Genomic DNA, 144,179 nt, shown 5'->3' on the forward strand with positions numbered 1-144,179 from the left:
AAGCCGCGCGCATTCTATAATGAACATGTCAGATAACGGTGGAAGAATCACACAAAACAAATGGTCCAAAATATCCAATCAATATCACGCAGGGATAGACGGTCATGATTGATCAGCGAAAATAGGTCCCATCATCAACGTGAATCATCCATTTAAGTGAGAACTCCCCTGGATTGCGGATGGCTCTCAAGAATCACTTTGGCAACAAGATGCTGGCCATTCGATCAATGGCTTGTGAAATGGACGGTTAAAAAACAATAAGACATTCAAAAGGACAGGATCATTCAATTGGATAGATTTTAAGTAATATTCTTTTAATAATAGAGTGATCCAGGCCGTTCATCTAGATCTCACCACCCAGAGAAAATGGTCCAGAGAAGGTATGACATATCTGATCAGTGACACTTCTGGGATGTGGTTCATATATGGTGGGACCCTCTAGATGATCACGTGATGGGGCAGATTGGACAGCTACCACATTAGCATTTTATTCATTTAATTTCACATGCTTACTTTAAAGTTGTTAAGCTTTACGTAGTCTGTAATGCCTGTGAATTAACAGTTCCCAAGGGACCATGATTTACCCCATCCATACTCTTGCAGGCAGTCTCTGCAACATGGCATACACGATCCCCAAATCTAACCGTCCAATTATGGGCCCCACATGGGACACAGTCCTAAAATCAGACTGATTCAACCATCTTAACCTACAGTGCGGACATTTGTTTGTTGAATTTGGATACTTCTCTATTTTTATTTAAACCGTCCATTTAAAAGGGCTGAAAAATGGATACTTAGAACGTCAGTTCGGGAGAGCTAAGGGACACTGCTTCATCCAGGAACATGAGGCATGATTTGAATGGTTTGGATATGATTACGTGTATGCCACGTGTACAGAGTTTCTATGCAATGTATGGGATTTTTACAGTGACAGATTACTCCTCCTTTGTAGATTTGGGTTGGAAGGAGAGTGATATATGCACCCCATACTTTTGACATATGCAGCCTTTTTTCTGGGAGTCTGGTTATTCTACAGTTATTGTCCAATAAGCTACGTGTGTGGGCCCCACAACTAGTCAGTCGCCCTTAAAGTTCGGACGCAGTTTGGCTAGTGACGCTGCCACCGGCCAGGTGGCTAGTGGTCTGTGCTATGTGGACCCTACCATGATGTATGTGCTTTATCCACGCCGTCCATCCATTTTGAAGCTTGATGCCAAAAATTAGGTAGATCTAAATATCAGGTGGACCACACTGTGAAAACAGTAGTGATTGAATTTCCACCATTAAAAACCTCCTAGGGCCCACTATAATGGTTATTTAATATTTAACTTGTTGATTAGGTCATACAGAGTTGGATGAAGGGAAAAAATATATATCAGCTTGATCCAAAACCTTCGTGGTCCCCGAGAAGTTTTTAATGGTGGGCGTTCAATAAACACCGTGCGGTCCACTTGAGATTTGGATCAACCTCATTTTTTGGCTCATACCATAAAATGATCTGGAAGAACAGGCAGACGGAATGGATGAAACACATCCATCAATGTGGGGCCCACAGAGCACCGACCACTAGGCATTGGCTAATGGGAGGGTGAGTAGCGGATCCGTTTCCTTAAAAGTTCAGGCCATGTCCAAAAAATCAGGCCGATCTAAAGCATTTGGGATGGAGATGCCGGCCATTAAAATCTTGCAGATTGTGTGTGGGGCCCACCATGTTTTTTTTTTTTTAAAAAATGCCATCCAATCCATTCATAAGACAATCCACCACAAGGTGGGCCACACCAAGTGATTTTAGAGGTCTCAGGCACATGGTGTGGCCGACTTGATTTTTTATTTTTATAGCCTGATCTATGGGCTTCAACGAAAACCATAAGGGTTGCACATGGACGGAGTGGATATCATGAACACATCACGGTGGGCCCCACATACGTAGTTCTAGACTAAAGCTTATTCTACAAACATCACAGAGGAACCTACTTCCTTTTGGATCGATTATACACTGAAACTCGCTGCATAAACCATCTTTACAGTCCAATCAACGTGGACTCCGTCCACTTTTGCTGACCGTCAAAAGGCTATAGAAAACATGGCCCACCAGCAAGCTTGTCTAGATTGTTGCCGTCTGAACCCTTCTGATGGTACGGATGGCTTGTACGCCAAGTTTCTTTTTTGATGTAAAGCTTACGCTCCTTATATTCGTACGGCCAAAAATCATAGTGACGTGGAACGTGATATCCCCACCGCACATCTGGTCACGTGTATGTGGTTCAGATCAGTTTTCTAGATGGTCCCACGTTTATGGCCCACAAACCCAAAAGACAAAACTGGCCAAGATTCCTGAATAATAGCTCAATAAAATAAAACTAGAACTAAAAACGTACGGCTGTCAGAGTCGGGTACAGGTATCCCTGTATCCGACCCGAGTTAGGTTGAAATACACGTACCATATACGTGGGGTACCGAGATACGAATCCGTCCACTCATCAGGTGGGCCATAGTTTGTGAAAAAACCATATGTTTGGCTAACTATTTCTCTCTCCAACTAAAACTGTGGCCCACCTGCTGATTCTACTGAAATACAGAGAAAATAAAAGGATTATTTTCTGTGTGAATTTCAATGGACAAGATTTACTTTGAGACAACAACGACACCTACACAATGAAACCTATCTGATGGATGACTTGGATGTTGCACGTATGCACCATGCGAGCTGCCTTGTACACATGTGTGGGCTTTGCAAAGCTCAAGTTAAACAAATCACATAACCGGGTATCTGAGCTATCCCAACCCGATTTCTAATGGGATTCACATCGGTGGGCCAATACACAATCAGATCATTAATCAGCCAAAAATTATTGATCAGACCCGTTTTAATTGTCTAATCTTGATTATGCTCAACATCCATTCTTCAATAACCGGACGGTCGGATGGCCAAGAATGTTGAATCAAAGATCACCCCTATCCATAATGTGGCTTGATGAACGGTCTGGATCATCACCTACACATAATCAACTGAGTGGGCCCCACATTTTTATTTATTAAAATTAGAATTATGATAATGAAAGATTTATATTTAACACTATATAAAAATGATGACCATCTCTCATGAAGTAGTTCACATATTCCAAGAATGCACATAAGCATTGATAGCCTTTTTCATTTCATTTTCTTGTTAGTTCAATCCAACGGATCAGTTGGTTGTACCTGCCCCATCTTTTCCTTTTCCTTTCTAGGGTTTAGGACAATACTAAAAGAGATAAAACATTGATACTCTGGAGCCTTATGATGCTTTCATATACTTCCACTTGGAAATTGTACACTACCCACATCTCCAAACAAAATTTGAACCGTCCAAAATCATGGCCCCGGTATAGATGGGCCATGAACGAAGAACTACCCCAAGATTATTTCCTACGGTTGCAATAGTAGATGGTGAAAATGAAATATTTGGGGTCCTTAAGATTGGATTTTAAAATCATCTGATCAATAGAATATTTGGGTTCTGAAATATTTATAGTGGGCCTGTGAATTGTATGGTTTGAAGTTGAGTTGTATAAAACTATGCATGCCGTGTGTGAAATCTCAAAGTGCATGTATATGTACCATTACACTCTGCAGGAGTATTAAATAACTACCCATGTTAAAAACTGCAAAGGTAGCAAATCTTCAAAAATCAAGGACGTGACAATGACTTGTGCCAATAACCATCAAATGAGATTTACTGAAAAAGAGAAGTTCACATCCAAACGGTTGGACTGCTAATCTAACTTCTAATCAGCGGATAATATCTATCTATCTGATCATACGTGTGAAAAATCCAATCCATTCATTATATCGGCCCCACCATGACGTTCTCCTTAGTCAAAAATTAGTTTGATCTATTCATCAGGTAAGCCAAAATTGCATTTTAAAATTTTACTGGCTAATGATTATTTTCTAAATTATGCATATATATTAAATGAATGAGAATAATTTTTGTAATAGATGATTTTCATGGTGGACCCAATCTATTGGATGGATTAGATTTTTCATAGAAGTAATATTTTTAAAATTACTCGCTGTTGGATATTAACTTGTGGTCCAACCAGTTGGATATGATCATTCCTTTAAAAATGCATTTCTCATTGAATAGGATGCATTCAGGTACATCTATCCATCTCGGAAAAGCATTGATAATCTCGGGAGTATGATTATCCATGCGCATGCTGAAACCCCATGATAGTTTCCTCACTCCAAAAATTGCAATTGGTGCAAACATGCCAATACATCACATGGGCACACATCCTATCCATCCAAAAGGTGGGCCTCACCATGAATCTCATCAGTCGAGCCATACATTTACGTGGAATCGGATAATCGGCAGGTTTGATTTAAACGGTCCATTGCTTTCATACAAGGTGGGCTGCCAGACCGGGGCCCGCCTGATTTTTTTCACAGGCTATCTTTACGGCTGCACTGACCTTCTTCACGGTTCAGATGGTGCAGATAAGCTATGCATTTTAATTTTTGCCCCCATTGCATGTGAAGTTCCCATGCAATGCATTGCAGGTGAAAATAAATCCAAGCACATCTGATCCAACTCTCTTATGACATGGGCATTTTTGTAATTTTGAGAAAAACCAGATAAATCCAAGCTGATCCAACCCTCTTATGACATGGGCATTTTTGTAATTTTGAGAAAAACCAATATTGTGTCGCTAGTGAAAAAACAAATGGCATGTTTGCCTCTCTCTTGGATACCATTTCTTGTAATAATAATAATCTTATTAAAATGATAGGTGTGCCTCCTATGAAAGTTTAGCACCATTTAAAAAATAAATAAATGGTGGTGACTCTTCAACTGTACAAATGGCATTGTTGTACAGCAATCCAGACCATTCAAAGCGTTGAGGAGATCACACTCAGAAGATTATACCAACCATCTGATTTTTACCTTGGAATTTGTATCACTCAATATTTTACTTCCTACTGTACCTTTGGTAGCCAACAAAATGAATGGTTATAATTGAATGATCAGTGAGATTTTAAAGATACGCTCTATACACGCAAAGTGACCTACAACTTGGATGGTCTGGATAGCCATACATGAGTAACACATGTGAGGAGGATGAGTCACACCTTTTTCTGTCATAGGTGTCTAGTCATGAAAGTCCAACCCGAGTATCTCAGTTAAACAAATGCTTGTATTTCTGTGATCTAATTAAAAAGTAAGTACAAACCAAACTGAATTTCCTCTTTTTTAATAATTTATTTATTGGGGAATCCAAAGAAAGTGTAGAGGGTTTATAGAAATAAAAATAATACAATAAATTACATAATAGTGCCTCCATTTTCATGTGATATAAGAAAAAAAAACATATGAGACTGGTACTACAATAGAAGAGCCACATGAGAGGTGCTGCACTAAAGTGTAAATCCTATACACCTTTCCAGTGGGATGTACTTAAAACTCCAGCTTTGGAACTTTTGCCTTTATCTTTACAAATCAGATCTGAGTGAGAGAGAGAAGAATTGCGATTGGTGCACTCACCGAATAGAGAGAATAAGATTATAATGTGGCACATGTGAGAGGGATATGGATCGTTCATCAGGTAGGCCAGATAGTGTGTCTGGATTATTAGACGAAAAGAGAGAGATCTTGATTGTTCATTAGATGTGAGAGAGGGAGAGAGATCAGCATTGTAAGAGAATTGTGATGAATGCACTCACCCAAGAGAGAGAACAACATTGTAGTGTGGTACATGAGAGAGAGAGAGAGAGAGAGAGAGAGAGAGAGAGAGAGATCTGGGTTGTCCATCAGGTGGGCCGCATATGTATGTGGCTTTGGGCCAAAAAGAGAGAATCTGAATCGCTCATCAGATGAGAAAGAGAGAGAGACCAGCACTAGTAAGAGAATTGTGATTAGTGCACTCACCCAAGAGAAAGAATCACATTATAACGTGGCACACACACTAGAGAGATCTGGATCATTCATCTGGTGGACCGCATAGTGTATGTACTGTTATACCAAAAAGAGAGAGAGATCTGGATAGTTCATCAGGTGGGTCTGGATGGTGTATATATTGGACCCATAATAGGCTGGTTTGATCAATGAGAAAAGGACGGCTGAACAAGATAAACAAAATCTAGTTACATATGTGGACCCATTTGGTAACCGAATTGAACCAGCTGATTTGGGCCCAAGGCACATACATTTGCCCACCTGATGAACGGACTGGATCGATCCTACCATTAGAGTGAATTCCATGAATTCATGTGAAATTCCACACTGTAAACACAATAATATAAACTAATACAAACATTGAAATTGTTACATGATCTTGATTATCAATGCAACCCAAAAAAAAAAAATTCATTTGGTATCGCCCTTTCTGGCTTTCTTGATCTTGAGGCCGGAATCCACTATAATCGGGCGGAAGAAAGATTCAATATCTTCAGAAATATCGATTCGAATGTGGCAAGAATCAAAATCCGCTTTCCTCTTTTTCAATGGCATAGATCTTGGCTTCCTTGGTGCAGGTGGGCATCGTCGGATCGCCGGAATTTTATGTTCTGAAGATGTGGGAGTTTGGTATCCATCATTTTCTTCATCTTCTATAAGAATTCCATTCTCTTTAGAAGCTTCTACAGGCTGACATTTTCCTTCTTCTCCTTCTCCTCCTTGGGACTTGCATTCTTCAGAAGCTGCAGCCTCACATCCATTTGGAATTTCCAAAATCGGTCTTGAAAGAAACTCGAATTGGAGCAGTTTCCGATCCTTTTCGACCTCTAAATCCGCCATGTTTGGGAATGTAGGTTTGTAAAATTCTAAGTACATGAAGAACAAACAAGAAGTGAGTGAGAGAGAGAGAGAGAGAGCGAGAGAGATTGGAGAACAAACAAGCAAGCAAACATACAAGAATAAGAAGCAAGGAAAGGTTAGATAAAAGGGAAAAGGTGGGCTCTTTCACTCATGGAAATGAATCATCTCTCTCTCTCTCGATTTTCCAGTGTTTGTTTTCTATATTTTCTTTGGTGGGCCTTAGCTTTTTCGGCGTTTGTTGTGATGAGAAGTTATATGATGGTGTAGCAGATGTGGTAGGACATCCTCGTGCTAACTTCCACTTTACCCAATTTTTCATATATTATACCTACAGCAATCTGGACCACTCTAATCAGGCATACCACATAAATACACTGATTGATCCTTACCGTACGTTTGGTGGACATTCATCCATCAAGTGTGGTTGTAAGTATTTTCGCTTTTAACCGTCCATTTGATGGACACGGATCAGATGGACAAGATACGGTATATGTTTCTTGTATGTTCTTCATCAGAAATGGACCCATATTTTGGATGGTTCGGATATCATGGACTCGGATTCCGTAGCGTAGAATACAGCAACGGCCGGGCTACTGTGTTGACGTGGTAGAGTTCTGTGGACCCCACCATGATGTGTGTGTTATATCCATACCGTCCTTCCATGTTTTCAGGTCATTTTATGGAATGAGACAAAAAATGATCCAGATCCAAAGCTCAAATGGACCACAACATAGAAAGAATTGGGGACAATGATGGCCACCGTTGAAACCTTCCTGGAGCCCACCATTATTTTTATTTGCCATCCAAGCTGTTCATAAGGTCACACAGACCTTTTTGAAGGGAAAATTTGAAGGGAAAACACAAATATCAGCTTGATCCAAAACTTCTTTCGCCCCTAGCAAGATCTCAATGGTTGGCATTCAATCCCCACTCTTTCTTGTGGTGTGCTCCACTTGATATTTAAATCTGTCCCATATTTCGAATCATGCCCTATAATGATCCGGAAAAATGGATGGACGGTGTGGATATCAAACATACATCATGTTGAAGCCCACATAGCTTTGCCACCTCAACACAGTACCGACCTCCGAGCTGTGTTCCACACTACGCAATCAGAGTCCTGCATTTTTCAGGTCATGTACCTCAGGACGTTTACAGTCCTAAGGCACCAATGTCCGTACATTTTGTCCCATCTTCAGTGATCCACACCATTGATCTTGTCGGCAGCCCCTTGGATCAGGGGTTCCCTGAAAACTCCATATCTGAATATCCTGACCACTCATTTTAAGCCTTTTCTTTGCCATCAAATATCCTACACATGTAGGCTACCAATCAAATGGTTAGGATCTTCCATACTGTTTTAGGGAATCAAGAGACTCAATCATAGAACCATAGGCCCTACCGTACAGTCCTGAGGTTGAATTTTCTCTCTTACGGTTGTAATTATATCCAATGGTTGAAAATGCACACAGACGCAATGTGAGTGGGTTGCCATGATATGGTTGCATTGGATCCTTCGCCCAATGCCTTCCGAAGTCTCCCTCTCTCTTTCTCGTGTTACTTCAGCACCATGTTCTTAAATGGTGGTGACTTAAATGTGCACTAATGTAGCTATCCTGGCCATGCAAATTGTGGGTCCAACTGTGAATTGAGAATACCAAAAAATACAATAACCAAGAAATCCTAACCATCCAATTTATGGCAATAAAAAACTAGATCAATTAGTGGTCCAAATACAATGGGAAAAATTAGACCGTTATTCCTATCTTGTCACTCTAATTTTTCGACTATGCTCCATCCACGGTTGGATCAGTGATTTTGACGGTTGGGATTTCCATATAATCATGCCATAAGTATAGTTGATTTGTCACCTTCATCTTTGAAACGGTGGAAAACTAACATAGGAGGGTTCCACCCCCTAACGATAAAATCTCGTTTCCCTCCCTTTTATTAAACTGATAGCTGCGAACTTTGATGCATCAATGCACGTGATTTTCTACAGAGGACGATATCCGAGAAATTAGGCAATTTATCACGATATTTTGGGTACACGAGAAATTGGTTTCTCTTCTTCTTTGGATGCTTTGTAGGGTAGGACGCAGGAGGCTGTTATTTTGGCAGTTTCTCGTTATCTTTTGACTTGCCCTTTTTTTAAGGGAATTTATTTGATACTCGGACGGTAGATGAAGCTTGATACACAGGCGTTTAGAACTTGCATACGTGGCATAAATTACTTCCAATTAAACCGACTAAATTGTGGAACCCAATGTTTACAAGTGACATCCCAAAAATCAGATTGACTGAAGATTCCTAGCCTTTGATTTGTGTACACTCGTTTTTGCGATTAGAACTGTTTAATGTTATCATTTTACTCAAACAAGTGTAACTTTTGTTTCAAAATGCATGCATCTAATGCATTGGACGGTTTATTTTGAATTGCTTGGATGCAAAGTATGGAATTTCTAAGTGCCCGCGTATCATCCATCACACCCTGCCAGAGTATCAAGTCTCTCTTTTTCATATGGATAGATTCGACACCTTACTCTTCAATCGTATTCGTGGCATAATTATAGGGTAATCTAGACCGTCCAAATCGCCTACAGGATTGCAGATGGACCATAACCCAAAAGCTACACTAGAAGATTATAGCAATCACCTTATTATTTTTACCCTCCATTTCACAGTCGATGTTTTAGAGGTTTGCTCTATCCATATGTGCCCCACAATTTCAATGGTCTAGATAGCTTTACACGAGTGCCACATGTGGAGGGAGGAACGGAGGATGATTTACGTACATTTTAAAATGGTGCGGCAACCATCATAAGATTCCATGTACTAGTTTTGCGTAAGCAACACGCGTATAGAAGCCTGCCACCTGGACATAAAAGCACAAACATAAGATGTGCGATAGATCCGATACTTTCGTCAGGTGGGCCCTACTGCTTATGTTTTTCTTCCTAAACAATTCAGTTCATTTCGCTGTTTGCATGGGCCCGAATGGACAAAAAAGAAATGGATGGCTTAAAATTCTTTTGCCAGCCATCCATTTTGATTTGACACAGTGGCCCACCTGAGGAGTAAAGCTGCCTGATCTTTAGGTCAGAATACATGAATCAGCAAGGCCCACATGATGGAGATCTCGGATCTCACACACATGTGCCATATGGACATCGTGCTTGCGTGGGCATGCGTAGGGCTCCACGCGCACGTGGGCTTACCGAAGATAAATAGTACACGGAAACTCGGTGTGGGAACCATCTTGAATATGCAATATGCGCATACCGCAATCAAATTCAGTGATTTGGAGGCCTCTTGATGGGTCACACGGTGGAGATCGCACTGATCCGATCATCACAACCATCCATTTATATATGGAGGGGAAGAGTAATATGGTCAATCCTTTATATATAGATGCCATACCATGTGCTTCTCCATAAAAAGGCCCACCTATAGGCAACCGAATAAATAGATGGGTGGACCCTAATGTTAGGTTGGATCTCCCAGTATACTATCTTGGCTGTCTATAAATAAATTCTCTTGATTGTTCAAAAGAATGCTAGTAATTATGAGGTTTAAGAGCATCCTGTTTTTAATCATTTTGAAGAAGTTAATAGGAGAGCAACATGTTGTATTGTATGAGGAACAAGAAGTGGATGAAAAGATTTTCAAAATACTTAGAACGCTTTTTATGAAATTATAGTTACAATAAATTTCATTTTACACTTTAGGGATGATTCTGTTGAACCGCCGTAAAAAGAAATGTAATAAAAGAATGATTTACATAACAGAATGATTTAGAAAAAATTTTCAACTACTATAACTATTGCAATAATGGAAGAAGGATATATAAGAACAAGTTGTAACATATCTCTACAAATAACAGAAAAATCTAATATCAAAAGACACACAAAACATCTACAAATCTATGCTCATATACTATATTTGTTATTTATTTAGTATCATGCAATTCTTCCGAAAGATGCATTCTTACTATTGATTGTAATATTATTCTTACAATTCTTTTATGTGAAAGTTATAAAACAACTCATCTTCGGAGCAAGAACCCCACCATTTAATTATCGCATGATCATTATCAAATTCTGTATATAATTAGGTAAATGATTGTTCTACTTAGGTTGAAATTGATATTTTTAGATTAAGTTGGTATATTGATTATTGAACACGCACACACTTCACGTGACATAAAGCAAACCAAAGTGTCAACACATCCAATCATCAGCTTCAGATTATGGCTCCTCTAAATGGTGGCCGACTTCACACGATGGTTCGGATTGATGGGCACTGTACATATGTTGGATAGTAGAGAGGGCACGTCCGGTGCTTAATGCGCGCAGTACATCAATTGACAAGAGAGACTTTGAAGTGGCGCTGTAAATGTGCGTAACACGCACCCCTTGCTTTTAGTTTTGCTGCTCCACGTAAGCACCAAGAACAAGGGAGCCAATTAAGTGCGGCCGTGGCCCCAGCCAACACGGTGCAACCCTCACTATAGAGCCCGCCTTGATGTATCTGTTGTATATCCACGCCGTCAAACCGTTTTTCCAGCTCATTTTAGTGCATTAAGATAAAGCTGAAGAAATTAAAAATCTTAGGTGGACCACGTCATGGAAAATTGGTTATTGCACACCACCATTAGAAATTACCTAGGGCCCACGTAATTCTTATTTTCCATCCAACCTTTGACAAGGTCACACAGGCGTGGATGAAGGAAAAAAAAAGATCAGCTTGATTCAATACTTTTTGTTACCCCAATAATTTTTTAACAGTCAATCAATCACCATTGTTCCTATGATGTGCTACACCTGGGAATTTTATCTGCTTCATATTTTTATTCGTAATCTAAAATAAGTTGAAAAAACGAATGGACGGTGTGGATATAAATTGTTTACATCAAGTAGGGGCCCATGGTCGGGGCCGCACTGTACTGGATTCGGCCGGGGCCGCACCTAATCCACTACCTGAGATCAAGGATATCAAGAAAAAGACGTCGATGTCCACACGGAGTATCAACACATGCACACTGATCATGTATATACCTCACTTATTACCTAAATCCAATCCGTCCATATCATCAGACCCACCTCATAAGGAGCGTGACTTTAAAAATCAGGCAATTCTAACTTCTCTTTAAATGATTTTTTTATTTCATCTGTATAATTCATTTTATTTTATCTTAAAAGCATATTTTGTATATAATTTTCAACATTAAGTCCTTAAACAGTTAGGTCAATAATTTTAACGGTTTAGATTATGTATATATCTGATACGGGTAAATTGAAAATATGCATGCTTATGGATTACACTACTCCGCTGACATATCAAATAACTACTCTATGGACAGTGCGTATATATTCTTTCATACTGAATATTCGCATGTTAGTAACCTAGGATTCGTCTACACGAAGTTTTCTAATACTAGTTCTACACGCATGTCTAGCCCTGCCCATCCACACGCAGCCACACGTACAGATATTCGTATGTGTGAGATCTGAACTTTCCATCTGGTTATAAATATTTATTAGATCTTATTAATAAAAATCCAGTCTGTTTGATCCCTCAAGTGGGCCACAATGTACCATGTAAATGTCACTTAAAACAGCTTTTTGTGGTTGTCCATTTTTCTGAGTTTCATGTCCCACTAGAGATGTAAGATGACCTGACATTTGTAAGCTTAAAACTTAACACGTGATCCATCTTGGCACTCGTGCCTGCGTGTGAATGGCAGGGCTCCCATACGCGTGTAGAATTAGCAAACCTCCAACTTTTCTAATACGGACGTGGATTGCCTGTGCCCCCGGGCACAGGACATTTCAGTACTCGCAAGCCGTGTGGGCCCACAGATATGGCCTTCACAAATCCACTCCGTTCATCAGTTTTGCAAGATAACAACAGGACATAAGTCTAAAAATAGCCGGACTCAAAACTAACAGTGGACCCCACAGCTTTTCTTAAGTATACGAATTTCCTACCCACGGTTGTTGTAAAGAATCCGTACAAAAAAGCTCCGTGGGGCCCACTTGGATGTGTCTATTTGACATCCATTCTTTCCATCATTTGTGCCATCTCATGTTAGGAGGTGTAAAAAAAAAAAAGAGCCCAAATACAAAACTCAAGCGGTCGCACTAAATCAACGGTGGGATTTTGAAACCCACCACTGAAACCTTCCTAGGGCACACCATCATGTTTATATGACATATAAACCGTTCAAAATTCGAATCCATCAGGATCAATTGAAAAAATAAATATCACCTCTATCCAAAACTTATCATGTGGGTCCAAAAAAGCTTCAAATTTCAATGGTAAGCATCCCAATCCTCACTTTTCTGTGTGGTGTGGTCCACTTGATTCTTGGATCCAACTAATTTTTTTAATTCTCACCCAAAACGATCCATCTCAAATGATGGACGGACTAGATGTTGACAAAAGTCGGTGGACCCAGCAGAGCATCTTTTTGTACGGTACTCCCCCAAGAAATTCGAGTCCTTAACAAAATGGGGGTGTAGGGAATTTTGTGCTCTCTCTCACCAACCTCTTCTTCCATTGGGAGGAGGGGTCAATTTATCGCGAAACGATAATAAGGAGAGAAAATGGTTGCGTATGATGCGGGGGACCGGTTTGGAGTGCATGGATTTCATAAGTATAAAGGGAAGGGTTGGTTTTACTTTAGGGCATCAACAAAAAATTAATAACTTCCTCACACACTCTCATGACATCATTGCTTCTTATCTCATGCTCTCTCCTTCATCATTTTGCCCCTACCTCTCCCATCATGGCCCACCTCTCTCAATCATCCCTTGCTCTCCATCTTCATACTCCACTTGGGTCCCTTTCTTTTTTCTTGAATTATGTTGTCCTCATGTGTCGGCATGGTGGATAATCCATGTAGATCTACCTCCATCCTAACCCTCCATCTCTTTGGACCACTTTAGATGGAAGATCCTTGTCATGCAATCTTGGCCGTTGTTTTGGATTGTTGGTGAGCGGATTAGGTGAGGCCTTGGTAATAGCTTAGTGGGTGAGGCCTTGATCATGGGGCCCACTTTGATTATGTTTTGTATATCCAAAAAGTACAGTCAGTTTTTCCAACTCATTTTAGGTTATGGTAACAAAATTGAAGCATATACACATTTTAAGTGGACCGCATCACATGAAACAGCGGTCTTTAAATGGCCACCATTAAAAAATTCATTGGGCCGTAATTTGTATTTTCCATCCAACTTGTTGATACACAGACCTGAATGGACGAAGGGAAAACACAAATATCAGCTTGATCTAAAACTTTTGTGTCCCCAGTAAGTTTATAATGGGGGCATTCAATCCCTACTTTGTAGCACACTTGAGATTTGGATCTACTTCATTTTTGGGACCATCCTCTAAAATGAGCTGGAAAAACTGATGGACGGCATGGATATACAATAAATACATCAAGGTGGGCCCCACAGTGAGGGCCTCACCCTGTAAGCTGTCACCCGGGCGTCGCCAAATCCGCTCCCCTAGATTTCTCTTGAATGCATATCTGTAGGCCACTTATTGATGGGTTACGATCTTTAATGTGTGAAATATTCGTACATGGCAGGTACCTTTATATCAACGGTCTAGATCAGCGAACCATTGGCTCCATTTGTGTGAACAGATGAATGAGTACTTGAAATAATCAGCACCAATCTTACCGTTCTTGATCACCTAACGTGGCACATGTATGGCATCCTAGCCGTGAAAATTGTCAGCCTTATCAGCATCAGATCTTCGGCTATCATTGATTCTGTGGGTGTGGCCCACCTCATGAATATATAAGTTGCCTGAAATTCACGCCAGATGATTCTCATGATGGGACCGACCTTTTGAACAGATCGGATGTCCCACACTTGGCGGGAAAAAAGGGTGCAGCACGTTAAACTTGCGGAGGTTTCTTTCTTGGCGTACAAGCACGTTCTGGTACAACCCTGCTGGATACCACTCGTATGTTGCATTTCATAAACCATACACTCCGTATTCATGGACACCTATCTCAACCGTTCACGCCGTTTATCCATCGTGGAATGGATCTAAGGAAGAAAATCATAATGATGAGACAATCCCAACCATATGATTTTGCCTATTGAATCTGGACCGATAGAAATTTTGATTTCAACTGTACAGATGATGATCTACAATTGGACGGTTATCATCATCATGGATTTTGTACTTCTTGGGCTGTGAACCGTCCATAGTGTTTCACATGATTTAAGCGGTCTAGATTTATCTGTACCTCTGCCATGTGTACATTGGATGGGTATGGTCTGGCCGCCCCGATTTGGGTTTGAGCTCTCGAGCATACATCGCCCATGGGACCCACATGCAGAGTTGGGGAGATGGTCGGATCCGTACCATCCGACCGATGTGTACGTGTGGGTCCCATGGATGGTGCATGCGGATGAGCGTGAGTGGCGGCAAGCACTGTTGTGTACCTTATTCTCAATGTCTGCTAATTCCACACGTGTACATAAGTCAATCCATCTGGTCACGTGTAAGATCTAAACCGTCCATCTGGTTGGCGATGGTGTTCAAAACAAAAGGAGGGCTACGATCTTTGGGCAAGATTTACATATCGTTCAGATCGTTCCAAACTTCGCGGGCCACTTGGACCTGACTCGTGTGTCAGGGCACTCAGCTGTCAATAGGACCCACCTGTTGGACGTCCTAGAACTTGCACAGATGTTCCCTTTGTACGTGTGGCTGTTAGATAAGTGAACCTCCTTCATCTCATTCTTCCTTGGAAAATAAACACAATCATGGTTTGTGTTATGGCCTATCTTTATATGATTATTACTGTATTCTTATTACAAAAATAAACTTTAAAAATAAAACATTTATTTTTTAAAAGATAAACAAACATATTATGAAATTTTTCTTTAAATTAGGGGGAGGAAGGGTTTTAGCCGTAGAGATATTGCCAAAAGTTGCAAGGTTGTTTGCTTTTTGGTATGTGGGTTAAACGGTTGGGACCATGGTACATTTAGAGAGTGAACTTTGGCTTAACTAAAAGTTCAATCAACTTGTGTCTAAGAATCAAATAATAGTGTTTGTTGAGTGTGTGAATTCTTATACATGTCATACATGCGGTGGTAGTTGTTTATACCTATTTTCAATGCACCAATGTGGATCAATAAAAAGTCCCCACATGTCGTCACTATGGATTTGATATTGGTATAATTGTACTTTCTCCTGAAGATATCTTCTATTGATCGCTCTAACGATATCTTTTATTGATCTTCCTTTATGAATATAAATTCTTTTATTAATGCAGTAGCATAAAACTTTACACATGCCATTAGGAGATCGAAACGACGAGTACCATGTGGCTATGATTACCATGCCATTTTAATAAGGCAGTGTACCCAGCACGTCTATAAAAATCTACCGATGGAAAAAATTCTATCACAAATCTAGCTATGATATTCTTGATAAAGTAGTCTTTTATAGTCCTTGGGAGATCTTCTCAAAGATGTTTGAAAGCTTTGTGGTGATCACGAAGATTCTGAATATCTAAAAATTAGACCAGTATGCAAGCAGAATGGTTGCAACGCAGACCTAAATCAGAAGAGAATCAACACCTTTAGATCGGGCACATATCCGTGCATTGATCGAAATCATCAAAAGAATGAGAGATTAGGATTTGATGGATCTCACTAGTTCTACCATCAGAAGAGAATGAGCTTGTGGAAGGGTGAAGATGGCACTGATTGAGTCATTCATATGTAATAATGACCTGATTGATTTGAGATCTGGGACAATGATGGAAATGGCTCTAATCGATCCATAATCTAGATGCAGCAGTATTTAACAAGGGACCTTCTATACAAAGGTTGCAAGGCTGTTTGGGGGCTGTTTGGTATGTGATTTGAACTGTTTGGGCCATGGTACACTTAGAGAGTGAACTATGGCTTAACTAAAAGTTCAATCCACTGGTGTCTAAGAATCAAATTATAGTGTTTGTTGAGTGTGTGGATACATGTCATACACACAATGGCAGTTGTTTATACCCGTTTTCAACACACCAACATGGACCAATAAAAAATCACCACATTTTGTTACTATGGATTCGATGTTGGTAAAATTGTACTTACACATGAAGATATCTTTTAGTGATCTTCCTTTGGGAATACAAATTCTGTTATTAATGCAGTGGCACAGAACTATACGTATGCCCTTAGGAGATCGAAACGTGCAAGTACCATGTGGCTATAATTAGTGTACCATTTTAATAAGGCAATGTACCTAGCACGCCTATAAAAGACTTATTGATGGAAATAATTATATCACAAATCTAGCTATGATATACTCGATAAAGTTCTAAAATGGGAGACCTTTCCAAAAATGTTTGAAAACTTTGTGATGATCACGAAGATTCTAAATATGTAAAAATTAGACTAGTATCCGAGCAGATTGGTTGCAACACAGATCCAAATCAAGAGAGAATAAACACCGATAGATCGAGCGCATATCCGTACATTGATCGGAATCATTAAAAGAATGGGAGATCAGGATTTGATGGATCTAGTCTCACTAGTTCTACGATCAGAAGAGAATGAGATCATGGAAGGGTGGAGATGGCACTGATCGAGTCATTCAGATGTAATAATGACCTGATTGATTTGAGATCCGGGACAATGGTAGAAATGGCTCTAATCGATTCATAATCTAAATGCAGCAGCATTTAACAACGGACCTTTTATACAAAAGTGGAAATATAAAAACCAACAGTTCAGATTTATAAAAATCTCCATATTCAAAATGCAAAGCCGTTGATACCTCGACAACATATAAAAGGAGCATGCAATGAAGAGCTTGAGGCCCACACCAAACATAATATATATATATATATATATATATTCTTTACATTTATCTTTACACCTATCTTAGCATAGCTTAGTCTTAACATAAATCACTACTATCGAACATACCATTATAGTACCATAGGATTAAATTAAATATCCATAACCCTCAGTTGCCAGATCTCGATCAATCTAGTCCTTAATTGGGCAATCATCTTTCTAGTCACATCTAGTTGACCACTAACCTCGATCATTTTTATTTTATTTTTTTACACATGCACACACACCACCACACACTCACGCCATAATGAGATTTCACCACCTATGGGCACTCGAACCCTCAACCAGGTGTTGAAACTCCTGAGAGTCTACCACCTGAGTAAGAGCAGGGACCCACTAACCTCGATTATTTGTTTTCACAAATGAATCAAGTATTTATCTCTCATTTTATTTATTTATCTAGCTTGTTTAATACTATGTCGATTATAAAAAGGTTTATTCATCTTTATTTATTTGAGAAATCAGTATTGTTTTAACCTTTTTTTATTTATTTGTTCATCTTTATTTTATTGGCTCTAATTATTGGTAAAAGAATAAGTCCTTAGATATAAGGTAAAAAGAATCCATCAAGCATGACTCACCATTTTCTTTTCTTTAATCACATGATCACTTATCACAATTGGTGGTTGACTCGACAGCTGGATTTCTGGATTCGGTCTTACTCAATCATTTCAGCACGGGGGTCTCCAATGTTCAATCAAACATTAAATCAAATATGACTCTATACACCACACATGCATTTTCTAATCACACACGTAAACCGAATACATGCTCTTGATCACATGTGTGGCATTGTGTTTTATTGAATTGCACAAATATCAGTTGGGCTTATTAAGATCTGTTTGGAATATAGGATTAAGTTGTAAGGAATTGCATTTCGTCCTATGGAAATTATATCCAGCATTTGAAAATGACAAGAAGGGTTGGATTAATCCAGTATTGCATCGTCCAAAGTAAATATTGCAAGATTTCTGTTGGATTTCAAAATCCACTACATCTATGAGCCCTACATTGGCATATGTTTCATCCATGTCGTCCATCCATATACGTTTGTTACACGTGACATTCAAGTTGCGTATGCATACAGGTGATTGACATCAATTATGAATCTTGTCTGTTGATTACAATTCTATGATCCACCAAAAGTGGGTTTCGCTTAATAGAATGATTTTTTTTCCATGTGAAGAATTTGATCTCAAACGTGGAATTAGACTGTCAAAATACTATGGTATTTTCAAACATGCAATCATTATGTGATAATGGTGTTAAATTCATCCAATGCAATCCCATACCATTTAATAATCCCACAAACCAAATAAATCCTAAGGGATTATTACATGTATTGTGATGTGGTAACAATTTTTTATTGTCGTTTAACCATCTCCATCTGAATGAGAGACAATTGCTACCAAAAAAGATATGTAAATTTATTGATTATTGCATGTGAAGAGGCGGGTAAATGTCTTAAAAAAGAATAAAAATCTCTCCAAAATGTCGTTGTCCCCTTCCTGGATATTATAGTCTAAAGAGCATATGCATTTCTAGATCAAGCCATATTCTCATCTCTACCCTTTTGCTATAATCCATTGAAGTTTTGTGTCATATTGCATCTTCTCTTGGAGATTTATTCAACAATTAAGAGTAGCAAATCTTCTTGTTAAATTTTTTAATCCATTAGTGTTTGTTTCATCATTGTAAATGCATATAAATGGGTAATGATAATTTACTAGGGAAAATACATGTAAATTGAGGTTTTGACGTGGATAGTTTCACAAAAAATTAAGGTGAGGAAGAAGGAAATACTTCAAATTAATGGGGAACTGTGATGTATGTGCTTGATCTAGAATGTCCATCTGTTTGATCAACTCAAAATGAGGCAAAACCAAAGCAAATGGTATTTGTGCTTATCGTTTATCCATGTCTCTTTTGACCTTATGAATAGGTTGGATGACAGATACACATCATTATAGGCTTATGCAAATTTTGGGTTTCAATGGTGGATGCGAATATCTCGCTATTTCCTGCGATGTGGTCCACTTGAGCTTACAATCTGTCTTAATTTTTAACTCATGTCCTAAAATGTGATGGCAAAATGGATAAATAGCATGAATAAAACACATACATCAAGATGGGGCTCATATTTATCCCATAAATTTCATCTCTCCAAAGAGATTAGTGATTAAAAGTAATTATTATTCATTTACTAGCATTTACTCTACAAATGGTTAAGCAAACATGCCCTAAAAGTAACTTATCACTTTTCTTCTTTTATATTTACATTCGTTGGAATATCCAAAAACCTGTCCAAGGCTTATATTTTCGTCTGCAATTTCTTCCTTCTTCCATTACCTACTGCATCTATTTTAAAACGCCTACGAGATGATCTAGAAAAGAAATTATGAATCATACCAGCTTCTTGCCCACGTAACTAAAGTTGGTATATGCCCTCAAACAATTATACCCGAGAAATATGACAAAACTGGCCGAGGGCCCGTGATTAATTGAATCCAGACCTTTGAAATAATTGGCACAACCGTTGATGGACCACAACCCAATAACAGAACATAGAGCCATACGAGTTCGTTCTTTTATGTTGAATGGATTTTATTTTAATTTTTTTATCTTTACAGTCTCCTTGCAGACCAAATATCAAACAGAGATTTTTTGGGGTATGCTTATATATGGTGGCCCAAACTATCAACGGTCTGGATCGGTGAAATGTGGGCCCCACTTATAGAAAATCAGGGATGAATGTGCTATACATATCACGGGGGTGTGGATCACATACGCATCTGCAAACGCCAATCGCAACACGAGTGCCAATGCAGCACACGTGTGGAAAATCTAGGCCTTCCTAGTCGGGGTCCATAGATAATGTGCCTGTCCCATTAATCAAACCAGTCCACATGACGTGTATACTAAATATGGACCGTCCATTTTTCTTTCCTATCCTTTGTTGTAAACTTGCAGCCCACCTGATGAGTGAACTGATCTCATGTCGAGGCCAGAGAACGTTGATCATGGCCACACTTGATGAAAAGCACGGATCACACACTCGTGTGCCACGGTCTCACGTGTGCACTTCACGGATGGATGTTTACGTTTGCAGGGAGCATTCCTCATGGTATATGAATACTGACCTTATTAACGACGAAAGCATCGCAATCCAGCCGTTAAAAAGTCGCTGTTGAGCCCTATGTTTTTCTACCTTTCCAATCCATATTAGTTGAAGTGGGCCATGTGGATGGCTGACTCCCCCGCACGTGCCAGTTTGGAATGAGCTCGTTAGACCTTCGGAATTCATCTACTGGACCCGGGTGAGTACATTCTGCAGGAGAGAGGATTCGGTGAGGCCATGACGGTGGGGCCCACCTTGATGTATATGTTGTATATCCACGCCGTCCATCTGTTTTTCCTGCTCATTTTAGGCCATGAGCACAAAAATGAAGTACATCCAAACCTCAGGTGGACCATACCATAGGAAATAGTGGTGATTGAACACCCACCATTAAAAACTTCCCAGGGCCCACCGTAACGTTTATTTGCCATCGAACCTGTTGAGAAGGTCCCACAGACCTGGATGAAGGGAAAACACAAATATCAGCTTGATCCAACAATAAGGCCGATCAGGTAACCAGGTGGCGACACATGTATGTCGGATGTGTATCGTTGGCCATCTTTATGACCGTCCGTTTTCATCATGCATGTGTGACCCACCTGGGAACATGATCATCTTCAATTTTGGGTAAGGATACATATTTCACTGGGGCGAACCAGATGGACGGACCGGATCTTTCCATCTCTCGAGGGAAGGGTAAGACTCGGATGGTTGATCATCTCAGATCAGCTTAAAGGACGTAAGCCCACCCATCAGTCAAAGCCCAAAAGAAGGGCCGTTACCAACTGCCTAAGTTGTTATTCTTGAATCCAGGTGTATTTTTTGTTGATCCATGTGATTGACAGTTGGATAAGGCCACCTGGGAGAGTCCCATGGTGGATACCAGTTGTAAACAAGAATTTTGGGTAAGGAATAAAACCTGCACTCTATCTTCCACAAATCTTATCAGCAGCATCAGATCAAGATCAGGCGGAGATGGGAAGTGGGCCCCACTTGATAAGCTGATGTGCCCATGGCCTACTTCCCATTTGAACGGTCCATGGCAACGTAGAGGGGACTTGCATGCATAACATGTGAATTGCATGAACAGTCTTCTTTTTTTCTTCTTTTTTTTTTTTTTCTTTTTTTTTTTTGGGGGGGCCTACCATGATTGGGGAACGGCAATTGGAGAACCCTTTATTCCATGGATCTATTGTTTCTTTTTTCTTTTTTTTTTCTTTTTTTTTTTCCGGTTAAGCTTTGACAGTTTCAGGTTTCATCCATCCGTGCCACAGATCAGATTAGTCAGGACCATCTGTTGGTGAGATTTTTGGACCCTGTACCATCCAGAGTGGTTCTCATCAGATGGATGGTTCAAATCATCCGACAACACATTCACGTGGACCCTACCTGGAGACAAAAGCACAGTGGACTTCACAGCTTTCTCATCAAGAGTACTAAGAAGAAGTAGCCTCCTCTTAGTTACAAAAAATCTGCGTGATTATAAACTAAGTCTTGGATTTCATTTGTATCAACCAATGGCTTGAATTTTACCTTCACTTTTCCATTATTTTTATCATGTATGGGGGCCTGCTCCCAACTCTCTCTGCGTTTTGCATGTAGTCCCATAACAAAATTAATATTAATTAAAATGAAATTATCTCATTTTTATTTTTATGGACCATCCAAACTCTGGGAGTCCAAATTCAATAAACATTGATGCTCACATGGACCCTCCAAGTACATGCACCCACCACAGGTGCATAAAAAGTCAGCCGGGCTGAACCAGAAATTTGATCAAGCCATGCATGTAAGGTCCAAGCCCAGGTAGGGCTCGTCCAGTGGGCAGGCTACCGACACCATTCCCACTCGCAACTCTGGAAGAGTTACATTGCATGGTCCATGCACACTCACACAACAGAAAACATTGCCTTCATTACCAAAACATGGGCCCACCATCAGAATCAAACTGCACCGTACATAGTACAAACCATCTGATCCTGTATTCTCTAATTCCCAGGTTGAAAATAATCCGCTTATTTTAAAAGTAGAAATCAAGGTACATTTGAAGGTACCTAAAAATATCCATGCCATCCTGCCTTTGATTTGGGCAACCAATGATCTGATGAACAATATCCCAAATTGGAACCCATGTCAAAAACCTATGTTAATTCACAAGGAGTTGAAAAACTTTCAGGAGTGAGGCCTCATCAATGATTGGGGTCCATCTAACCAGTGGACCCACTACATTCCCTGTTCTAACCTTTTTCAACGGTTAAAAAAAACAAAACAAATCATTTTCAACCATTCCGATTGTCCCTTTCACCAGGGGACCCACGCCGTCTGTATGATTTGGTATGGTTAACAGCAGTTAATATTATAGTTGAGCAGGAGAAAAGTAATGGACTGAGTTATAATAGCCTCTCTCTTTTTTTTTTCAATTAACCAATTTATGCATAATGAAACAATCTTGACCGTCCAATCAGTGACCTGCAAACGGATTGTTAAAGAAAGGCACAATAATCCACATTCAAAACGAGCAAAAAATGTCTAACATGCAACAGGTAAGATCATTCAAGCGGTGCAATTTTTCATCCGTGAAGTGTCCCCATGGGCACGTCAAGCCATGTGTTCGGTTCATTTGGACCAAGCATCCTGCAAGTGTCAGTGGGCCTTCTCATCAGAACTCTGGAACATTCACTTGTTGCATCTGGGATGGACGGGGTCTAGGCTGAGCCTCAACAAAGCATGTCCAACCAGCCCATGAGCCAAGGACCTAAGTTCTTCCATAGACACAAATCAAAATGTCATGAGTTTTCTATCAAGGATATTTTTGGGGCATAGTCCATCCAAGGTGGGGCCTAGCAGACCAATAGCACAAAACATTGAACCATAGACCCATTTGTTAGACCTGAAAACTTGAGTATAACCATCCAAAGCCGAAGGTCGGCCCACAATGATATAATTATCTTTCTCAATAGAATGAATCTCACAGATTGAGTAAATACCTGTTTGGAGACATTCCTCCAATAGTATTTTACAGAGATGAAACAGATGGAATCTGCAATGACATAGATGCTTCTTTACCTCATCTCCCATGATCTTCCTCAGGCCGTACCCGAAAAGAATCTGGCTAGCCATTAGCCGGGCTAACCGTAGCTGCATTTTGGAGGGTGAGAAGTGTATAGCCAAAACAGCTCGAATCTCATCGGAACTAGTCAAAAACCATCTTGAAACAAGTGGGGTTGCATGGATACGGGCAATCAATTTCCTTCTCTACTCTTCGGTTGAAGAACCAATTTCCAACAGTGTCTGCAATTGTCTGCTTTCAGCAGGAAAGACCCAAATTAAGTTAGAGAGAGAGAGAGAGAGAGCTGATTTCATGTTAGTATACTATTTTGAAACCCAAACGAACCAATTGCCTTTCTTGCATCAGTTTAAGTGACTTGGCAGATGCAGGAACTTGTATAATAAAGAATCTATAGATTAATGGTATTGATATAAACAGTCACTAACTATGAAATGGCAACCACTCAAAACTGAAAGGGAAGCTTTATAGATGGCTATTAGACCAGCCAAGCATTATGAGACAATATGTTGGGTAGTTAAGGAACAACACGTCCATAGGATGTGTAGCTGAAATGAGGATGTTGAGACGGATCAGTGACAAGACAAGGAAGGATAGAATTACAAATGAATGCATTCAAGGGATTTTAAGAGTAGCACCAATAGGTAACAAGAAGAGGGAAAGTAGACTTCGATGGTTTGGCCATGTGCAGTGGAGATCAAGAACTGAGCTGGTTAGGAGTGAGTTTGTACAAGCTGAAGGCTCTAAAAGGGCAAGGGGAACACCCAAAAGGATGTGGGTGGAGATACTAAGGAAAGACTTGATGATGTACGTTCTAACTGAAGTTATGACCCTAGATAGATTGGAATGGCGGAGAAGGATTCATGTAGCCAACTCCAATTAGTTGGTATAAGGCTTTAGATGATGATGATGAACTACGAAATAGCAGACGGATGTTTCAGTCATGTGCAACCAGTGTTTGAGTTGTCAGTATCGCTACAAGTTTTGTTGGCCGGAGATAAAGAAACAGTACCCTTATTGCCAATAACATTGTCGATAACTGGAAATGCAAGGGAAACAGGGAAGAATATTGGGAATTAAAATGGTGGAATTTTTCAATGAAACTTTAGGAGATGCCTAAATACACATATTTGCATATTTAGGAATAATTTAAAAAAAATAATAATAATAATACAAAAAGGAGGAGAACATTATGTAAGGTGGAAGGGCCCGAAATGAAGTTGAGAGGAAGATTCAAAAGGACTTGGATTGAGGTGTTGAAAAGGGACAGGAAGGTTTTTCGCTTATCAAAGATATGCCCTCACAGGATTGACTAGAAAAACACTATTGAAAACAAATATCTGGGATGGGGCTTTGACAAGACGATGACAGTGATGATTGTAAGTTCTCTAAGTATGTGAGAGTCTAATAACATATTGGTCTGATGGTACGTTGCATTTTATCAAGTTCTGTGACTCTTCAACTGCGCCGACAGAAAACTCATATGAAAACTGTAGTTATGCATGATAGTCTTAAAAAATTTATCCATTGATGGAGCATAAATTGAGTTCAGGGCAGTGTTCGAAATATCGATACTATCGGCCGATATATCGGCCGATATTATCGTTATCGCACCCCTGCGAGACGATACAGTCACGATAACCCCCGGAAGATACCAAAAAACTCAAAATCCAGATATCGGCCGATATATCGTCGATATCGCACGATATTTTGACGATATCACGCGATTTCCTCTCCATTATTGTCGGACATCGACGTCATCATCCGAAAAAATCGGAAAAAAAAAATAGAGGGTGGATTTCGGTACCTGTAGAAGAGATCGCCATGATCGGAAGCTTCCATTTGGTGGGCCATTCGAATTGAAGCGCCATTCCTGGGTTACCGCAAATAACATCTCCGATTTTGGAGAGAAATCCGGCGACATCCGATGAGATTTGGGAGATATTTTAGGGTTCTGGTTTCCGGAACCCTCTCTGTTTGAAAACCAAAGGCCGTTCGAGCCTTTTTTCTCGGACGCGGATTAGCTACTGACAGGTTGAGTAGCGAGATCGCTACTGAAGTGACGTCACCAAGTTACGTGGGTCCCACCATGATGAATGTGTTATATCCACACGGTCCATCCATTTGGAGATATCATTTTAGGACATGAGTCAAATAACGAAGGAGATAAAATTCTGTAATGGACCCCACTACAGAAAACAGTGGAGAAAGTGACATACACCGTTGAAACCTTCTTAAGGTCCACCGTGATGTTTATTTGAGATCCGACCCGTTAATAAGTTAAAAAAGGCATTATAAAAGGGGAAAAAATATATCAGCTTAATCGAAAACTTTTGTGGCCCTCAGAAGTTTTTAATGGTGGGCGTCACTCTCTCTACTGCTTTCTGTGGTGGGGTCCATTGGAGCTTTGAATCTTAGTCATTCTTAGGCTAATGGCATAAAATGTTCTCTCCAAATTAATGGACGGTGTGGATACAAAACATACATCATGGTGGGGTCCACGGAATTTGGTGACGTCAATTCAGTAGCGAGTCTCGCTACTCAGCTAATCCCACCGCTTTTTTTTTTAATGTAATGGAGTATGCGCGCACGGACGCGGATTTCCTGCGAAAGCCATTCGCAGGAAGCTCCTGCGCTGGGAACTCATATGGGGCCCACCATGATGTTTGTATATAATCCACCCTGTCCATCCGTTTTTTGAGCTCATTTTAGGCTGTGAGACCAAAATTGAGAAGGATCCACGACTCAAGTGGGCCGTACTAAAGGAAAAGGTGATTAGGGAAATTCCTACCGTTGAAACCTCCCTGGGTTCTACAGTGATTTTTACACGCCATCCATACCGTTAATAGCGTCATTCCTACTGGGATGAACTCAAAAAAAAAAAAATATTAAATGATTTAAAACTTCTGTGGCCCACGAATATTTCAACTGTCGAAATTTAATTCTCACATTTTCGACCCACTTGAGAATCGGGTACGGTTCATTTTTGGCCTCATGTACTAAAATAAACTCAAAAAACGGATGGACGGAGAGGATTTCTCAAAATCATCACAGTGAGGCCCACCTGGGTTCCGAGCGCAGGAACTTCCTGCGAAAGGCTTTCGCAGGAAATCCGCGTCCTGCGCGCACGGCACACGACCGAACTGTGTTAACGTCACCAAGTTCTGTGGGTCCCAGCATGAGGTATTTGTTATATCCAGATCGTTCGTCCATTTGGTGAGCTCTTTGTAAGGCTTGAGCCGAAAAATAAGACAGATCCAAAGATCAACTGGACCACACTGCAAACAGCAGTGGTAGATTGAACGTTTACCATTGAAACCCTTTTGAGGGTCACGGAAGTTTTGGATCAATATGATATTTATTTTTCCTCTTCATTCAGGTCAGGTCTGTGTGACCTAATTAACCGAATGGATAGAAAATAAACATTATCGTGGGCCCTACAACCCAAGGAGGTTTCAACAATAGGAATTTTCCTACCCACCTTTTCCTTTAGTGCGACCCACTTTAGTCTTGGATTCTGCTCACTTTTGCTCTCAAGTGCTAAAATGATCTCAAAAAATGAATGGATGAGGTGGATTTCTTACAAACATCATAGTGGACCCCACATAGGTTTTGAGCGAAGGAACTTGGTAGCAGCACCCCACCCCCAGTGTGGTGGGAAGTGGATCCCCTAATGAGTAGTGTACTTTGTAAACTTCGTGGGCCAACTATAATTCATGTATTTTATCCACTCCGTCCATCCATTTTACCAGATAAATTTATGGTTTGAATGAAGAGAAAAAACTATTATTAGCCTGAACCAAAACTTTTGTGGCCCACTAATGGTCAATCACCATTGTTTCCTATGGTATGGTCTACCTAATTATTGGATCTGTTTTATTTTTAGATAATGTCTTGAAATGATATGGAAAAACGGATGAACGGGGTTGATACTGAATATAGTTGTTTTAGTTCAATCGGACAGCGCACAGCTTGGGACCTTATACAAAGGAAATTTATTATGTACACTTCTTTTTTGAAACTTTATGATTTAAAAGTGTGTATTAAGGGCTTTTTTAATAATCCCCAAAGTTTCATTAAAAAATTCAACCATTTTCCCAATGTTTCCCCATGTTTCCCAAAAAGTACGATAAACTATGCGATACAAACGATATATCCCGTGCGATAACCGATACGTATCTGTATCCCAAGGGTGCGATACATTGTGCGATACCGATATTTCGAACACTGGTTCAGGGTGAATATTTTAGAGCAGAAAACATAATGCATTGATAAACTGTCATTTAAAAGGAAAAAGCAATGGTAACAAGTAATTCCAATGACTTAATTCACCCAAGAAAATCTCTGCTGTTGTATTACTTGGAAAAGAAGATCCTACTCCCTCTATATGCAGTTGTCAAAGATCTGCATGTTTTGTCAAGTGGGGACCCATGTATAGATTACCAAGCACAAGAATCAGCCCACTCAATTCATCAGGTCGGCCATGCATGTAGTGAAACAATGAACCGTTTAACATCAAATGTTTTAAAACCAGACTGGATCACAACTAGTTTCTTGTGGCCGGTTTGGTCCAACCACTCAAAAGACCCTTGCTTACCTATTCCATGCTGGTAATCTCCTTGACCTAAACATTATTAAAATATAAGCATTTGGCAAACCTTTTACTCCATACAAGTGCTTTTTTCTCACCAAGCTTGTTTGGATTCATGGAAAATATAGGAAAGGAAATAGTGTTCCTTGGGAAACTTTATTTCTAGAAAACTGTAGGAAGGAAACGTTGTTTTCCTTATTTGTTTTTCAATAAGATTTTCTTAGAAATTTAGGATCTATTTTCAAATTTGTTGGCAAAAAAAAAAAACCTTGGTAAAAAAATCTAGGCAGTCACTAGCATGTGACAAATTAGCACAACTGACAGTAAGATGCTTGAAGATGGATAGTGGCGCATATGGCATAAGCCATACATGTGGGCACTTGAAGCTAAATTGTGGCACATGTGGTACATATGAGGTGCTTGAAGTTGTGCAGTGACACGTGATACAATGGCATGCATTAGCACACTTGACATTATGCACTTGAAGCTAGGTGGCAGCACTAGTGCACATTGGCACCATTGGCATGTGGCACATTTGGAGCAATGGAAGATGGATGACAGCACATGTGGGGGCACAAGAAAATATGAATGGTGGTACATGTGGCACATTAGCACATTCGGGGTGCAAGAGAAGATGGATGGTGACACATGGCACATTAGCAAATGTGGGACGCTTTACACATGGAGTGCAAGAGAAAATGGATGCTGGCACATGTGGCACATCTGGCATAATGGCAAGTGTGGGGCATAACCGAAGATGAACAATGGCCCATTTGGCACATTGGCAAATGTGAGGTGATTGAAGATGGACGGTGGCACATTTGAGCTTAACCCTTGAGATTCCCATTTTTCTTCCAACATGGGAAAATGCCTTTCTTAGGGGCAAAGGTGGGAAAATAAATCTGTCTATTTACCAACAAAGAAAGTAACAAATAGTATTTCCCACAAAGAAAGGCTTGACAATCAACGGAAATGTTTCCTTTCCTTTCCTTTCCATGAATCCCCCTCCTGCACCCCCTAGTTCTTGCGTGACTCTACCCATTTTAGTCCATGGTTCCGATTCAAAGTACAGGTCTTAAAACAGAAGCTCGCATTCAAGATACTCATGTGGCCCAGCTGATGAGTGGACTGGCCTAATTTCTGGGCCAGGTCATTTCTTTGGTGGGCCAACCCAATGCATGGCATGGCTATCATGGCTGTGTAGAGGTTCCTGTACGCTTAAATGACTCATGATATGAATCCGCACACATGTTTGGGTTAGATGATTTGGTCTCAAGGGTTTAGCAAATCCACGGACTTGGTAAAGACATTGATCTGCTGTCATCAGGGATAATCCAAATCCATACTCAACAAGCCATGGATTTGGTATAAAAACGTTTCCTGTGATTGGTATTTGCCAAATCCAAAAAAAGCTTGGATTGGCCAAATCTCTTTTCCTCTTTGCAATTAGGTACCTATATGATATTGGCAACTTGGGGTTTATGTGATTGGGGCCCCATTTTTGTGATCGACGCCATTGGAAAAATGGACCCCATTTCTGACCCAATCTTGTCCCCCTTCCATCCCATTTCCAACCAACCCCTTTCTGACCTTCTGCCTATCTTCAGTGTCCCATTGCATTGGGGCCCCATTACTATGATTGACACCATAGTCCCTTGTTTTCTACTTTTGGCGGACAATACCTCAGAAATGTTCTTCATAGGACAACATTAACATTTCGATTTACGCCCCACAGCATAGATGGTTAAGAAAAGGAAAAACAGCAATGGTTCATATTCAATGCGGAGACACATATTGTACTAAGGTTTTCAGTTTGTACCACTAGGACCTGTGGTTCAGTGATCAATACCATTGGTATCTTGTATGGACAATGCCCCAAATAATCTCCCAGATTTGATGATCCATCATTGTGAATTATTCAACCATTGCTATATCTCTTCATGGTCGTCATTTTTTAGGCCCCAACTGGAATGTTTGGATGGATTGAGTCCAAGTGATGGATAGCTAGGATTCAAGTTATAGCTGTGTCAATCATCTTTTTTCCTTCTTTTCTTTTCTTTTTTGTCAGAATTTCCAAATTCATAATTGTTATCGCCAAACAGAAGAAATGGATTTGACTTTTGAGTAGTCAAATCACATGGACTTGAAGGCTTGATTACCAAACAACAGACTACAGGATTCGACAAATCCATATTCCTACTTCCTTGATCCCAAACGGGCACTAAGGTAATTGAGAGAATCTATTAATGGGGAACTTTCAGACTAACAGAGAAGGTCTGATTAAGTCTCATGTGCCAACTAGCATGCGTAACCCCAAACAGCAGTCCAACGACGGAATATGTATATGTATATGTATATTTATTACTCATTGGTTGTAATCAACCTATATAATAGACTATTAGATAGAGCTTGATTGTAATCAACCTATGTAATAGTCTATTACATTGCACTTGTGGTGCAACCCGGTTATCGAATCAATGAGATCTCGATACCCAAATCGTAAAAAATAAAAAATAAAAAATACACCCACAAGAACAATAGAGTAGAGGAAGAGAACTTTATTTGTATCAACATTCTTCTCTTATAAAAATCTTAAGCAAAATCACACTCAAAAATTTGGAATGACCAACTCCTACACCACCTCCCCTTTTATAGACCCTAAATGAATCTTTAATGAAAATCCTCCAACTAAGAGATTGATTACAAATCAATCATAATTCATTTCAAACCAATCTAATCTACCTAAGATGGTAAAAATCGAATAGTAAAAGCAGACAAAATAATCCTAATTACATCTCTAAATCAACCCTATATCTTCAATCACATCCCCATCATATCTTCAATCACATCTTTAAATCAGCACCTCATATCTCTCAAAAATAGTAAATTGCAATCATTGATTTAGGCCCCCAAATCTATAAATAAACAGCCTAAAAATTGTCACATATTGGGCCCTACGGTGTACGGCCTACATCTTGTTGGGCACTACAGTGGGCCTAGATGGTCTAAGTGGGTCGTGGGCCTGCATCAACCTATAGGAGTGTCATGCTCACATAGCTGGTCCCTAGCCCAGATAGAGGAGGGCTGTGTCAGGTTGGCAACCGGCATCAAACTTATGCCAAAACTTCCAACATGAATCCGAACAATATGACATTCCAAACTCATGGGACACTAAAGCTATGACCCTGATAGAGTGGGATGGTGGAAAAGGGTTTGTGTAGACAGCCCCAATTAGTTGGGATGAGGGTTAGATGATGATGATTATATTTATTCATTAAGTGTCACGTTTAAGTTTTGCAATTGCAGTTCAGAGTTAATGTGTTAACCGTGTTTAACTAAATTATATGTTTTACACAAAACTAAAATACTGTCAGTATGACAAAGGGGTTGATCATTGTTTCTAGTCAATCAAGTCCTACTAACTACTAGGAGCTACTCACTTGAAGAGTGTCCTGGCATATAATGAATCTATTCTTTTACCTATAGTCCCATGTGTTTAATATATTCTCTCATGCCAAATAAATTTGTATTTTCATTTTAATTAACAAATATGGTGCCCACTTGTGAGTAGGATCGTGAATCCTAATCCCCCACCTCATCCCCGGTTCGTCTCCTGTTGATGTGGCACGTGTCTGAGACCCAAGTGGGTCATCAGTTGTGACCAACTGTGCCTTTGTGTACAGTGGTCTAAAACAAGGCCAAACTAGTCACCAGGAGGGGCTACACATACCCAAAAAAAAAAAAAAAAAAAAACACATTTAAGAACTGACCAACAGTCCACATCATCATATGTATGCCCCACCTGATGCAAAGACTGGCATTAGTGCCACAGCACATACATGGAGACCTACATGGATCTCGCACACACTCTCCAGTGAGTAGGATTGTTCAAGTGGGTGCCTGGTTGTCTCAATCAAGTTTTGAACTAGTGCCCAAAGTGCAATCACGATTTTCTAAACATAAAAAGTTATAGTGAGCATCTCTACCTTATTTTTTATTCTTGGAGAGTCAAGTGAATGCCACGTGTTAGCCATCCATGTCTGACAGTGAATAAAGCAGGAATTTATGAACATGCCTGCATCCTTACTATGCTCTAATCCACTCAATGCATTTAGCAAGGCTATCCTGAAGCCTGCAGATAAATCAATTTGTTAAAAAGAAAAGGACAAAAAAAAGGCTACAACATTGAACAAAAATCAGACATTTTGTAGAGCTATCGTTAAAGATGTTCCAACCTTGCAGTATCTCAATCTGTTTGGAATTACAGCCATGGATATTCTGCTTACAGGTTACCCAATCATGATTCGGATCCGATGATTCCGGCACCAAAATGTTTTTTATCTGAAGATCATTTGAAAAAATAATAAAGATATATTGATGTTTGTTAAGTCTGATTTGCACAATGAATAAAAGGAAGCATCAGAGATGCATATTTACCTGCCAAAAATCATAGGCTGAGTTGACAATGAAAAGTGGGGTCTTTATGTTCTTAACAATCTGTTGTGGAAAGAAACACTATGATCCCAAATCCAAGAAATGTGTTAAGGACTACCTTAGAAACAGAATATATTTCATCTAATTGACGATAATGCCGAGGAACATGAAAACAAGAGTCTAGGACCTGCCTGAGATGGCTCCATCTGTGAGATGCAGTCCTTGTTTAAACTTTTTTTTGCACCCTGATACCACATAAACCAAATTAGAAAACATCAATTGATCCATCATATAAAGAAATGTTTGATTCCTAAACTTCTGCCCTAAAAGTGCAAGGGGCACACTTAAGGGGTACCAGGCAAATGTGGAGCTCATGTGATGTATATATAGCCTCATATTATCCCCAGGTGCAAAAAATCAGCCCAATCCAACACTCAAGTGGGCCACAACATATGGAACAGTGTGATAGGGGACACCCACACTTGACTTACACAAGGGCCCATCTGAATTTCGAAACAGCCTGACCCTTCATCCAGACCAGATGAAGGGCCCGAATGGCCTGGATTTCATACGAACAACAGTGGCCCATCCATGAAAATCAAGGGGAGACTTCCTCTCCCAACTTGTTTCCTGTGGTGTCACCCACTCAATTCATGGATCAGCCTGATTCCAGGGACCTGTGGATAACATGCACTGACGCATAGGATAGACGGGTTGGATTTTATGCATGCATAATGTGGCCCCCCATCTTCCCAGTTCCACTGTAGCTTTGGTGGTACCAGTACCACTGTAGCAGGCTCCAACTGCAATGCAGGTTTAGTTAAGGATGGCGCAATTCTCAAATAGTAGTTAGTAGTAAGAAAGAAGATGAGATCCATCCAATGCTAAATCATAAAAGAAGTACTAAGGTACTGAGAAGAACCTAGACCATCCCCAGTGCAAATACCTGTCTTCCGTGAAGGTTCCAAAGCCCCTTCTCCCTTCCTGCCCACTAAAAACAATACTACGGAACCTAGACCCCCTAATCCTGATCATGATCCGACTTCAGATCCAAATCCATTCTTGCATCCTGATCTAAATCTAAATGAAGAACTACCCAATCCCCATTCTAGATGCAGATCATCTCCAACATCCAATTCTAGATATAGTGAAGTAGATCCAACTCTGATTGTGCATCCCTTTTTACACTGATCATAAAACCCAAATACCTTCACTTAAGGGCATCGCTTTGCCATTCAGTCATGTTGTAAACACTTCAATTAGTATTGTAAATAATAGATTATAACCCTGTAATCAAATAAAAAGAAGCATCTCATCTGACAAGACAGAGCACTACGAGTACATATATTTGAACTGAAGTAAATGGTGATCGAAATATAAGACCTGTAAATGGACCACATCAGAGTAAAAAGATTGCATGGTGCTCTTCCCAGCAATGTCTTTTCTGAAATGGAAGGGAAAAGACCAGAATGAAAAGGCAAGCAAAATAACATAATTGTGGTAGAATGAAAGGGCACAATCAATTACAGCAGAGGCTATATGGATAAGTGATCCCTTTCACTTAGAGAGCTTGTATGCAAAAAATTTCCCCTTGAAAGGGTTGAGAAACTATAAGAAAATATAGACATAATTAGGAATTTTATCATCATGTTGACATCTGCAATGAGTATTAATTGAAGTAGCTAAATCTACATGAAATTCAACTTCCTAGCATGGAGGTTTCAGAAGGAAAAAAAAAAACACTCTTTATGGCAGGCAAATATTTGAGCAGAAATTCAGCATGTAGTGTATAAGAAAGATACTCGTCAAGAAAAAAGCCAGCATCTGCAAGACACTTTACAGCAGCACTCTTAGGCAAGCGTGCTTGGAAATCATCACAGTGTATGAGAGTCGCCAAACCTCCAGCAGAGCATCCAGAAAGAAAAGCCTGAAAAAACAATGGAATGAATTAAAACCCTGGGACTCATTATGCTCATCTGGACTACAAGAAAATCCTACAATGGGAAGAAACATGATATATTGAGTTTCAAAGTATGTAAACTCAGGCTCATAATCAGAACTAGAATTACCCAAATTAAGCTTCCATGGACAAATGATAATAATGACAAGGATCAAAACCACTATGAACTTCCAAAAGTTGACCCCTCGCCTTCCTAAATTTAGTAGCTTAAGCTTTCCCTTCAACATTAAGTGGATAGGTTAATAATTTTTTACTCCATGGATCCAAGAACTTGTCCACAACATACACATGCAGGGGAACTCCCCAAACTTTGACCCAGATGGCCTACCAGAGGAGCCACTTCTTCTCTCCATTTGTAGAGATCACTTATAGGACCACCTATTTTTCCCGATCCTTCACTCGGGATTCCCTCAGTTCACTATCTGATGGCAAGATGAAAAGGATTGACCCTTTCAATGTCACGGACAGGAAGCTTTTTGACACCTAATGGGTTGTATGGTTTAATAGCCTTAAGCCAGAAGGTCATAGGGGTGTGTGTGTGTGTGTGTGTGTGTGTGTGTGTGTGTGTATTCTGATTGCTTTGCATGTGTGTGTGCGTGCGTGTTCCAATTGCTTTGTGGGCTTCCTCTTTTGGGGACTCTTGTTCTTAGACCCATCATTTGGAGTGTTGATAGGATCACTCATTTTTGTCCATCTTACTTGTACTCTTTTCCTGTTTTCCAAAAATTTGTTTGCCTCTTCAAAAAGAAAAGAGCAAAAATATGAGGTCTCTCTCAAGACCAAGATGAAAGTGGCAGCTTGGTCCTCAAGCCATTGATAGTTGCCCCTTGAGTGTTTTGAAGGCAATTGGAGAGCAGAATCTTTGTTGCACCTGGACAATGACCTCTCATTATCCATCCCCCTGAGAGGTTGTGTTTGTGCTTACCTCTCATTATCCATCCCCTTGAGAGGTTACTTGTGGGTGTGCTTTCTTTCGTATTCCCTTTATCCTCTAATAACGTTATAGCTCCCTCTTAGAAAGAGGAGGAAACAGAGCTAGCTGCTACTTGCTATAATCATGCAAAAAAGATTCAGATCAATCTGTAAGAAAAAAAAAAAAAAAAAAAAAATTATCTTGTGAAGCAAAAAGCATACTAAGAAACAGTCAGCGGGTGAATTGTTCCAATGTCACAACACTTTTTATCAGCAAAATGCATGCAATTGAATATTTACTGGGATTTAAGAAAACAATTTTGTGGTTACAAGAGAGACCTGTCTAGCATTAGCCAATCCTATTGATAATAGTTCATCCATAATTGCGTCCCAAATACGCTGACCTCTGAAGAAGATTTTTGTGCCATTCTATAACAAGAGAAAACAGAGAAATATAAATCAAACCATTAGTATCCCTCTTTATAACTTATTTTTTTATCAATTCCCTAGATATGATGTATTTCAAACAAGAATGCTAATCTTACACACGCATCCCTACAAATCAGCTTTACATCACATGTGTGAACAAGGCACGCCTGTACTATATCCAAGCCCCTCTTCCCACCATGAATGTGACCTCCTCCATGAATTAGGCCAGTTGAATATTCCAAACCACTGAAATTGAGCATAAATGTGGAGCATTGAGCTAGTTTTTCTTTAACCTACTACTTTTTCTTCAACCAGCAGTTCAGAACCATCCAGCTGACCTAATTTTTGGACTAGGTCATATCAATGGTGTGCCCACCTGATGAACAATCAATCTCATGAAGTTGATGTGTAAATGTGTACAGATTGGACATCTCAACCGAAGGTTGTAGGTGAGGGAAATGGAGTCACCACTAGCCAATTTTGAAATGCAAGGGTGGAATGGGATGACATTCAATGGTGAAGTGTGGTGGATTAGCCACCAAAAGCTCCTTCTTCAAATATTCTTTATCTCCATTGGATGGTCTTGCCTTTGATGATAGATCTTCTTGAATTGGGCTAGAATTTGGAGAAAACAAGAGATCAATAGAATCTCTTCTTTCACAAAGGTTACTGACACCCATTGGCAGTTTGGCACAACCTAAAGGTAAGGGCATACTCGGCCTCTTATGATTGGAAAAGTCATGAGTTCTCAAGCTTTAGTGCCATGTTTCTAGCTTTTTTCTAAATATTTTCAGAATTATGCAGTAAGTGTTAGCTAAAGGGAACTAGGATCCTAGAAGGTAGGCTATGGTAGATTATAGCTGAGGCTTTAGAGAATTCAAGAATGAGACCCTTCAGTGGTTGTATGGTAATTGTTGAGAACTTAAAGGCTTCCTAATGGATTTAGGGAATTATAGATGGATGGTGAGTGTCCTGACATAGGGCAGTGTTTGCAATGTCGATAATATCGACCGATGTATCAGCCGATATCATCAATATCACATGTCAGCGATACGAAAACCATAGGGAGTAACACTGGAAATGCCAAATTCCTGGATATCAACAATAATGTCGCATTTTTATCGCTATGTTTCGCAATCATGGTGTGCTGTAAATGCCCTTACGTAAAGGTAATGGTGGCAACCGTTACACGTTACAAGGGCAACTGTTACACGTTACAGGGTCATAAAGGCCGTAATGGCCATTACGGAAAAAATGATCTATAAAGGCCCTTACAACCCCGTAACGGCCCATTACGCCCTCTCGTAAAGGTCGTAATAGCCCTGTAAAGAACCATTACAAGGCCGATACAGGTTTTTCATATTTTTTCAATTAAAGAGAGAGAGAGAGAGAGAGACCGTAACGGCTATTACACCATGTATCGTAAAGGTAACAATGGTGGCCGTTACGACCACCGTTACCATTATGGAATACCTTGATCACAGTGTATCGGTGATATTGTGACATATCGTCACTTGTTTCTAAAGAGTTTTACTAAGTATCGACGATATCTGTCGATATTGACAGATATCATCGTACTTTCCAAGAAATGCACACTACCCTCCCAGAAAACCCCCAAAACTGATTTTTCCCATTCTTTTTTCAGATTTTTCTCTCTGAGCTACTAGTGCATGGATTTCGGTCCATCCGTTGCTTGGATTTGAGAGAAAAATCTACGATTAAAATTAGAATAAGGATTTTCTTGAATTTGGGGTCGTTTCGCATTTGGTAAGTTATTTTGCATTTTGATCCTTTTTTTTGTTTGTTTAAATCAAATATAAAATTAGTGTGACATCATAAGAAATCCGCGATTCTTCATGTTTTGCATGGAAAATAAAGGATTTTAACATTTGATTTCGATATTTGAGTGTAGGTGGCCTGATTTGGGAAAATTCAAAATTTTCCCAATTTTTCCCAAATTGCTTGCAATGTTGCACTCCAAACTTGAAATCAGGCATATATGAGGCCTAATCTACTAATTAGTTAACTTTTCTGTCAAATTTTGGAAAAAAAAAAAATAATAATTTTTAATTAAAAACTATTAAAATATTTTTTTTTTAAATTCAAAATTTCCCTTTTAGCGACCACCAATTGAGTGCTATTTCAAACTATTTAGGAGTCTTTAATGAATTCATCATCATAAACACTCTAATTTCCAAATTTAAGCGTAGGTGGCCCAATTTGGGGAAATTTTAAAATTTTTCCCAATTTCTCCCAAATTGCTTGCAATGTTGCACTCCAAACATGAAATCAAGCATGTATGAGGCCTAATCTACTAATTTGTTAAGTTCTTGTCAAATTTCAAAAAATACAAATTATTTTTAAATTTTAAAAAAATAAAATTTTTATGAAATTATTTTTTCCAAAATTTCCCTTCAACCAGCAGTTAATTGAGACTAATTTCAAAGTACTTAGAAGTGTTTGATGAAATGATCATCACATACACTCTAATTTCAAAATTCGAGTGTAGGTGGCCCGATTTGGGGAAATTGGAGAAAATTCAAAATTGCAAGCAATTCTCCCAAATTGCTTGCAATTTTGCACTTCAAACATGAAACCAAACATGTATGAGGACTGATCTACTAATTTAATAAATGTCATGAATTCAATTTGAATATAGTTACATTAGTTTAGTCAGACAACGCATAGCTTAGGACCCTATACAAAGGAAACCTATTATGTGCACTTTTTTAAAAAAATGTTATGATTTAAAAGTGTATTGAGGTATTTTTTTAACAATCCCTAAAGTTGCATTGAAAAGTTCAACCAATTTCCCTATGTTTCCCAAAAAGTGCGATAATTACTAAATACAAATGATATATCCCATGTGATAACCAATATGTATCCGTATCCCAAGGGTGAGATATGTAACGCGATACTGATACTACGAATATTGACATAGGGTTTGATTGGGTGGTGGAACGGTAAATTATGGTGGGCCGAGGGTAATTAAGATAAGAGGAAGTTTTCTTTTAAGGCAACACAATTTTATTGAAAAAGCATGGCAAAGACAAACATCCAAGCCTTGAAGTTACACACAAGAAGAATAAAAGAATCAAAAGATACAGATGAAGCTTCCTCAAACTGCTCAAGGATGAAGCGCACTCAATAGCATCCATTTTAGCCTTCCTAAAGACCTTATCTGGGAGCCACTAGCTATTTCAAAAACAACTTTCATTTCATTCCTTCCAGATAGACCACAAATCTGCTAAAAGGGAGAGACACCACAACATTTTCCTTTTACTTCCAGCTCCAACCTTGTGCTAAGACAAGAATAGAGACCAAATCAACGCCGACATCACCTAATAAAGTGGTGTGCCGTAAAGGCCATTACGTAAAGGTAACAATGGCAATTGTTGCACGTTACAAGGTCATAATCGTCGTAATAACCGTTATGGGAAACATAACCCTTAACCACCGTTAACGGCCTGTTACACTCCCTATAAAGCCCATAACAACCCCGCAATGGTTTTGTTACTAGGCAGATACATGCATTTAGGATTTTTTTCAACGTTACAGAGCATATATAGGTTTTTCAAGTTTTTTTTTCAATAAAAAAGGAGACCGTAATGATTGTTACAGGGACCATAACAGCATTATGACACGTATCGTAAAGGTAACGGTGGTGACCATAGTACCGTTACGTAATACCCTGCCAAATAGCATTAGAAAAGATCAAGAACTCTTGGCCACAGTGCTCTGGTGAATTTGCAATGCATAAACAAATGATCAATTGATTTCTACATCTTGAAGACACATGATGCAAGCATTTGGAATAATCATATTTCTTTCCTAAAGGTTATCTATGGTGAGGATCCTTCCCCTACCCACTAACCAATAGGAAGCCAAAACCCAGGGCAGGCCACTGGCTAGTATATGACCAAATATGCTCCATAGGCACCACGGAGCTGCTAATCGGGTTGGACTGAAGCACTGAATAGGAGGAATAAAAAGAAAATCTGCCTGATTCTCCACCCTCCACACCCACCTATCCTACTCTTGAATCAAAGTAATTTGGCTTTGCAACAAGCCAAGCAATCCAATGGGTAAGAAGAAGCTTCCACAAGGTTTTCTAAAGGTTTGGGTGGGAACAAATGGGATTTGGCTAAATTCTCAACAACCTATGGTTTTTGAAGGGCAGGATTATCATTTCACCAAGGGATTAGTTTGGCTAGTTCATAAAAGAAAACAAGATGAGGGTCTCGTTGGGTGTTCTAAGCACAATTTTGTCAAAATAGGGTCAAAGGGTGGAAGAAAATGGAATTTGGGTTTTCAGGGTGTAACAACATAAATGTCATTTTTAATTGTCCCCTGCATGAAAAAGTGCCTGATTTTCAGCCCAGGCACCCTCAGTTTTTAAACTGGGTCTCGGAGCTCAGGCATCAATTTTGAGTGATCTTGGGTTTGTTGGGAAGGTAACTAATGGGCCTGGTTTGGGTGAAAACTTAATGGGCTAACTAATGGGTCTGGTTTGTGTGAAAATTCATAATGGTTAGGATGATATTGAGGTTGCCAGTCCAGGTTGATATCAGTCCAAACTGTTTCAACTCACCTTCCGGTTATTCAATCATATATCGGTGCTCAAATGTCAAAATGGGCTGATTTTTGGCTTATTGGAGTGCTAACTCAATAAGCCAGTATCAACGGTATAGGCCATAATACCAGCTGATACTAGCAGTATCGCACATGGGTGATATGAAATCTCAAAGTATTTGTGAAATTCCCATATATTAATCATAACCGGATATATTGTGATTGCAGTATCTCCAGTATTTTGACAATATATAGTCAACATTTGTGATATTTTGACTGAAACCAGCAAAAATCAGAAGAAAAAAATAATAAATAATAACAAATTTTTTTGCCTTTTTTTTTTTTGGATTCTTTGTGGTTATATTTTGACAACTCCACTATAGTTTTTTGGCATCAAAACACGAATTTGGTGGAAATATCATTGTTGGAGTCTTGGAGAGGAATCTCGGAGCATAGTTCTGTTCGACAACACATTGTTTTGTCCTCCAAAAAGTGGAAAACTATAGTGCATAGCCTTTTTTTTCTTTCTCTTTTTCTTTTTTCTTTTTGGCAATGTTTAAGGTACTAGGTGTGTAATCATGTGTCTTTTAACATCCCCTGAGTTTCACTGAAAACTTGCACATTTTCCCAAGGTTTCCCCAATGTTTCCCTTAGACTGTGATACATAACATGATACATGTGATATTTCCTGACATCCCCAAGACATTTCCATATCCCAGGGATGCGATACATTGTGTGATACCTTTACATTTTTTATTTTTTATTTTTTATTTTTAATGTACAAGGGAACAAGGGTTTTATGAAATTTGATGGGGAAATTGGAGCGAGTATTGTAGGGCCCAAAAATGAAATTCAAAACAGGGTGTTCTCTGGGATGCAGAAATACAGAGGTAAAATGTTTATCTGCTTTCTAGGATGCAGAAACTCCTTTTCTGTGTCCTAGAGAGCTTTCTTAAGAAAAGTAAGGGGTGTGGACTGCAGACCTTCCTCAGGATGGGAACCATACCTCTTGGGCATCTTCAGGTGAGTTTTGAGTTTCTAAGGTGATTTATTGGAAATCATTTCATGTTGGGGGCATCAGTCCTAAAGCTCAATTCCTGCATAATTCAAAGCAAGTACAAGAGCATCCACAAGGACTGACTGGAACAAGATGGGGTGTCTACAGTAGAGATATGTGAGATTAGCATTCCCCTAGAAACAATTCCCTTTTAGCAATAACTGATAGTCAAGCAAGGAATGCAGAAACTCCCATCAGAACTACCTGAACTTCACTTTCCACATTCCCAGATAAAGATGCACCATCACAATAACGTATCTTGACTTTGTTCCAGTTAAAGAAATCTGAAAGAGGCCCAAATAAATACAAGAGATCCTTAACAGTCAAGGACGAATGTAAATGTGGTAGGCAGTAGGAACAAAATCAAACTTAGACACTGAACAGACCTGCACAAAGCTTAATAAAACCAGGCCAACCACCAATTGTTATACAATAGGAAAATATAGTGGAATGAAATTTGATAAGCATATGAACAGAATTGAACAACCATCAATCGATCATCTCATTTTGTTGTTGACCAGAAAAGGAAAAAAAAAAAAAATCATTTCATTTCGTTTGTTTGTTTTCTAATAGAGTGAAAAGCAACTACAGTCAATAATGAGGGAAAAGAAAGTAGGATACATCAAGGTCTTGCAAGGTTGCCTGTTAAAAGCTATTCAAGTAACTGCAACTCATTAGGCTTGTAGAGTTCAGTATTCAAGTAACTCCAACTCATTAGGATGAAGAATGCACATCACGGCTTTCACTAATTGGCTGCCAACATAAGTTTTTTAAGTACAATCCATATAAAAGATATTTTGGCCAATGCTCGATTATTTCCAATGTTATTCTACAGTCTTTCGGCTGCTTTTTGTATGCTCATCTATCAAGAGAAGTGACTCCAACTTATTAGGCTTGTAGGGTGCACTATTCAAATAAGTCCAACTCATTAGGCTTACAGAATGCAAATCAAGGTTTTCATTAGTTAGCTGCTAACATAAGTTTTTTAAAGTACCAATCCATATAAATGATATTTTGGCCAATGCACAATTATTTCTAACATTATTCTATAGTCATTGAACCGCATTTTGTACACTCATCTATTAAGAAGAGTACAACGAAGCTATCTCGCAAGTTACATGAAACTACCCATCAGTTACAATGAAAAGGTACCATCATTGTGGCACTCATCACATAAAATTACATAAATGTAGTTTTTAGTGACTTTTAGAAGAGCCTCGGATGGAGATTCTAGCCAATGTGTAAATCGCTGCATCTTGTAAGGAGATATAATGTCTGATCAAAGCTCCCAGTAGATATTCAGAGGAAGTAATTAAAGTTCCAACTTAAAGGATGAAAGAAGATTCTGTAAACAGTTACTCGAAATCTCACTTATCAGATTCCATTATGGAAGAATCACCTGCCAATACATTGGTTTCTTCAAGATGGAAAAAGGCTTTAAATGCAAGCATGCAACTGCTCCAAACATTGAAAGTTCATGTGAAGTTGATGTGAACCACATCCAAAAGCGTGCTTCAAAGTACATTCCGGCCACACTCCAAACTATCTGCTTTTCTTTCCACAGCCAAATACTGTTTGACTACCATAATCCAATAGAAAGATTCCTTCCACATAAGAACTTCGATTTGGATTATTGGTTGTTCCTTAATCGATCATGGGTTTTCAACCTATGTAACAAGGACACCCCATTGACTGCAAAAATTGCTACATCCAACGCCCATGTCAGAAAACTATATCAGAAACGAATCGACCCTTTCAATAGGAAAAGTTCTAATTAATTTTTCTCGTGTTTTAGCAGGATTAAAATGCTTTCTATATAGTTTTTCATGTATTTTTAGATGTCTCAACACATTTTCTACATAGTATGCATCCATTAGATAAAATTATATGATAATGCATTCTTCAGTATCATCATATATCTGTACAAATACACAAGTATATAACTCTTTTAGGGTCCCCAACCCCCGTGTCCACAACGTCATGCTTGCATTTATATCAAACATGGTGTAGGACGGCTTAATCCAACCCTAAATGAACGCAGAGTTTAAAAGAGGCAGATTTATGCAAGCATTAACAATAAAAAATAAGCATTATAAATCATGAAACAAGAAGGAACTAAGGAAAATTCAGCAATGATCACGGCCATCCATCACAAACACTTTATATTGAACCTTAAAATCTGAATTTAAACGGATTCGGTGAAATATAAGACTTTCATCTCGCAATGGGTTCGTCCAACGATCCAAGTGGATTTTCTAATCCAGGAAATATGAATATTTCCTAGATTAGGAAAAATCTGAAATTTTCAGAAAAAATGGATGGTTCTTTGATTATAGTTCAAATCTAGGGCCTTGAGTGATGGGATTTGAAAAATATCAAAATATGTATATGTGGGGATCAAGATCTTCCAAGATCTAATGATTTGGATTGAAAAGAACGGGGATCAACTTCTAGATATAGAGAATTTATAAGAAAATGAAGAAAATGGGCTGAAAGAAGAAAATACCTTGAGAAAAGAAAGAATGAGAGAAGGAGATGGGAAATCACTTCCCTAGGCATCAAGCCCTCTTCCAATCACTCGAAGTTGAAGACGGAATCATCAGGCCTTAAACAAGCAAAAGCTCTCTTTCATAAACATAACATAACATTACATTTTAGATTTAGAACAAAATACCCTTATAAATTCGAAATTACATTAACTAACTAAAATACCCCTACTAAAAAAAGTTTCAAAAAAAAAAAAAAATCACACAAAAAAGTGTACGCACAATGTCTCAAAACTCAAATAAATAAAATGTACATAAGATAAACTCAAATCCAAGATGCCCAATGGGTCCCGATGATAGCGCAATAAAGGTGGGCCGTAATGATCCAACGATCCGATCACACCATCCTCGCAATCCAATGGTCCAAATATCTCCTCCAAGCAACTTACACACATCACAAACACATGTGTAAGGTCTTCAACCTCTAAAGACCCAACCCGTACCCGTCATCTAACCACATTGAGAAGGGTAACGCACGCCTTATGTGTTGATATACTTTTAAAGGTCTGATGTACGCATCAAAACAATTGCTCATGCCCAAGTCACATAGACTTCAAATTTTCCATGCAAAAGACCGTGCAAGGAAATAGTCTTGATGTAAGCATACCAAATTGATGTATTAACAAAATCATTGTTATTGACAAGAAAAATAAGACAACAAAAGTTTTTCTGAGGCTTAGATTCAAAGATTTCACTAGCTAATATAGAAAACACAAATTCAAGCATAGATAAACAGGAATCAAAGTAGGTTTATGGAGGCTCCTTAGCAAGGTTAAGAACATGAACAAGCTAAATGACCAACCAAACACTAAACCAAAGTGATCTGTATTAACTCAGAAATATATACATACCAGGATTTTGTGATTGGTCACTACTAAACATGCCAATGAAGGGAACTTGATCCATCCGATCTGATGATCCTAATGGAGTCATTTTACGCCAAGCGCACGATGCTACCGTATTGCACCAACCTCCACCCTAAGTTTTACGAGAGTAAAGAAAGTCAAAACATACTGTGAAAGCTCGTTTAACATTTTCACGAGTCTTGAAGAAAAAGGAGACAACAAGCATATACGTGTGTGTAAACTACAAAGGTGTCATTTTCAATTAGCAACAATTGCTTGGAAAGGCGTATTGACTTCCCTAGTCATCTTCAATGCCAAGGGATCAATGTTTGGAGTATCTTCAATATATTGACAATATCCCTGATATTACCTATATCTCCAACTCGACAATATTGATAATATTGGTAGCGATACCGATAACATTGGTAGTATAAAAAAATTCCAAGTATCGAAGATATATCACTTAGTATCGCCAATGCATCACCAACATTTTCTACTGTGTAAATTCCAAGTGTCGCTTTGTATCATTAATATTTTCGAATGTGTAAATTGCAAGTGTCATTTGTGTCACCAGGTTATCGACGATATTTCAATAATATCACCAACGTATCGATATTGCCAAAAATCTATTTACCAAAAAAATTCATTTCAAATTTTTTATAGGCGCATGGTTGTATGATGGAATGCATGTTTGTATGTGTGTGTGTGTGTGTGCATACATGGACGGATGGATGGTACCTGCATTTGTATTATATAAATCATTGATAGATCATGGATGGATGCATGTTTGAGTTCATTTACTTTTACATGTCCTAATTATTGTATGGTACCTACATTTGTATATATAAACTCATTTTGGTTACTATTAAACCATTTTTTTACGACAACACATGCTTTTAGGAGACCATTAAATGGAAACTTATTGTGTATGCATTCTTTTTATAAATTTTTTGATTCCTAAATATGCAAACATGTGTATTTTAACATCCCCTAAAGTTTCACAGAAAATTCCACCGTTTTCCCAATGTTTCCCTGTTTTTCTGGCTATCAATGATAACGATATTGTTTCCGTATCCACGGCTAGCAAAACTTGTAGCGTTACCGATATCTAGAACACTGTTAGGGATAAATGATGTGTCTAAGAGAATCACAAAAACAAAATAACACATAATAGGCTATCAGTCACAACCAATGTTTTCAATATTGATGATATCGGCCAATATATCCCACGATATATCTTATATCCCACATGTGCAACACGCTTTATGTTTTGCATGAAAAATCATAGAGTTGGAGCTCCAATTTCGATATCCATTGGTTCTTCATGTTCTCCATGCTTTTTTTCCAAAATTTTCCTTCAACCAACTATCAATTGAGACTAATTCGAAATATTTAGGAGTATTTGATGAAATGATCATCACATACATTCTAATTTCGAAATTTGAGTGTAGGTAGTCTGATTTGGGAAATTTTGGAGAAAATTCAAAATTTTCTCAATTTATCCCAAATTCGCACTCCAAACATGAAATCAAGCATGTATGAGGGCTGATCTACTAATTTGTTAAGTCCTTTTTAATTTTCAGACAATAAAAATCATTTTTATTTAAAAATTAATAATAATAAATTTATTAAAATATTAACTTTTTTCGAAATTTCCCTTCAACCAGCAATCAATTAAGACTAATTTCAAAATATTTAGGAGTGTTTGACGAAATGATCATCACACTCTAAATGTTATGCATTCAATTTGAATATAATTGCATTAGTTCAGTCAAATAGCACATAGCTTAGGACCCTTTCAAGAAACCTACTATGTACACTTCTTTTTTGAGATGTTATGAGTTAAATATATGTATCTTTTTTAACAATCCCTAAAACTTCATTTAAAAAATCAACAATTTTCCCAATGTTTCCCAAAAGGTGCAATAAATTACTCGATATAAACGATATAACCCATACAATAACCGATACGTATTTGTATCCCAAGGAGGCGATATGTAACGTGATATCGATATTTCAAACATTGGTGCTGATACCCCCCTTTTTTGCTAAAATTATGTTAAATCAATGTCAAATAGTTACAAATCCATTGGTTCTTCATGTTTTGCATGAAAAATCGTGGGGTTGGAGCTTTGATTTTGATATCCATCGGTTCTTCAAGTTCTCTATTTTTTTTTTCAAATTTTTCATTCAACCAGTTGTCAATTGAGATTAATTTCGAAGTATTTAGTACCATTTGATGAAGTGATCATCACATACACTCTAATTTCGAAATTTAAGCGTAGGTAGTCCGATTTGCGAAAATCTAGGAAAAATTCGAAATTTACCCAATTTCTTCCAAATTGCTTACAATGTTACACTCTAAACATGAAATCAAGCATGTATGAGAGTTAATCTACTAATTTGTTAAGTCCTCATCAATTTTCAGAAAATAAATCATTTTTAATTAAATTTTTTTTTTTTTCAAAACTTTCATTCAACCAGCTGCCAATTGAGACTAATTTCAAAGTATCTGGGTAATTTGTCTGATTGAACTAATGCAACTATATTCACTTTAAATGCATAACATTTAAAGTGTATGTGCCCTTAAAAAAACATTATGTTTCCCCATGTTTCCCAAAAAGTGTGATAAATTACCCAATACTAACGATATATCCCGTACGATAACCGATATGCATCTGTATCCCCAAGGTGCTATACATAACGCAATATTGATATTTCGAACGCTGGTCAAAACCACTAGAAGGACTCAAAACTCCAGCTGAGAACACACACACAGAGATCAAAGCAGTGTCCATGGTGTTGGCATTGTTACAAGTATCGCTGGTTGGGGATATGGTAACATGTATTGATATCGCCAATATTATCACTAATACCCGAAAATGTATTGTTGACTAAGGAAAACATTGTGGAAAAAATGGAGAAATTTGTGGGATGTTTCAAAGAAACTTTAGGACATGTAAAATACACATATTTGCATATTTAGGAATTTTTTTTTTTAAAAAAAAAAAACGAAGAAAAAAAGATCCATACATAATAAGTTTCCTTTTAATGGGGGCCTAAAAGCATATAGTGTCGTAAGAAATCAGTGCAATAGTAAATAATTTCCATGGAAATCTGCTTTTCCCCTGTTTGAGGGGGAAAAAGCATGGAAAACCAATTTCCCATGTTTTCCTCAAAAAAGCATGGATCTAAAAGAAATATTAAATGTCAATTTCCACGATTACAAGAGAGTTCTCGTTGTTTGACCGTTGGACCTTTAAACATTTCCTTGGAAAACAAGGATCCAAACCAAACAATGGAATTACTATTGGATGCCCTAGCTTTCCATTTTCAAAGAATTCCATGGTGTTTTCCATGTCCAAATTTTGGATTCTCTCTATCCAAACAAGTAAGTCTTCTCAAGAAAGTGAAAAGTGCAACTTCTTGGCATTTTGAAGCAAATGAAAGGGTATATAATACATGCCACCAATATTATGCTTTGTGTGGATGACTAGCAATCTTCAAAAGGTGCAATAAGGAAAAGTCATGAGAGATACTACAGTGCAACTCCATTTGCAAGGAACAAGATGTTAAGGGGGTGATTGGTTTTTCAATTTCATGTGTAATGCAAAGTAAATGAACCATCATTATCATTTCAAGGTGTCTGTTTAAACAAGGATTACGACTCATAAACCGATAGCCAAATACACTTGTAAAGGAAACAGGTAAAGGAAATTGAAGTCATTACATTTTTTTCATTAGAAATTACCATTTTTACAATGATTTATGGGTGAAAGAAACAATGGTAGCAAACTCATCATTTTAGTCAAATGTAGGTGATGTCACCATACAATTATAGGAGTAAGTAATTGTTATCCATTTCCAACCATTTACCATTGTAATTGGAAAACCAAACAAGCTCTAAGGTACTTCAAATGTAAACTAAGTCACCTCTATGTGGACAAGCCAACTGTCTGAGCCAGATCCAAAACCCTTCCGAAGATGATACGCAGGGGAGCTTCCATCTAAACAAACTATACAACACAAAAAATAAAAATAATAAAATAAAATAATAAAATAAAATAATAAGAAAATAAAAAAAGAATAAAAAAAGGAAAAAACTTATTATTTCAAACAGGCAAGTTTCTAAAGATTAGAGAATAGGTGTGTTGTTTTGAACATCTACATGGGATTAAAATGCACATGTATTCTCTATTGGTTGAGGCAATCATCACATGGTGCCATAGCAATAGTAGATCATATAAACAATTTCAAGAACCAACTTTTTCAACCTCTGGATGCAATCACAATGAAAACAAACACAAACGAAGATAATGTCCATAGATGTTGCATTCGCCATATCTGTCAAAAAGACTTTCATTTCATAAAATGGTTAAATTTGTGAAAGCTCATTGTGTTTTACTTTCTTCATCACTCCCTTTGAAGAAATGATGCAACCAGGTGCATCCTGGCCATTCATCAGGCTGTGCTGACATATTTAGCCCTAGTAGGACCTAAGTGGATTGTGGGGTCCACTAGACACAATGGAAAACAAATTATGGCTCTAAATATCAAGTGCATTCCTTATTTATTGGTCAAAGAGAGTCATACAACTTTTATAGTTATACAGCTTCCAAAATGTGAGCCACATGCATGGTATAAAGACACATTCAGTAGTAATTAGTTTCCTAAACAGTAGGTGAGTTGTATATGGAAGCTCTTTGACTTCTAGATGAACGTATAGCAATTATAACCCCATAGATGCGTTTACAGCCCATGTCCACATGGTTGATATATATGGAATTTCAGCACATACATATGCAAGTTCAGATGGATTTGGAATCTTATACAAATCATAAGGCCTAAAAGACAAATGACTCAAGAGTGTACGTCACAGATCAATGTGCATTTTATTATATATAACCAACTCAAAAACCAAAGCAATGGAAGTGTTCTTAGTGTCAAACAAGTACACCCATGAGGCCATGATCTTCACAACCACCACTGGTCCTCTTTGTCGTTAGGTCCATAATAACACAATGAGGCCAAAAGGAGGAAAGAGAGAGGGAGAGGGAGAGAGAGAGAGAGAGAGAGAGAGAGTGATACTGCGGTTCAATTGTTCACAAGGATAGCAAGTGATAACAAGTTAGATGGAAAGGAAGGAACAAGAATAATAGATGGCAACAACAATGAAGGAGATAGTTGATACCTGGAAAAGTATCCCTCAGCAAGTTTAATATCACTAGAAGCAGCAGAATATGAGATAAAAAAAAATTTCCTTCTTAATAGTCGTATGATATGTAGCACCTGAATCAATGATCACAATGTGGATGAACAAAGGACTTCAATGGTCTAGAATCACCCTACTTATAGGAAATGGGTGTATCAAAACAGTGTTGACTCTCTAATGCATCTATAAATCCTCAATTCCACGCTGAGTACCAATCACACAGAAAAGAGGAGGGTTTTACCTACACTCCTTGTAGAGCCTTAAATACCCCCCATAAATCCCCCTTAAAAAGTAAAATTGAAACTAACTCCTTATTTCAAACAAACAAGTGCCTTCGGCTTCCTAAGTTTCATCTAATATGTCATACTCCTATTTCATTCTAAGGATGCAAAGCAAATGGTTGTGGATTCATTGTACACGTGCCAATGAGAGATGTCCAAGATCTTGGATATTCATCAGGTGGGGCCTATCATGAACATTCCCAACCCAAAAACGAGATGGTCCACCAATCAAGTGGGTTTATGTGTATGAGAAAAATGAAGTTAGAAGAAAAGACCAGTGATCTATGCATATTTGTTATCCATTAATGAATGGTCCAGCTTCGTTTTTGGGCTAGGGCATGTTCGTAGCAAGTTTCACAGATTGATACTCCTGAGAGATTGAAATACGTGCGCCAAATCCAGGCCTGAGCATATTCATGGTCAGTCCCATCAATTGAAATACACCAGCATCTTAAATAGATGTGCAATCAACACCATTCAGATAGTGATAGCCACTGCCATTCCCAAATCAAGTCAGTCCACTCTCCAGGTGAACTACAAGTCTGTTGAATATGGATTGCTGGTCTTTTGCTTTTAACCAGCATTTTTCTCATACATATGTAGCCACCTTATTAGTGTACCTGCCTGATTTTGGGCCATGGCAGTACATGGGCCACACCCCATGAATGGCTTGACAAGTGCATTATTTGTGTGTGACATGCCATTGCTTACCATTTCCGAGGATAACCATGGGAAAGCCTATTTGTAGATGGGCCGTCTTCAAGCACTAAAAATAAGCATCGCACATGTGCCAACATGGTAGACGTGAGATCTAGGATGTCCATTGCATTGTTCCATAGTGCATGTCCTGTTTGATAGATGGCATTAAAAGCTTTAATCATAATTAAATGATAAACTCATTTTTATTGATAATTTTAGTAGAATCTATTTTAGAAGGAATTGTGGTGATCCATCCTGCCCAAATGGCAACCTGGGATTGGGTCTCACTCCATGAAAGTGCTTGGCCTGATCCGTTGGAAAGATCATGTTGGGGTAGAGAAAAGAACACTCACATGCTATTCTATTTGGCTTTAAGTGGTAATCTGTTTACAGGTAAACAGATTATGTGTTTGGCTAACTTGTAAAGTGTTTACAATGTATGAAGTAGTTATTCACACCACACAGAGCTTGGGGCAGTAAATCTTGCTAAAATTGGCAAATCACATAAAAATGACTTCATTTTTTTTCAAGACCATAGGAGAACATCAAAGCATGCACACATTGGACGGGTTGGATGTCCTTGACCTCCCCCCATCACAGTGGCCTCCAAATTCAATATGAAAGTTTTTAATGATCAATCACTATTATTATTATTTTATTCTTTGTGTGTGTGTGTGTGTGTGTGTGTGTGTGGGTGGGGGGGAGGCATGATGGACAGATTGGATGTACCATACACATTACAGTGGGCCCCACACATCACGAGTGTGTATAGCATTTACAAGCAAATGCAAGTATCCAAACAGCACCTGTAATCCCTTTACAACTTAAGAATTTTACGAGCATCCAAACGACTCCTAACTCAAATGCCTTGCAATTGTGAAATCTCACCCCAAGGAAAACCTTTTATTTCTCTACATCCCTTTTCTCTCACACAAATTCATTTTTAGTTCTATAGTCCCATGTAATTGCCCTATATGACCACAATCCATGAGTACAATGTATAAACTACACCTAAGGGTGTACACATACGTAGAAATACACTTCATGACCATAATACAAGTTATAACACACTAAAAAATGGCTAAACATGTGACACAAGATCTTAGTATGACACACACTAACAATAAGAAGGGGAGTTATTTGATACTCTGGTTGTGTATGATGCTTGATATGCAGGCACTTAAAAATTGTACATTTGGCATATATTAACTCAAATTGAACCGACTAACTGGCAGAACCCACTGAATGCCATGCATTGAATGAAGTCACAGGGAGGTGCTTGTAATTTTTGTTTTTAAATAGGGAGGTGGTTGTAAGTTCTGTTTTCAATAGGGGGTTTAAGAGCGTTTTAAGGTTTTGCAAAGAGCTTATTCGAAAAAAAATAATTATTAAAAAATTAAGAGAGGAAAATCAGAAATTCTCTTACCAGCTCCTCTGGCCTTTGCATTTCTCACCAGAGTCAGCTCCACGAGATCCGAATCCGAACCCATCGGTCTGGTCGAACCGCTCCCTTCCTGCCATGAATCGAAGGTGGAACGGACGATGAACACAAGAATCACGACCCCAGCTGCGGCGATTGCGAATTCTTTCCCCGATCTTCTCCACCAAACGAGGCTAAAGATGCTGCGGAGCGGAGGATTCGGCAGCGATGATGGAGGCCGTCGGATCTGAAGAGATGAGAACATCGCAATGGCTGGATCGGAGAGATTTGAAAGATCGAGATCGGGAATTGGTACTGAGAGAGTCACGGACGCTCTATCACTGCAAGTTCAACGCCTTTTTACCGGCGAAGAGAGAAGTTGACTTGCCTCAGTCGCGATTCAGGATACTGCATGTGTCGCCATCCGCCAGGGCCCACATTCTGAGACGATCCAATGATTTGAACCATCCATATTTTACTTACTACTTTATATAATCTATAAATTCATTAAAGAAGAAAAATTTTTAGTTTTAAATTTTACTTTCATCCATTGAAATTTTACTTTTCATTGTTCCAAATTCATTTAATTATAGTAGTTGATGCAATCATCCTTTAAGTATAATTTTCCCAAATTTACTTTAAGAAGTATAATCGACAGAATGGACCGTTTCGATGATCGACCACTCATCAAGTGGGCCTCAATGAGCCACGACAAACGTAGTAATATGACTCGCGACGGACGATAAACGAACTCCTGAAGAGAGAGAACCAGTTCCTCTAGATAAGAATCATCTCCAACGAATGGGACCCACTGTAATGTTGATATAAAATTTAACCCGTCCATAAAATTTATCTACATAATTAAAATGTTATGGACGAAAAATAATGCTGATTAAATCATCAAGTGGGCCACACCATTGAAGAAAGTGTACAACCACGCAAAAAATCCAAAATGATGTTATGGCTAAAATAATGGTCGGATTGGCCTGATTTCTGTCTCATCTCATTTTCATGGGGTAAATATCCTGTTGGACGGTTTAGATTTATCATAAACATCAATATGGTCCCCGAAAGCAACTAGTTGGAGATGATTCTCATCTAAAGATAGTATAATATCGGAAACGTGATGCAATAAACGAGGAGTTATTTGATACGCTGCCAGACTGCAATGGATGATACGCAGGCACTTACATATTGTACGCTGTGGCATAAATAAAATCAAATTAAACACCCCAAATGTTTTTTCCAACTATAGGTAGATCATGTTCAAAAATTTAGATTGATTAGCCTCTCTAATCCCTAACGTGTTCTTTGTTGAATATGGACTGTTGATTGTTTTATACTGACCATCCATTAAATGTCCACTAATCGATCTAAGTAGATATCAAACTAGTCTAATTATAGGTTTAAAACCCATCTAAACTTTGAATCTGAGATTTGTATGGATTTATTTAAGTTGCAGAAGTTCAAATTATGCAATTTATCTGCCTGATTATGAACCATCACGCTCTACCAGAGTATCAAAAATTTTATCTGAAAATAAATATGCTATAAAATTCCATAAACAAAGAAGCGGGAAAATCCCCGCCCAATCAACGGCACATCGAACTCCTGCAACCCCTTTACCGGAGCCAGATAATTTTGAGACGCTGTGGGTCCCCCTGTGATATCTGTGTAATATCCACTCCGTCCATTCCTTGCGCCAGATAATTTTGAGATATATAGTACAAATCGAGCCATATACAGAACTCATGTGGGCAACATAATAAGAAATAGTATAGATTGAATGCTTACCGTTGAAACCTCCACGGGCCCAAAACATGTTTTTCCCTTCATCAGCACACTTCCACAGTCCGATTAACCCATCCAGACCGTCCATTACGTGAAACACACTTTTTATGGGTACCCAGAAAAAATTAGACGGTTCAGGTACCCTATTCATCTGCAATTTAGCCTTGTTTTCCAATAGAAGTGATCATTTCGAACCGTGAGCAATCCATAACGTGCCTCGCAAATAAATATTTGAAATTAGAATGCTTTAACATTTAGAGCATTTAATCCCAGTTTATTTGGTAGATGCCTAAAAATGAGTTGATTGCATTTTGGTTAATCATTTTTATGTATTTAAAGGTTTTTACTGGCTTTTATTTATATTACTTTTAACTTTAAGGGCCCGTTTGGCCGGGTGGATTGGAAGGGATTGAATGGTATTAGGGTGGATGGCATGGATTTCTAGGTAATGATGGTGTTGTTAGTGGATTGTCTTGAGATCCATGGGATTGCTATATTCCTGAATTGCTATATCCAGTCTGTTTGGCACGCGGGCCAATCTTAGGATTAAACCTTCCCATCCCTTCCAATCCCTTAAACCAAACATGTACCAAGCAAATTTGAACGTATTAAGGTGGATTGGATGGGATTTAAAGGTAATGTTGGTGTTGTCAGTGGATTGTCTTAAGATCCATGGGATTGGGATCAGATCACCGACTCTGTATGGCACGCCCGGCCAATCCTGGGATTTAACTTCCAATCCCTTCCAATACCATCCAATCCCTTCCAATCCGACCGGCCAAACGGGCCCTAAGTGTGGTTTAAATGGGAGTAAATGGCAGTAAATGAGATAACAAGTATGTTTGGATGTGAGTAAATGAAATTAAGAGATGAGGAAGATAAAATATTTGAGAGTAAATGGTGGTAAAATGTATTTCTAGGCTCTTTAGGAGGCTGGGACTAGTAAATAAAGTTATTGCTACGCATATATTTGCCACATGGCCATTGAAGATACTTCGAAATAATTCAGTCATAAGCTATTTTACTAAAATCACACCAAAAAAATTATCCACACAGTTCAAACATCCAATTAAACTAACATTTAAAAAATATGGGTAAATTGTTTGTTTGTGACTTTTATGTTAGTGGCTTATTCAAGGCTAAAACATATATTTCAACAGGCTTATTACAATTATTTTATTTTTATATACATATATTAATTCAAATATTAAAGTGAATTTGAGATATCATATATGTTTTTATAAGTATATTGAACAACTATAAAATGCTTTCAATTCTTCCTATCTATTATAGTCCAAAATGCATTTCATTTCCTCCCTTCAAAAACATGCAAGTTATTTATACTAAGGGCTTGTTTGCTTTTTGAAAGCTGGTGTAATTATTCTTGTAAATGGGTAATTATTACCATTTTACTCCGTTTAAAAATCAAAATAATTTCTACCTTGATATCGGTTCAAAAGAATTAGTTAAAAAAGAGAGTAGGTGAAAAGAGCTCACCAACAACCTCATAAAAAAACTTTTAGCCATCTACCAAAAAGGCTGCTACTCTTTTGCTTTTGGCATGGACTTATGTTATTTAATTATTGCTTTAGACGCTCTTGATTAGATCTTATCTTATCTAATCATTGTTTTTGACGCCATTGATAAGATCTTCGAATGGTGAAGTTATTAATAAGGAATTATCAAAATCATTAACGTGCATGTGTAGTTTCAATGATCAAAACCATTAATACAATGGGACTCATTCCGGAAGGATAGAATACCTTAAAATTTTCTTAGATTGCTATATTTTAGACCCTTGATCATTTTCACTCCTTTTCTTGTATGATGGGCCCCGGCCCATTTGGGGTAGGGCTAATTTCGGCCTAGCCCTAGCACAGCTGATTGCCGGCCATGATATCTGGTGGCCTGAACCCATTTCAAAAGCTGGTTGGTTGGGGCAGCTGACCCATTGGCCCATTCCGTTTATTGCCAGTTCTACATACATGTATGGCTCACAGTCCATGGAACCATATCGATCGTCGGATCAGATGACTCTTCCCAGCCAAAACCCATTGGTCTGTTCGTGGATGGCCAATACCCAGAAGTTGCAAAAATTGGGTGATCCTAGCCTTCGAATCATTGGCCCAGATTATTTAAACTTTAAATACAGTACTGCCCACGTTCCACTAGATATGAAAGTCCAAGGATGACGTAGATCATCAACACGTGTCCGCGTCTTGCAGCTACTACGGTCCACAAATTCTATTATTCTTTTCGTAATAAAATGGGAAATGGACCCCACGTGGATGAGCGTGGCTCGATAGGCGTTTGGTAAAGATGTCTCCACGGAAGAAAGTGTAGTGGAACGCTTGTACGCACCGCGCTGCATACTACTTCCATGCATTTCCATTTTCAAGATGCATATGGAAAACATGAGTAATCAAGACCGTTGATACGGTGGACACCGTTTAAATGGATAGTAAAAATTCTAATTTATTGAATAAATTCGTATGGTAGTGCTGAATTGGGTTGTGAGATGGTTTGGAAACTCATCCAGACCCTCCTTTTATAGGCTATGGTGGCTGGGAGTTATGGTCCAGGAAAATAAATCTCATGACCATTTTCTGGCGGTTAGAGAAAACTATCCGTTTTCTTACTGTTGTGCATGGGCCATTAATCTGTTGCATGTTGACTGTTGTAAAACAACAGCTAGCCGTTTTCTAGTTGTTGGGTTAGCCATGCAGCAGTTTCAGCTGGACCTTGCACTTATGGCACAGTTGTTACAGATTTTCTACAGCAGCTCTTTTTTCAGCCCTCTATATATTCTGGAGGACTCTCATTCAGTCCTTCAGTCTCTCCTTCACCCAGCTATTTGCCGTAGCCACTTAGTCGCACCGCGACTCGCACACGGCTCGCTCCGGTTCGCGAAGGGAGCGACCCTCTGCAACACGATGCGCACGTGCGAAGTGCAAAGTGTGCCACTAGCACCTCTATAACTACACTGCCTCACATGCCCACGGCCTCGCACCGAGTCGTGCCCGTGCCTATGCTCGAGCGCAAGCACGCGCGCGGGGGTGTTATGGTGCTACGCACTGGAAACGCAAAGTTCATAGTCCTTGGAATAAGTAAGTAAATATTATAATACTCCACTATTTTCATTTAAACCATTTTTTTTTCTCATCCCTTTCCCATGTGGGACTATTCTTAAAAACCCACAAAAGGTATTTTTCAAACATATTATATATTATATTATATTTATTTTAAAATATATATTTTATATAAAATCAACATTTTTTGTAACAATTCCCCATTTGATTTTTATAAAATATATTTTCTCGGTTAAACAGTTCTGCCAATAATCAGCTTATATGCATAAAGAAAGATATCTTTCGATTTTAGTCTTTCCTTAGTGTAAGTATCTCAAAACTCTGTCGAAATGACTAGTAGCCGTAGCGTTGAACCAGTTATTCATAGATAACAGAGTCGAAAAAACCACACACATATTCGCTATGTGTTTGTTAGAATTCCCATAATCTTGCTCAGCATAATTAATGGTGATGTGCTTATCATAATTCGTAAATGATCCCGTGAGAAAACTCCTAACTCTCATGAGAGACGGCACCATCTCTATGTCCATATAGGTTAAATCCTTCCAGTGTATCTGTTACTATAAGACACTTGTCCTATAGAATGGATTTCATTAAGAGTTCTAAGACTTAACCCTCTTTCGTAACGCTCAGTACTTATCTATTGTGGATGAGGTTTTATAATTTAGTGTTGAAAACTTTTCACATATCAGTAACTTGTTCTTACCCATTAACCTTAAATTAGAGATTTTCTGACTTTAGGTTGGGTTACCATCACTGGTGGAACTTTAGTTGAAGAGTTTCAACCCCATCCTTCTAGATGTAGCCTTTATTACATCTCTCAGTAGAGGTTTAGTAAAAAGATCTGTCAAGTTATTGCTTGATTTCACATAGGAAATAACTATGATTCCATCTTGAATCAATTGTCTAACATAATCATGTCGAAGACTGATATGTCTAGACTTTCCATTATATGTGCCGCTATAAGCTCTAGCTAATATGGCTTCACTATCACAATATAGTGATACAGCCGATACAGGCTTTATATAGAAAGGAATTTCTAATAGAAGATCTCTTAGCCACTCAGTTTCTTTGCCTGTTGCAGCCAGGGCTATAAATTCAGACTCCATAGTCGAGTGCATTATGAAAGTCTGTTTCTTGAATTCCCAAGATACAGCTGCTCCTCCTAGGGTGAATACCCACCATGTAGTAGACTTGTTGTCCCCTACACTTGATATCCAGCTCGCATCGGTATATCCTTCCAATACAGCAGGAAACTCTGAATAAAATAATCCTAAGTCTTTGGTTGCTTTTAAGTAACCAAGGACTCCACTGATTGCATTCCAGTGTTCAGTACTGGGGTTACTAGTAAACCTACTAAGTTTACTCACAGCATATGCGATATCAAATTTAGTGCATTGCATAGCATACATAAGATTCCCTATAGCACTCGCATATTCTAATTGTGCAACTGTTCTTCCAGTATTTTCTTTTAGCTTAATACTTGGATCAAATGAAATTTTTGCTTCCTTTATATTTAGATGGTTAAATTTGTGTAGTATGTTCTCAATATAATGAGATTGACACAAAACATAACCCCCACAATATTTTTTAACTTTGATACCCAGGATGGTATCAACTTGTCCAAAATCCTTCATTTTAAATACGGAAGATAGAAACCTCCTTGTTTCAGTCACACCTTCCATTTTATTACTTATTATTAACATGTCATCAACATACAGACAAATAATAACAATATAGCTACTATCTACTTTAGAATATATACATTTGTCAGCTACATTATGCTTGAAACCATGAGATAATATTTTTGAATCAAACTTCTCATGACACCGTTTTATTGTTTGTTTTAATCCATACAAAGATTTGACTAATCTACATACTTTGTTTTCATTTTCTGGTAGAACGAAACCTTTAGGTTGTTCCATGTATACCTCCTCATTGAGATCACCATTCAGGAATGCGGTCTTTACATCCATTTGGTGGATGTGAAGATGATGTATAGAAGTTAGTGCAAATAATATTCTAATAGATGTTATCCTAGCTACAAGAGAGTATATGTCAAAATAATATATCCCTTCTTTTTGTTTAAAACTCTTAGCTACTAATCGAGCTTTAAAGGTTTGGATAGTCTCATCAGTGTGATATTTCTTCTTAAATACCCACTTACACCCTATGGGTCTTGAACTTGGAGGTAAGTTTACTAGTTCCTATATTTGATTTAACAGTATGGATTCCATTTCATCGTTTATGGCTTCTCTCCAGAAAGTTAAGTCTCTAGAGGATATAGCATCTTTATATGTTTTATGATCATCTTTTATAATCATCACTATAGGTATTTTTCTAATAACATCTTCTCTCCTTCTACAAGATGAAAATGACACGTTGTGAGTGCATGTAGTAATCTCCTAGACTCTTTTCTATTCTTGTCCTTTGACTCATATGATGTTCAACGGGAGCTTCCACTATTTGTGGAGCTGTACTGTCTGGTTCTCTATCAGAAGTTTGGATTTCATTATCATTTGACTCCAAGGATAATGAATTCTCAAAGAACTCAACATCTTTTGCTTCTATTATTGTATTAGACTCTATATCTAGAAGTCTATAAGCTTTACTATTTTGTGCATACCTTACGAAGATGCACTTAATAACTCTCGGTCCTAACTTAGTTCCTTTTGGATCAGGAGTTCTGCAGTATGCAAAACACCCTCACACTTTTAGATATCCTAGGTTAGGTTTTCTACCTCTCCATATTTCATATGGAGATATTTTATATTTTTTAGACAGAATTCTGTTTAGTATATGACATGCTGCAAGTAGTGCCTCACCCCATAAATTTAGTGGCAACTTTGCTCTTATCAACATTAAGTTGACCATTTCTACTAATGTTATATTCTTCTTTTCAGCTATTCAGTTTTGTTGATGTGTGTATGGCGTTGTACATTGATGTATCAGTTCATATTCTTCGCAGAAGTTATCGAATTTATTTGAGAAGTATTTTCCTCTTCTATCACTACGGAGAATTTTTGTCTTCTTATTTAGTTGATTCTCTACTTCTGCTTTATATATTTTAAATATGTTCAATGCTTCATCTTTGCTCTTTAACAGATAAGCATACACATATCTAGAGCAATCATCTATAAAGGTTATGAAGTACCATTTACCTCTACGAGTAAGAATGTCGTTTAACTCATATATATAACTGAAGGTTATGAAGTACCATTTACCTCTACGAGTAAGAATGTCGTTTAACTCATATATATAACTATGCACAAGATCCAATACTTGGGACGATTTTTCAACACTTGAAAAAGGTTTTTTCATCATTTTGGATCGTATGCACGCTTTACATTTATCGGTTTCATTATCTGTGTATGAGATTAAACTATTCTTAGCCACGAACTTCAAGATACTATACTCTATATAAGCTAGTCTATCAGGCCACGGTCCAGCGGATTTAATCATAAACGCAGAAGTACTACTTTCACTTAGAGAAAACTTAATCATTCCGTTACAAGCATATCCATTTCCGACAAAATTCTCATTTTTAGACAGAATCAGTTTACCTAACTCGTACACCACCCTTATGCCTGGTTTTCCCAGAAGATCCCCAGAAACTAAGTTTCGCCTCATGTCTGGGACGTGCAGTACACTAGTCAGAATCTATTTCTTTTCAGAAGTGAATATCAGTTCGACAGTTCCTTTGCCGACAACCTTCGATTGGACTTCATTACCCATTTGGACTTCTTGACCATCGGTCAATTCCTTATAGGTTTTGAAGGCTGATTTGTCGTAGCACACATGTGCTGTAACGGCAGTATCATACCACCAACCTAGAACTTTGCCTTGGATGATACTCACCTCAATGATCATGGCCACAATATTGCTTTCTTCTACTGCACTTGCCTCTTTTTTAGACTTGCGATATCGGCATACTTGAGCATAGTATCCGATTTTTCCACAGACATGGCATGGGCCTTTGAACTTTCCGTTCTTCTTTTGAGCGTTTTTCTTGAATTTTCCTTTATTGGGTTTCAGGGCATCATTCTTCTCGGGATTCTTGTTATTAGTGTTATCTACTATATGTACATTGGACGAGGCATTCCCGTTATTATTATTTTTGTCGCGGTTACGTGATTATTCCTTAATTCTAAGGTGTTTTTGGATTTGTTCCAGTGTATAGTCCTCAGTTTTATGCAGCAACTTCTTTCTATAGTCTTTCCACATCAGAGACAATTTAGCGATTATAGCCCCGACTTGGAATAATTCGGAAAGATCAATTTTTATCGCTTTGATTCTGTTTACTATTAGCTGCAGTTCTTGGATTTGGGGCAGCAGTGGTTTATTATCTACCATGCTGAAGTCAAAATACCTGGCAATGAGAAATTTATTGGTACCTTCTTCTTCAGCCTTGTATTTAAACTCCAAAGCGGCTCAGATCTCTTTTGCTGATGATGTCTGTTGGTACAGATCGTACAGGCGGTCGGAGAGCGCGTTCAGAATGTGTCTTCGACACAAGAGTTCGTCTTCGACTCGTTTGGTGCAGGCAGCCACCTGTTCAGGTGTGGCTGTGTTGGATGCTTCAGGTAGCGCTTGCAAATTTGGATCTAATATGTAATAGATCTTCAGCGTCGTCAGGAGAAATTTCAGCTTGTTTTGCCATCTTGTAAAATTGGTTCCATCGAACTGATCAAGACGTATCAAGTCCTGATTCATCAACTTGATAGATGAAACATTGTCGGCTTCCATCAAATAACGCTTTAAGTTTGTCGGAAATTATACAGATTGATATAATTTCTGTATAATGTGGAAACCAAAAATTGCAAATAAATCTGAAATATGGACAGGCTGAAGCACGTCTGAAACGCTATCCTTAAAGCGTTATTTGCCCCTACTCAAGTGAATTGAGTATGCTGATAGGTTACATGCAAATCGCTTCTAGGATATGACGAGCCTGGTGTGAGTCTGCATTCAGCAAACACGAAGGCCCACCTATTGGAACTCTATTACACTCAGTCTGGTAGAAATATAATAAAAGAAAAATTCCGGAAGAAAAAAAAAGAAGAAAATTATGATTTAGACTATTGCACTGGTCAAGTCTTCAGCCACTGGTCCAGTTGAACCGTTCTAGACCACACCATTGGTCTGTTCTTCTTGCAAAGGTTTAACTATTGCTATCTTGCTGAAATTACTGGAGTATAGAGAGAGGAGTAGTGAACTGTCTCAATTCGTATGGTAGTGCTGAATTGGGTTGTGAGATGGTTTGGAAACCCATCCAGACCCTCCTTTTATATGCTATGGTGGCTAGGAGTTATGGTCCAGGGAAATAAATCTTATATATTTTGGAGGACTCTCATTCAGTCCTCTAATCTACAGCCACACCGTCTCACATGCCCACACCCTTGCATTGAGCCTGTGCCCGTGCCCGAGTGCGCATAGTCCTTGGAATAGGTAAGTAAATATTATAATACTCCACTGTTTTCATTTAAACTATTTTTTCTTCTCTTCCATTTTTCATGTAGGACTATTCTTAAAAACCTCCAAGAGGTATTTTTCAAACATATTATATATTATATTATATTTATTTTAGAATATATATTTTATATAAAATCTACATTTTTTTCATTTTTTGTAACACACAAGAGGGAAATCCAGGCCAACGGCCCCGGTCACCTAAACGTATGCCAGACGTAAAATGAAAAATGCAAGATTTGAGCGAGCCGTCAATGGCAATGCCAGGACGGTTGTCGGGACCGAAGGACTTGCGTAGTGTATTGTACTGCACGAAGCTCTGTGGGACCCACCATGATTTATTATTATTTTTTTTAATCCACTCCGTCCATCCATTTTCCAGCTCATTTTAGGCTATGATCCTTATGGTGAGGAAGATCAAAGTCTCAGGCCGACCACACCATAGGAAACAGTGGTGATTGAACGCCCACCATTAAAAACTTTCTAAGGATCACTGGAATGTTTATTTTCCATCCAACATGTTGAATAGGTCACAGAGATTTGGATGAAGGGAAATCACAATTATCAGCTTAATCCAATACCTTTGTTGCCCCCAAGGTGTTTTTAATTTTTAATGGTCGTCGTTCAATCACCGAAGTTTCCTAGAGTGTGGTCCACCTGAGATTTGGATCTTCCACTTTTTTGGGCTCATTCTCTAAAATGATCTGAAAAAATGGATGGAGGGCATGGATAAGGCACATAAACTATGTGTGGGCCCACAGCTTTTTCCAGCACTACACACTCGCTGTGTGTTGCACTACCGCACTGTCCAACTTACGTGACACGTTTACGAAGTGCCACGTTTACTTGCCGACAACTTGGCACCTGTGCTGAAAACCTGGCACGTGTGGATGCAAAGGTAAAAACGAATTGGCTGCTCCCCCTGCCAGCAGCTCCGTGGCTGATGGTCGGCGCTCTGTGGGCCCCACCATGATGTATGTGTTTCATCCATTCCGTTCATCCATTTTTACAGATCATTTTATTGCTTGATCCAAAAAATGAGAGGGATATAAATCTCAGGTGGACCACACCACATGAAAACAATAGTGATTGGATATCCACCATTAAAATCCTCCTAAGGCTCACTATACTGTTTATTTGACATCCAATCTGTTGATTAGGTCATACAGGCCCAGATGAAGAGAAAAATAGAGATCAGCTTGATCTAAAACTTTTATGGCCCACAAAATGTTTTTAATGGTCGTCCTCATTCAAAAATGTTTCCTGTAATGTGGTCCACTGAGATTTGGATATACCTCATTTTTTGACTCATACCGTAAAATGATCTGTAAAAGTAGATGGACGGCATGGATGAAACACATTCATCATGGTGGGGCTCGCATAGCACCGACCACCAGCCATTGGCTGGTGTCAGGGGGAGTAGCCAATCCGTTTCCTGCAAAGGTGGCGTAAGATGAACAACACATGGACTGTCCAGCACCTAAGGTGGACCACACCGCAGGATCCCGAGATGATAGAACGCCCACCGTTAAAAACGAGTCGTCAGCACGTAAGTAGCATATCCAATCCATGGATCAAGTGGGCCACCCCATGTAGACGACCGGTCCAAAAAACCAACCCAGTCAAACTCGTCAGGCGGACCGAACATGTATAGTGGACCATTGACAGTCCTTTTTCAGCCGTCCATTGTTTTCATACGCAGGCCCACTTCATTCATCCTGCCTGGGACGATCTCATCCACACTGTGGGACCACATCTCACGTGTGCTCAGATGTCACACGAAATTGCCCTGTTGCCATTGGGTGGGCCTTAATCACAGCCAGACAAGAGTCCAACAAAGAAAATTCCAAACGTTGACGTTTGTGGCCCCACATTCCATCACCATCTTGTAGACACCGTCCAATATATCTTTTCTAGCCATGAAAATCTTCTTACATATGCAAATCATCTCTTTCCAACAGCTGTTGGTAGTAGTTGCATCAATGGAGTAGGTTGGATTCTTGTTCACACTACCTTTTCCCAGCCGTCCATCGACCGATCACCGGCACGTCGATCATCTGAAATGCCAACATGGGCAGCCCTTTCTTCCATGAATTCAAGAAGCAGGCGTCGTTCTTTCTCAAGGAGAAGATCAGGACCGCACGATTGGCTCTGACTGATGTAACGCCGATCGAATTGTAAGTTTTTCAATCTTGGGTCTGCTCAATTTATCCATGTTGTGCGATTCTTGCACCGATTTTTGGCTATTGGTATTGATATTAGTTTGGATGGTGGGTATGAAGATTGACGGAAGAAGCGACGGACGGGAAGCCGTCAGGACCGGATGCGCAGACCATGGGTTTGATATCGCGGGCCGCTTTTGAAATTGATGATTATTGGAGAATTGTGGAGATTCTGCACAAGAGGTTTTGTAATCTGATCCATTGATGAGGAATCATATGCTCCTGATCCTTTAACGTCGATGAGGGCCCCACCGTGGACTGATCATGGCCCAAAAATCTCCCCAATTGGACAATCCTAACTCTTCCATCGGTGGCCTGCACAGAACACTCCACTTTCAAATGAAAACAAGAAAGATGGTGAGAATCTCCCAATGGAGAGATTTTTGGGCAAAGTCGATCCACAGTGGGGCCCACCAGATCTATGGTCTTGAGTTTTCCTTTCTGTTGGTGTTTCAGGTTGTCAAGATTTGATAGAAAGAATTGGAGGGAGTCTTACAAGGCTGTGATATTGCTTGAACACCTTCTAACACATGGACCGGAAAGCACAGCGACGGAGTTTCAGTCCGACAGAGACGTTATCAGGGAGCTCGGAAACTTTCAGTACATCGATGAAAGGGGGTCAGTGATATGCAATTTCAGTTTTTTTTTTTTTGGTGTGTGAATCTTATTTATTGAAATAAGCCTTGTTTGGATGCACTATTGGATTGAATTGTGATAACTGGATCGATGGAAGTGAAATGGAATTGTGATAATTGGATAGATGGAAGTGAAATGGCATTTAGCTTAGTATTCATGGCAAGGAAGTAGTCCTCAAATTGCAGTTGTATTCCTTTTGGTCTCGTAATTGCAATTTGGAGCCAAGCCCCATTATACGAATGATGAGGTAATTGCAATTGAGGCCCTGTTTGGCTGCCACTTAGAGAATGAGTTCACAGTGACTATGTATTAGAGATCCAGAGTTTATATTTTTAATCCTCACCAGATCTCCAATACATTATTACTGTTAACCATAGTTCTAAAACACACTGACTCAACTCGACTGGGGTGAGATTTCAAGACAAGCGACTGTGAAACTCACTACGGAGACTGACTCGGTTCTGACTCAGCAAGACCTGTTGAGTTGGATTGATGACTCGGTTTACTTGATGCGACCTGCAGTAACTCGTCCCAAGTCATTTGTCTGGTCAAACTGATAATTTCATAAATTGAAAAGTAGTTTAGTGTGGAGTTTTTTGGTTATTTTATGTTATTTAACTTAATTATGAACTTTCACTATTTTAAAATTTTTGCGTTAAATATTGAGTTGAGTCAAAAAAAGACATACGAGTCATTCAGTCAACTCGATCCAGCTATACATCGAGTTGATTCGAGTTTTCAAGTTTTTAAACTATTCCGTTAATTAATATGAGATGAAATCATTTTGAAGTGGCAACCAAACAGGGCTTTAGTCTTTTCCAATTTATTTAGCAAATTATTGCAATTCAATTTGATAGTGCAAACAAACGCAGCCAAAAACATAGCTTTATCAGAATGGTATTTAAAATACGGATTATCTGTCACATGAAGATGCTTGGCAGCGATTTGACTGTCATTTTCTTGTTTTTGATTGATTTTGAACAGTGCTGATTGTCTGTATCTGAGGCTATGCAGATTCAACTGGGGTCTGACTGTAAAAAAGAAATCCGAGTGGGTATTGCAGCTACTTGAAAAACGACAGCTCCTAAAAGAAGAAAGGGACCGAGCTCGTAAGCTCGCTCGTGGGATTGAAGGATTTGGGAGTTTCTGCCAGCGTTCAACGCCGTCAGTCAGGGAATCATGTTTCGAGAGGTGTAATTCTCATTACGATGATTATGGAAGGGCGGAAGGCTTGTTTTCATCCATTGACATAACTACCAAGGACGATAAATTCCAACAGAAATGTAAGCTCAGCAGTTCAGATACGGATGGCCAAACAGAAGATTTGGGCACTTGGGGCAGTACCAGCACAGTTCATATTGACAAAAACACTGAAACGATACAGCCACCTCTCAAAGAGAATGAGAACGAACAGGATAGCACGCTGAAATCAGAACCACATATAGGTTCTAAGGAAGACAAGCCAAGGATCAAATTTCCAACAGAAGAGAATGAGATTGAAAAGGACAGTGCGGAAGAATCAGAACTGCTTCTGGGTTTTGAGGAAGACAAGCCAAGGATCAAATTTCCAACAGAAGACGATCACCCATTTAGCAATTTCGAACATCAGACTACCGCATCTCTGCTATTGATGGGTTAGAGATGAAAAGAGCATTGAAGTTTTTGGTTTGAGTGGCCTTGCAAATGATTTGGGGCCAAGACATGAAAATACGTGGTTAGATAGACGACGTGTCAGGGTTTATATCTCAAGCTTAGTCTTTTCTACGTTGGTGCTTGGCCAATTGATGTTTCTGGTCAGCGTAGAACTCAGTAGGTTGATTTTGCCTGAGTGACACTCTACCTTCTGTAAAGGAGATTGAACAGCTTCTGAATTGAAGCAAACAGCATAAGATTGATGTGAAATGCTACTGGTGTTTGGCGAGCATAGGCATGTTAGAAGAATAACAGCTTTCAGTTATCTGGGAGAGTAGAGTGCCTAGGTATGTATGTGCATCTGAGTGTTTGAAAATTTTATGCATTTGAAGTCTACTACGAGTTTTCTGTGCAAGTAGTAGATTATATAAAACATACCTATGCCATGCTTCCATAGGGAGGATGCGGGAGAGTTACTGTCCCACCACATTGTTTGCTGTATATTTATCATAAATCAAAGAGATTCGGGGCACCGAACCGTTGGCCATCATCGGCTGTCTACCAACCAACAAATTGCCTTGATAGGACAATCCTAACCAGCCAACCAATGAACTTTCTCATCAAATGTGATGAGCCATGTCTTTTGACACTCATTTGTACACACCAATTAAATGGTTAGGATTGTACGATCAATATGATTTTTAGATTCTGGCCCACTCATTATTGTAATTGTATGTATGTATACAGCACACGTGACAACCTGGCATGTGTGTGGGACATCTGAGCTGTTCATAAGGTCGACCATCTGGAAAGAAAATCTGGCACAAAAATCAGGTCAGTCCACTCAAAAGCTGAGCAACAAGTGGGTGTGGGATGTTGGTTGTATGGAGGTGACCTGCCTGATGAGTGAACTAGCCTGATTTTCGCAGGTTTGTGGGAGACCCCACCTTATGCATGGTTCAAATGTCCTTCACATGTGTCACTCAGCACATGTGCTATGTATAAAGGTGGCTGTGGAGCCCCCAATACAACAGAACAGACTGAAAAAAGGTACACAACAAGTAGAATGCATGAAAGACTAGGATGGCAAAATTTGAAATATTGGGAAGATTGATGATTTCATTGAACTTAGACATGTTTCACATCATATCTTAACACCAGCAACAAGCAATTGGTGCACACTGATCAGATTACAGTGATGGGACCTGGTTACTGGGACCTTCTTTTGATCTGTTAAATACAAATCGCACAACTACAATCTGATCGACCAAAGCCAGTGGGGTGTGATCTTATGACATGAACCCAAACAAGGTCAAAATTCGTCAAAATTATCAAGATATCACCTGTTACAAGCTCATTCGATCAACAAGAATAATGAGTGGGACCTATGCAGCATTCCTTCCTATCCATCTAATCTACCATATAAATCTCTGGGTCCCAGGCTCATGGCTCCAATGGAACGGCCGGAACAAGAACATCATCATCGTGAGGATGTTCACGGCTATGTAGAGTGTCCCTATGAGAAACCAACTTCTGTAATCATCTATACGAGAATGGAGAATCATGAAATAGAACGGTATAGTGTAATATCTGAACTCAACCAGCGGAGTGGGAATGAGAACTGCCGCACAAGCCAAGGAAAATAGCAAGACCCAGATCTTCTTCTGAGTTTTACCTGTGGAATAAGTGAAAATTTTGTTCTTCAGTCCGAATCAACATATAAAAATAACGGCAACATGAGCAAGAGCCCTACTAAGCAGCATCTCTAGTCCTGCTCACCCACTGCATGCCAATGTGGCTCTCAGCCATCACACAGGTCATCAGTCGGGGCATGCATGTATGTTGAATGTGGATTGTTGAACTTTTTGCAAGCATTGATTTTTGGCCCACCTGACGACTGGCTTGTGCTGATTTTTTGGGTTATTGCCACAAACAAGTTGGTCCCACCCGACGAACGGCACAAATCTTGCACTTGCGTCACATTGGCAATGTGGGAAAGGTAGGACCTGAAATTCTACTCCAATGGGTAGCGTTGCATGTTTCCACGAGTAAAAGGTTCGTCACCAACCTAAGACGTTGAATATGGAAAACCACGAGTAGACGTAAAGCGGGACCAGCAGGTATTTCACTGAGCAATGAGCATTTATGACCTTCCGCCAGATATAAAAGGTATAATGTCGGTTGTCCGCAAGAAGATAGGGATGGGCTATGCTGCACCAACCAATATAATTTGTTAAGGCAACCAAACAGTAGGAATGATCAAAATAACAGAAACACAGGACTGAGGTACCAGATCCGGAGCACTAAGCAAATGTATAGTTTGCTTTTGCTGACAGAAAGGATTCTACACATATGGGACCCACAGTTTCATGATCTAGATTTTTGATCTGATTGACGCCTCAAGCATAGGGGATGCCCATGAATCCCCCCGATAGAAAGATCCAGGCCTTCGATCAGGGTCCTCCATAGAATGTGGGACTAGAGCTGCAACTTGGGTTCAGGTCAACCTAAACCTAATTGGCCCAACCTGAGTTTGGGTTGGGTGGTTAGGGTCCTTGGGTCGGGTTAGGATTGGAAAACTCCAGCCCAATTTGAAGTCAGGTCGGGATGGGTTTGGTTGTGAATAATCACATATATTTGGGTTGGGTTAGGTTGGGCCCGTTGGGGTTGACTATAAAGACATTTGGGTTGGGCACCTTGGATTGGAATTTGGGTTGGGTCCTCTGGAGGTCGGGTTGGACTCAGATCAATCCTCAACCAACCCAACCTGCCCGAGTTGCAGCCCTATGTGGGACTGTGCTGTATCATTTTCTTAAAAGTCTTTTTGTAGGCCATTCATTGAAGCATCAGGAGCTTTAAACCTAGGAATTGTAACCCTTGCACCACTGAATTGTTTTCTATGAGAACCAAATTGAACAGAAGGTTTTAGCAACACTGCTCTAAAAGCAATAGAAAACAAAAACATTAGATCGATAGAGCGAATATGAAGAAAGTGGACGCTTGTGACCTGAAAAAATGCACTGAGATCAATCCTGCAGTAAGAGCCATAAACCATTGAATGGAACTAAGTAGCCTGTTCTTCCCGAATGGCCGGCACAAAACCGCAGCTTGTCCTAAACTGAAATGGGCCGGAGCCATGGCTGCAGCTGAAACTAGAGCAAAATACATTATCTGTGCGAAATGTGGAGAAACAGCATGGGCTTCTTTCGCACCTGCAGTATCATGAGAAGTGTGATTTGAGAGAGATCCTTCGGGCACAATACACTATACAGATTTCAGCCAAGATTTGTAATTCCACACTCTTGGATCCCAGCCCCCTCTAATCCAAGATACATGCCAGTGTGGCATACATGTGCGAGATTAAGGGTGGAAATGGGCCAGGTAGCCCACCTGACCAGGTTTTGGGCCTGGCGTGTCTGACCTGATCAATTTTCAGGCTTAGGCTCAAGCCATTTTAGCCGGACCTGCCAGACCGACTTTATACGGGCATGTGTTATATCTTACAAATATGCCAATACAATCCTAGGTTAGGCAACCCATCCATCTTGAATGTAGATCATTGGTTTCATTCCTGCAAAAATGTAAATTTCTTTGTGAATGTGTCGCCCACTTGATCAAGGGATAGATTAGGAAGATCCAAGCTGTCCTTCAAGGGATAGGTTAGGAAGATCCAAGCTGTCCTTCAGGAAGATCCAAGTGGGCCTGGGCCAGCCCAAATAAGGCCCATTTCCACCGCTATGCAACATCCAAGCTGTCCTTCAGGAAGTCCCACCATGTACATGCCCTGGACCAACAATCACCACTTAAAAGTGGGACAGAATGGACGGCTAAAACAATCTTGACAAAATGTTCTGTAGTTGTACATTTGTTTTGTACATCATGGCTCACCTAATAAGGGGATCAGCCTGATTTTTTGGCAAAAGCATTTACTTAGTGGGCCCCACTTTGAGAACATCTCAGATCCATTTGCCTTTCAAATCTTCAACCAATTGATGAAGCAGAGCCACAACATCTACACAATGGGGGCCCCTTGATTGACATCTAAGGGGGTGGAATCTACATGTTCGAGGAATTACCAAATGTGTTGCATATGTTATTTATTACTGAAGAACCGAACATGGAAAGAAGGAAGATGCTTGGTACCGAGAACTACACTTCCATTCCAGAAGACGAAAGTGACAAATGCAGCCAATACCATGATGAATGGGAGGAAGGATACCAAAATCTCCCACTTCAGACACCACGACCTTAGAAGAATGTCCTGGAATTCATCGAGCAAACCTGCTGCACAAGTATATTAAACGGTATACGACTTCCTTATCGTGTAAAGTCACGTGAGTAGACTATCATGATAGTTTGCAACAATATGCAAAGTTAAGGTAGCACATCCCAGGTTATCATCAACTAATTGGCCAAGGGATTGCAGAGTACAGTCGGGCCTTTCAGTTTGTACAAGTGGGCCTCATTGTCCAGTGATCCCAACCATGGATGTTATGGTGGCCCCATTGTGCATGGTCCATGGAAAAATCCTAAGCATTTCAACAGGTAGCCAATAAAAGACATGGTTAAGTAAGAAAATATATAGTTCCCATTTAACTGCTATTGCTAGGGCTTCAGTTATGGGGGTCTTTTGGTGCGTAGGCCGTCCACTATGAGGCCCATCATACCAATGGTTTGGACAACTAAACTGTGGGCCCCACTCCTACTACAAACTGAACAATCGGTATGAACATAAGCATTGGATAATACCTCGTCACAGCCAAAATGCACGTGGCATAAATGTACAGCTATTCAGACGGTCCACATTGAGAGCTTGTATTGAAGGAGCATAGCCCAAACTCACACTGATCAAACAGCCTTAACCATATGATTCCAATTGTTGAATGTGGACCACACCCATTTACCGCTAACCACCTATTTTATAACCACTGCCAGATGCTCAGGATTGTTTACCTGTGTGATCCTCGGGCTGTGCTCCATCTAATATGGGCATCATGATTTGAATACTAGATTCACATAATGTATTCCATGTGTATTGTGGATGAGACCCATGATATGGAGAGCTGTTTCCTCAATTTAGTGGTGTGCCTAAACAATGCTCAGATCATGGTTGGAGATGGGGATAAGATCAGTTTTTGGAATTCCTTATGGTGTGGAGATACTGCTATGAGAGATCAAGATCTCTATGCGTTCGCAACTGACAGGAAGCAAAAAATCAAAGACTACTATCCAGGATGCTGACTTGTTTTGGAAAGATTTACATTCCATTTTTAGCCCACGACAGAAGGATGCGGATGAAGGAGGCGGATGGGTCCTTTTCTGTTAGATCTCTTGCCTGGGTCCTTGCTGGGGGAACTCACTCTCCTCGGGCTTTGTATAGAAATATATGGAAAGTCCATGTCCCTTTAAAAGCAAGGGCATTCACGTGGACAGTTTGTTTGGAGAAAATTCTCACCGCTGATAACCCTAAAAAGTAGTCTGGAAGTGGCAAATAGATGCATCGTGTAAGTACAGGAAGAGACAGTGAATCATCTATTAATCACTTTTCCTAATTCATGGGAAATAAATATGGCACAGCAGGTGTGCCATAATTTGGGCTAAGCTGGGTAAGTTGGGGACAATAGAAAGTGTGATTAGGGAATGATCAGCTTTCATGTGGCGTCCAACGGTGTAGAAACTTTTGAAAATGGCCAGCTAGCGACTCTTCGGGGTATATGGCTGGAAAGGAACAACTAGGGTATTCAATAACATTAATGGTGGGAGTAACAACCAGCTTTATGGCCGTAAGATATGGGATGTAACGGCCATTGCAGCCCTGTAACAGTCAAAAGAGATTTTAAAGGAAGAAACTATATTGGCCCATTACAGCCCCGCATTAGCCTGTAACGGGCCATTCCGTTACATAATGGCCATCATGCAATCATTTTGAATACCATGGGAACAACAGCATTTTTAGGGGGAAGCAACCAAAGGTAGAGAGGAGGCAAACAAAATTGCCAGGAATACTGTGGATTGGAGTAGGGCTGATCCAGATTTAAGGAAAATTTCCCAGGTTCTATTCAATGTAAATTGGCTTCCTTTCTTGATTTAAAAAAAATGGTAGTAATGGTACTGGTAAAAGGCTGACCATATCATGTCAGCAGCAATGAAAAACTAACTCCACTGATTGGAAGATACGAAATGACGATGGCAAACAAAGCCCAGTTTAGCTAATGCAAACAAGGAATGGTAAGGATTTTCCACAGAGGATTGAGAGTCCTCTTGTGAGATCCCGCAGGATCATAAGATGAACCCCAAAGTGGGTCACTCAAGTGGTTTGAATGAGGATCTTGGTCATTTTTAACTGTTCATTTCTTCTTCTTTTTTGAATGAATGTGAGGCTCACCTGACCTGCAGACCGGGCTGATTTTTGGGACAGGGCATGTATACAGTGAGGACCTCCTGAAGAACAGTTAGGATCTCACACACATGCCCTATCATACATTTTCCATGAAGAGGATTCTCAATTCTCTTCATGAGAATACCCTTAGGGCTCATTTGGTAACATGGATTCGGAGGGACTTGTAGGGATTTCATTTTCTTTTTTCTTTTTTTCTTTTCCGGTTCTTTGAAGGATTTGGATTTTAGAGGAATCAAAATCCCCCCAAAGAGCCCTTTTTTTGCATTCCACTTCAAAGCTGGTTTGCAAAATCCAATTGATTCCACATATTACAAAATCCAATCGATTCCACATATTACAAAATCCACTCGATTCCACGGGAGTCAAAATCCACATTGCTAAATGAGCTCTTAGTAGCATCCAATGCAAAATCCTCAGCACTCAAGAAATACAAGCACATCAACAAATAGCATGATGCTATGATGTGAAAAAAATTAACCAAACGTCATCAAGCTCTACCACAAATATAAAGCTTAGCTATACGTAGAACATATAATTAGAAAAGTCTTGTAAGATAAATCAAGAACTGATGATGGTTTTGAGGAAGATACTAAACACACCTGAAGAATGAGTCGAGGAGCATGCAACAGTTTCAATAGCAGAGTGGTCTGCCTTATTCACATAGTTTGCCATCTTTCTCTTTCTCAAATTTGATGCAACCAGCACTCTCTTTGCTTCAAATAATCCATCAGTTTCCCCGATCGATGTCACATGACCATCTGATTGCACATCATCTTTTCTATCTAAGACTGATATATAATTAATGGCTCCAATGCATGCAACGAACAACATCCATACAACATTCGTTTGACGAATAAATATTCCCAAGCCCCCAAGCTATAGAAAGGGAAGGGTAACACCAGTAAGATACATAGATAAAAGAAGAAAAAATAAAACAGCTCAAATATATCTCTCTATAAAAAAAAAAAAAAAAAATTTAAAAGGAGAGGAAGGAGAAGAGGAAGAAGAAGATTTCAGCATAAATAACAAGGGCGCAGATCAAACAAGTACATTGCACACACTGACTATGTTATGCTGCCAGACACAGACACACACACATAGAGAGAGAGTGCATTTTGCTTGGGGCGAAAGTTTGGCCAGTACCCTTCAGGTTGTCAGTTTTGAATTGTACAAGTGGGGCCTCAAATCCTAACCCTTCAGCCCATGGCCATGACAGTTATGAAAGAAAATGTAGCAATGGATTGAATGCAACAAAAAAGCAAGGATCTGGAGAATTCTTAGTGCATGGGTAAACTACTATGAGGCCCATTGTTGAACGGCTTGGATCAGTGAACCATGGGCCCCACTTGTACAAACTGAAAACCCGAACAGTACTGACCAAACTGTTAGGCCAAGCATCGTATAATACCTCTAGGAAGTAAGCATTAAACAAAATCATCTAGCAATGTTTATGTCTCAAGTGTAACAATTAGCCATAGATTTCAATCTCATGATTTTGGCCAACTCATTTACTTTCCCAAACTCCCAATCACTGTAGTACTATTGAACAACAAAGAAATATTGCTTGCCTATCTGTTGGGTCTTCCAGTCCTTGCCTTTCACGGGTCAAGCTCTAGCATAGATTCCTAGACGTGTTGGGTTTTAGTGGGTTAAAAAGTTCAGGCTAGTTAGTAATCAGGTCATGATGGAGTCGAGCTCATTGGTCCCTTAGTTTAGGTCGGGCTAGGCTCAAGTTAAGTTCATCAGTAATCGGGTTGGATCAAGCTGGGTTGGGGCTGGGCCATGTGCATATTAGCTGTATCATGTGTCTTTATATGTATGTATCATGTATGTAGTACATATCATTTATATAGAAATTTCTTAACACCGGGCTTGGATTTCAGAAACTTTTAGTCGTGTCAGGTTTGGGTCTAAAAAACATGGGCCGTTTCAGCCTGGGGCATGCTTGCTCACTCTGACCCACCCCAGGCTGGCCAGTTGAGATCCCTGTCTGTGCGAAGTTCTCTCTCTCAACACTGATGTGCACACTATGTTACTTGGACCTCTGAAGTTCATTTTCCATTCTTTAATTGCTCATCAGTTACTTGGCATCAGTAATTTAAGATCATTTTCACATGCAACTTCATCATTAGCTCACAAGTAGCACTCAATGACATTGTTTACAAATATTATAAGAAGAAAGTAAAAATGTTCCCAAGCTACAATTCACCAATGTGCTGAAATGCATCCACCATATATGGGGTGTACATGACTCCACTTGGGATGTTCAAACTAACACAGGGCAGTGACCGTTAGATGGTTCTGATCAGCCCACAATCTCAATCTCAGTAATTTGAGAGCAGATAAATGCAATACCTTCCAAAGTAAATGATTAGATTTGCAGACTTTGATCTTACCACACAAGTTGGATAGTATTGCACCATCTAATAATGATTAAAACCACAGCAAGCAGATTCACACCTTGTACAAGCATAGAATCACACCATGCTTGTACGAGCATTGCACCCAATAGGTGTCCAAGAGTCATTCTGAAAAGCAAGAGAATCTCTCGATGTATCAACATCATCATCATCTACACCTTAACCCAATTAATTTTTGGTCAGCTACATGAACATTTTATGCCTTCAGATTCATGATGAGAGTTATGGCATAGTTTGACGCCGGCTGCCAACCTGAAGCAACCCTCCTTTATCCGTGTGCAGAGGACCAATAATAAGAGTGCAAAAATCCCATAGGTGCAATGTAATAGACTATTACATAGGTTGATTACAATCCAGCACTAAATAGTCTATTATAAAGGTTGGCTACAATCAACGAGTTTCTCCCAATGTATAGACTTAAAATTTTTTTTTTTCATTCCACATTTCTTTACATGGTTATACACTCTCCCAAAGCAAAAGAACCCCAAATTTATCCCATCCACTAAGTCTAATCCTATATATATATATATATATTTATTTATTTTTTGAAAGGAACACTATCAGGGATTGAACCCTCGATGACTCACACACACTAGACTATCTCTACCCACTCATCTAATGAGAGGGAGACCTTTTTATCCTAAACATATGGTTTAATAATATTAAAAATGATTAAAATATCCATAAATCCCATCAAAACCAGATAAGCCTTCTGTAAAGGGGTCGTAAGTTAACTCATTGCATGACAGAATCACATGAGCTTGGTCTTGTTTTAATCTAATCAAATGGACCTTAACAGGATCAATTTGGTATCATTCATACATTGTTTGGTACCCAAAAAGTAAACCAATTAGATTTACTAAGTCCGCTAACTGATCAACAACTCGTGTGGTGCCCGCAGATTGATAAAGACATTATTAGGGTCCTAGAAAACAGCTTGGATGGATCATAAGGCCCATATCTCTGATCTGATAGACAGTGGGGATCACTCCTAGGTTGCATCACAAATGGTGGGTGCAAATGTAGATGGAGCAAAACCCAACCACCACCCTCATTAGACAAACCAAACCGTCCAATGGTGATCTTCAAATTGATTGCCGAAAAGAAAATGCAATGGAACTCATTAATCAGTGTGATTAGGACTATCCTCCATCCACGATGGGGCCATCCAAATCGTTGTGTGCTGCACAGTGGATGAGTTCTAACATCATGGTACCATTTGACTGTGAAGGATAACACGAGATTGATATTTTGACACATTGGAATATATTAATGTGAAAATAAAAAATTTATGGTGAAAATCATAACATCTTGACAAAAAACAAGAAAAATATAGAAAAGTAAAATCATATTGATGAAAATAGCAATCTCGTGAGTCACAACCAAGCAATTCTCTTCAAAGAAATTCAAGCAAATAGTGGGTCCACTAACCAGTGCACTAAACCAATAGCGCCTCTTCAAACAGGCCAGATACATGGCAAGAACTGCCGTTAGTGATGCTACATCCGTGTAGTATAGAAAGGTAAAGAACCAATGAAGAGGGAACATAGTTAAAACTACAGTATACACAGTTGCCCTTCTTTCACCAAGTGCAGGTCTTAAGTGCATTAATATATCATAAATGATAACACCACAAATAGCCGCCAAAACACCATTTGTAGAACGGAGAACTGCAGCAGAACATAGGTCAGAAAATGATGACACTGCCTTTATGCATTGGATGCCTGGAAACAAAGAAGCAAGGTAGGCGAGTGAAAGATAGTACCTGCAACAATTTGAAAATGTGCAAATCAACATTTATCATAGTAGCACACTGCCTTTCAAACTAGCCGACTATTTAAGGGGCGCACTCGAGTCATACCAATAGCACTGTAAGTTTACAGTAGTACCAGGCAGATGTGGGGTCCACGTGATGTATGAAGGCCATCCAAACCATCCATAGATGAGTACCTCATATCATCCCTAGGTGCCAGAAACAAGCCTGATCAGCACTTAAGTGGACCACAACCAGTGTTTTAAATAGCTACACTATATAGCCGAGCATAGCCTTAATGCCATGTAACTCATGGAAATAGCTTAAGTTGCGTGTAGCTTATGCTACATGATAATTTGCATATGCTACATGAGACATGGACTATGCTACATGCTACGCACTTTACATTACAAATATTAAAATCAATTAATGTTTTCAATGATTTGTTACATTTTAAAAAAAAAAAACGTAATCATTGCCATTTCCTATTACTTTAGGTTGTGTTTGCTTGCACAAAATATCATGAAATTTTGTTAAATTTCATTATTTATCGATCTAATTTGGTGCATAAATCATGAAATTGGTGCAACCAAGCGCAATCTTGATTAAAAATCTAGAAGTATAAGCTACACGCTGTGTAACTTACACCTCACACTTCAGAGGGGTGAACGCTATGCTATACACTATTTTCTATTTAAAACATTGCCCATAGGCCCACAACACAGGGAACAATGTGACAGGGGATGCTTACCCTTGATTTACATAGGGGCCCACCTGAATTTCAAAACAGTCGGACTTTTGGCTTGACCCTTCATCCAGACCAGATGAAGGGTCTAAATGGCATGGATTTCAAATACTCAATATGGTAGTCCCTACCCACAAATCAAGGGAGCATGTTCTCTCCAAACTTGTTCCCTGTGGTGTGGCCCACCTGATTTAATGGATCAGCCTGATTTTCAAGCCCTGGGGGCAACATGCACTGACACATATGATGGAAAGGTTGGATTTGACATTTGCAGCATGTGGATCCACATCTGCCCAGTACCACCATAGCTTGCAGTGGTACTGGTATCACTGGAGCGTGCCCTTATATTTGAACTCTGAACAAACAGATACTGTCCAATTTGAGGATGTTTGTATACGGTATTTTGCAAAGATGAAAAGGAGGGACATTCGTGGTGGGTGTCATACGAAGCTCAACCCATGAAACAAAAACAAGAAGAGCACTGGAATCGAAAAGCTCAAAAAAAGAAATGCAGACAGAACATATAAAGGTCCCAGATTACACACTGAGATTGCCAGTAGATTCCAACAAGTTGAGATGTGTACCAAGAGAACCTTCCCTTTTTCTTTTTCTTTTTTCTGGAATAGGAAAGTTAAAAGAAATCTAGACATTCGTCATATAGTTCTAGGGAAGGGATAATGTTGCCAACTTGGATGAATTAGACTAAGTGATCTGGATTGGGGGAGAATGGAGTTGAAAAGGATTTTGTCACACGCTGGTGCATCCTCCTTCATCATTGTCAATCCCGTCCTTGTTTGGCATTTTTAGCCTATTGAGGGGTTTACCAAACTCATTTCTAGAACTAAGATGGTGCAAGCTCAGCATCTTCATCATGGCCATTTCAAGGACTTGGACCCAAGGGTGGCTGATCATAAAACTTTTGCCAATATACCTTTTAAAAGGCAACCTCCAATTACTGGGAGAAATGCTACGACGGTGATGATGAGGGAGAGAGACTTTATCATCCACTGAAACTGAGTGAACCAGGTATTGGATGATTTTTCATCGATGTTGGCATATGCCATCAAATTCCTTTAGGGTCTGTTTGGATAGTGGGAAAAATAAGTGTAACGATTATCTGTTATACCCATGGGTTCCATGAAAACTATTGAAACATGGACACTTATGGATTCTATTTTTGGGGCTCTTGATTGGATAGCAAGTGGAAATCTAATCATTATGAGACAATGGCCACCTCGTATCTCGTGCTGGGGAAATAGACCATGGAAATGTTTCGTATTGCTATTTTTGCTATCCAAACATATTGAAACGTCCCATCATGTGAGAGTGCTTCATTTTCATTCTTTTCTTTTCTTTTCCCACAATCCAAACAGGCCCATATTGTTGATTCATAAAGCCATGTCCAAAGGTTTGCTTCAACCTCAATAATGGTTAGCTTCATGTGGGGGAAGGTTGGGTAAAATAGGCAATGCAATAAAGAATTTAGATTCCCGCAAGAAAATTGTCAGATCATAGCTTTGCTCCCATACTTGCTAACACTAATAGAAGGAAATTCCTGAACAAAAATAAATAGACCGAATAAAGTTAAGAAAAGTCTTGCATATTGGACCCACTAACTGGGAGACCTTCAATAATACCACCACTTTAATAATTGGGAGTGAGTCTTCAAATTGGGCAGGGCTCTACTTAAGTTGGGTTAGGTCCTGGTGATAGCTTGAATGGCTTGCAGAACTCTGAGCTTCTCCTCCTCAAATGAGCCAAGGTGTTGGAACTTCTTCCAATCTTTGATTTTGCCTTGATGGAATTTAAGCTTCGACATAAGCTTGTAACCAGCCCATCCCTCCACCTTCAATGAGGCCCACAAAAATCGATTTCTTCTAACCACACAATCTCGAATAAAGAGGGCTTCGCATTACACGACTCCTCTCATGACTCTAGCACAATAGGACAATGATCAGACACAACACCCAGGAAGCCTCATCCCAATGAGGAAACCAAGAATCTGTCTAACCATCTATTTGCAGGCCACCATTTGAAGGATTAGGATTGGTAGGGAGATTTTTGAGGCAATTGAGATCAATAGAAAAAACATCTGAAATAAAGGACAGATTGGATGGAAAGAATCTTGCAATATGAAAAATGTTCGGACATCCTCTATCCATGGTGGGACGAATCATATAAAAGGCCTCGATCACTAGACCTTGGGCCTAAGTTGTGCAAAATGTATGCATGAAGATGCTATTGACATTCAGATGCATCAACACATTCTAATCCCTATATAACTTGAAACTCCTAAATTGCAAACACATGAATACAAAGATAAAAAACACATGCATAACCATGGCAGTGTATGCTTGGATGTATTTACAACAACCCAAAACCATCATAGACTTGGCATAGAAGTGCATCAATTCATATTGTCCAAATCATGCCTCCACAGTTGCCGGAGCTTCTCCTAGGAGTCAAACTTATCAGATAACCTGACCATTCAATTGTTGGCCATCAAATAGAGGGTAAAAAAGAAAATGGCAAGCTGTCCAGATTCAGTGGTCCACATGCAGCCAAAAATTGAATGATTAGGATCATTTGTTCTGCATGATTGTTGGGATATACTCCACACACCGCAGGCCTCATGATTTTGATGGTCAGGGTTGATATCGGGACATGCCGAGTGCATGTGGAAGCTATGTCATTAGAGTGAATCAATCGAGATAGTCTTGTCGTGTAAAGTATGGAAAATACATGGCTTAAAAAAGAAGTATGAAGAGATCCTTTTGCCTTTATATGGGTAGTACACAGATATGGATTGGAACTAGCATTGTGAATTCAATGGCCCATCCAAATGCACCCTAAAACATCTAAAGAGAGTTCCAAATTAGTAGCAAATCTCTGAAAACCCATTTAACTCATGTACTCTACATCCGCTTCCTGCCTATGCCCATTACTGGTAAATTACTCCTAAATCCAAAATACCTTAAATGGAGTCTGCCAACCTGAGTAGAATGTTGATCAGTTCTAATAAACCCTTAAAACTATCTCAATAATCTTGGTACTTTTGGAGCCTTACATTCTGGTATATGTTATGAAAAAACAGAGAAGCCTCAGAATTTCCCTCACAGAATACCAAAAAAGCAACGGAATCCATGTAATTTGAATACATTGAAAAATCACACAGAACTGAACAATGTGTCTATCATTCTACTTAAAGGTTTGCCATTCACACATGCATGTATAACTGTTTGGGCACCCCCACCCCACCCCCCGACGTGCTGTGCTGGTTCGGCTAGTCCACTCATCAGGTGAGCCCCAATGTACAAAACTAGTGAAAAGCTAAAAGCAAGTATAGCTGGCCTGATTCTCAGGCCTAGTCATCTACATGGTGGGACCCACATGGACAGCTTGGTTCTCATGCGCATCAGCAGGATTAGTGTAGCTACCATCAAATTGAATAACAAGGAGTTATATGATGCTCAGGTTGAGTATGACACTTGATGCATAGGCACTCAGAAATTATACACATGGCACATATAACTCAATGAGCCGAGTACATTGTGCAGCCCACTGTCACCAACTCACAATCCCAAGATCAGATTAGTTAAACAATCCTAATCTCTGATTCGTGGACACTTGTTTGTGGAAATAGGACTGTTGGAGAATTTTCATTTTTAACCATCCAATAAATGTCCACCAATCTGATAGCCAGATAATAAAATGGGATTAATTTTTAATTTTTTGGCTCATGATACATCTACACTGTGTACCCATAATTTGGACAGTTTAACTTGAAACTTGTATGCCACATGTGCAATTTCTAACAAATTTCTAAGCGCCTGCTTATTGTCCATCACACTCTGCCAGAGTTTTTATCTTCAATAAACAACAAGAAATACAGAAAATGGAAAATTCCTAATAAACCACATCTATATGTTGGATATTCTAATCTCTTAAAAAACGCTAATTCAACTTCAGCCCATATCTTCAAGCAGAACCCATGTAACTACTCAAAGCTGAATATTTAGAATCCATAAATAATAATAATAATAATAACCAACAATGTCTACCAATCCACATTTCAAATAGCTTCAACATATCAAAACCTGACAAAATCAGGAAAAAATAAAAAATAAAAAACGAAAATTCTGTATAACGCCGTATTCATGCATCGCGAAACAATGGAAACCCATATCACTTTTCTGATCATTGGAAAATAATTTAAAATAGGAAAGGGAATTCAAAAAAAAGAAAAAAGAAAAAAGAAGAAGAGGAAAGTGGGTGTTTCAGATTGAGGGCTTACAGGCCAGGTGGGGTAGTGATCATGGGATCCCAGCCTTTGAAATCCCCCCTGCAGTATTGCTGGGCCTGTGGAATGTGGAATATCTCATCCTGCAGCACAGAGGGGCGCAGGTTAGCAGAAAGAGAGGAGAACGGATATTGTGCGCCGGGGGCAGAGGAATCAGAGAAACAGGCGGGAGGGGAGAGCTTACCATGTAAGGCTCTGGAACGACGCGATTGACCAAGATTGAAATGGGGATGACCCACAGAGCCGCGATCGCTACCACGGCTATCCGACCCATCTCTCTCTCTCTGCTTCAGCTCTACACTTGTGTACTTTGGCACCAATTTCCTAAATTATGGAAACTCATCCACCGTACACGTGGCTTGCATATCCCCCAATCCGATCTGACCAAATCGTAGGAATTTAGTTTGATTTTACAAGCCTGATGGTCCATTTGAATGATCTAGGGTCCAAAAAAAAGGTCAAGATCCTGACAAGTGTAGCTTCGAGCACCAAAACGGTTTCCTGACTCAGTGACTCGGGATCGGACGAGTCAGAAGCGAGTCGACCAACTCACCCTCTATTCTCAGTACCTACTCGCGGTATGAGCTTTAATCCAGTCCATGGAAATTGTGGGCCTCATTGTTGATAAATCATGGACCGCTTATCACATCCTGTTGCCAATCTTAATGGTCCAGATGAATGATATGGGGTCCAAAATCAATCAGATCAGGCGATCCGTGCGGTTTTTTAGCACTGTGTTCTATCCATGATGGGACCCACTTGGATGAATCCAAGCTCTAACCGTAAGTTGCTAGATTATATCCATTCATCCATCACACGCATGGCATGTACATGCGCCAATCCAGTTTGCCGAGACGGTGGGCCATGTTGTGGATGGATCATGGACCAGATCCGTTACTCTCGCAGTCCTAATGGGCCAGTTGAATGATCAGTGTCCAAAATCAACGGCACGTCTTGAATCAACATCCCCAAATGCCCCTTACAATGTGGATGATGGGCCACTGTATCTTTGGGACCAAGATTTCTAACAGATCAGATGGCCCTATCTGATCAGTGGTCTGCAAAACAGATGATTAATCAGTCAATGGGTGGGCTCCACCCCCTACAAAACTCAACATGCGCCAATGTGGCGCACATGTGGAACATCCAAACCATCCATCAGGTAGGACCCACCATGTAGATTTCTCCACCTGAAAGTTGGCCCAACCCACTTGCCAGATGGGCCACAAAATACTAAAATAATGAACGGCTAAGAGCCCTTGCGCAACACATGCACGTAACTACATATGATTTATTAGAATGTGGTAGTCTAAATGATAATCAGCCAATGGGTGGGCTCCACCTCCCTACAAAACTCCACACGCACCAATGTGGCGCACATGTGGAACATCCGAACCATCCATCAGGTAGGACCCACCATGTAGATTTCTCCACCTGAAAGTTGGCCCAACCCACTTGCCAGATTGGCCACAAAATACTAAAATAATGAACGGCCAGGAACCCTTGCGCAACACATGCACGCAACGACACCTGAATTATTAGGATGTGGTAGTCTAAGAACTACGATGTCCAGCTTTCAAACTGTAATTGGCGCCAAAAACATCGAGAGTGCGTTTGGATGCACCATTAATTTGAATTGCAATAAATCGCTGAAGAAGTGGCAATCACCAAGTTGATATTACGTTATTAATAACATCACGTGACTTTCTCCGAATTGCAGCCATGTTATTTCCAAGCTGGACTTGGAACTGAAATTCAACTATCTGGTTGGTTTCTGTACATTGTCCAGGATTTTCGCAATTCAGTTCAGTTGTGATCCAAACAGGCCCGATTGAAAATATAATGTAGCAGCATTTTCCATCACCATTTCATCACTTTTCAGTCCAAGTGAAGATATAGTGATACCAGCATCTCGGCAGAGTGACCAGGTCTTAACATACTGATTGAGACATGGTTTAAGCTTCATAAGGCTGTGTTTGGATGCTCAATTGGATTGAATTGCAATCACCCAATTCAATAAAAGAGTAGATGACTAAGGTTGGACAGCCTCCCAAAACACAGCTTTCATTGTTTCAAGCCCAACTTCAAATGCATGGAATTGCAATTTGGGGACTTTGTAGTCATTGTGGATGAAATGGAAGCAACCTGCTTTGAACATATCTCTACAATGATTTGATAGAACTGCAGTTCAGTTAAACTCCATGTCCAACATAAAAGAAGGCCAAAGATTAAATAGCTAGGTTCTACCAGTCCAGGAGATTTTTGAAGGCATATTTTGATCATGGAGAGGCCACCAAATAAATGGTTCGGAATGCCAAACCATTGGTCCTCTATGGGTGTTACAAAACTAAGAAAATTCAAGATACAAATGCAGAGAATGCAGAACGGGAAAAAATGAAGCCATTCTTCGGACCATGCGATCCTCTATTGGTGTTATAAAACATGGGGCAAAAATGGGACCAAAATGGTCACTCTTGCAATCTAAATCAATAAAACCGTTAATTAAAATTACATTTTTTAGCGAGTATAATAAACTTGTAGCAGCTTTTGCGCCTTTGCAGTCCTTTGCCACCTGATTCAAATGGGTATGTTACAAATGCGACAGGAGAAAATAGAGACGGCCCAGTTTTTCCGGTGGAATTTGGTATCTTCTCTAGTCTGTAGATCTGTTTACAGATGATTTCCAAATTCTTCCCTCCAATGAGATAATGATGACAGTAACATCATCGTGGTATTGCCGCCGGTCACCTTGTGGTATCTCGAGCAGCTCATGAAAATCCATTCCTGCAAAAAAAGAGAGCCTTTAAATGTTAAGACCATAGTTCTAAAACTCAATAACTCGACTTGAAACTCAACTGAGTCAACCCGACTGACCGGACATCAAGTCGAGTTTTTAAACTATGCTTAGGTCACACTGAGATTATATTGATCATGGGTTTTTCTAGATCACATGCAACACTGCATGTGGCCGCACGTGAGGTACATCCGAGCCATGAATCAGATGGACCATGCCTTATGGGTGATAAGGTCCAAAAATCATGCTTCTTGACTCATCAGACAACACAGAGTACGAAAGAAGTGGATGGTTTAGAAGAATTGCCAACAGTCCACTTTCAAGATGTGAGACATCTCTGATTTTTGGGCCAGGCCATTTACATGGTGGGGCCACTTGATTCATGGCCTAATCAAATCTAATTGGGAATGTCTAGTTTTGGCATTTGGGTGTTACCTGCTTTCTTCGCTGCACGGAAAAGTACTTCTTGGATGAGATGTTGGGCAGGATCTCCTTCCGGCGAGGATGTGATGAACATCTCAACTTCTGAAACCACCTCTTCGTTGGTGAAGTATTCATATAGTCCATCTGAAGACAGTATCAAAAATCTATCTTTCGACTCAATTCGATGGTGATAGAGAGATGGGGCGCATGTGATGTACGGCAACATTCCGACGTAATCGATTCTAAACATCTCTAGAAGTGCATTGTTCCACTTGGGCTGCAGAAAAATGGAAGTGGGCCACACTATAAATTGTCTAAAGAGTCTAACCATCAAACATAAGTTGTATGGCCATGGCTACCATGTGAAGGACTTAGATCATAGCAAGAAATGAAAAAATAACAAAGTTCCAATGACCCCCAATGATCAACAGTCAAAATGTTTCTCAATCCATAATTGTCCAATAATGGATTGCAGATCACTTTCTGCTCAACCAAATGGATGGATGGTATCAACCAACCTGTGTGAATTTTTGGGACCCATCATCCACAGTATGGCCCACATTATGGTCAGTCAGGATTAGAGCATATTTCTACCACCTTGGATGAGTTTAGCCCCCGTAATCCATGCATGTCTGAAGCTTAAGGTAGCATTTGGGTGCACCTCAAAATCATGTTTGGCTAGGTGTTTGGGGCGTCGTGGAAAACACAAACTACATTAATCAGATCAGCATTTTACTGCCCAAATTCAATGTTTAGATAGGCAAAGGAAATTTCTGCTCTTTTCCATGACAGTCGGTCACATGAACAGCCAAACACATCTGGATTTTTTTATAACTAGAAAAAATCACAAGATTACACCTAGCAGTATAACAGCATACAGCATACATGCACCGCTAACAAACGGATTCCTTTTTAGGATCCAAGACATCGAGAACCCACAAATTTGGATAAGGCTAATGATTACGGTGCAGAATTCATAGTTTTATTTGTAATCCCAACAGCGGCCGATGTCACATCAAGGAAAAATGTTTTCTTTTCCTGTGGATTCTGCCTATCCAAACAGACCCGTCGTGATGTATGTATGTGTGTTTCTGTTATTCATGTCCATATGTATTAGATGGTTTGGTTTAAATATACATGAATATGCGCATACCTGCTTCAGGAAGCCGGCGCCGAAAGCTCTTGTGACCTTCAATGAGCCTTTGACACGATCATTTACAACAGCGGAAGCATCGTCGGGATGTTCTTTCTTGATTCTTTGAACTTCCTACAATGCAACATCAGTGAAGTCATGTAATGCTAGAATTCCATACATGTAGTGAACTTTAGTTACGGCCCTTAGCAATGGTGGACCACAATATTAGAAAAGTGAGAAGAGCTTTTGATGATCAGAGTCATGGCTTTACCTCTTCAACACAGGTACTATGATCCAATGTCAGCTGAAGAGCCATTAAATTTGGAAAGTCCGGCAGCCGATGACCATCGAACGCATCGAGATCATTCGAAGTTTCCTCATTGATCCGATCCAAGTCCTGATGGGCCTTTCCAAGAGAACCCCACACATCATTTTCTGGTTTACGAGCTATAACGACACGACTGTCGCCGACGTTCATCAAATAAACATCCTCACCCTTCATCAACATGACCAAAACACACGATCCCATCAAGGCTAATTCAGGATTCTCTGTGACCATCTTATCTGTGATTTTCAAATAGGCCGCCTCTGTTTTTCTCAAGGCCCGAGAAAGAGCCTTCAAAACATCTGAATGATTAACCATCTGATCAGAGTCGGACCGGTCCTTAAATCTCTTATCGAGCTCCAATCTCTCAGTATCCCATCTGCATTTCCACCTCTTTCGGTTCTCCTCTGTTTTCTTAGCTGACCCTTTAAATCTCCTCGAATTATTACTCCTAATCCTCTTCGAATTCGAATTTGAATTTGGGGTGCCTCCAAATGGCCCCACACACTGAGAACGACTATCAACCGTCCGATCTCTCGTTCTACTTAGATCAGACTCGTGGGTGGGAATAGTAACCTTCTCTAAAACAGAATCAATGGCCGATTCGAGCTTATTTTCCCACACTAATCCCTTGAGTTCCTTATGGACTGCAGAATACAGATTGGAGAGAAGGTAATCAGGTGCATCTGGACCGTTGAATCCATCATAAATTCCAACAAAGAGCCACCCATGTTCTTCCGATAGGACAACATGAACTCGATCCTCCCCTGCTTTCCCCTGGGCCCACTGAAGATTCTGACTCAATGAATCACAGCCCTCAAAACTCGAATCGCTGCTTACATGAGTGCCAACGTTCTCTCCGTTCTTCTCCATTGCGATTGAATCCAATTTCTTAATTGGAGGGCCCGATTTAACCGGTGCAACGATTGAATTCTTCCTGACCGTCTGTGCGATCGCCTTCTTCATGACTCGAATCAAGGAACCTTTCTTCTTCTTCGATCTGAGTCGGAATGCAGATTCACTATGAGAGAAACTCCGCTGGAACTGATTCGAACCTCCATCGAACGGACCAGAAAAGATCCTATGATCAAGCGGGCCCGACAAGAACCCGCGTTCTATCGGGCCTGACAAGAAACCTCTTTCGATCGGTCCGGAATGGGTAATTCCACCAATCAGGTCTGGATTCAACCGATGGAGAGGCTGAAGCGGGACTGAAGCGAAAGAATCCGAGCTCTCGAAGGTTGCCGACACGCAATCAACGGAATTGTCAGAGTAGAGATCGGCGAAGGCAGTAGAAAGAGGGGTAGATACGTTGGCGCAGACGGACGCGCCCGAGATCGATCGGAACACCATCGCAGCAGCGGCCGATTCCTCCGTATGGGCATTCCACGACGAAATCCGAGATGGGTCTGGACGGACGTAGCAGAAGGAGTGGCCCAGACCTTCATCCAACGGTTCAGATGCGATGGCAGCTATGACGAGGCGATCACTGCCAGAGAAGCAGAGGGAGAGCTTGCGGACACCGTTTCCCATGGAAAGAGATTTTAACGGGAAAAACGGTTTTTGAAGTATCGGTCGATACGATATTAGAATTGGGAGTTCGTGGCCGAAATGTAATCTTTCTGAGGTTTTTTGGAAGGAGAGAGAGAGAGAGAGAGAGAGGAGAAAACAGAAGGGAAAAGGGTTGACATTTTTGTATGAGTGGAGATGCAATATTTAGTTTTGCGTTTGACTAAGGACGGCGTTGACATTGGTGGCAATGACAAAAGTCAGAGGTTTGAGAAATGGCCTTGGAAGCCGCCGGAAGCGCGTTGCAGTTTTATACATATGGAAAATGCGGGTAGCAATCGGGACCGTTGATCTGGTGGTCCACAATGCTAGATGGGCCATGACCCCGAATTTGTGGCGATTGTAACGCCCTAGATTTCTTGTTAGTTGTGAACGGTGGAAGAATGCCATAGCGTGGGGCCCACCTTGATTGATTTATTGTATATCCACGCTGTCCATCCGTTTTTACCAGCTCATTTTAGGACGTCAATTCAAAACTTAAGTAGATCCAAATCTTTGATGGACCACGCCACTTTAAAAAGTGGTGAATGAGAATTAAAATTTTTTTGTAGGCCACACAAGTTTTGGATCAAGATGATCTTTGAAACTTCCCTCAATCCAGGTCTGGTTGATCTTATCAACGGGTTGGATTAAAAATAAATATTAGGGATCTGCTTACGGTGGGCCCGGGAAGTTTTTAAAGGTGGAAATTCAATCACCACTGTTTCCTGTAGTATGGTCCACCTGAGATTTGAATCTGCTTAGAGTTTGGAACCACATCCTTAAATGGGCTGAGAAAAAGGATGGACGGTGTGGATATACAACACATCATGAAGGTGGGCCTCACGGTAAGGGTAACACCTAATCCGCTCTCTGCAGCAGGGACGTGATCCATGTACGTGATTGGGTTCCAGGTGTACGACGACGATTTTTTGCTGGCAGAGCATGAAACGGAAACGGAAACGGGTTGGCTACTCCCCCTGACACCAGCCCCGTGGCTGATGGTCGGTGCAATGTGGGCCCCACCATGATGTATGTGTTTCATCCATTCCGTTCATCCATTTTTAAAGATCATTTTAGGATTGGTCATATAAATGAGAGGGATATAAATCTCAGGTGGACCACACCACATAAAAACAATAGTGATTGGATATCCACCATTAAAATCCTCCTAAGGCCTACTTTAATTTTTATTTGACATCCAATCTGTTGATTAGGTGATACAGGCCCAGATGAAGGGAAAAAACAAAAATCAGCTTGATCCAAAACTTTTATGGCCCCCAAAAAGTTTTTAATGGTCTACACTCATTCAACACTCTTTCCTGTAATGTGGTCCACTTGAGATTTCTATATACCTCATTTTTGGTCTTACATTGTAAAATGATCTTTAAAAATATATGGACGGCATGGATGAAACACATACATTATAGTGGGGCCGACATAGCACCGACCACCAGCCATTGGCTGGTGTCAGGGGGAGTAGCCAATCCGCGTCCGCATGAAACGCGGTAAGCGAAGGGCTGCTAAGCAAAAGGCACGTGCTAATATTCCGCACCGGATGCATGTACGGGAGCGCTCCGGATGCATAACACGTGTGCCAGAGCTGACCCATATCGGCTCGTCAAACACGCGAGCTCTTTGGGCCCCACCATTTTGTATATGTAAATCAACTCCGTCCACCAGGTAAGAAGACTTATATAAACCATAAATACAAAAAATCAGTCATACCAAAAGCCTCAGTGGGCCACACCAATGAGAGAAATGTAAAATTACTCCTAAAACCTGTAAGTTCGCTTGCTGTCGCCCGGTTGTGTGTGTGTTTTTTTTTGTTTTTATAAATATTTAAAAAATCAGACTTTTCTATTCAATTCATCCTGGTGAGTTACACCTGATTAACGGTCTGATGAAATATACACACCATGTTAGACCCCACATACAAGCCTACGGTTGGCATCTCATCTCAATTGCTCCTTTTGGTATGGCTCACCTGAGCTGCGGATCTGTCTGTTTTTTAATTTACTGGTAAATCGTGGACAGCACCTGATGGACGGAATGGATTTACCTTATACAACATCGTGAGCCAACAGAGATTGGGTCCTTGAATACATGCACCGTTGGATCTTGGATCATTACAGAAGAATGAAGATCCGGTTGATTGGGTCATGTGGCATGCTCAAAATAATCACTCTCATGAACGGGTCGGATATTGACACGTACGCCTTCCGCCGGGATATTTGACACCACGTCTCTCCTGGAAATTCGAATAGCACCGCTTTTCTCGACAGTTCTGGGTTGAGGTTGACTTTTTTCAAAAATTATTAGACGAAAATGCCGCTAAGTTTTTCAGGGTTCCTACGGTATTAGACGCTACTGACGCTGACGGTGATCTGTGGACCCAACCATGATGTACATGTTTTATCCACGCTGTTCATTCATTTTCACAGGTCATTATAATATATTAGCCCGAAAATAAATCAGATACATATCGTATGTGTACCACACCAGAGGAAACAATGGTGATTGAACGTTCACCATTAAAAACTTATTTAGGACCACCGAAGTTTTTGGATGAAGCTGATATTTGTATTTTCCCTTCATCTATGTCTTTATTACCTAACCAACATGGTGGATGGAAAATAAAAATTACAGTGGACCTCACGAAGTTTTTAATGGTGGGCATTTCACTCACCACTATTTTATTATGGTGTGGTTCACTTTAGAATTTTTTGTGAATAATTTTTTGTTTCATGCATAAAATGATCTGGAAAATTATATGAACGGAGTGGATAAGTTAAATACATCATGGTGGGGTCCATTCCGCACTGTCAGCGTCCGTATGCAATCCGCGTCCGCCGGTTGCGCGTTTCAGCTTGAACAGCAACGTTTGAGTTGGATTCGGATTCGGTAGTGCGACCCCAGTACCACGTCGGCACTGTCGTCTGGATTGCGTCCTACCCCCGCCCTTCTCCAGCTGGAAATGGGCAGGGGCTTTGAATGGGCAACGTGATCTATGGGTTTTATCCACACCGTCCATCTAATTTTTCGTTTCATTTTATGGGAAATGAAAAAACTTTAGAAATACCCAAGGCTCAGCTGGACCACACCACAGGAAGCAACGGTGATAATGATTCTCACCATTGAAACTTTTCTAGGGCCTGCAGTTATTTTTATCTGGCATCCAACCTATTCATAAAGTTACATAGAGAAACATAAATATCAGCTCGATATAAAACTTCTATGGTCCAAGAAGTTTTGGACATTAAGAGTTTAATCACTCACTGTGTGGTCCACCTGTGTATCAGATCTTCCTTATTTTTGGGCCCGTATCCTAAATTGATAGATAAAAATGGATAGACGGTATGGATAAAACACATACAATACGGTGGGCACTCCAAGCTCATGTCCGTTCGCACAAGGAGACGGGCGGGGTAGGACGCAATCCGCGTTTGTCTGGTGGGGTGATGGAAGGGACCTGCAAAAAGGCTTTCGCAGGAACCTCCTGCGACCGGACGCTATGTGGGGCCCACCACGATGTTTGTGGGAAATCCACTACGTGGATCATTTCGAAAGATCTTGTTAGGAATTCGTCAAAAAAATTATTCAAATCTAAAGATGAAGTAGGCCGCAAGTCATGGAAAACGTGTAGGTAAATTCCTACCGTTGAAACTTCCCTGGGTCCACCGTGATGTTTTTATGACATCCATACCGTTCATAAGGTCATTCCTACTGGGATGAACTGAAAACACAAAAAATAGCCTGATTCAACAGCGTACGTTCAATCCATTTTCCCATATCATCTTGGATGAAGCTGATGTTTGTGTCTTCCTTCGTCCATGTCTGTGTGATCTATCAACGTATTGGACATAAGTGGGCCCTAGAACACTGTTACCTGTGGTGTGGTCCACCTGGAATTTAAATAGACTTCATTTACCGGAGTAGATTAGGTGCGGCCAGCCTACGCCAACATAGTGCGGTCCTAACCGTAGGGCCCACCTTGATGTATTTATTGTATATCCATGCTGTCCATCTATTTTTTCAGCTGATTTTAGGGCATTGGGCTCAAAAATGAAGTAGATCCAAATCTCATGTGGACCACAACATAAGAAATAGTGGTGATTGAATGCCAACTATTAAAAATTTCTTAAGGTCCACTTCAATGCCCACCTTAATATTTATTTTTTGTACAACCTATTGGTAATGTCACAGGGACTCAGATAAATGGAAAAAAATAAATATTATCACGATTCAAAAATTGTGTGGCCCACAAGTTTTTAATGGCCAATCACCAATGTTTCATGTGGTGTCATCCACCTGAGATTTGGATCTGTTCCATGATATGGCAAAATGGATAGACTGCATGGATATCCAATACATACATCAAGGTGGGCCACATGGTTAGGGCTGCACGTAATCTGCTCCCCTCTTCTTCTTTTTTTATCATGCCCAAAAATGAGCTGGTGAAGTGGATGTACGGAGCGGATGAAACACATACATCATAGTGGGCCCACAACAGGGACCTGTACCGAGATTTTGATACTGGAGGGGTACTACCGAGTCTAAGTCCGAGTCCAGTTGAGTTGGGGCCATCGATCAGTAACCGTTCATCTGGTGGGCCTCAGTAACAACAGTCTGCTTTGCGACTGATGTCCCTATTGAGGCCCACTTGCTGAGATGGCCAACATGACTGAAACCATCCATCTTCTGGATGCTATGTTCTCCATGGGGGACCGTAGGGGCTGCTGGGCCTGTCTTTGGACTGGTTTGGACTCGTTAGATTCGCTCATGGGGCGGTGCATGTTTGACCTACTTGATCAACGGATAGATTAAAAACATTCATGTGGGAATTACAGATTCGATCAGTTTCTGAGCTGGGGTTAGTAACGCCAGGCCCATCTATTTCTTTTTTGCTTCTAGATGGGCCTGTATTCTAAGCCCATGAAGGGCTCTAACCTTGGGTCTTATAATGTCATTGTGGGCCAGTCTAACGGATCATTCTGGATTACACCAACGGGTAATCCAGAAGTTTGAAATTGATTATCTATTTCATTTCTTGCATGCGATATATTGTTAAAAAGTTATTAAAAAGCTTTACACTCTGCCAACTACTAAAGGTTTTTTGGCCTGAAAGTTTTTAGTAAACTAAAATTTTTTTTATATATATATATATAAGTTAAAAAATTATTATTTTTAGTACATTTTAATTCTTCTAATCTAGAGTTTCGAAAGTTTGTTAATAATCCAAAGTTATTGCTTTAATTATTTTAATCATCTAATGACTGTTTAAGAGTGTTTGTATGATTATATATCTTTTATTATTTTAAGTAAAAAAAATTTTTTTTAAAAAAATATCATACTTTGAATCAAGTTAAAGTATAGAGTTTTTATGTTATTTTATTTACTTTTAACTTTTTTATCAATTGAACTGATTTTTTATATTTATTATTTGTTTTTATAAGATATTCATCTCACATGTTTAAAGTGTTGTTCTTGAAAATAAAAATGCAAATTCATATAAAAAATAAAAAGAAGAACAAGAAAACATGAATGCAAATACTTAAGGTTGGCTTGGAATATAAGATCTTTAACCTAGTATAGTATTGTATTTGGTCTGATATAAATTTCATGTGACATTAGAAAATAATGAAAAATATTATATTAATTCAAGTATTGTACGATCTAAGTCTAATAAAATTTGAAATATATTACACTCAAGAACCCACGTCGATGCATGTGTTTTATCCACGTTATCAATCTTTTCAATGAACCCACGTTGGTGCATATGTTTTACACATGTTGTCAATCCATCTTCTCAATTATTATAATACCGTAGTCTATCAAAAGCATGCTTCACATTATATAAGTTTGGACTTCAAAATACATGCTAATTAATATTTATACTTGTCTGAGCTCTACATCTGGTTTGGAAACCAGCGGGTAAAATAAAATTTCCTGCCCTCCGTTTGCTATATGGGTTGTGGCCCACCTGAGATATAAAATGGCCTGAATTTCAGATTAGAAGATCTAATCAGTGAAACTCCACGTAAGGAAAGGACCTGATCTCACAAACATTTTCGACATTGGCATGTGTGCGTTAGTGAGGATGGGTAGGGTCCCACGTGTGTATAATCACCAAATCTTTTGAAAGATTTCCCAGCGTAAAAATCGGTAGGTCAACGCTAAGACAAGGATTTCATACCTCTTATAATAAATTCGCCGAAAAATCAAACACAAGACCTTTGGATCGCAGAGCATTCATTCCAGGCATGACTTGGGTTGTTGGACCATCATCATCCACGTCAGAACATGTCACGACCACGTGGCATGACATGACACTTGTACGGTCTGAAATGGCGTTGCATGTACGTGTGGCCGCTTTTCTTTTTAGGAGTTCATCCCAAAATCATGTTGATCAGGCGGTCCTGATCTCCGATTAATGTAAGTTGTCTGTCGAATTTGGTCCACCATTTTAACCATACATTAGATGAGTACTAATCGACTGGTTAGCATCAGAGTTCCATATGATTTTTTTATCATCACCCAAGCGTACATAGAGCCCCTGCGATTTGGACGGTTCAGATCGAAGCAAATGTAGGCCATGTGTACAATTACATGCACATGTGTATGGATCATCGTACTACCTATGCTGTCCAAGAACTGCGATGCTCATTGATGCGTACCATCGCATTGAATGACCACCTGTCAGATGGTCCCCAACCGAACAGTTTCATCAATCACACCCTCCAAGACCTATCCAATCAATAGACGGCTGTGATGACCATTCACGAGAAAATGAACAATCGTACGATCAAGATAATCAATGCGATTTCCAGCTAGTTATGCATCAGATAATGACAGGTAGGGGTGCACATTTAACCGGTAGAACCGTGGAATTGGACTGGAACCGATCAAACGGTCTGGTTTGGTCCGGTTCAAGAGTGCACCGGTTTCGGTTTCGATTCCAAAAATCAAAGAATCGGTGACATCGGTTCGATTCTCGGTTTGGGGGTATGTAGAACCTAATCAAACCGTGAACCGATCCATAGAACCAAACCGTAGATCCGATCCGTAGAAGCGAAACGTAAAACCGAACCGATGTATTTTTGTACACCTTATAATTATTTTCTCTAGAACAATTATTTTCGTAAATGTATTTTTGCACACCTTATACAATATCTAAACCATTCATCAAATGAACCACAATATGGATGGACATGGGCTTGCAATTGGGTTGGATTATAAAAAGCCCAGAATTGTGGAACCGATCCGGAACCGAACCAGTTGTAACAGTTCGATTTTGGTTCGGTTCCAGGGTGCCAACGGTCCGGTTCTGGTTCCGAATTTCCTAGAACCGTTAGGAACGGTTCGGTTCCGGTTTCACCCTAGAACCGGACCAAACCGAACCGTGTGCACCCTTACTGACAGGTTTTGTCGGGAGACTCGCTAATGAAGTGACGTCACCAAGTTATGTGGACCACACGATGATGTATGTGTTGTATCCAGACTGTCCATCCATTTAGAGAGATCATTTAAAGGCATGAAACAAAGAATGAGTCATATCTAAATCTGGAGTGGACCCCACCACAGAAAACAGTGGGAAGAGTGATGCCTACCGTTGAAACCTTCCTAAGGTCCACTATTATGTTAATATGTGATCCAATGTATTCATAAGTTAAGCCCGACATAAAAGAAGAGAAAACACAAATTTTAGCTTGATCGTGAACTTTCGTAGCCCTTTTAAAATTTTAATATTGGGCGTCACTCTCTCCACTGTTTTTGATTTGTCTCGTTCTTTGGCTGGTACCCTAAATTTATCTCCAACTAGATGAAGGGTGTGGATACAATACATATATTATAGTGGGCTCCAAAGAACTCGATGACGTTACTTCAGTAGCGAGTCTTGCCACTCAACCTGTCAGTAGCTAATCAGCGTCCATTGGAACCGTGACTGTGGGGGCCACAGTGATGTATGTGTTTTACATCCCCTCCTATCCATCTGTTTTTGCCAGCTCAGTTTACAGCATAAGCCCAAAAATGGAGCAGGCCCGAATTTCAGGTGGACCACTCCGAAGGAAACAGTGGTGATTGAACGCCCACCGTTAAAAGCTTCCCAAGGCCCACCGTAATGTTTATTTGCCATCAACCTGTTGATAAGGTCACACCATATGGCCGAAGGAAACACAGAAATATCAGCCAGATTCAAGACTTTGGTGCCGCTGTGGGGCCCTTTTGCAGTGGATTCCTTCAGCCCTGAGCACTATGGGGCTACTGTGCACGTGTTATATCCATTTCTATCCATCCGTTTTCCCAAGTGTACCACACCACACGAAGCTGTGGGAATAAAGACACCCACGGCTTAAAACTTCTCGAGCTTACATGAGTTTTGGATCAATCTGATATTCTTGTTTTCCCCACCAACGACCGAGTCAACTAGTCTTAAATTCAAACATTGTGACATGAATGTGAAATTTGCGGGGGCGTGTTAGGACTGATTGAGTCTGATTGAAGCCAAAACCACCAACTCCTAGTGTGGAAATAGATCGGGGCTTGGTCGAGAATGCGACTGGCTGTCTATTCCATCGACTGTGGAGTACGCTACCAAGTGATTTGTAAATGTTGGAGATATTCTTCAAATGATTTTATTTTAGTTTTCCTCGTGAACCAAAGACTTTTAATGTGTGTCAAGTATGTGATTGAAAGGAGACAAGTCAAAAGATGGACGTAGAAAGGCAAATAGATACCACTAAGTTAAGATCATTGACTTGGCTATGAGCAACAGGATATTTCATGGAGCATGGCACTGACGAGCAAGGATTAAGTAACATCGAGATTACAACCTACTACTGACCTAATGAATGAGCGTAGTTGGACAGTTTTTAGAGATAAGGTATTCTTTCATATCTGTCACGCAGACACAGAAAAGAGAATCACAATTATTGGCTGACACTAAGTTTGTCTAACATGATTATAGGGATGGATTGTGCTACTCATTATGGCTAATTTAAGCTTTTCGGATGACTGCATAAGTAGCGTCACGCTGACTGATTGATTTGTGTTTTGGTTTAGTTGATTGATCGTTGATACTTCTCTTTATATCTTCTTTTATTATTTATAGTAGTCTTCATGTAGTCATGAGAGTAATTGTTGCCTACGTGACAATTTTTCAAGCTGCCAACTGTAAAGTAACAGTTACCTTCATTAGATTGTATTGTTCGTCCTTTGTCAAATGTATTCTTATCTTGTTAAGAACCTTCCACACGTTCTCGTGCCGATGTAGCTTTAATGGTTACAATCCTTTATTTCTAAATCACATGCTCGACACATGCTCTTTGGAGATTTGCTCAGCAATGAGCTATTTTCCGTATATTCAACCCATCATATGAAGATATCACATGTACCACGTTGCCATATCTGTAACGTTTATTTGGGACTGCTAGATCTTGTCCAAACACCACCCTCCATGTTCTCTCTTTTTGGCAAAAATGGTGAAAAACATAATATGATTTTGTGAAGTATTTATTATGAAACCATGTGGCATGACCCCTATTGGTCCATTCACCAAACGACGTCTTCGTCGCTTCATTCTATTTCAAATTCCATAACATGTCCATTGGAGAAGATATCTCCGTATCCCTGTTGCATCTTTTGCCTTGAGAATCCTCCTTTCATCGTTCTATAATTAATGTTGCGCATACAGTGAGACTATAAATGCATGCTCGTCTTTCTTATTCCTTTTTCACATTCTAAAACCCCTCATACCCTAATTCTTTCCTTCTTTCCAAATCGTCATGGCTCTTAAGAAATCTTCTTCCGATGCATCATGTTCTTCAGCATCTCCTCTACTTTCCTTGTTGGAGCCACCTCGATCTTTGTCCTGCTCAAAGGTAATCTTTGTATTGAAATCGGATACTTCTCATTCCAAGTTTTTCATAGGTCTCCACATTTTTTAGATTAGTAACTTACTGAAAATTAATATGTTCTTCTAATATCCTCGTGTTTGCAAGCATTTCTTCGATCAATATTAAACCCTTCATAAAGGAGTCATGATCACTCCAAGATTCTTTCGAATGAGTATCACTTTTAGCATTTTTGACTGATTTTGGCTCAACTTGATCGGTTTGCATATTTCATCGAGATGAGCAATTCATGTTATCATATTGTTTTGGTCCAAGATCAACCGACTTACCCAGGTATAATTCTTACTAGGTCGTCATAGACCATCTATTGTTATCTTTATAGGCTTGTCCAACATTTGGTCTTGCATTTCAGTAACTCGATTTGTCGCTCTCTTTCGCTACCAGTGGCGCTTCTGAGTCATTTGTCATTTCTAATGGATATTACGAAAATTTTGAGTGGAGAGCTCAACCCATCGATTGACCAAAGTCTCGATAGGCTCGACCATTCTTGGTCATTTTCTGATGTAATCATTGGGAGCATCCCTCCATATGGAACCTTGCGAATTCCTCCTTAGATTAATGGCTTGGTAAATTTGAATCGTGCTATTGTCATATACATTTACTTGTTTCCGTAGTGCATAATAAACTCATGTAGAGCCCCTCTATTGGGTATCTTTATGAAACCGATCGCATAGTCAATCTTCCTTAACAATTGTTTTATTTGTCCCATTATTTTATTCAATTTGCTTTTCTTTAAATTTCAACATTCCAATGATTCCCTTGGCCGAGTCGTTGTTATTAGATCAACATTTTCTTCCAGAGCAGTCATCTTTCTCAAGTTCATGGAGACCATATTGATTCCGATTGAAGACGGGAAAGGATCAGTATCCTCTAACATGATTTCTTTTTCTTTCTTAAGAAATTTCAACATCCTTGAATCAATGTTGTCTTGAATAATGTCCCTGAAAGCAATACAATTTTTGGTCGAAAGAGGCCGAGAGTCATGCCACTTGCAATATTTAATTTTCTTTAATTCGTAACCGTAAGCATTCTTTGTCTTAGCGATAACTTGATAAATTTTTTGAAAAGAAGAAGATAAAAAATCTCCTCACCCTAAGTTATATCAAAGGATAAATGCCTGTCATGTTTTGAAAATTCCTTGACGGCATTTGAATTTTAAGCAAAAGATTCATCATTAGTTTTTATTAAGGCCGTACAAATAAAATGTTTCTTAATGTTTATTTCGGCCATGACAATTTCATAATTCAGGTCATGATAATATATCCCTGGGAATGTATTATTTCGCTAATTCTCTTCTTGTAACATCCCGTCCAGCCAGGACTGTTTGATTATACTACTTGTGGCGAGGTTCCATGAATAAATTAATCTAGGATTAGTTAGATTAAGAGGACCAGACGGGTCATGGCAAGACCAAGTGCGGGCCGCCAAGTCGGATGGCCGTTTACGCTTAGCAACAGCCCGTATGGGTTATACCGCGGCGCGGGAAGGTCAAAAAAATCTAAAAATTTAGGGAACCATAGAACTCATTGGGCTTGTGGACCATCGCGGACCACGGACCCAGTGGATACCCAGAAGTGGGATCTGACATTAACTAAATACACTCCACCAATGCCAGGACCGGAACCTGGCGCTTGCAATGAAACCGATGTACTAGGCTATCCAACCGTTGGATCTCTTCTACATTTACGATGGTGGTCTAATGAATTTTCCTACATCCGTCCACAAACTCTGGGACCTGATCGTGGAACGGTGACCATTAATCACAAATCAGACCCTACGACCAAAATCCGATCGTCCCCAAATTTTACATGGCCCTTCATCGGGCCATGGAGCTGCTATTCTATGAATTTCATAGCCGGAAGGCAACCAGAACCACTCCAATCACAAGAATGGACCCCTCAAGGCCGTTTAAAGATTAGAACCGTTGACTCAAACCCCACAACCATTCACCCATTTATTCCCAAATTTTACACGAGCCCTAATCGGGCCATAGGGCACCTACCTACCAAATTTGGTGGCCAAAGGATTGTTAGGGCCACTCAAACTCCAAAAGTGAGTCCTAGTAGGCTATTCTGAAAAATTGAGAAAACTTCATGCCAAAGGGCCCAAGTCTAAGGAATAAACCCTAACTCTCATAACTCTCCCTCATTTGCCACAATCACCAAGAGAGAAAGAGAGTGAAGGAGCCAAGAGGAGAAGATAGTATGAGGGGAGGAGATTCAAGGTGGACCCTAGATCGAGGTGGGGACTAAGGAAGCCGATCTTGCATCTCCCTATCCTTTTTTCAAAGGGAAAACCCAACACTACAACCCCAAGGATCGTCCGTTGATTGTCTAGGTAAGATCCTTCATCCCTTTTTGCTTAAAACCCTTGTGTAGAGGAAAGACTTACATGAGATTCTAACATACAAATGTATGCTTTAGGGATTCCTGTAACATCCTCGATTTTCACTGTTTTGGATTTCCAAAATTCCTTTAAATTTTTTTAAAAATTAATTAACTTATAATATTACTTATTAACCATTAGGACTCAATGTTAGTGTATACAGGGGTAGTACCAGTAAAGAACCGCATCAGTCCGATTAATCAGCCGTAGGAAGCCAATGAATCCGCCCGATCACTTGAACATCAGGTGTAGTGTAACGACCCGCCGAACCAGAACAATGTCTTGGGGCGTCCACGAAGGATTTGCCACATGACCATTCGTTTAAGCCACTCGTAGTGAGGTATCACAAATAAATTGGACCAATATTAGCCCAATTGAATAGACCAGCCGGGTCCTGATAGAACCTGGTGCGGGCCTCCAAGCCAAATGGCCGTTTACACCTAGCGACAGCCCGTGCGGGCTATACCGCAACGCGGGAAGGTTAGAAAATTATAAAAATTTAGGAGAGCATAAATTTCACTGGGCTTGGGGACCATCGCGGACCACGGACCCAATGGACACTCATAAGTGGAATCTGACACTTGCCAGATGCGCCCCACCAATGCCAGAATTGGAATCTGACACGTGTAAATAAAACTGAAATGTAAGACATTTCAGCCATCAGATTTCTTCAAAATTTATGATGAGGGTGTAATGTATTTTTCTACGCCCGTCCACAAACTCTGGGACCCGATCGTGGAACGGTGACCGTTGATCGCAAATCAGACCCGTGCGACCAAACCCCATATCCGATCGACCCTAAATTTTGCATGGCCTTTCAACGGGCCATGGAGCACCTATCCTATAAATTTCATGGCCAGAGGACCACCAGAAATGCTTCAATTTTCTAAACGAGATCTAGACCGCTCGTTGGTGGGCCACTAGTTCCAAAACTATAGAATAATATTCGTCTTGCTGGGCTCGACGTCTATCGCGGGAGTCAGACCTGGGTAGTGTCCAGAACCGCTCAACTTGAGCCGAAGGACGAGTGCATGAGAAGCGCAAATACCCTAAAGAAAAGAATTGGAACTTAAGTGAATTGAGTCATCCACTCTTATGCAAAGTTGAGGATTTCGGACCGTCGGTTTACGACCAAACTTCACACGTGGAGTAAGGATATTTCTCTGCTCATATCCGTATAGTCTTGGCCCCGATCGAGCATCGGTGACCGTTGAACAGATTTCTAATCATATCTGTCGATCGGCGCATCCAAATGGCGGGCCGATCATGTTCATATGTAGATCATCATTAGGACTAACTATCCTACGGTGTATATCAATATGTATACCCTATAGTGGGCCCTAGATCTTGAAAAGACCCTCCCATAAGTCTAGTATAGTGAAAACTCAACACTTGGGGCCATTTCCACCAAATCTGGCATTATAAAAGGGCCTCATTTGGGCTCTCTCTCCCCATACGATTTTGCCCTAGAAAAGGAAAGAGAGAAGAGAGAAAAAGGAGAAGAGAAAGAGGAGAAAGGAGGAGAAAGAGAGAGGAAGAAGAGAGTGAAGGAAGGTGTTGTTGATGGTGGGGCCCAAGGAAGCTCAACGTTGCAACTCTCCACCTCTTCTCCAAGGAAATCCCTCCACCACAACCACACATTCGCTCCGTTGATCGTCTAGGTAAAATCTCTCACCCCTTTTTCTTGAAATCCATATATTGAGGAGAGATTAGCATGGATTCTAACATACAAATGCTTGCTTTAGGGATTCCGGCCGTTCAACCCCAAAAATCCCCGCTCCTAGGTCATTTCCAAGCCTCCAACGAATTCGAAGGTGCGGACTATTGATCTTAGGTGGCCTAGCACCAATTCTAGTATGAAATTAATGATTTTGATTGCTTGGATGCCATATTAGGAGAACTAGAGGAACCCTAGGAATTGTATGTTTGTTGCAATAGTATGGAATTGTAGGTTTGACTCTTATGATGATTGTTCTTGTCTCTCACATGATTTTGTATATGGATTATTATATGTTCATGTCATGTTTGATTTTCATATGTGTTGTTGCTTCATATTATGTATGATTCATTACCCTTGTGCATGTGATTTCTTAAGTTGGAGGAAGTGTTAACTTCCTCACCAAACCACACCACACACATACACTTTATTCATGATGTTAATAGTTTGCTTGTTAGAGAAATTTAAATTGTATGTTGAGCAACATGAGAACATGGTGTTGAATATACTTGATGTTACTTTGGTAGTTGACATGCTATGAGTCCATATTCCTATCCTTGGGTTGGTCAGGAATTTGAGAAGTGACGGTAGTCCCATCGGTTGGACTATGCTATGGCTAGACCCATGCGTTTGGGCGGGTGTGTGCGGGTGGCTGTAGTTCGACTACATGGGTCCTTTGTGCCCGATGTCACTCGCCTCATGCTCGCCTGACTCAGGTGGTCTAGCTTACTGTCTAACCAACCTTGATTGTTAACCATGTTTGCTCACACTTGTATGGAACCTGGGACACCCTACAACCGTTATAGCTCATCAATAACCCACTTAAAATTTGGTCCACAGCCTCGTGAGCCGAGCATGGTGGAATGGGACACTGTGTCCTAGCTGTCGGCCTATGCTGGGGTACCGCGCCCCCCCGTAGTGACTGCGAGCGATCCCTTTCTCATGGCACTCCTCATGTGCTTGAAGTCGGGGATGAGGAACCCGACGGGATCACGGACCGCGGGGTCTTGGCCTCACGCATTGGGGGGTCTTGGCCTCGCAACCCGTTTAGGGCATTGATACGTGGGGTGTACCAGATTCCTAAATCTACTGGATGAATGGACCTAACTAATCACACGGCTAACATGATCATTGCATCGCACTAGTTAGGTGGCGACTCGGCAGTCGAGGTCGCACTGAGGGAGTGTTGGCATTGGCGATCGTTAGATGATGTCGCACGAGGGAGTGTTGTGGTGAGGGCATGCATCATGTCATGCTGCATACATGCGCATTAATAAGATTACTTAGACGTATGTGATTGTCTGCTTTTCATTAAGATCATATTATAATTGATGCCTGTGATAACTTAAGACTAATAGCACCCACTGAGTTGATCACTCACTCCCACTCTGGGACGGTGTTTTAAAACACCAACCAGACCCATTCATAGATGCAGGTGACTCGGGACTGGAAGAGCCTGGTGAGGCGAGCTTCGAGGAGGAGGACGAGCTGTCCTACTTCCAGTTGATGGACGGTTCTCCGCCAGCTTGAGAGGCGGGATTGGGTCACTGAGCAGGGGGCTCAGTCCTACTCTTTTTTGTCATATTATTCTTTGTGGTTTTGTTGGGTAGCATCTTATGCGACCTATGTATTCCTTTGGACATGTATATATATATATATATATATATTTATGCTTGTATTCAGTCTCTTTCATTTCAGTGGACTTGTGTGGATGTACTTCATGTTCCAGGAGGTTCCAGGCTGCGCATTTAGATTGGATCACATATTAATGAAAATTGGCTATAAGTGACCTCAGGAACTCGGGAGTCGAGTATATGCACGACCCCCGATTTTCAGGGTGTTACAATTCCGGCAATTCGATCCCAAAATCCACGCTCCTAAGTCGTTCCCAAGCCTCCAACGAATTCGAAGGTGCGGACTATTGTTCTTAGGTGGCCTAGCACCAATTTTAGTATAAGCTTAATGATTTTGATCGTTTGGATGCAATATTTGAAATTCTAGAGAAGCCCTAGGAAGTATATGTTTGTGAAATTGTATGGATTGCATGATTAGCTCTCTTGATGTCGTTCTTACCTCTCACATGATTTTGTGTATGTATGATTACATGATTATGCCTTGATGATTTCTTCATGTTTTGTGGCTTATAGTATATATAATGTCATTTTGCTTGTGTACATGATTTCGTAATATGGGGGAAGTTCTTAACTTCCTCGTGGGCCCACACAACTCACATGCACTTGTTCATGATAGCGATAGCTTGCTCGTTGAGAATATATGATTTGTATGATTGAGGTACATGAAAACATGATGTGATGTGCTAGTTGATAACTTGGATTGTCGGTATGTCATGGATCCCCTCACCCTCTTGGGTTAGTCAGGAACTTGAGAAGAGACGGTAGTCCCATCGGTAGGACTATGCTATGGTTAGACCTGTGGGTTTAGGCGGGTGTGTTCGGGTGGCTGTAGTTCGACTATATGGGTCCTTCATACCCGATGTTATTCATTTCACGCTTGCCCGACGCGTGCAGTCTAGCCTACTATCTGACCAACCTTGTTTGTTAATCCTGTTTGCTCACACATGTCTGGAACCTGGAACACCCCACAACCGTTGTAGCTCATTAGTAACCCACTTGAAATTGGTCCACAGGTTCATGAGCCGGGCATGGTGGAATGGGACACTATATCCGAGTTGTCGGCCTACGCTGGGGTACCGCGCCTCCCCGTTGTGACCACGAGCGATCCCTTTTCTCTCAGTACTCCTCATGTGCTTGAAGTCGGGGATAAGGAACCCAATGGGATCACGGACCGCGGGGTCTCGGCCTCACGCATTGGGGGGTCTTGGCCTCGCACCCAGTTTAGGGCATTAATACATGGGGTGTACCAGACTTCCCAATCTGCTGGATGAATGGACCTAAATAATAACTCGGCTAATACGATTGCACTGCATCGCACTAGTTAGGGTGGCGACTCGGCAGTCGAGGTCGCACTGAGGGAGTGTTGTCATACACGATCGTTAGACTGAGTCGCTCGAGGGAGTGTTGTGGCGAGGACATGCATCATATCATCCTGCATGCATGCGCATTAATAAGACTAGTTAGGTGTTTATGATTGACTGCTTTTCATTAAGATCATATTATAATTGATGTCTGTGATAACTTGAGACTAATAGCACCCACTGAGTTGATCACTCACTCCCACTCTGGGACGGTGTTCAAAACACCAACCAGACCCGTTCATAGATGCAGGTGACCCAGGGCTAGAGGAGCTTGGCGAGGCGAGCCTCGACGAGGAGGACGAGTTATTTTATTTCCAGTTGATGGACGGCTCTCTATCGGCTTGATGGGTAGGATTGGGATTGCTGGGCTGTGGGCTCAGCCGTATTATTTTTTTGACATAGTATTCTTTTGTTAATTTGGTCGGGCAATGCCTTGTACGACCCATTTATATTTTGGACCTATATATATAATAGATCTCTTTTACCTCGGTAGACTTGTGTGGTTATGTTCATGTTCCAAGAAATTTCAGGCTGCGCGATTAAACCGGATTTAACGCACATAAACGAAAATAGGTTATAAGTGACTCTCGGGAACTTGGGAGTTGAGCGCATGTGCAACCCCTGAATTTCAGAGCGTTACACTTCCCATAGGAGTCATTCGTATCTGGTCACTCTAATAGATAGGTCAACTAAATCTTCTAAATTCATTCCTTCAAATTTCTTTCGAGATTCAATATCTAATCTTTTCATATGGCCAGTTTGACAAATTAAGTTCTAGCATGAAAACTCTGCACCTATTTTTTGCTCTATTGAACTGACTAATGTAAATTTCAACCGATTCACCAAGTAGTTGTCTTAGGTGGAATAAGTTGGCTAAAGATAATTCCGATTCCATTCGAAAGAACTAGGAGTAAAACATTTCTTCTGTGTCTTACCGAGTGTATACTAAATTTGGCGGCAAACTGATATACCACAGGAAAGTAGTATCAGTCAATAAATTTGGAAACCATTTCAACTTCACATATTCATTATTTAAAAATTCACTACATCGCATGGTAAAAACAACCAATATGTTCTACAGTATAGAGGCCCGTATCTCCAAAAAATAGAGTGAAATCCGATATTTTATAGCCTATTGGCACTTTGACGAGTTGATCGACCCAATTCGCATAAGATTTACGATATGTTAGCCGATTTGTTTGGCAACCATGTTGTTGTTCGGTAACATCTTGTATCAAATTAACCAGTTCTTTACAGCCTATTTGTGGAGGGAAAACAGTTGTCCGGTGTTCCTGAGGTCCTTAGTTAATTGTCTAAGGTGGTTGCACAAAAGTTCCCTGTCCTCCAAGTGTTTCATTGTTCGGCGTGAACTACCTCGCGAGGGATACACCAGTATTTTCTTCATATTCATTTTAACATATCAATCTCCTGACACCAGTCTGAGGTGGTATGTTCTGGGCGACTTGGCCTTAATCCGACTAAACATTTCGTAGAGGTAGAATTGGTGGTTCCTATGGAATGTTTTTGAAATGTGGTACTTTAGTGTTGTATTGATGTGCTTTGGGAAACCTTTCATTGAGAAATCCCAAAATACATTTGAAAGATACGACTCAGGCTCTAGATTGCTGGGTCAATTGTTGCAAACTTGCGTGCATATTGCCTAACGCCCCAATCACTTGTTCCAGGAAGTTAGCCTGAGATGATGACCCTACCTTCAAGACAACCAAATGCAATGATTCGGAAAGTTCAAGCTCGACCTACATTTGTAATGCTTTAAGGCCTTGATAAAGTTCTTGCTCATCGACGTTAGCATTGTTCCTTGTTGATCGATGACTCATTTTATCAAATCGCACAATTAACAATTTCACACCTATTCCATAGGGTGTGCCAAAAATAGTGTTGGCCTGGAATTCGGCCGCGCGCTACACATGCGAGATTTGTAAACATACCAGAACCGATTGAGTCTGATTCAAACTGAAACCACTGACCCCTAGCATGGAAATAGAGCAAAGATTGGTCAAGAACACAACCGACCATCTATTCAGCTAACTGTCGAGTATGCTATCAGACAATTTGTAGAGCTTGAGGATATTCCTCCAATGAGTTTTTTTATGTCTTGGAAATCAGTGACTTTCGAATGTGAATCAATTGTGTAATTGAACGAAAACAAGTCGAAAGATTGATGTAAAACGGTGAGTACTTACTACTAAGTTGGGATTACTGACCTAAATGAGAGCAGCGGGGTGCTTCGTGGAGCATCATGCTAATGAGCAAGGACTGAGCAATGATAAGATTACAATCTACTGTTGACATAGCGTATGAGCGTTGGTAGGCAATTTCTAGAGCTATGATCTTCCTTTGGATTCAAAATGCAGGTACATATAGAAAGAAATTATAACTATTGGCTAACTCTAAGTTAGACTGGTGTGATTGTAGTGATGGATTGGACTATTCTTAATGGCTAAGTTAAGCATCCCAAAGAACTGAAAACTAATAGTGTTGAGGGTTTGATTGATTGACGGTTGATGCTTCTCTTGACATCTTATTCTAATATTTATATAACTCTCAATGTAATCATAAGAGTGACTATTGCTTACATGACAATTTTACCTACTAGTAATTATAAAGTAGTGGTTACCTTCAGTTGGATCATGCTTCACTTTATTGAATACATTCTTATCAAGTCAAAAATCTACCACGCTTTCTCATATTCACCTAGCCTTAATGGTTACCTTATCAGCCACTTACGATATTTTTTCAGCAATAAATTAGCTTGCATATATTTATATATTCAGATAATCACACAAAAATATCACACGTGTCATCTGCAACCGTTAGATCTTGTAGAAACAAGAGTACGAAGCAACGGTAGATCTTGTTCAAACAATAGAATAATCACTGCCATGAGATGAAGGAAAGTGGGAGTTAAAAGAGGCATTGATATCTTTAACAGGCCATGCCTTCGATAACCAGATAACACAGGCATCGGGGAGCGTGGATTGGGTAGGTAACAGATTAGTGGTTGAATTCCTAATCATAGGCCTACCTGATGCATGTGTTATATATCCACGCCGTCCATCCATTTTTCTAGCTCATTTTAGTTCATAATCCAAAAAATTATGCAGACACAAATCTCAGGTGGACCACACTACAAGAAACAGTGGTCATTGAACGCCCATCATTTTAAACTACCCAGGGTCTTCCGCCATGTTTATTGCCATCCAAAACACTGATAAGGTCACACAGACATGATGAAGACAAAAATATCATCCTGTTCCAAAACTTTTATGGCCCACAAACATTTTTAATGGTTAAAAACCACTATTTCCTATGGTGTGGTCCATTTGAGATTTGGATCTGCTTCATTTTGGGAACCAACGCCCAAAATGATATGAAAAAACGGATGGACGGCGTGGATATATAACACATACATCGACATGGCCCCCGCCGGCCGGCATTGGATCCTGTGGAATCCACGGCGGACACCACCTAACCAATCGTCTTACCAGTTTCTGTACTGTACAGGTCTGACATGCTTCCGATGATCCTAACCGTTCGTTCATATAAAGAGATGGACAGAAATTAAAACTCTCAATAGCACGTATCGAATGGTAGCATGGCCATAGCATGGCGTACCTAGCCAGTCAGAGAATTAAAAAGGACACGTAGCACCTCCACTCGCATGCCACGTGGTACATGTGTGTCCACAGAGAAATGGAGAGTGGTTGATGGCCACATGATTGCATGCAACCCCCGTATAAGTAGATGGGTGACAGGGCCCACTAATCATTTATTTATACCATGGTTGGCAAACCAGGACTCGGCCCATCTCCTGGTCGAGTCGACCAGGGAAATCATGAGTTAACCAGGTGAGTCCACTTTTCTTTTTTATTATCTATTAATATTTATTAGAGAATTAATACATGGCTAGGATCTCATCTTCCTCCTCTACTCCATCTTAGATTTATATTTTTTAGATTTCTTCTGTGTGGATTTGTTAGATATTTTACACGTGGCATTTTTTTAAAAAATTCTTTGGAGAGGATCATCCGTACTTTTTCTTACCACCCCTGGCATGACCATCCTTTTCTTGAGCTCTTCAAATATGAAAATTTACATCTCTTCTTTAATTTTCTTGGTCAGCTCCTCAAATATGAATTTTTTATTTCTTTTTTAATTTGAGTTTCTAACCTTGAGTCTAATTAAAGATTAGAAACTAATTAAAAAGGTGGAAACAAAAGAAACACATGCTTAAAGTAGGTTTAAGTAATGTTATAGTATTGCTATTCTTAATGCAATATTTATATTTTACTAGTGGTTAAACCAGTTTTCAATAAGGCTGCAATAAATTCGCCTATAAGATATAATAAGCATCATATCCTAATACAAGAATCATAGGTTTTGACTTGCAAGAAAAAAAACTGCACTCCAAATTCCTTAATTTACATTACACACACCAAACTTCTTTACCGCTATGCTTCACCCATAAATTTTTAGTTATTTATAGTTAACCCTGTGAAAAAACTATAGTTTCTGTAATTATTTAAAATGGTCTTGAAGAAAAGTGGTAAAAGAGGATGGAAAAGAGAGATTATTGATATTGTTGTGAGATTGAAATGATCCAGATATGAGCTTTTAAAGACCATAAAAGAATACTTAAGAGTTCATTTTTCATACATTTTAAAAATAATATCTCTTCATTAATGGTATTTTTTCATGATTATTTTAAAATTAAAAAAAAAATACTCCATCCATCAAGAGACACCACCATCCTTAATTAAATAGTTACCAACCATCACCAAAAGGTACAATTTTTTCTCCTCTTTTTTCTTCTTATATTTGAAAATCCTAACAGTTTAATTTCCTTTATTTCATAAAAATCCTACATTTCGTGTCATCAACGATATCCATTTTCACCATGAATATCAACTGATTTTTGAGTTGACCCAACAAAATTAGGTTTCAGTCAATGGGCCATTAAATTTTTTTAACCCACTAACAAGTGTATGATCGAGGTAGTGATCAACCTATAATGTCAATGGAGCATATTAATCTTGAAATCAAAAGCCCACTTGTTAAAATGGTGGGGCTAGAACATGACTTCTAATCCCAATGCGTGATGGGATCTCATATCACTTTCACATTTAATAATCCAGCTTATGCAATTGTGAATTTATTTTTGAGATTTTAAAAATCATACAACAATAGTATAAAAATACACTAAAAAATGGTATCTAGATGTTTTTATCTTGAAAAATAATGAAAACCCTGAGGCATTTGTCATATATATATATAGTCTAAATGCATGCCCACCACAACATATGCACACCTTTACATGTGTCATGGGATCAAAATCCAAACGAATCATGTGATGTGGCATCCCAAGATAGCCTGAGGAACCAATTTTCACCATCGTCCAAAACTTTGATGGGGCATAGCAAAGAGACATGCAAATCAAGGGAGGACTCTAACTGGGCATAGCAAAGAGACATGCAAATCAAGGGAGGACTCTACTTCCTTTAGCCCATGGCCTACCAAAGTTTTAGATGATTGAATCTAGAGGATATATAGGGTGCTACACCATGTGTAATGAGTTCTCACGGAATCCTTATGAGTGCTCCTATATATATATATTAAGCTTCGTTATTAATTTAAAAGTTTAAATATTTTTATTTTGGTTGAGATTTTCCTTGTAATGTTTCTAGAAAACCTAGGAATTAAAAATTCTCCCTGAAAACTTTCAGCTCAGAAATTGTCAACGATTAGATTTGTAACTGTGACTTAAAGCTGGAACAACTCCATTTCCAGTTTTCCACAAGGACTACCGCACGTAATACCCAATAACAAAGAGAAATGATCAGATACAACGGCTGCATTATAAGCAATGATACAAGCACCTTTTCATTCAAACATGTCACAAATAGAATATATCGCATCGGTACCAAAGGTGGGCCACAATATGATAATCAGCTTGTTCGATAATCAGGATGATGAGTTCATTGGGTCGCCCACACCTGTACATTATGTCATACCATCGGTTGTCCATTAACATTAATAGTGTCCAACTGTATGTACCGATTAGCCTGATTTTCATGTCAGCTAATCATCATGGTGAGACCGGTCTTTTGTACGGATAGGATTTTCTATGTATGCGGTAGGATGTGGAAAACAAAAGGTTGTATTATTACTTATGATACAACCGTTGTATCTGATCACATTTGAGAATTCAAAGCTACCATCATTCAAGCTTGGTAAGTGGGACAGATCTTTGAAAATCCACCAGTTCCCACAATATATGGTTTGGTCCACATCCCAACCAGATCAGAGGAATCATACGATACACGGTCGTTTTGCACACCATACACATGTTTTCAGTTATTACTTAGTGAGGCCGTTGTTGGGTAATCTAGACAATTGATATCTTGCATCTCCATTAGGTGGAATGGGCCATAAAGTTACGATTGGTATGACAATTTCAACTTTTTGATGGTGCGGCCTATGCTTTGACGGTTAGGATGAGAAGTAGAAGAATGGTCTACATTCAACTGCAAAAAGTCCAAAGATTGGTCCCTGAGATCTTCCAATTTGGGAGATGTTTAATGCATGGTCCATCCACGGTCGGATGCAGTAGACCAATGGTCTAGATTATCGAACTCTGGGACCCAATTGTCAGAAATCGCATAGAGATAGTGCAGCCGTTGGGATGATCCAAACCCGTTGATTTAATAGACTCCAATTTTGGAGCATTCTCCATTCACGGCCAGGTTCATGGTATCGAAAGATATGGTAAGTGGGCCACATGTCCCACCTCCAGCCCTTCATTGAATAATGACCCACACGGTCACATCCCTTTAATGGACCCCACAGCCATGAAATTCTGATCTGATCGTGTAAGATCTCTTCTCTATCAAGTCTTTCTTTTTTGCCTGAGGACAACTACGGACGATCAGGCGGATAAGGTACAACACGTGTGCAAAATCCAGTCCGTGCCAAAGGGAGGCCTGACAAAGAGGACAAACTGGAGAAAAAATCAGCCAGACCCAGTAATCATGTGGACCACACCATTCTTATCTAAACATTTTCCATTATTTTGATGGGCTCGCAACGAACGGTGGGGACCAAGCGTATTTTCAACCACTTGCCATTTGGAGCAGCAATAACCAGATGGACGGATCCGATTGATACATTATGGCCCCCAATCGCTGGCCAACCACAAGCTCGATGGACCGTCTCTTACCGATTCTGCACCAACGAGCGTGCTAGCCATTATGCACACGTGCATCAAATGGGCCACCTTGGGCCATCTTCTACAATCACCATCAATCACTATAATGGGATGATCCGATCCACATCTTGAAGTATATATACGGTAGTTATGGTGTATGACATAGAGGACATTGGAATAAATAGGCGAATAGGGTGGACCTGGACAATGGACTGCCTTAAGTGTATATACATGGAACCTTGTGTGCATGTGAGCTTTTTGCTTGGCTATAATTACAAAGGGCACATCAGTTCCATTGTCTCCTGTGGCCACATCCAAACGGCCCGTGACAAGGGTGGGCCCCACAGTAGCTTTAGTTGCTTTGAAGACAGGAATTGATATGTACACCCACCTGAATTGGTTTTCCCACACCCATTTCAAAATATGATAAATGGGGTGGGTTTGAATGGTCACATGCCCTCGAATTTATGTGAGGGCCTAATATGTGGGGCCCACAGTTTTTTTTTTTGTGGAATCTAGACCGTTCTTCAGATCAGAGGTTCGGTTTCAATCCGTGCATCCTAAAAATCAGACCGATAAAAAATTGGAGGGCCATAAAATAGGGAACAATTTAAAATCGCTTGGTATGGCCCCGAATGAGTAATTAAATGGACAGATTTATGATGTGTCCCTTCATCGTTGTGGGTCACGTCTGATGAATGGGTTGGATGGCACACTTACACATGATCTGAAAGCTTTTCTGGTGGGCGTACCCATGTCTAGGGGTGTACATCAAGTTGAAAGTTGTCGAGCTGACTTTACCTTGACTCGGCTCAGCCACTAGCTGACCTCAGCTTGAACTTGGCTTACCTCAGTCTTCAAGAACTAAAAATAATAATAAAATTAACTGGCCAGCTTGACTCAATTCCGTCAACAGTGGGTGAGTTCGAGTCAAGATCAAGTTGAGTTCTGTGTAACATTTTCACAAACACTTAAACTGAACTTTCAAAATCTCACCGTTTTTAAAACAGCAACAATAGTTTTACATGTATTTTATCTAAAACTTTCTAAGCAATATAAAAATAAAAATAAAAGTATCGGTTTCACATACATACCTTCCTTGCCACCGATGACATCTTGTAAAGTCATTTTGACTAACACTTGTTGGACAACATCAATATCAAAGTAACCGGGTCACTGAACTGGTTTGATCTGAGTTTAGTTCAAACTAGGAACCGTTGAATCGTGCGACCCAACCGAGCTAGCTCGGTTCGTGTACACCTCTTTCCATGTCCATTGCTCTTACCTGCTGTGTAGTCTGCATGAATTTTTAATTGGGATTAGGTTAGGGATCTGGCCTAATATGGGATGTCGCATTTGATGGACGGGTTGGATGACACTCGTACAGAACACAGTAAGCCCCAAGCGACTAAAACGTATGGAAACTCATATACGTTCGCACGTACATGATCATTTTCAAATCTCAATAGGCTTTGTGCGGTCCAGCTTTTGGCTTTGGGGCAAATCGTACGGTCTGATTTTCGGGGAAATTTATACATTCGATACCATCGTATGGCGATCCAAACCGTTGATCTTATATGTCCCGTATTGAATAGGGGATGCCACGAAAATATTCCATATTAGAAGAAGGTAATCTCATGATCAATGGCTCACAGCACGACAGATAAAATGGTCCAGAGATCAACGGGTTAGTGTCATCCTCCATCCATAGTGGGCCCTATCACATCGATGGTTTGGATGAAAGCGGATTTCGTAATGTGTATACTCTGTGGGGCCCACCGTCATGTGTGTGTCTTATCCACACCGTCAACTAGGATGTGCCTTGAAAAAAAGAAAAACTTTCTGATCCAGAGATCCTAACCCTCTGATCATTTTCCCTACCAATAGATGGTCAGCAACGGTCCACATTCATCTGAAAATAATCCAATTATGAAGGGGCTAGGATCTTCAAATCTCAGAGGTTTTTTAGCAACCTTTCCATGCAACCCATCAGCAATGCCAGTCACTGAAGGTTTTGGCCTGTGGACCATTCACGTGCTGCGCCACCAAATAAACGTCTCTGATCACCGTACATGTTTGACACGTGCACGGTCGGATGGTACTTCACCCATCTTCCGGGACAAAATTCATGTGAACCTGTCCGACCATGGTTTACCTCAGTCGCATGGCACTTCCTTTATAGGCTTGCCTAGTCTGCCCCACCAACTGCTGATCCAGACCGTTCATCTGGAAGATCCTCTTTTATAAGGTCAGTGTTAAAAGTATGTCATGATAGAATCGTCTGAACGAAGAATTTCTAAATGAACGGTTTGGATCGTCTGGCCATGACTAACAGGCGCCATTCTGAGATGCGTATTTTGTTCCTATTTCTACTGTAATATCATCATCGGGACCTTGAGTAGCTAGGCCCCACTGTCAATTGGACGACTCTACTCGTCCAATGTTGAAAAAATGCACCACCTTTTACTTGGTGATTGATTTCCACGCCAGAGATCGGACGGCTAGGATCATCTTCTTGCTGAATGCTGAGACAGCCCATCTCCACTGGGGCCCACCAACACAGCACATAGCCCGTTGAACCCTACTCTTTTTGGCTAGAGGTGGGCCCTACTATTGAGGATCCAGGATCGAGTATGGGCACTATTTTTAAGCCCGAGTAAGTAATTAAAGTGGACCCACTGATTTAGACAAGGCACTAAAGTTTGATAATATAATGATCGTATGAGAAGTTTTAATCCCAGCAACACTAATAAAGAGAGGTTTATCTTCTTCTTTATTTTCTTATCTTTTTCTTTCGTTTTGTATCCTTATAAAGGTGGAAGGTGAATTACAATTCTCCCTACCTTGTAGCTTTTCAAAATTTACATATGTTGCCTGAGTTCCTTCTATTGCTTTCATCTACGTACTATAATATAAAACATGGCTTTTTCTTATGTTTTAAACAACAGATAGAATTATAGCCTGCAATCTAATCATGGTCAGATCGCCAGGTATACTCATCCAAACACTCCCTATGATCTGATTACCTGTGAACCGATCTGAGCCATTCATCAAGTGGAACCTAGTTGGTTTGTGACCTGGATGAAAACAAGTTCATCCTTTTGTAAGTTTGAACCAACTTAATATGGATCATCCATTGAACTTGTTCATGCGCGCTTTGGCCAGCTGATCGCTACATTGTCCTATTTAAGGCTAATGTAGAAAAAGTATCAAAGCCCGATGAATCAACAACCCCAACCTCACAAAATGGGTTGAGACTGTACTTTAAGCAACCAAAGTAGGTGAATAATCGTAAAAGTCAAAACTAACTTCATGTAAGATAATGGTACACAATGTTAGTTATTCACTCCTATTTATAACAATTTTTTAAAATAGCAACCAAACAACTTTATTAGTTCAAGTACTATTAATATTTCAGATAATCAAGTTTCGACCAGCGTGCACCATCATTGTGATATTTGTGTGATATTTGCGTGCACCACCACCGTAATATTTGCGAAACATTAAGGGAAAGCAGAAAACTTACAATTTTATTTTTTTTAGCATGTATACTTTGGAGTCCTCAATTAGGTGGACTCCATTGTTTAAATTTGTTAATGGTATCTTGCGGTTTGTGTAGTCCCAATTTGAATAGAAACTCTTTTTGAAAACAAATGTGAGAACCTGCTTACAAGTATTTTTATTAAATTTCATACACAATAACTTACGATTGGAGTCTCCGTGTATAAGTACCGACTTTCAAGACATGACAACATAACGCGAGTATTTCATATCCAAGGGGTTCCAAATCCACGCTCCCAAACAAGCCCTCCCATTAGAATTGTAATAGATGTTGCTGATCAAATGGTCAGGATCATCCAGTCAATGTGATTTTTCAACAATCTTCCAACCACAGTAAGGTCAACTAGATCAACGGTCGTCAATGCCCAATAGCCCTTTCACTTATACAGTCTGACATGCTCTAAAGATATCACGAGCCATCCGTGCCCTCTTACCGTACAAACCATAGAATGTGCTATATTAATCATGGATGGGAAGTAGAGCTGATAAGAATCCAAGTAAAATTCCATGGTTTCCATGGGACGTGGATTCCCTGCTAAACCTTTCCCATGAAGCTCATGCAGTGGATGCTAGGTGGGCCATCACGATGTTTGTGAGAAATCCACCGTCCATCCGTTATGCAAGCTCATTTTAGGACATATGCCTAAAAAAGGAGGCGGAACAAAAACTCAAGTGGGCGACATTAGAGTAAAAATTGCAAAAGAAATGCCTACCGTTAAAACTTTCCTAGGCTCCATCTTGATGCTTATGTTCTATCTAAACCGTCTATTAGGTCGTTACCGCTGAGATGAAGTGAAAAAACAAATATGAATGACCCACAGAAAGCCTACAATGCCACTAGATAAATGTATGACCCACGGGATGTATGCAGGCTATCCAATCCGTCCGTTGTGATTTATGCAGCTATCCAATCCGTCCATTAGAGGCATCACCTCCTATTACCGTCCTCTGCCAAATATCATACCTATGAGACATTCAGGTGGGCCACAACATGGGGAATAATTTGAGAGAGGACGCGCACGGTTGATTTGCAGAGGTCCTGCCTGAATTGGAAAACAAGAAGCTAGGTTTGGTAAGAACGGAAGCCGATTTCCTGTGCCCTCGCGCACATGGATATACCTGTGCGGGGTCCACAGAGATGTCTGTAACAAATCCACACCGTCCATCTGTTTTGAAAGACTACAGTCGGACAGGAATCTAAAAATCAGGGAGACCCAAAACTCAGATGGGCCACACCAAAGAAGCAGTAGGAACGGAAACGTCCACCGTTGAAACCATCCTGGATCTGACCATAATGTTTATCTGCCATCCCAACCGTTAATAGGGTTATTAACACTCAGATAAACTTCTGTCACCCCGGTGTTCAATCCCAAGTATTTCGTGTGGTATGGCCCACATGAGTTTTAGACTCAGGTAGACGGACGGTGTTTCAAAACAGATGAACGGCATGGATTTGTCACGGACAACTGTGGGCCCATACAACTCTCGCACAAGAATATCTCTGTGCCTGCCCGGGGTCACAGGCAATTCGCTTCCGGTCAGAATGTCCTGGATTCGGACTATGCCGCGGATTGCGTGGTGTGCAACACACCATCGGTGTGATAATATGTTAAAATCTGTGGGGCCCACCATGATGCATGTGTTATATCCAGACCGTCTATCTGTCTTGCCAGATCTTTTTAGGTCATGAGCACAAAAATGACTCAGATCCAATCGTAACCGGACCACATCACAGAAAGAAGTGAGGACTGACGGGAAAACCCAGATATCCTTATCCAAAACTTCTGTGGCTCCAAAGAGGTGATCAAAGGAAGGACTTTGATCCACACTCCCACACATATGTGGTGTGGTACAGAGGTTTGGATCTGCCTTAATATTAGGCAACGCTTTGGTGGATCGCCGGATCCACCGAGGTAGGTGGATCCCCGACGGTGGGGCCCTCCGAGATGTAGGTACCTTAAATCCATGCCGTCGATACGTTTTTACAGCTAATTTTATTGGATGATCCTAGATATAAAGCAGATAAAAAAAAACTCTGGTGGACCTTACAACAGGAAACAGGGGTGATTCACCGTTAAAAACTTATCGTGGGCCACAAGTGTTGAATCAAGTTGATATTTATGTGGTCCCTTCATCTAGGTCTTTGTGACCTAATCAACAGGTCGGATGGTAAATAAACATTCCGGTGGCCCCCAAGATGATTTAATGGTAGGCCTTCAATCATCACTGTTTCCTGTGGTGTGGTCCTAATATTTGGATCTACTTCATTTTTGGGATCATGCCGTAAAATAAGCTTTAAAAATGGATGGACGGCGGGGATTTAAGGAAAATACATGGAGGTGGGCCCAAAGTCAGGGGATCCATTGAAGCCGCTCCCCTCAATTTTGGGCTCATGCCCTAAAATGAGGATGGATGGTGTGGATATTAACAGATTCATCATGGTGGGCCCACATAACTTTATCACGTCAACACACCAGGTCGGCGGTGTGATTCCTTACCCCAAAATGGTGGGCCCTCCACTCAAATCGCTTTCCCTCCCAACTTATGATCGATGCTGTGGCCCACCTGATTCACGAATCACCCTGATTTTCGGGCTTTGCAGGAAGCATACGTAGAAACGTCATATGGACGGATTGGATTTCATTAACGCATCACGTGGGCCTCACATCTTAGCAGTACACCACCGTAACTCGCGGTGGTACCAGTACCACGAGCGCGCCTCGAGTGATAGAACACGAGTAACAGGAGATATGGAAAGCTTTTTGGGAAAGATGGATATTTTGGTCATTTTACACTCTTTCTTCCTCTCCGATCATAGTTGCAGAGAGATGGCAGATTTAAGGATGAAAAAAAAAAAAAAAAAACCTCTAAAAATCCTAAAACAGGAAAGGAAATTCAAAGCTGCTTTCTTCTTATGCCAATCTTGCAGAAAGGAAAATGAAAGAACAGAGAATCAAAAGAGGAAATTCTCAGAAAAAGTAAAAAATGAAAACAATGCACATTTCAATCTTTTCCGCTCCCAATCTCAAAGACCCAAAAAAATTAAAATAAAAAATCTATTCTCATCCGACGAGGGAATTTCAAGCTATTTATAGCAATTGATTAGTAAGAAACGGACTTTTTTTTTTCCCTTTTTTTCAAATCTTACAAACAATTCTCAAAAAACCCAATTCAGTTCTTCCCCAATTACTGCAAAAGAGCAAGAAAAATATGTCAAAAGTAGTTTTTTTTTTTTTTTTTCTCTCCGGAATTCCATAAATGATAAATCGTTATAAAAAAGAAAACCCACTTTATCAGACCCATTAAAAATGGATTCTTGCAGCTTAAAAAAAAAAAAAAAACCATTCTCATAGCAACGAATTTCAAGCTCTTTACAGCAACAGATCCGTCAAAAGAATCGCAATTTTTTTTCTAATTCTACAAATTAAAAATTCTCCCACATTATTCCAACAAAACCCAATTCAATTCTCCCCACAAACATGAAAAAAATCGCTGCTTTGCAGCTGAAATTCAATTCAATTCCCGTTCTAAATAAAAATATAAGGAAAAAACAAAACCCACAAAAAAACCCAATTTCATACCATTAAATACAATCCTATACAAAACAGAGCAGCAACAGCAGTAGAAGCAGCTCTTCTATCTCCACCGTCGGATCGAATCACCCCGAATCCGGGCGGAGATGACAACCTCGTCGGCGGAGTCTGCGCCCCCGCCACACCAGGACTCTCCGGCGCCACCCCAATTTCCGGCGGGGCAGCTCCTCTCCCAAGCCCCACCACCGGCCCCTCCTTCCCAAACATGTCCTTCGGCAGCAAAACCCTCGAAACGGCGAAGATGGCAACTGGGTTCTGATCGAAGACTGTCTGCGTGATCGACGCCTGCACAATTCCCGTCCCGATCGCCACCGATCCATTGATTCTCGTGATGCTGAGCGTGAAATGCCCGGCCCCGACATCCTCCGTCGCCAGCGTCGGCTGCACCGGATTCACGATCGACTCCAGCGATCCCAACGGGTAATACGAATGCAAGACGTGGAATTTCAGCACCACCGCCTTCTGCTCCGCTGGAAGCGACTGCAACCGCTCCGTCAAAGGCAATTCAGCGAAAGCTGAGTCCGTCGGCACGAAGACGGTGATCCCCGCCCCCTTCTCATCCGCCTCGAATTCCTCCACCACGCCGGAAGCGATCAGCATCGACGCCGCCACGTTGAAATTCCTCGCGTCGATCAGGACCTGGGTTATGTTCAGGCCCACCGGCGGACGGTTCTCGGACGCCGTGAGATCGAAATTCGGCGGTATCAGCAGCGAATTGACGGTGAAGATGGTGAGATTGTACGGTATGGTCTTGATGACGGACAGGATGGTAGCGTTGGAGGGGGAAAAGGGGGTGGGGGAGCGGACGGTAACGGAGCCGTTAGGGGTGACGGTGAGGTTAACGGCGCCATTAATGTCAGGGGCGCGGCCGGTGGTTTGGAAGAGGGTTGTGACGAGGATGCCATTAGGGGGGAGACGACGGAGGTCGGGGAAGGAGAGGAATTGTAGGAGGACGTGATAACGGAGGACGTCAGGAAGGGAGGAGGGAGACGGGAGGTGGGTCAGATAGGGTGGCCGGAGATAGGTGTTTGGGACGGCGAGGATGGTGAGAGAAGATCGTTGGGTCAGATCGGCGGGGATTTGAGTGGCGGAGAGAAGGGATGTGAAGTCGGACAGATAAGGGTAGGAGGAGAGGAGGGTTGTGATGTTGAGGGCTGAGAGTGGCGAGAGGAAGAAGATGATGAGAAGGGTAGAATGGGAAATGGATGTTGGTGGCATTTTCGTAATTTTATGTGTGATGTTGCAGAGAGAGTGAGTGTGCGAGAGAGAGAGAATGAGAGAGAGTGTAGGAATTGGGATGTGAGGCTGATGATGACGTTGAGATTATTATTATTTATTATTATTATTATTATTTTACCGAGGGTCCTGATGACACTCTTCACAAGTTGAATAGTGTCCTTATGATGCGATTACTGCTAGTGGGCCCAACCGTTTAGTGATCAGAGCCGTTGATAGTTGCGGATCTTGCCGTGGACAATGTGGGATGCGAGTTTCGTATGCTATGTGGGGCCCACCGAGATATCAATGACATATCCACTCCTTCCATCATTTTCACCGGCCTACTTTCAGCCCTGACCTGTTTTGAGGCAGATATAAAACACCGAGTGGGGCACACCACAAGAAGCAGCGAAGCTGCCAACGTTCACCGTTGAAAGCTTTTAAGGGTGATTGTAACGTTGATATGTCATCCGAGCCGTTCACGAAATATTCCCGGCATAGTGCAAAGCTTCCCTAGATGGTTTTTTCTTTTACTGTGGATCTTCAATCCTGACTGCTGCGTGTGTGGCGTTCCCTGCCTGTTTCTGGTTTAAGAAGTGGATTACTTCATTATATTTGTTAGATGCTTAGGATTTTAATTCCACCACGTGTCACTGTCAGATATAAAATTCTTTTAAGTAAATACATGATGTAATAACTTCATGTGTACCACCTAAAAAACTTTATGTACTTATGTTATAACGTGTGTTTTAATCCGGTCGTCTATCAATTTTGACGGCTCATTTTAAGAGGAGAATTAAAAGATTGATGTAGATCTGAATCTCAGATGGACCACCTTATAGGAAAGAGAGGGAAACAAGCATTATAAGGGGCGACAATAAGTTCTTAATAATGGGCACTTGGTCACCACTGTTTCCTGCTGGCAATCACCACCATTTTCTGTGGTATTACTCACTTGAGACTTGGATTTAGGTCATTTATGCGATCACACTCGTAGGATAAAATGGATGGACAGTGTGGATTAAGTACATACGTAGGTAAGTAAATCATATAAAAACAAACAACTTACTAGTATAATTGTTAAGCGCATGAATGATACGATTAGGTGATGCATGATCTTCACACTAACACTCCCTTAACAAAGGACCTCAACTCCTATTTCACATCATGCCAACACTCTCTAGATAAACAACTTTAATGCCTTTTTCGCAAACTCTACATAATATGAGAATATCATTATATGTATGATTAGGCAAGTGATTATTAATCCAAGTTCATACAATAAATTGACAAAGCTAGGATACCATCAGTATATCATAAGTCTCTACCCATGTCACGAGGCTCGATGCAGCCGTAGTAGATCATCACTTGTATCCCTTGATCCATTTAAGGTTTGTTATTTTATGACGACCATAGATAATGTAAGGGTCGCCACCCAAATATAAATACAGTGAAGTTATGACATCAATTATATTTATAATACGGTAGGCTCGTGGCATTCATAAGCGTCTAATGGTCATTATGGGAAGGCTCGTTGGCCAATTTTGTACCAATAAGCCCGGCTCATCTCTCAATTTTTACCAATATAGCAGGCACGTCACTTGAGTGTAAGCCAATAGCTTGGAGACGGTGTCTCATACAACCATACTTGGCTCACGAGTCTTTGTAGGATCATAATGCATTAATAGTTATGAATTTACTCAATAAAATGGTAAGAGTGGTATCGTATATTCATTTGATGGTTATAAATTCACCAAACATAAGAATGATCGAGTTATGCGTTCGACTGATCCTATCAACAAAGAGGGAACCCGGACAAAATCGACATTGGGTGTGAAGCATCATGTGTAGCTCCAACTATTGTCGGTCGTTTGGGTTCAACCTCGAAGGACCATATAAGTCCAGGATAGCCAACCTAAATTGGGTCATCTGCTTACTTAACATTTGGAAGGCTCGATCTATATGACTACAAATTAGATTATCAAATACATGAATAAATCGTAGAACCTCTTAATATATAACATAATGCATCAATTAAATACATGTGCGAATCAGTACTAACTAATGAATATCTGTAACGTCATGTCCAACCACAACAGTGTCATGAGGCGTCCACGTAGGATTTGCCGCAAAATCATTTTTTAAACTACTCATGGTGGGGTACCACAAGTAAATTAACCTAGGATTAGCCTACTAGAGTAGACCAGTCCGGTTATGATTGGACCAAGTGCGGGCCATTAAGCCAGATGCCCCGTTTACACTTAACAACAGCCTGTGCAGGCCATATAGCGGCCAAGGAAGGTCAAAAAAATCTGAAAATTTAGGAAACCGCGGATCTCATTGGGCTTGTTGTCCATCACGGACCCAGTGGGCACCTAGAAATTAATTATCCGCTCCGTTCCAGTGGCACTTGCCAAATGCAGTTCACCCCAGGCCAGAATTGAATTTGACACTTGTAAATAAAACTGAGATTCTTGGCTTTCTACTCGTCGGATATCTTTTACATTTACGGTAAAGGTCTATTATATTTTTCTATGCCCGTCCCAAAAATCTAGAACCCAATCGTGGAATGATGACGGTTGATCGCAAATCGGATCTGTACGATCAAACCCCATATCCGATCGTTCTCAAATTTTGCATGGCCCTTCCTCAGGCCATGGAGCACCTACCCTATAAGTTTGATGACTAGAGGGCCATCAGAACTGCCCCAACAACCAGAATGGACCTCTTAGAGCCATTTAAAGATCGGAGCCATGTGATAGAACCCCGCATCATGTTTGTCCCCAAATTTTGCATGGCCTTTTATAGAGCCATGAGATACCTATAGGCTAAATTTGGTGGCTAAGGGGGTGATAGGGCCTCCCCAAAGCTAAAAGGGGCCCCCACAGGGCCATTTTGGAAAGTTGTTGGAACTTAAGGCCAAAAGGCCCAAGTCTAAGAAATAAAACCCTACCTCCTTATCTCATAACTGCCACCTTTACTACCACCACCAAGGGAGTAAAGAGAGTACAAGGAGAGAAAGAGAGAGTGAAGAAGAGAGAGGGTGGACTTTAGATTGAGTAGGGGCCCAAGGAAACTCAATCTTGCAACTTCCTACCTTTTCTCTAAGAAAACCTCCACCACAACCGTAAGGATCGCTTCCGTTGATCGTATAGGTAAATCCCTCATCCCTTTTCTTGAAGCTCGTGTTGAGAAGGGATTGGCATGGAGTTCTAATATGCAAGTGCTTGTTTTAGGGATTTCAGCCAAACGTCCCAAAATCCACGCTCCTAGGTCGTTTTTTAAGTCTTCAACGATCCATAGGTGCGGACTATTATCCTTAGGTTGCCTAGCACCAATTTTAGTCTGAAGCTAATGATTTTTATTGCTTGGATGATGTATTTGGAGAATCTAGAATAACCCTAGGAAAGACCTTACTTTTGACCTTTTCAATCAACATAGAATAGTTATGAATGTTTGTTGTCCCTCACATGATTAGTATAAATTTGATGATTAATGTTCATGTCTTGTTTGATGCTTGTATGATGTTACCTTATAGCATGCATGATTCATTAATCCTTGTGCATTTGGGTCCTAAGAGGTGTATGAAATGCTTAGCTCTTTCTCTAAACCACACAAAACACATGCACTTTTATTTCACAACACTGTTAGCTTTGTTTGTTGAAAAATCTGATTTTTATGTTAGGACGTATGGATGCATGATAATGCTTATGCTAGATGATAACCCTGATTGTTGGCATGTTATGGATTACCCTCAAATCCCTATGATGGTCAAGAAACTGAGGTGAGAGAAGGTGGCCCATTGGTAGGATTGCCTTGAGGCTAGGCCGGCGGATTTGGGCGAATACTGATAGGTGACAGTAGTTGGACTACATGGGTCGTATGTACCCAATGTCGTCCGTCTTGTACACGCTTGGACTCGTTAGGTCTAGTTCACATATTGACCATTCATGTTTGTTAACTATGTTTACCCACACCTGTATGGAACCTAGAACACCCTTCAACCATTGTAGCCCATCGATAACCAAATTGAAATCGATCCATCGTCTCGTGAGCCAGAGATGGTGGAATGGGACACTGTGTCCGAGCTGTCGGCCTACGCTGGGGTGACGAGCCTTCCCATAGTGACCGCGAGCGATCCCTTTTCTCAGCACTCCCCATGTGCTTGAAGTCGGGGATGGAGAACCCTACGGATCAAGGATCGCGGGGTCTTGACCTCACACGTTGGGGGGCCTTGGCCTCACAACCAGTTTAGGGCATTGATACATGGAGTGTATCAGTTTTCCCAACCGGCTGGACGAATGGAATTAACTAAGAACTCGACTAACATTATCATCGCATCGCACTAGCTAGTAAGGGAGTGTTGTTCATTCGCGATCGTTAGACGGAGTCGCTTAAGAGAGTGTTGTGGCGAGGGCACGCATCATATCATCTATCATGCATATGCATTAATAAGATTAGTCAGGTCTTTGTGAATACTTACCTTTTATTAAGTTCATAATATAATTGATGTTTGTTAAAACTTAAGACTAATAGCACTCATTGAGTTGATCACTCACTCCCACTCTAGAACGGTATTTTAAAACACCAACCAGACTCTCCTGTAGATGCAGGTGATGTAGAGTATGAGGAGCCTGACGGCGTGAGCCTTGAGGAGGAGGATGAGTTGTCCTACTTCTAACTGATGGACGGTTCCCCATCGGTCCAGTAGACGGGATTTGGATCACTGAGCAGTGGACTCAGCCCTATTCTTTTGGACATGACATTCTTTTTGTGATTTTGTTGGGCAACGCCTTGTGCGACCCATTATATATTCTTTTAGACTTGTATATATATTTTACCTCTGTCATTTCAGTAGATTAGATGTGATTGTATTTCATGTTCCAAGTAATTCCCACACTGCGCATTTAAACCTGACTAAACGCAAAATAATAAAAATCAGTTATAAATGATACTCGGGAACTTAGGAGTCGAGTGTATGCATGACCCCCAATTTCCAGGGCATTACAAGTTGATATCAAAGCAACGGTTTGGAATTAATTAGGTCATGGGTCATGAACTCATTAATGCATCCGCTGACTTAGGAAGGGACATAATAGCGATACTGAAACGTTGGGAACCACCCCGGACCCTAAATCGACAAATCTTAGAGGGAAGGTGAAACTTCCAATGAGTTAGGATCGGGGAGCATGAGAGTACAGGGTCTCTAAGAATCGGGTCCAAGAGTCTTACAGCGTATCGGCTCATTGATAGAAACGAGCCAAAAATCGTAAGATTTGACGGTTGAAGCCATCGTCCTAGACTAAATGGGGTAATACCGGGCCGAACTTGATGGTTCCGACCCATTCAGGGATAAATACATAGGGGTGAACGAGAATTTACATAAATTATAGAAACGGTGGAAAAAAATTGGATTTTTGTAACACCCCGGTTTTTAGAACCCGAGTTCACGACTCGGATTCTAAGAACCCAGGAGTTAGCTATTGATAACGATGATCAACCAATAAATCAAAGTGCGACATAGCGGAAATGAAAATCATGTCATAGATATGGCTTCAAAATAGGAACAATATTCGGGCCCACCCAGCTGGGGGCCACTTACAAAACCTCAAGTTTCCTTAAAACCCGAATGTACTGAAATAGAATAGATGACTAAACTACTGATTCAGCCCGTAGTAGGTTGCCGCCTCCTGCTGCAACTCATCATACGGCTCCTCCTCGACGGCCACCGCCTCCAGACCTGCCTCGTCCTCGACGTCTCCCGTGCCTGCGTCCTCTGTACGGTTGAATATCGATGAATGAGTGGCCAGCTCAGTGTGATCTCCCCTCAAGATTACACACCGCCGTCCTAAACAAGGAATAGCATAAAAGCACACAGATAGTCCAAAACATAGTATATGCAGTCTTATTAAATGCATGTATGCATGAATGCAATCATCGACCCGAGTAAATCATCCGGACGGTCGGTGCCCCAGGAAAAATATCCAGACAGGCAATGGGGTCGTCACCCATGGATGTGACTGGTCGTCAGCGCAACACTCAGCGTAATCGCACGGGCATGAGGATCCAGGTCATCATCATAAATCGATCGGCTGGTCATTAGCGCAACACGCAGCGTAATCGTATGGGCATAATGATCCAAGCCGTCGTAGTATGCTGTGTATGCATGATTTGCCAGCCTATTATTAGTCCAATTTCAATCAGCCGTTTGAATAAGCTCACGGTCACTACGGGGAGCGCAAGGCCCAGCGTAGGCCGACGGCTCGGGCATAGTGTCCCATTACCACCATCCCTGGCCCATGAGAATACCGTCTTAGGGTGTGTGTAGTGCCCACTAACATGTGGTCATTCAATTCAACATAAGGGGGCCACCACCAATGCCGACTGGGTATGAAACGTTGAAATCATCAAATGTGGTGTTTAAAACATGACGGCATGAATGATACAAAGACGAGTAAACAGCGGTATTTAGAAATGTTGTAAAGTTCATCCCGAGTCAATTAGGTGAAATCCTACATGGATGGTATACCCTATGGTCAACACCACAACCAAAACCTCCATGTCAAGGACCTACATAGATCACAACAAGTCTAATTACACCTCAAGCACGGACTCTCCTTTGATAGGAATTCCTATGGAGAGATTTTACCAATATGTGTGTCATAGCAACATGTATCACAATTTTGAAGGGAAATAAGGAACAACAACTGAAAACGCATAAGATAAACGACCGGATTATTCACTTAGGCAGTACAAAGAAATAAATATTCTAAATAATGGTAAGCATGAGGATTATCATGTTAAACAGATAAATCAAGTTCCATACACGATTCATCATTAGTCTAGTTAACCATTTACACCACTAAAACTACTATTTCTAGTCTAGTTAGAGATGGAAAGCTTAAGGGGAGGAAATCATCACCAAACAAAGCGTAGAATGCTCCTAGAGGTAGGTTTCCTTAAGAAGATGGTGAATTCCTACCACTCACGTAACTCCCTGTACAATTTCATTCATATTAGGTAGTGAGTCACAAAGTCATATACGTGGGAATAGGTAGGGGAGGTTGGAAAGCCCATCAGAGTATACACACGTATATATATACATTGCATTGCATATATATTTAATGAAATTTTAGGATGCAAACGTCCAGCAAGTGGGTGTTCATTGACGGTTGGCCCGGATGCAATGTCCTTTGATGGACAACCAAGAACTTCACAGCCCGGTGTTGCCCTCGTCGATGCAACCCACCAACAGTTGGTGTGTGGCCTACTCACATGTATGCTGTGACCCAACTACTTGTACGGTGTGCGGCCCACAGCCTTGTGGTGCGGTCCATCTGATAGATGGCATAAATGAAGCACACAGCGCGTGGGACCCACATAATGGCTGATGTGGATGCAGCAACCGCTGCGATCAGGTGGCGTGTTGGCCCACCGTCCAGGTAGTAGCAGTTGGGATAAAACATGTGCTATGTGGTGGGTACCCACCAGCTGTTACAGCCTACTAAGGACTGGCTAAGGGGCCCCATAATGTTGCTGACATCCACACACCTTATCTAATTGGTGGGACCTACTGCACAGGTCGTGCAGATAAAATACATGTATCATGGTGGGGTCAACATGTGCGGCCCACCATCGCAAAGACGGGCTCGTCAAATGGATGGATGGCTCAGATGGAGCACGTCCATCAGTGGTGTACCCCCACGTAAATGTGGGGCCCACATATAATTCATGTGTGTATTACATACATACACCTGGTGAGTCCCACTTAAATGTGGGGCCCACATAGTATATTCATGTACTGGAGGATGCTCCAGTCAGTCCCAATAGGTGGGGCCCGTTATGGTAGGGCCCACCTGGAATTTACTTTGGGCCCAGGCAGCCCCAAAATCCTTGGCCAGTTCCACGGTAGCTTACTGGGCTGCAGCCCACCTGGGATTTATACAGGGTGAGGCCCACCAGCTTCATATGGTGGCCCATGGTCTGCAGTTGGCCCACATGTAATTTGGTGGAGCCCAACATCGGACAGTCCACCAGCGTTTTACGTGGAGACAGCAACATCTGCTGCGCATCGTTGAAACTGATCCCGGCTCATGCTTTTTAGCTCAATCACGGTCTGATCCTGGCCGCTGTTTCTCAACCCACGTTGGCGTCCAACTGGCGGTTCGGTGGCCACCATTTTCACCGTAAAAAAACGGCCCAACCCATAGCCATTGCTTGGCTTGATTTCTTTGTTTGGAAGACAACCATTGCTTGGCTTGCTTTTAACATAAAACAGAGCTCCAGTTTGGCTTCGATCCCAGCCATTGTTTGGCTAGATCCCGGCCCGAAATAGAGGCTTTGGCCGGGTCGGATTTCAGCTCGGAACAGGGCCATTAGTTGGCTTAGTCCCAGTCCAAAACAGAGACCCAACATCACTACTTCCTCAGTCCGTCCCACAGCCATTGATTGGCTTGGTCCCGGTCTGAGACTGGGTTGTCTTCCAGCCTAGCTTTTGGTCTGATTTTAGCCATCACTTGGCTGATCTCTGACCCGAACTATAACCACCGTTCGGGTGTGTTCCAAGGTGATTGGTCGACCTTGCTGTCGGATCGAGTCACGGCCACTATCTGAGCTGGCTTTGGTCCAGGCAAGCATCACCCACAACTAGCTAATGTTACAAGGAAAATGAGAAGCAAACAAAAGGAAAAGCTACAAGGAAAATGAGAAACGAAACAAAGGAATATGTTTTTCCCCTGGAACAGTTGCAACCTGTCTCACCTATGCTAGGACAGGGGGTCTGCTTCCCTATTTCCCCTTTCCTCTCTTTCCTCACTCATTCTCTCTTGCTTGTGGTGCTACTACGAGTCCACACTGACCCGACTCAGTCTGGTTTTTCCCCATGGCTGAGGCGGTGCAGGGTGCACTGAGTTCACCCTCTGCTCACGGCCACACCCTATCTCTCTTCTATCTCTCTTTCTCACCAGCCTGTGAAGCTACAATCCCAACTGATCCGACTCGGTCCGAACCTCACACGGACTGAGTTGGAGCAGTGGAAACCGAGACCACACAGTCGGCCCACTCTCTTTTCTTCCTCTACTATCTCTCTCTCTCTCTCTCTCTCTCTCTCTTGGAGCAGTTGAGGCTACAGGGACTATTTATAGAGAGAGGGGGAGGGCACCAATGGCTAGAAGTGTACTGACCGTGCACGGCTGGGATCTGAGATCAGATGTGCATGGGGTCCATCCATCCGTTTGGATGAAAATCTGACCTTGAGGCCTACCAGAAAAGCACTCTTTCAGATCTGGTGGGGCCCATCTTGTCGTTTCGTATGTGTTTTCAGCGGGGAAGACGATCCGATCTTTAATGGCGGATCATCATTTAACGTGCATGGGCACGATCTGATCATCTGGTCGGTCCAGATGGGACACAGGATTAGCGTGGGGCCCACTTCTCGTGTCCCAAATGCCCATCTCCACATATCTCACGAGAATCTCCAATTCTTGTGAGATAGAGCTCGAGTTTTTGTCTCCGCTTTGTCTCGCCTCGCACCATCGACAGGGATGGAGCCACGTGTCCCCAGGAACGGCTACGAGAGCTTTCGTATTTCTTTCCCGGAGTGGAATGCCGCTCCTAGCTTTTTCTTACACGGCCCTTGCCCGACCATTTCTGGAACAGAGAGAGCACGCCTCTCCTTAGAAGTTGGATGGCTGAGATGGCGCCATCGGGCCGATCCTGAACCGTCCAAGTAATCCCAGATGGGCTCCATACAGCGGATTTTTGTCACATGTAGTACAATGGACGGTGGTGACTCATCTTTCTCGTCCGTTTACAACGGCCCAAAAGGCTATACGGTTTTGTTAAGCCGGGCCCCTTGGAGAAAATGAATAGTCCAGATGGCTCAGAAAGTGGCTAGGGTGGGCCACTTAGAGGTCTAAAGATCCATCGTTCAAAAAGGAAAATGGCAGGAAAAAATGCCATTTTCCGATTTTTCGAGAGAGGGTCGGTCAAAGGCCGTTTGACCGACCCCAAGGTTCCAGCGCACGTCGTGTACATGCACTCTCAATGTACACGCACTGCGTGGGGACCCAATGGGACGTTAGTGCTCCCATCCACACCGTCCATTCGCACTGGGGGACTCTTACAGGGGTCCCCATCGATTTTGGGCTGATGGTGAGGCCCAGGTGGGCCGCTACACTCCTCCTTAGGCTATTATTGGCCCAAATAACACGACCCGACGATCCAATGGGTCTGATATTTATTTTCAACAGTTAATATCACATACTGGTTGTGATGAAGGTTTGATTGCCACTAAAAAATCCTCAGACATTGGAGATAAGTGTGTCATAGCAGTCTTCCATTAACATAAGTGTTCTAATTTAAAGTGTTTAGGTAATCTCACCCTCTGTGTGTTATGGGACGCGTTCGGGCACCTGGAGGACCTGGATGGATGACTTTAATTTCAGTTGGAACCTCCATCCTACATGGACCGAGTTCAAGTCAGCTGATTAATCTAACTTAACGTTAGTTGATGTGGGTTTACAAGGGTAACACCCGAGTACCAGAGGTACGGGGTGTTACAAATTTGGCCCCTAACCGGGGGGAATCTCGCTAAACGAATAGGACCAACACGTAGATCAGTTTCTTCTACCCCAAATTCATATTTGGTACTTCCCCGGGAGCCTTATCAGCGCTCGGGAACTAGCAAACCATGTGGACTCTATTGGGAAAATGCCGACCGGCGCCGCCGGCGACCGACCATCCAGCGGGCCGGCGCCATAACGCCCACGGGCACAACCAGTGCCAGATCGTCTAGGGCCTCGGCACCACCGCACCGGGCAGGCGCAGCCAGTGCCCGACCATCCAGATCCTCGGCGCCACCGTGCCGGGCGGGAGTAGCCAGCGCCCGACCTTCCAGCAGGTCGGCGCCGCCAGCGCCCAACCCCCAAACTGTTATCCCCTCTCCATTTGTAAACTACACACATGTGGGGCCCATTTTTCTTGCAAATAAAGGGCCAATAGCTTCATTTTACTTCCATTTCACTACCCTTCATTGCTTCTAAACCCTAAACCTCTCCCTCTCCCATTCTCAAAACCTAAATCCCTACGCCCACCATCTTCTTCTTCACTCTAACCCATATCAAACCTCATTCTCTCAAACTCTTCTCAACCTCATTTCTTTCACTCCTCTCTAATCACTCCTCAACTTCCATTCCTCCAATCCATTCTTTTCCTTAAACTCATCCTCAAATTTCATCTCACTCAACATGTCCAAATCCATTCCCAAATCCTACATTTTCAACCCATTCTAACCATTTCTCAAATTTCATCTCACTCAACATGTCCAAATCCATTCCCAAATCCTACTTTTTCAACCCATTCTAACCATTTCTCAAATCTCATTTTTCTTAACTCATTTTCTAATCTTTTCTCAACATACATTCCCCAAATCCACTTCAACTTTCACCCACAAATCCCCTTTCTTCAAACCCATCTTCTTCTTCACAACTCCCAAATCCATTCTTCAAATCCCACTTCAACTCTCTCACTGTCTTATCCACAAAACCCACTTCAACCCCACTCCATCCACCCATTTACTTTAAAAACCCAACACCAATCCTCTTCACTCTAACCCATCTCAAATTTCATTTTCTCAAAACCCATTCCAACCCCTCTCAAATCTCATTTCCATAACTCATTTCCTAAATATTTCTCAACTCCCATTCTTCAAATCCACTTTTTTTAACCCATCTAAATCCCACATTTTCAACTCATCTTCAAATCCATCTCACTCAACATTCCCTAGAACCCATTCATAAACTCCTCTCCCATTACTTTAACTCCTTTCTCCAACCCCATGGGGAAGAAGAGATCGACTCTCGCCAAGCCGGGACCGAGCTGAGAAAGGCGAAGCAAGCAAAAGGCCGATCTAAAGGTGAAGACGGTCTCAGAAGTCCGATTCAAGTGCCGAAATGATTCCCAAAGAGGGCTCGAAATCCAAGCCTCCCAACCGCCCATCAAAGATATGAGAAATTTTCGCGTATGCAGCGTCACCTTCGAAGCCTCCGTGGAGGAGCATATGTTTGATGAGTACGTCATACTCGACCGGCTTATGGATAAAGAATGGGGCCCAATATTCTATGGAGATTCCCAGGCAGATGAAGGACAAGTTAGGCCTTTCTACGTGTAGATCAGAAACCTTCAATTCAAGCCCCTGGGCCTTGATGTCATAGTGGGTGGCAAGAGGTTCCAATTTGGGGTGGAGGATATTGCCGAAGTACTGGGAGTGCCACGAGGTGAGGTACAGATTGATGAAGGAAATCTAGATACGAGTTAAGCCTGCAATGAGCGGACCCGCTTTTTGTGTGGTCGGGTTGCGCAGTGGAAGTGAGGGGAGCGAGGGAAAGGTCTGAGCTCAACCAACTTGACCCCAGAGTATCGAGTACTTCACCGCATTTGCACCCATAACGTGAACCCGAGGCTGATAAACTGCACCGAATGCTCCTGCTATATGATGGTGTTTTTATTTCAAGAGGGACAGGGAGCAGATGTGTGCCTCCCCAGCGTAGTACTCCACTAGATTGTGAGGGCTGCAAGAGCGACGTGGAAGAGGCCTTCTATTTGTTCGCCTGGTCTGCCGGTTGGCCCAGTAATACGGAGTGGGCGGATCAGATGGAAATCCTGTACCGACACAGATATTGGGCGATGATATATTAAACAAGATGAGAATAGGCCCCAAACAGCGACAAACCCACATCAACCAATACGAAGACCCTGACGAAGAAGACGAGGAAAGGGATGGAAGTGACGAGGAAGAAAAAGAGGATTAGTATGAAGCTGAAGAGACGGATGGAGCTAAGGAAATCGAAGCAGTCAGTAGGGAGCCACTTACCATCCCAGATATACGCGACCGCTTTGATGCGCTCAAGGCGGAGGTAGAAGAGATCAAGGAGAACCAAGCCAGACATCAAGCGAAACTAGAAAAATGGAATAAGAAAATGTATCGGGCTATAAAAACCCCGATCTGCTGCACCAAGGGGGAGGAAGCACCCCCATTCTCGTCTGACTCAGAAGAATAATAGATTAACTCTACGAATAATTAGTAGTTTGCTTTATGTCGGTTAGGTCTAACTGCATGTATTGAGGGATAGTTTGGACTTTTGCTTGACTAGGTTGTATTTTTCCTTATGTTCAGAATATTTAGAGATATATGTAATCCATGCTGTAGGATATAACGGGCTATATAAATGGCATTTTGGAATGTTGCTTCTTATGCAACAACAACAATAGATGTTAGCTGCTATGATGGGAACCATAGCACACAACATGGGGGTGCAACAACCGGAACCACCCGCCATGGCCGCGCCCGCTACCAACACGGGTAACTTATTTGAGCGATTCCAGAGGTTTAGGCCGCCCACTTTCGCCAGCACCCACCGCCCAGAAGAAGCGAAATATTGGCTCAACCGAGTCACCAAGCTGCTTCGGCCTCCCCACTGTTCTGAAGCGGAGAGTGTCAAACTCCTTTCTTACCTCTTTAAGAAGGAGGTGGACTTGTGGTGGGAAAGTATTCTTCGGACCCTCGCAGAGAATCATGTGTGGACATGGGAAGAGTTCGAGGCCCACTTCAATCAGAAATATCTCCTACAGACATACCGACATAAGAGAGAGAGAATGAATTCTTACGCCTCCAACAAGGAGGGATGTCTGTGGCGCAATACGAGAATCGCTTCACCGAACTGTCGCACTACGCTTCCCATATAGTCGTTGACGAGGCGATTAAAATGAGGCGATTTACTGAGGGGTTGAGGCGCAGCATTCGCTTAAAGATATGTTATGTTAGCATCAGAACATATGCCGAGCTCGTTGAGATGTCGATACGGGCAAAATAGGATGAGGAGCGTGTCTCACGGACTCGTTCACAGCTGTGACCACGAAGCAGGATGGTGGGACCGTCCTCTTCTTTCGCTGGGAAAAGGTCGCTCCTGAATTCTCCGCCTAGGCTAGCTGTCATACCGACTCCTTCTACATGACCTACCCAGATATGCAACTACTATAGGAGGATCGGTCACTCTGAGCTATACTGCTTTACGAGGATGAGGGACCTCGGTTTCACGCCCCCACAGCGCATCAATAGACCCCCACAGTAGGCCTTGTAGATTTCTCCTCTACGGACGATGGGGCCTAGCCAGCAGCTCTGTCGTCCTCATCTACCTCAAGTTAGGCCGCCACAATGGCATATGCAGCGACTGAACCTCACGCAGCAAAATCGGGTCCATGAGTTAAAGCAGAGGGCCATGATGCAGTCAACGTCACTCCTAGGGCCTTTAAGATGACAGCCCACATACAAGGTACTCTCATATTTCTTTTAGTAGACACCGGGTCCACTGCTTCTCTTATATTGCATGCAATCGTCAAACATCTAGGACTACGCCCTACCCCCTTTGTAGAGGTAAAGATCATTGCTACCGCCGATCCTTATTCAGAAGCAATAAAGATATGTCGTGATTGCCCCATAGACTTGGGATGCAAGGTGGTGTTCGTGGAATTAATAGTGACCAAGATCTTCCATTATGACGTCATCCTGGGCATGGACTGGTTGATTGTGATGAAGGTGAAATTTGACTGTGACACTCTATCAGTGAAGATATATGAGGGCGAAGGCGCCTCCTACACGTTTTCGGTTTAGGTAAGCCACAATCGTAAAATTTTATTTTATGCTTCATTGGAGGAAGGTTATAATGGACCCTCGATAACATGCACACCCGTGGTCCAAGATTTTTGAGACGTGTTTAAGGTCATACCTGGACTTCCTCCTCGACGTGAGATAAACTTCACGATCGATCTGACTCCGGGTGCCATGCCTATTTCCTTACCTACTTACCGCATGCCCCCATGTAAGATGGAAGAGCTAAGATTTCAAATTGACAAATTGTTATAGTCAGGCTTTATCCGACCTAGCGTATCGTCATGGGGAGCCCTGGTCCTATTTGTGAAGAAAAAGGATGACTCATTGCGATTGTGCGTAGATTACATGAGATTGAACCAAGTGACAGTTCGAAACAAATACCCGTGCCGAGAATTGATGACTTGTTCGACCAATTAAGGGGTGCTCAATACTTCTCAAATATTGATCTACAATCAGGGTACCATTAGCTGCAAGTCAGGGACGGAAATATACAGAAAACGGCCTTTAAAACCTGCTTTGGACATTATGAGTTCCTAGTTATGTCGTTCGGGCTCACCAATGCTCCGGCGGTATTCATGGATCTCATGAACAGAGTCTTCAGGCCATTCTTATACAGATTCATCATCATATTCATCGACGACATATTGATTTATTCAAAGAGTCGTGAAGAGCATGCAGAACATCTAAGAGCAGTCCTGGAGACACTGAAGAAAAATCAACTGTTTGCGCAATTTAGAAAATGTGACTTCTGGAAAAAGGAGGTCAAATTTCTGGGACGTGTAATGTCCAAAGAAGGAATATCTGTGGATCTTGCCAAGGTGGTAGTTGTGTAAGATTGGAAGCAACCAAAATCGATTACGGAAGGTTCGTGAGAGACTTTTTAAAGATAGCCAGGCCACTATCCCAGCTTACACGGAAGGACCTCAAATTTGCCTGGAATGAGAAGGTGGAGGCGATCTTCTAAGAGTGAAAAGATAAACTGACGTCGGCACCTGTGCTTGTACTACTCGAGTAAGCGGTTAAGTACACCGTCTACACTGACGCCTCTCGTGTGGGCTTGGGTTACATACTTATGCAGAAGGACAGGGCAATCGCTTACGTATCCCGACAGTTAAGGAAACATGAGAAAAACTACCCTACACATGACCTCGAACTCACAGCGGTGGTACTTGTGCTGAAGATATGGAGACACTATCTCTATAGTAAAGAATTTGAGCCCTTTTGTGACCATAAGAGCCTCAAATACATCTTTACTCAAAAGGATCTTAATATGAGACAGCGTCGCTATATGGAAACACTTAAGGACTTTAAGTTCTATGTCTTGTACCACCCTGGGAAGGCCAATTTGGTGGCAGACGCCTTGAGCCACAAGAGGGCGCTCGAATTTACAGCCCTGCTAATGGTGAGAGAATGGGACATAGTGGAATTTGTTTGAGACATCGACATGAAACTAACCATGGAGGAACCGTACGAGGTCATAGCCCACATTCAGGCTCAACCAATGATTAACAGTAAAATCATTGAAGCCCAAAAGGGCGTTGAGTTACTGGAAGGGATAAGAGAAAGAGCAAGGGATGATGTGGAGTCCGAGTGGAGGATCAGTGCCGATGGGGGATTGCGGTACCGAGGCCGCCTTTGTGTCCCAAATCTTTAGGTACTACAAGAAGAGGTCCTAAATGCCGCTCACAACTCCAAGTTGGCGATGCATCCTGGTATTACTAAGATGTATCAGGATCTAAGGTGAAATTATTGCTCGGACAACATGAAGAAGGAAATAGCGGAGTATGTGTCCTGATGCCTCATATGTCAATAGGCGAAAATCGAGCACCACCAACCGCCTGGCCTTTTGCAACCCATGCCCATAGCAGAATAGAAATGAGACTTCATATCAATGGATTATATTTTCGGTTCGCCCAAGACTAGGAAGGGGCATAATTTTATATGGGCGATTGTGGATCGGTTAGCCAAATCAGCCCATTTCCTGCCAATCAAGACTACTTGTAATGCTCTGAAAATTGGGTGTCGTGCATACACTCAACTCCTGAGTTCTTGAGTATCACTTATAACCAATTTTCATTAACATACGTTTAATCAGGTTTAAATGCGCAGCCTAGAATTTCATGGAACATGAAGCACAACCACACAAGTCTACTGAAATGAAAGAGATCTAGTATATATATAGGTCCAAAAAAATATAAATGAGTCGCACAAGGCGTTACCCAACAAAAATCACCAAAAAGAATAGTATACATAAAAGAATAAAGTCGAGTCCACTACTCAGCGATCCAACGTCCCATCTACTAAGCCGATGAAGACCCGCTCATCAACTGGAAGTAGGAGAACTCATCCTCCTCCTCGAGGCTCGCATCGTCGGGCTCCTCATACTCAGCATCACCTGCATCTACGGGCGAGTCTGGTTGGTATTTTAAAACACCGTCCCAGAGTATGAGTGAGTGATCAACTCAGTGGGTGCTATTAATCTTAAATTGTAACAGACATCAATTACATTATGTACTTAATGAAAAGCAATCATTCATAAATACCTAACTAATCTTATTAATGTATATGCATGATGGATGATATGATGCATGTCCTCGCCACAATACTCCCTCGAGCGACTCCATCTAACGATCGCGTATGACTAACACTCCCTCAGAGCGACCTCGACTGCCGAGTCCCCAACCTAACTAATGCTATGCGATGATAATGTTAGCCAAGTTCTTAGTTAATTCCATTCATTCAACAGATTGGGAAAACTGATACACCCTACATATCAAATGCCCTAAACTGGTTGGGAGGCCAAGGCCCTCTAACGTGTGAGGCCGAAACTCCGCGATCCTTAATCCTGTCGGGTTCTCCATCCCCGACTTCAAGCACATGGGGAGTTTCGAGAAAAAGGGATCGCTCGCGGTCACTACGGGGAGGCGCGTCACCCTAACGTAGGCCGACAGCTTGGACACAGTGTCCCATTCTACCATGCCCGGCTCACGAGGGGGTGGATCGGTTTCAATTTAGTTATCGATGGGCTACAACGGTTGTAGGGTGTTCTAGGTTCCATACATATGTGAGCAAGCAGGGTTTATAAACAAGGTTAGTCAGTAAATAGGTTAGACCACATGAGTCAAGCAAGCACGTGACAGACGACATCGTGTACAAGAGACCCATGTAGTCTAACTACTGTCGCCCACATGCACTTGCCCAAATCCATAGGTTTAACCTCAGGATAGGCCTACCAACGGGACCACCTTCACTTTCCTCATTTTCCTAACTAACTCTAAGGTTGATGGTAATTCATAACATGCCACAAACATAGTTATCCTCTAATATAAGTGAAAACATGCGTCCATAACTTTCGACATAGAATCTCAATTTCTCTACTAAGCAAAGCAAATTATGAAGTGAACTAAAGGTGCAAGTGTATTGTGTGGGTTAGTGAGGAAGATAAGCATTTCATACATCGTACGAACACAAGTACAAGTGTTAGTGAGTCATACATGCTATATAATACATCGTATATGGATCAACAAGTCATGGGCATGCAACCATTAATTTCCTACCCCATCATGCGAGAGGCAACAAACATACTATAAGGAACATCACACACGAATCACAAGACATGAGCATACAATGTTAAATTCCTACCCAAACATGAGAGGCAACAAACATGCCACAACTATTTCATGTTAAATTTATAGAATCAAGGGTAAGGTGCTTCCTAGGTTTCTCTCTAGATCCTCCAAACACCTCATCTAAGCATTCAAAATAATTAAACTCATAATAAAATTGGTGCTAGGCCACCTAAGGTTAATAGTCTGCACCTATGAATCGTTGAGAGCTCTAAGAAACGATCTAGGGTTGCCAAACTCGTGGTGGATTCGTAGAGATCCTGAGTCAAATGAACTTTGCATGTTAGGATTACATGCAACATCTAGCTCAACACAAGGGATCTCAAGGAGATGGGTGTTTACCTCCCCAATCGGTTGGAATTTAGATTTTGAGTGGTGGGTGTGGGATCTCTTGAGGAAGAAGGAAGGAGTTACAAGGATTGACTTCTCTTGAGTCCCACCTTCAACTACAGCACACTTTCTCTCCCTTCTTCACTCTCCCTTACCCTCTTCTTCCTTTCTTCTTTCTCCCCTTTCTATCTTCTCTCTTTCCTTTTTCTCGGCAAAATCGTATGGGGAGAGGGGGTGCCCAACTGGGGCTCTTTTATAATGCCAGATTTGGTGTAAATGGCCCCGAGGGCTAGGTTTTTACTATACTAGACCTATGGGAGGGTCTTTCTAAGCTCTAGGGCTTACTATGGGTTGTACATATTGATATACACCATAAGATAGTTAGCTCTAATGATGATCTACGTATGTATATGATCGGCCCACCATTTGGATGTGCCGATCGATAGATATGATTAGAAGTCTGTTCAACGGTCACCGATAGTTGATCGGGGCCGTGTCTATACGGATATGAGCAGGAAAATATCTTTACTCTATGGGTAAAGTTTGATCGTAAACCGACGGTCCGAAATCCTCAACTTTGTATAAGAGTGGACAACCAAATTCACTTAAGTTTCAGTTCATTCTTTTAGGGTATTTGCACTTCTCATGCACTCGTCCTTTAACTCAAGTTGAGCGGTTCTAGACCGTACCCAGGTCCGACTCCCACGATGGACGTCAAACCCAATAAGACGGATATTACTCTATAGTTTTGGAACTAGTGGCCCACTAACGAGCGGTGTAAAGCTTGTTCAAAAAATCGGGGTATTCCTGTAATGAATTTGGTAGTGAGATTTCTCGTGAGCCATGATTAGGGTTTAGATTAATTATGTTCATAGTGTGACCTATTTATAACTAGTGAAAGTGGAGATTTGGTCATGATTACTTTAAACCGTCGGTTTTAGGCTAAAAGAATAACAGGGTTGATTTAGTCTATTATTCAGGATCCAGGCCTTATCTAACTCGGCCCCAGTTAGATCTTTAATTTAGTCATGATTGTCTTGATTAGTTAGCAATGGGTCAGTTAGATTTGGGTCCTATGTAAGTAAATCATTAGGCTAAACTTGATGTTCAAGTGATCGGGCGGATTTGTTGGCTTCCTACGGCCGATTAATCGGACATGTGCGGTTCTTTACTGGTTCCCCCCGCGTATAAACTAACATTGAGTGCTAATGGTCAATAAGTGACATTATAAGTTAATTTACACAAAAAAAATTCAAGGACTTTTGGAATCCAAAACAGTGAAAATGCAGGATGTTACACTACTAGCTCCGCTGATGATTTAGTGAAGTTATATATCAAGGAGATAGTATGACTTCATGGCGTCCCATTGGAGATTGTGTCGGATCGCGACACTCGATTCACGTCGATATTCTGGACGCGTATCCAAGAAGCTATGGGAGTGAAGCTGAAATTTAGCACCGCCTTTCATCCGCAGACAGATGAGCAAACCGAGGGGGTGAATCAGATACTGGAAGACATGTTGTGGGCTTGTGTATTAGATTTTCAAGATAGTTGGGACGACTGCCTCCTGTATGCTGAGTTTGCCTATAACAATAGCTTCCAGGCTAGCATCGGTATGGCGCCTTACGAGGCTTTGTATGGACGTCTGTGCCGAGCCCCACATTATTGGAAGGAAATTGGCAAGAAAAGCTTGCTAGGGCCGGATTTGGTACGGATTACGACCGAAAAGATTGGAATTATCCGGCACCGCCTCTTGACGGCTCAAAGCAAACAGAAGAGCTATGCCGACACTAGACGGAGGGACTTAGAATTTAAAACTGGGGACCATGTATTTCTTAAAATCTCCCCAATGAAGGGTGTTGTATGTTTTGGCAAGAAGGGAAAGCTCACGCCACGATTCATTAGGCCCTTTAAGATTTTGGACCGTGTAGGTACAGTTGTTTATCGCTTGACCCTACCTACGCCACTCGCCAGAGTGCACAATGTCTTTCATGTATCAATGTTGAAGAAGTACGTCCCTGATCCTTCGCATATCATCAAGTGGGAACACGTGAAGCTCAAGGAGAATGCCACATATATTCTCCAACCCATTCGAATACTAGATAGGAAGGAGCAGGTCCTACATAATAAGGTCATCTCATTGGTCAAGGTACTGTACACTCATCACGATGAAGAAGAGACCACTTGGGAGACGGAAGCAGAAGTCTGCAAGCATTATCCGAGCCTTCTTTAGCAATACAAATAGGTACAAATTTCAAGGATGAAATTTATTTATAAGGGAGTAGATTATAACGTCCTGTCCAACCAGAACAGTGTCCTGAGGCGTTCACGTAGGATTTACCGCAAGATCGTTCGTTTAAACTACTCGTGTTAGGATACCACAAGTAAATTAACCTAGGATTAGCCCATTAGAGTAGACCAGTCTGGTTATAATTAGACCAAGTGCGGGCCGTCAAGCCAAATGACCCGTTTACACTAATAATAGGCCGTGCGGGCCATACAGTAACCAATGAAAGTTAGAAAAATCTAAAAGTTTGGGGAACCAAAGATCTCACTGGGCTTGTGGTCCATCGCGGACCACGGATCCAGTGGACACCCGAAAATTAATTATCCACGTCATCCCAACGGCACTTGCTAAATGCCACTCACTCAAGGCCAAAATTGAAATCTGACACTTGTAAATAAAACTGAGATACCAGGCTTTCCAGCTGTCAGATCTCTTCTACATTTATGGTGAAGGTCTATTATATTTTTGTACGCCCTTCCCTAGAATCTGAGACCCGATCGTAGAATGGTGACCGTTGATCGCAAATCAGACCTGTACAATCAAACCCTACATTCGATTGTTCTGAAATTTTACATAGCCCTTCCTCGAGCCATGGAGCACCTACCTTATAAGTTTCATATCCAGAGGGCCATCAGAACCGCCCCAACAACCAAAATGGACCTCGTAGGGCCATTTAAAGATCAGAGCCGTATGATAAAATCTCGCATCCGTTTGTCTCCAAATTTTGCATGGCCCCTCATCAGGCCATGAAACATCTACACGCCAAATTTGGTAGCCAAATGGGTGATAGGGCCACCCCAAAGCTAAAAGGGGCCCCCATAGGGCCACCCCAAAGCTAAAAGGGGCCCCCATAGGGCCATTTTGGGAAGTTGTTGGAACTTAAGGCTAAAGGGCCCAAGTCTAGGAAATAAAACCCTAGCTCCTTATCGCGTAACTCCTACCATTACTACCACCATTAAGGGAGTAAAGAGAGAGCAAGGAGAGAAAGAGAGAGTGAAGAAGTGAGAGGGTGGACCTTAGATCAAGGTGGGGCCCAAGGAAATCCAATCTTGCAACTCCCTACCTCTTCTCCAAGAAAACCTCACCACAACCGTAAAAATCGCTTCCATTGATCGTATAAGTAAATCCCTCATCCCTTTCT

General features: G+C 40.9%; 6 protein-coding genes across 12 annotated transcripts; 1 reads left to right on the forward strand and 5 right to left on the reverse strand.

The window, feature by feature from the left end:
* Positions 1–6,247: 6,247 nt before the first annotated feature.
* LOC131244634 (uncharacterized) lies at positions 6,248–6,927 on the reverse strand. Its single transcript, XM_058244136.1, has one exon. It carries the CDS (start codon positions 6,812–6,814, stop codon positions 6,350–6,352), a length of 465 nt encoding a protein of 154 aa, XP_058100119.1. The 5' UTR covers positions 6,815–6,927; the 3' UTR covers positions 6,248–6,349.
* A 16,790-nt stretch (positions 6,928–23,717) lies between these two features.
* LOC131243706 (pectin acetylesterase 5-like) lies at positions 23,718–53,186 on the reverse strand. The gene is made up of 12 exons (XM_058243219.1): positions 52,844–53,186; positions 49,159–49,241; positions 45,232–45,358; positions 42,039–42,118; positions 36,116–36,205; positions 34,707–34,831; positions 34,288–34,348; positions 33,096–33,149; positions 32,908–32,985; positions 32,706–32,811; positions 32,457–32,602; positions 23,718–24,113 (listed from the first exon to the last, which is right to left on the reverse strand). Exons 1-12 carry the CDS (start codon positions 53,100–53,102, stop codon positions 24,006–24,008), a joined length of 1,317 nt encoding a protein of 438 aa, XP_058099202.1. The 5' UTR covers positions 53,103–53,186; the 3' UTR covers positions 23,718–24,005.
* Positions 53,187–65,070: 11,884 nt separating this feature from the next.
* LOC131243708 (uncharacterized) lies at positions 65,071–68,076 on the forward strand. Of its 4 annotated transcripts, none has more exons than XM_058243224.1 (4): positions 65,084–65,363; positions 65,469–65,591; positions 65,865–66,026; positions 67,029–68,076. In XM_058243224.1, exons 1-4 carry the CDS (start codon positions 65,257–65,259, stop codon positions 67,681–67,683), a joined length of 1,047 nt encoding a protein of 348 aa, XP_058099207.1. In that variant the 5' UTR covers positions 65,084–65,256; the 3' UTR covers positions 67,684–68,076. The 4 variants fall into 4 exon arrangements, with proteins under 4 accessions (XP_058099209.1, XP_058099207.1, XP_058099208.1 ...); XM_058243225.1 differs by having other exon boundaries at positions 65,089–65,363; positions 67,059–68,076; XM_058243227.1 differs by having other exon boundaries at positions 65,226–65,363; positions 65,449–65,591.
* Positions 68,077–68,775: 699 nt separating this feature from the next.
* LOC131243707 (dol-P-Glc:Glc(2)Man(9)GlcNAc(2)-PP-Dol alpha-1,2-glucosyltransferase) lies at positions 68,776–83,624 on the reverse strand. Of its 4 annotated transcripts, XM_058243222.1 has the most exons (9): positions 83,479–83,494; positions 83,289–83,377; positions 78,386–78,458; positions 77,928–78,261; positions 74,676–74,952; positions 71,820–71,960; positions 70,684–70,888; positions 69,745–69,887; positions 68,776–69,351 (listed from the first exon to the last, which is right to left on the reverse strand). In XM_058243222.1, the coding sequence occupies exons 3-9, from the start codon at positions 78,430–78,432 to the stop codon at positions 69,092–69,094; spliced, it is 1,407 nt and encodes a 468-aa protein (XP_058099205.1). In that variant the 5' UTR covers positions 78,433–78,458; positions 83,289–83,377; positions 83,479–83,494; the 3' UTR covers positions 68,776–69,091. The 4 variants fall into 4 exon arrangements, with proteins under 4 accessions (XP_058099205.1, XP_058099204.1, XP_058099203.1 ...); XM_058243221.1 differs by lacking the exon at positions 78,386–78,458 and having other exon boundaries at positions 71,820–71,957; positions 83,479–83,624; XM_058243220.1 differs by lacking the exon at positions 78,386–78,458 and having other exon boundaries at positions 83,479–83,624.
* A 2,056-nt stretch (positions 83,625–85,680) lies between these two features.
* On the reverse strand, positions 85,681–89,607 carry LOC131243709 (probable protein phosphatase 2C 23). The gene is made up of 4 exons (XM_058243228.1): positions 87,918–89,607; positions 87,665–87,778; positions 86,524–86,788; positions 85,681–86,078 (listed from the first exon to the last, which is right to left on the reverse strand). The coding sequence occupies exons 1-4, from the start codon at positions 89,502–89,504 to the stop codon at positions 85,948–85,950; spliced, it is 2,097 nt and encodes a 698-aa protein (XP_058099211.1). The 5' UTR covers positions 89,505–89,607; the 3' UTR covers positions 85,681–85,947.
* A 31,189-nt stretch (positions 89,608–120,796) lies between these two features.
* LOC131243710 (fasciclin-like arabinogalactan protein 4) lies at positions 120,797–122,203 on the reverse strand. Its single transcript, XM_058243229.1, has one exon. The coding sequence runs from the start codon at positions 122,125–122,127 to the stop codon at positions 120,892–120,894; it is 1,236 nt and encodes a 411-aa protein (XP_058099212.1). The 5' UTR covers positions 122,128–122,203; the 3' UTR covers positions 120,797–120,891.
* Between the last annotated feature and the right edge of the window lie 21,976 nt (positions 122,204–144,179).

This window comes from Magnolia sinica, chromosome 4 (assembly GCF_029962835.1).
Source record: "Magnolia sinica isolate HGM2019 chromosome 4, MsV1, whole genome shotgun sequence".
NCBI classification, from domain to species: domain Eukaryota; kingdom Viridiplantae; phylum Streptophyta; class Magnoliopsida; order Magnoliales; family Magnoliaceae; genus Magnolia; species Magnolia sinica.

Excerpts from the sequence above, each read along its gene's own strand:
- LOC131243708 (XM_058243224.1), top strand. The coding sequence starts at position 65,257 with ATGGGCAGCCCTTTCTTCCATGAATTCAAGAAGCAGGCGTCGTTCTTT. Across the intron at positions 65,364-65,468 it reads GATGTAACGCCGATCGAATT|ATTGACGGAAGAAGCGACGG; the intron begins GTAAGTTTTTCA and ends GTGGGTATGAAG. Across the intron at positions 65,592-65,864 it reads GTGGAGATTCTGCACAAGAG|GTTGTCAAGATTTGATAGAA; the intron begins GTTTTGTAATCT and ends TTGGTGTTTCAG.
- LOC131244634 (XM_058244136.1), bottom strand. The coding sequence starts at position 6,814 with ATGTACTTAGAATTTTACAAACCTACATTCCCAAACATGGCGGATTTA.
- LOC131243707 (XM_058243220.1), bottom strand. The coding sequence starts at position 83,568 with ATGGGTCGGATAGCCGTGGTAGCGATCGCGGCTCTGTGGGTCATCCCC. Across the intron at positions 70,889-71,819 it reads GAATGGAAGTGTAGTTCTCG|GTGCGAAAGAAGCCCATGCT; the intron begins GTACCAAGCATC and ends ATGATACTGCAG. Across the intron at positions 69,352-69,744 it reads TTCCATATTCAACGTCTTAG|GTAAAACTCAGAAGAAGATC; the intron begins GTTGGTGACGAA and ends CTTATTCCACAG.
- LOC131243706 (XM_058243219.1), bottom strand. The coding sequence starts at position 53,102 with ATGTTCTCATCTCTTCAGATCCGACGGCCTCCATCATCGCTGCCGAAT. Across the intron at positions 34,832-36,115 it reads GATTGGCTAATGCTAGACAG|GCTTTTCTTTCTGGATGCTC; the intron begins GTCTCTCTTGTA and ends TTGTTTTTTCAG. Across the intron at positions 32,603-32,705 it reads ACAGATTGAGATACTGCAAG|GCTTCAGGATAGCCTTGCTA; the intron begins GTTGGAACATCT and ends ATTTATCTGCAG.
- LOC131243710 (XM_058243229.1), bottom strand. The coding sequence starts at position 122,127 with ATGCCACCAACATCCATTTCCCATTCTACCCTTCTCATCATCTTCTTC.
- LOC131243709 (XM_058243228.1), bottom strand. The coding sequence starts at position 89,504 with ATGGGAAACGGTGTCCGCAAGCTCTCCCTCTGCTTCTCTGGCAGTGAT. Across the intron at positions 87,779-87,917 it reads ATAGTACCTGTGTTGAAGAG|GAAGTTCAAAGAATCAAGAA; the intron begins GTAAAGCCATGA and ends GTTGCATTGTAG. Across the intron at positions 86,789-87,664 it reads GCGCCGGCTTCCTGAAGCAG|CCCAAGTGGAACAATGCACT; the intron begins GTATGCGCATAT and ends ATTTTTCTGCAG.